Genomic DNA, 144,179 nt, shown 5'->3' with positions numbered 1-144,179 from the left:
ACAGAGGAAGTTTGGTCCCATCAGACTAACATGACAGTCACGACTCGTGCTGCTGTAAGCTTTTCTTTTTCTTTTGTTTTCACTCGCTATATTTACAGCACACATTACATATTTCATGGCACACTCGTTTTATGCGTTTCTGGCGCCACCTATTGTTGTGGGTGTATTACTGACATGTCAAAGTCTAGACCCCGAATATAAGACGACAGCGTTTTTTCAGATGTATTTCCAAGAAAAAAACATTGTCTTATATTCGGGTCAATACGGTAACTCAAAATACTTAAATACTTTTCAAATATACACTTATATATTTTTGCATTTTAATCTGGACTAAAGCTTGCCAGCCCCTATTATCATTATTAATAATAATATATTATTTTCTAGTGTAATTTTCTTAACCATTCAAAACTGTAGGTGTTTTGCTTTATTAAAGAATTGATCACAAAAGGTGATCACAAAAGAAGACTCATGGCCATCCCTGCACATATACTTACAGTGACTGCATTTATGTGGCTATACTCACCAAGGTGAACATTTTGTTATATATCTGTCACACAATGAATCGCTTATTTACATCGCGTCTATGCTTTGTTATAATAAATGTATTCGCAAACATGTAGGCTACTGGACAACAAAAATCAAAAATCAATAAAAAATAAAAATAAAAAAAACAGCCTTTTGAGCAGGTAGTGGATTCTAACTTAAACACTTCTGATCAGCCATTGCCTGTAAAACACATTGTAAACAGTGACAGCTTTTGTACCTTTTCTTCTGAGAGTGTACTGTAACAAGAATTCATTATATTTGGTTATGTGTTTCAGAAATCACAGTTCTATAGCATCAATAGAATCTATTACAGAAATCTACAAATGCACCAAATGATTTACTGATTACAGGTTTATTATTTATTCATTTACATGTTGGTGCAATTTTCACATGTTTCAAATCAGCCATGTTGCTGAATTAAAGATGTTACAGAAATTAGAAAATAGGTTTGTACTACTATCTGTCCAGTGTGTCATCATTTATAGGTGTCACAGCTGTGTATTGTAAATTCAAGAAGACACACAAGACACAGAACAAAGAATATATATGGACATTTTTACTGAAAACTGAAGAAAAGAACACAACATCCATGGCCATGGCCATGGCAGAGAAAGCGAGCGGCTCTGGGGTGGCCTCCGTGCCTAGACTATAAGCTATACTAACTATATACAATGCATATTTTTCAGCTTTTTGCTAGAATTATGTTTTTTGTACTATCATTATTCAAATGAACCAATAAATAAATTAAATGAAAATCCTTCTCTGTGCATTCCTTTCTTCTTCATCCTCAACTTTCTCCAGTGGATCTCTACACCTCTTCATTTGTCACTCTTTTTCCCTTTCCCTCCGGTCTAATTCTGCTTTAATAACCCAAGCCCTCATTTGTCATTCTATTGATGGCTCTGGCAAGCATCAGCCATTAAACAGGGACTAATGTGCATGCTCAGTGTCTCCACTTGTTGCCAGGGGGGTCACAAGGAGGTCACTTTGTCAAGACCGCCTAAAGGGTTCTTTTTATACAGCATCTGTGTAGCAGACATGATCAATACATAAAACTACAGCACTGAAGATAAATATTACTAGTGTTTGCTAAGGCAAGCATCAATGTTAGTATGTTAGTCAAGTCAAGTCAAGTCACCTTTATTTATATAGCACTTTTAACAATATAGATTCTGTCAAAGCAACTTTCCAATATCAAAATAGGAAAATAGTATGTCAGTAATGTAAAATGACAAGATTAAAGACTCATTAGAATTGAATTATTGAATTCAGTGATGTCATCGTCCAGCAGTGTTGGGCACCTTACTTTAAAAAAGTAATTAGTTATAGATACTAGTTACTTCTCACAAATAGTAACTGAGTTAGTAACTGAGTTATATCATTATAAAAGTAACTAATTACCAGGGAAAGTAACTGCGTTACATTTTAAAAAATGTTCAAATGTCAAATAACTTTGGATGCCCCCAAAATTAAATATGTTAAATTAATTAAATGAACACTAAAAATAATAAATTATTATTATAAAACATTTTACATTAATCTACACTATTTATCTACTGACACTTAGTATCAGTCAGTCAAGCATTATAATATAATATTATGATAATTTAATATTATATGATGATAGAACTTTAGTAATTAGAATAACCAAGTATGAATGCATGTATGAATATTTGTCATCAATATAAAATGCACTAAGGATTAATGAGCTGCTGGGTTCATGAATATTAATCACGTTGTCTGCGTTCGCTCGAATTGATTTGCTGAAATCAAAACAGGGACGATAATAGGTGAGTGCCAGCCAATGAGAAACCGGCAGTTCTTAAAAGCTGAAGAATTCCAAAGGAACTCCGTTATTTTGACAGGAAACTACAACAAAGAATATCGTTTACATGTAGCGCGTCAATTCTGCATGTTATGAAAGACTCTATTGCTCTGTATCTTTCTTTGCGTGCGTGTCTGTGAAAGAAAGTTGGTATGTCAAATACTGCGCATCCATTCAGATGAACTGAAAAATGAAATTCTAATAATATAATATACCGTATTAACGCCACATTTTATTTTCAGTAACGGTAACGGCGTTGTAACGGGGGAAACAGTAATTTGTTTGATTATATCGTTACTGAAAAAAATAACGCCATTAGTAACGCCGTTTATTTATAACGCCGTTATTTCCATCACTGTCGTCCAGCTCAGTTCAGTTTAAATTTAAATCTGTGTAATCAAGTCGACGATATCACTGGAAATGAAGTGTCCCCAAACTAAGCAAGCCAGAGGCGACAGCGGCAAGGAACCAAAACTCCATCGGTGACAGAACGGAGAAAAAAACCTTGGGAGAAACCAGGCTCAGTCGGGGGGCCAGTTCTCCTCTGACCAGACGAACCAGCAGTTCAAATCCAACTGCAGCAAAGTCAGATTGTGTAAAGGACTCATCTGGTTCCCGAGGTCTTGTGATGGCTGTCTAGGTGACGAGGTCCTCACTGGGGATCTGTCTCTGGGGTTCATCTAGGTGTCCTGATCTCCGCTGACGTTCAGGGCTGTAGAGGTCATCTCTAGGTGCTGATCCATCATCTGAACTGGATACGGACTGGATCAGATGGCTACGGTGATCTCGGAATAAGAAAGAAACAGACTAATATTAGCGTAGATGCCATTCTTCTTATGATGTGGAAAGTGTTCCTGGTTCTTCTGGTTGACCTAATTAATGCAGCCTAACAATCCTTTAACAGATTTGAATATTAGAAGCGTATTAGTGTGTTATGTGTAAGCCTGGTGGACTATAATGCGATAAGAGCTCGCTCAAGTACCGAGGAGCTAAACCATTCCGGGCTTTATAAGTAATTAACAAGATTTTAAAATCTACACAATGTTTAATAGGGAGCCAGTGCAGTGTTGACAGAACTGGGCTAATGTGGTCATACTTCCTGGTTCTAGTAAGGACTCTAGCTGCTGCATTTTGGACCATCTGGAGTTTGTTTTGTTAAGCATTCAGAACAACCACCCAATAAAGCATTACAATAATCTTACCTTGAGGTCATAAATGCATGAATTAACATTTCTGCATTTGACTTTGAGAGCATAGGTCTCAATTTAGATATATTTTTAAGATGAAAAAATGCAGTTTTACAAATGCTAGAAACGTGGATGTCAAAGGAAAGATTGCTATTAAATAGCATACCTAGGTTCCTAAGCCCCTTATGAAAAAGCGCAATCTTGATAACAAAATGTTGAACAACTATAGACCAATATCAAATCTTCCTTTCATAGGTAAGATTATTGAAAAGGTAGTTTTTAATCAGCTGAACAACTACTTAAACTCAAATGGATACCTGGACAATTTTCAATCTGGTTTCAGAGCACATCATAGCACAGAGACCGCGCTTATTAAGATAATAAATGATATTTGCTTCAATTCTGATTCAGGCAAAATATCAGCTCTGGTACTACTAGATCGTGGTGCTGCGTTTGACACTGTTGATCATAACATACTTCTAGAGAGACTGGAAAACTGGGTCGGGCTTTCTGGGATGGTACTCAAACGGTGCAGGTCATACTTAGAAGGGAGAGGTTATTATGTGAGTATAGGAAAGCATAAGTCTAAGTGGACATCCATGACATGCGGAGTCCCACAAGGCTCAATTCTTGCACCACTCTTGTTTAGCCTGTATATGCTCTCACTAAGTCAAATAATGAGAAAGAACCAAATTGCCTATCACAGCTATGCTGATGATACCCAGATTTACCTAGCCTTATCTCCAAATGACTACAGCCCCATTGACTCCCTCTGCCAATGCATTGATGAAATAAACTGTTGGATGTGCCAGAGCTTTCTTCAGTTAAACAAGGAGAAAACTGAAGTCATTGCATTTGGAAACAAAGATGAAGTTCTCAAGGTGAATGCATACCTTGACTCTAGGGGTCAATCAACTAAAAACCAAGTCAAAGATCTTGGGGTGTTTCTGGAGACAGACCTTAGTTTTAGTAGTCATGTCAAAGCAGTAACTAAATCAGCATACTATCATCTCAAAAACATTGCAAGAATTAGATGTTTTGTCTCCAGTCAAGACTTGGAGAAACTTGGGTGGATTATTGGGTAACACTTTACAATAACAGTACATGAATTATCATGTACTAATACCTTAATTAATAATTACTTGACTATGAACTAATGAAGAGTTAAGACATGTATTAATCAAGAACTAATGAAGAACTAACTTAACTACGACATGAGTCATATGAATTACCTCATGAATAACACCACCTTAATTACATGTTAGTTCCTGCATGTTAGTTAATGTATTAATTAACACTTTGGGATAAACTAAATCAAACATGCTCTAGAAGAAAGATTCATGAAAATGGCACACTGCAAAATTGTTTATAAATTTTCCACCTGCAGCTATGTCACAAACATCAGTGAATGAAAGTGGATTTCTTGCAATATTTATGTTTAACCAACTCATCCAACGCACAATGATGCATTCATAATTAAAAACAACTTCATCTCATCCTGTTTTGAGTGATTCCACTGCTGCCCTCCTACAATAATGTATTCATTAAGCAGATGCGATAAAAAAAATCAGTGTTAGCATAGAGATGATGGTTATGTTATGGATTGGTTTACTGTCTTTATATCATAATAATGCACTGAAATCAGACGTTTGTCTTGAGTTCTTGCTCTTCTTTTGGGCCACTATTGCTCCTTCAAAATGTTAACCTTCCTCCTACCGTTCAGTTCCTTCTCCATCCAAAAGCAGCCACATGACCTCTGCTCTTCTACTTTTGTACAAACCACCAAAAAAAAAAAACACCAAATATCTGATTTAGATGAGCTGAATATGTATAAAACATGTGTAATTGATAACTTTTTAAAGATGTGCCCTCCAAGACAAGTCATGACATGATACATTGACAACTCATGAATTCATGTTAAATTATAAGTAATTAATGATGAGTTAATAATATTGTGCCCCCCCAAGTAAAGTCATGGCATTATGATACATTAACAAGGCATGAATTAATGTTAAGTTAATGATGAGTTAGTAATATTGTTTTTATTTCATTAAGATATTCTTATCAATGCATTTTTATCATTTTATCAATAAGTGATTTAGACTTTTAGACCTCTTAACCTACCTCCAAACCTAAACATTTTATAAACATGCAAGAAAATAACCATTTTAGTAACAATATAGCATTAAAAGTTCATAAGCTCATATGTTAAACATAGTTGTTTTCTTTTGAAATACAAAACACTTCGGTTAACTCGTGAACACAAAATTAAACATGAGATACAATTTATTGCCATCACCTATACATTCGACTCAACATTTGGGTTAAACACACAGAATAAAAGAATGACACTCCACTCAAGGGCAAAAATGAGACTGAACTCAAGGTATAATAACCTCTTGAACTCACTGTGGCTAAATTAGTGTGTTATAATCAAAGAATAACAAAGTAATATCTACAGTAGTTTTTTTTTTTTTTTTTTTCCTAGCACCACAAATGTAAATCTAAATCTAAATGTATATTTAAAAAAACAAAAAACAAAAAACAAGACAACAAAACAAAACAAAAAATTACCACACATGCATGTACCTTTACATCTTAACATACAAAAGAGCTTAAAATGGCCATCAAAAGTTCTGTGTATACAAACACACACACATACAGAGATAAATAATACACATAAAAACAAATTTAAAAATAATAAATGTGTCATAAAGTACTCCATTATTGGTCATAACGTCTGTTATCTTAAACAAGTCTCTGATAATGGCAACATTAAGGTTCAAAAGCATTAATGAGTAAATTTTAAAATGCAGAGGCAGTAGCTGTCATCACCATCCTCATCATCAACTGGTAAGCAAACTTAACACCCCCAGATTATCTAGTTTGTCTCTGACTATGTTAGCCCATCCTTTATTAGCCAGTGGGTTTCTAGGGGACGGATGCATGATGCCCTCCACTCTCACAGTGATGCCTGCTTCTGCAAGAGCCCGTCGAGCGCGTTGCTCTGCTAGCTTGCCCACTCCGATCACCAGGGAGACTCCCAGTGCAGTGACTACCTGACAAAGAGCACTGTCACAGCAGGACAAAAGGGCATCACGCTCCGCGGCCGGGAGCTCAGGCGGAGTTAGGTTCTTGCCAGACTCACTCATGAAGATGAGAGGGCACAAGTTGTGCACAAAACAGTGACGGAAGAAGTTGTGAGTTTCACCGCAGAGCTCTTGGAAAAAGCCCCAGAATCGGGCTCCGCTCACTTCACTCTGAGTGCAGTCGAGGCCTGTGATCCGTCGCTTAGGATGCTCCTCTGCTGGACGGCCGACCGCTCCAGTTATCTTCAGCCAACTGCGAACTGCCTTCACCTCGCCAAACGGTACCTTGATAATGAGGAAGTAAGAGATGTAGTTGATTTTTTTGTTTCTTTTTTTTTAAATGTTCTTCTGCATTATCCATCACTATATTTGATCCGTAAGAAATTATGAAATCTCATATGAACAGTGTAAGAATCTTTAACAAGTTACAACAGTGACAACTACAGAAACTGGTCATTTTTGGTAGAACTAACATGTGGATGCTGCTAATAATAAGTGACTCTTGTGTGCTGCTTTTGCATTTACAAGTGTGCTTTTTTATAACTCACAATCAGCATGCAAGGACTTTCTTCTCAAATGTTGCTGTGGACTGCAACTTACCAAAAACACTAATCAGGAGGAGCGATTGTCTGTCTGCGACTTTAAACATTTTCAATGGGTCAAAATATGGCAGCAAAAGAGATTTGGTTTAAGATAGAAGAATCAAGCTTGAGATTCAAACCCAGATTACTTAATTAAATAATAATTTAAAAGAAATACTTGTATGCTTACATTGTGCCATTTCGCAAGATTAGATGAACAAGCTCCTCTCAAACCTTTTTAAGTGTGCCAATAATTGTGCATATACAGTGGTGGCCAAAATGATTAGAACACTAGTATTTTCATCAGCTAAAAACTGAAAAACATCTTTTGCTGTAGTGTGTCAGTAGGAAATATCAGTTTATATTTCCAAACATTCATTTTGCCATTAATTGTAATAATCCAGTGAGATTTGTGTTTGACCAAGGAGTCTGAACACAGCCAGTGCTCCACACAGAGATCTGATCTGATCATCATCAGTCTGTCTGGAATAACATGAAGAAACAGAACAAACTGAGACAGACTACATCCAGAAGAACTGTGGCAACGTCTCCAAGATGCTTCAAGAAACCTACCTGCAAAGCTCCCTGAGAAACTATATGCAAGTGCACCGAGAGCAAAAGATGCTTTAAACACAAAGGATGGTCACACCAAATGTTGATTTAATTTAGTTAATAGAAGTTAATTGATAAAGAAAATTTGTGACAGTTGTGGCAGTAAGTGCCTAAAACATTTAACAGTACTGAAGCTTTGCAGGTAGGTTTCTTGAAGCATCTTGGAAATGTTTGGAACTGTTGCCACAGTTCTTCTGGATGTAGTCGGTCTCAGTTTGTTCTGTTTCATTTTCTGTTCTCTTTTTTCTGCAAATACTTAAAAGTGATAGCTTATCTAAAATGTAAAAATGATATCATCATTTATGAAATCGTTCCAAACATTTTCTGTGGAACACAAAATAATATATTTTGAATAACACTGAGATTAAAATTACATTCAACCCCAGTGACTTTAAATGTATTGACAAAAAAAAAAAAAAAAGACAGACAGACAAGCTTGGAAAAACAAAAAAAGTGAGCAAATAATGATTTGGGGTAAATTGTACCCTTTAAGTGTATGAAACTATAAATTTGTTAATCAGAAATCATGGCATTATCATCATTTCTTTGAAGGTTTCTGCAGGTTTCATGAAGCTAAATGTACAGTAAAGAGCTTTTTAAGTATGAGAAAAGAAAAATTAAATGTCAATATGTTCTCAAAATGTAAATATCTAAGGAGCACACTATGAGTTATATTAGCAAGACTTAAACGTTTAAAAAAGCATCTTCCTACAGATTTCCATTACATACATATATATATATATATACAGTGAGGAAAATAAGTATTTGAACACCCTGCTATTTTGCAAGTTCTCCCACTTAGAAATCATGGAGGGGTCTGAAATTGTCATCGAGGTGCATGTCCACTGTGAGAGACATAATCTAAAAAAAATCCAGAAATCACAATGTATGATTTTTAACTATTTATTTGTATGATACAGCTGCAAATAAGTATTTGAACACCTGTCTATCAGCTAGAATTCTGACCCTCAAAGACCTGTTAGTCTGCCTTTAAAATGTCCACCTCCACTCCATTTATTATCCTAAATTAGATGCACCTGTTTGAGGTCGTTAGCTGCATAAAGACACCTGTCCACCCCATACAATCAGTAAGAATCCAACTACTAACATGGCCAAGACCAAAGAGCTGTCCAAAGACACTAGAGACAAAATTGTACACCTCCACAAGGCTGGAAAGGGCTACGGGAAATTGCCAAGCAGCTTGGTGAAAAAGGTCCACTGTTGGAGCAATCATTAGAAAATGGAAGAAGCTAAACATGACTGTCAATCTCCCTCGGACTGGGGCTCCATGCAAGATCTCACCTCGTGGGGTCTCAATGATCCTAAGAAAGGTGAGAAATCAGCCCAGAACTACACGGGAGGAGCTGGTCAATGACCTGAAAAGAGCTGGGACCACCGTTTCCAAGGTTACTGTTGGTAATACACTAAGACGTCATGGTTTGAAATCATGCATGGCACGGAAGTTTCCTGCTTAAACCAGCACATGTCCAGGCCCGACTTAAGTTTGCCAATGACCATTTGGATGATCCAGAGGAGTCATGGGAGAAAATCATGTGGTCAGATGAGACCAAAATAGAACTTTTTGGTAATAATTCCACTAAACGTGTTTGGAGGAAGAAGAATGATGAGTACCATCCCAAGAACACCATCCCTACTGTGAAGCATGGGGTGGTAGCATCATGCTTTGGGGTGTTTTTCTGCACATGGGACAGGGCGACTGCACTGTATTAAGGAGAGGATGACCGGGGCCATGTATTGCGAGATTTTGGGGAACAACCTCCTTCCCTCAGTTAGAGCATTGAAGATGGGTCGAGGCTGGGTCTTCCAACATGACAATGACCCGAAGCACACAGCCAGGATAACCAAGGAGTGGCTCTGTAAGAAGCATATCAAGGTTCTGGCGTGGCCTAGCCAGTCTCCAGACCTAAACCCAATAGAGAATCTTTGGAGGAGCTCAAACTCCGTGTTTCTCAGCGACAGGCCAGAAACCTGACTGATCTAGAGAAGATCTGTGTGGAGGAGTGGGCCAAAATCCCTCCTGCAGTGTGTGCAAACCTGGTGAAAAACTACAGGAAACGTTTGACCTCTGTAATTGCAAACAAAGGCTACTGTACCAAATATTAACATTGATTTTCTCAGGTGTTCAAATACTTATTTGCAGCTGTATCATACAAATAAATAGTTACAAAATCATACATTGTGATTTCTGGATTTTTTTTTTTAGATTATGTCTCTCACAGTGGACATGCACCTACGATGACAATTTCAGACCCCTCCATGATTTCTAAGTGGGAGAACTTGCAAAATAGCAGGGTGTTCAAATACTTATTTTCCTCACTGTATATATATATATATATATATATATATATATTTTTTAAATCAGTTTACAACAAAAAAAAGAATAATAAAAAAACATTGCTTAAAATACTTCTTCTCCCAAAGACTAGAATACTGAAATAACATTTACTGTAACTTCTGATCACACTGCAGTGTTTTGGTCTTGTTGTCCAGTGCAAAGGTTAAATTAAAGTACTTTTACTTGCCTTGTTTTTTGAGTAATTGAAGTGAATCTTTGATTAAAACAATAATAAATATCTGCCAATGGGCTCAGAAAATCTACTTAATTTAAAAGGAAATAAAGTTGTCATACCCCATACTTTATATCTTCATTTTGCATCTGAAGTAATTGTATCCTGATTTAAGGACGTTTAGATCATTTGTTTCGGAAAACAAGACAAAAGCACTGAGGAAGATATTATTATTATTATTATTATTATTGTGCAAGCAACATTTAATACTATGAATTTGTAAATGTAAGACATTCTGGTCTAATTCAAGACACTGTTAATGCCTTGATTTGTGGAAGGGTGAATTAAGACCCACTGAAACCCTGTTCTTCACTGAATTTATTCTCTAATAATATCATTACAACAAAAAACAATACTGTGAAAGCATAAAAAGAAAGAAAATCCTCTGACCCCTGTTTGTGCCATGCCAAAAGGCCCTGGGTTCATGCCTAGAAAGAGAACGCTCTGGCCTTCCTGACAGTATTTCTCCACATAACATCGATGTGTGTCCCAGGCATATTCCAGCGGGTTGTACGTGTATCGCACTGGTTTCCCAAAGGACAGCGTCCGTAACCGTGCATTCAGTTCCAGTTCAGCCCGCAGGAACCTCGAAGCAACTGTAGAGCCGTTAAACAGTTGGTCAGCAGCCAGGTCAAGCAGACCGGTGACATCTTTTCCCAGTAAATGGTCTCTCTGAGACACATCTCCATTTGCCAACCTACAAATGAAACAATTTTCAGAAATGACTCAACTTAAACAGATTGGTGGCATAGCTATTGAAAAACGAACTTGTTTGTTTTAATAAAATCATATCCATGTATACTTGTTACAATTACTCTTTATTAGGTGGGAAATTCTTTTAAGAAGACACATACTAAAAAAACCTTAAATACAATGTACTACAGTTATTACACTACTTCAAATATACACTACCAGTCAAAAGGTTTTGGACAGTAAGATTGTTAATGTTTTTTTTTTTTTTTCAATTCTCTTCCGCTCACCAAGCCTGCATTTATTTATCCAAAATACAGCAAAAGCAGTCATTTTGTGAAATATTTTACTATTTAAAATAACTGCTTTCTATTTGAATATATTTTAAAATGTAATTTATTCCTGTGATAAAAGCTGCATTTTCAGCATCATTACTCCAGCCTTCAGTGTCGCACGATCTTCAGAAATCATTCTAATATGCTGATTTGCTCCTCAAGAAATATTTCTGATTATTGTTTTCATCAATATTTAAAACAGTTAAGCACATGCTTTTTCAGGATTCTTTGATGAATAGAAAGATTCAAAGATCAGCATTTATCTGAAATAGAAAGCTTTTGTAACATTATACACTATACCATACAAATTATAGAAATTAATACTTGTACTTGTATCAAAAGTGATTATAAAGATTTATAATGTTGGAAAAGACTTCTATTTCAGATGAATGCTATTCTTCTGAACTTTCTATTCCTCAAAGAAACCCGGAAAAAAAAATCTGCTCAGCTGTTTTCAACATAATAATAATAATAATAATACTAACAATAATAATAATGAAAATAATAAATGTTTTTTGAGCAGTAAATCATAATATTAGAATGATTTCTGAAGGATCATGTGACTGGAGTAACAATGCTAAAAAAGCTTTAAAATCACAGAAATAAATTACATTTTAAAACATATTCAAACAGAAAACAGTTATTTTGAATAGTAAAAATATAAAATAGTAATATATATATACTGTTTTTGCTGTACTTTGGATCAAATAAATGCAGGCTTGGTGAAGAGACTTTCTTTTTATTTTAACACTTTTGACTGATAATGTATGTCAACTGCTGTAGACAAAAGACATTTGAAGCGCAGGATTCACTGCGTAAGCTGCCTCACGCGTTGCAGTATTACTGCTGTTTTACTCAAGGGTTTACTGTGCTATGAAAAACATCAAGGAATTTACTCTAAAAACGTCTTTCCACGTTTTAACACCTTCCCAATGACTCTTAGCGATACATGACTGACTACAGTGAGAGACGATCCAACATCGTAAAGCCATTTTATTACCTGCGTTCGTAAGATTTTATTTTATCACGTATTTGTGGTTTACCTCTCAACATCGGGCTGTGATTGCATTGTCCCAGACGCGTTTCCGGCAACAAAAGAGCGACCGGACCGCGGTGCATACTGGGAGCTGCTTCTTCTTCTTCTTCTGAGGTTTGATTATGGGTAGGCAAACCAGCTTCATGGTGCATTACCGCCGAATGAAGTGTGGAGCACCAACGCGAAAAATAAAATAATAAAATAAAATAACACTGTAGATATGTAATTATATTTGCTATTGATTATTTTGCTTCCACACACGTGACATTAAGGAATGCTCTAATGAGTAACCTCTTGTTTTTAGCCAGCAGATTTTTTTGTAGATACTTTTAGCCTACATTATAGTAGCTATTTATTTTAGTTTTTCTTTGCTTTTAATTCGACTGTAATATTTGTGTTTCGGTGTTATATTCTGTGCAGTCCAATAACTATAATCCAGGATGCTCTATTAGTTGACATAAATTTGCATTCACCTTATTCTGTGTAATCTTGTGATTGTTCACATTTCCCTGCATCTTATATAAATGCCTCCACTTTCTTCCCCCATTTAATAATTGCAGATTTATTAATACGCTCCTTGGCTTCGGAGGTCAATAAATCAATGTTAAAAGCCAAAACAATTCTCAACAGCAGCCACAAATCACTGCAAGCAGATTGAGAGGACGGTTACTCACTCACTCAGCTGCTGTAAGAAGCAAAACAGAGAGACAGACAGAGAGAGCTACAGCCCTCCAGTCTCCAACGCAACATGCAAATCTCCAAGAATAAGACAGGATCACATGCCAAACAGATCAGGCCTATTGTTAGAAAGAAGGAAAACAAAGCAAAACGTAAAAGTAAATATTCCAGATGTGAAGCAACACACATGGGAAGTGATGTAATCAATGCTATTTTTAACATCTTGCACCATGAGCTATTTTGAAAAGGGAAAAAAAAAAAAACATGGCTGTTTCATTTCATAATTAGCACTGTATTGCTTGAGAAAATGTCACAATAACACAATTAAGATTATATAAAATTGTATTACACAAATTAATATTATTGCCTAGCCTGTAATTCACTGGACTTTCATTTTTTGTACAAAGACATTTTATCAAATTATATTCTGTTGTGTTTCACAGAAGGAATGTCATACACGTTTGGTATGGTATACAAGAATGAGTAAATGACACTAATTTTTGGGTAAACTATCTCTTTCTTTATGACTTAAATTACAACATGCAGACTTCAGTTTTATGTGTGTGCTCTTCATGGCTAATGTATCTTTACGTTTACACTTTTAATAACACTGTAATATCTTTAATAACATTAACAAACATTATATAATGTTGACAGAATATTAATTAAAATACATTCAATATTTTCTGTCATGAATATTTATTACAAATTCATATCTTCATATTCCATTGTTCATAAAATACTGATCTTCTGAATTTAGTGTTTTTTGTTAATTACTAATAGTTTATAGTTATTGTAAGTTATGTATATGATATGAATGAATGATATGATTAGGCTGCCTGCCAGGCTTAACTGAAGATATCTTGAGAATATCTTGATGATATATTAACAACAAATTTCCCTATTTTTATTTCAGAAATCTCGTCACCTTATTGTTTGAAAGAGGAGAAAGATTGAGAGTAGGTACAGTTTTGACACTGTTATTCTCTTTCTTATTATCAACGTAAACTTTCCTCATGAAAATGATTTAAAGAATTTGTCGTTAAGTTATCAGTGATCGCTAATGTGTGTTTTTAATTTCCCTGGCTGTCTGAGTAATAGAGGAAGACAATGGGAGAGGAAAAGGGAGCGGTGAAGAGCAAAACTGAATGACTTTAACTTCCCGATCTCCGTTTTGACTGCCTCTGTTGCCATGGCAGCACCAGCCGAGGGAGAGAACACACACACACACACACACAACTGCTCACTGTTAGCTCAGGGCACACTTCTCTGTGCCTGACCTCCATCTGAACCTGCCTGAGGTCGGAGGGCGACAGCTTTGAGCACTCTCTTAAGTAATAAGAGATGAGAGAAAAAGAGAAAGAACAGGAGAGAAAGTGGGATGGGTGAAATGTGAATTAGCATGCAGATGGGGCAGAAGAATAACAGATGTGGAGGGGTGGGGCTCAACATGAAATTACCTGTAATTTAGGAGGATAAAATATACAAAATGGGGATCACTCCCTGTTATTCTGAGTGTTGCGTTTCTGTCTGCTTTTATCTGTCTCTACAATTATTTTTCCCTTTTTGCATTTCAGTCTTCAGATTGTGTCAAAGCAGCTTTACAGTATTTGTTAATTATTTGAGAAACTGTGTACAAGTCTCTGCACATTTGGTGATGTTATGTATCATTAATACATAGGTATTTGTGACTTGTGCATTTCGCTTTGGTCCAATGCAATTAAGTGAGCCTAAAAATGTTAAAAACACCTGGAGTAGACTACCTTATTTTGCAACGTGGAAGTAAGCTATTTTCAGTGAATGTGCAAGACTTCTGATTCATAGCTATGAGAAAAACAAGGTGCATTAAACGGTCAAACTATTTGCTTTACAAGACAGTGTGTTTATTATTAGGACAATGAATTAGAATAATATTATGCCAAATACCAGTTTGCAATATCAAGCAGCATAAAGGACTGCTTTTGTAAAGTTAAAATAACTGGAAGCGTAATGAGATCGTAAGTAAATGGGTGTGCCCTGTCCTGTTAAAAACAAGGCCCAGAAGGTCACACTAATGATGTTATGACTGTTTTTGTTTGCCATAATGACTCATTTTCAAGATTTTTTTTGTTTTTTGTTTTGCACATGTATTTCAAATATCTAAAAGTCTGTCAGCATTCATAAATGTAATGAATCTTTTAAAATGTTCATATAAACTGAGTCTCAGTGTATTAATATTGAAAATGCATCGTTGTAAACATGAATATTGTACTTAAGCTTTAGGCTCAGGTATTGCTTAAACCATATGCAGCAAAAACTGATTGCAACGGCCAATAGACACATTGTGAAATTAAACAGATAACATGCCTGCAATAGGCTTTTATGGTTTTCATAAAAGCCCTGCCAATAATAGCCAGGAACTATTTTGTAAACTTTCAAACGGGGTCATTTTTATAAATTCAACTATTATTTTCTCTTGTGGACTATATGTAAACATCTTTTATGTGAAATATCTTATTTAGGTCAGTACTAAATAAACAATAACATGCATTTTGTATGATCCTTCTTATTTTGCTAAAATAATTAACATTTTGCAGATTCTGCAAGGTGTATGTAAACTTTTGACTTCAACTGTATATCTATTTATAAGTGTATTTTTGTTTTAATAATTATATATGCCTTTTGGCTGTATTTTGTGAAGTATAAAGCTATTGCTGCATGTATGCAGTGCAGCCAAATGTAAAAGAGCGGCTTTATAAAAAAATTACAAAAAAAAACTCAAGTAGCAAACAGTGCTTTTGGCTGATCGATGCTATAATTATTCATCTTTGGCCCTATTAAGAAATAAACCGGTCTATCAATGCAGGGGTAATGATTTCAGCATAGGGGGTTAAATGAAAACACGGTGTTGATGACACTGTACAGTATGATACTTTTACAGCACTGTGCCTGAAGTTCCTGAACATTAGTCCAATGGCCTGCACCTCAACATTATGTGCACAAAATAAATCACCCACAAGTCTAGCTGCATACAAACCACAACAGGACATGCATGAGCATGCTATACATTGGATGCTATACATTTTTCTTTTTCATCATAGATTATTCATTCAGTGGCCTGTTCCTATATAATTGTTCTCTATATAACCTTTTAAAATGCACTGAATGGGGAAAATAAAAACAAACTATTAAATTTGTTGCATTACACACAGTTAAATCTTTCAAATAAAGTGCTTTTAATTAAATTGCTCATAAATCAAACACATGGAACCCCAAAAAGCTCCCTTTCTTTGTATTACAGATGCAGCAGATGTCTAGTATCTCAGGTGTGGTTCCAGTAGTGTCTGGTGCAACGCTGAGAGACAGGTCAGAAAACTCCCCCTAGAGCTGTTTAAATGCTGTTAGCTTGTCAATCCAACCAGTCTCTCATATCCTCCACCCCATTCCTCTTCTTCCTCCCTCTCTGATGAATAGCCTTCCCCTATGTGAACTTTGTTGATAATACATGGCTTGCAGTAAGAGCTCATTCATCAGACCAAGCTGCAAGCCACCACAGTCTGACATCCCTGCAAGCTTACTTTACGTGGTGTATGCGTTTGCGTATGAATGTACAGTTGATTCGTTTGCATACCCATTTTGGCTCATAAGTTTATAAACACCTTGCATTATTAACACATTTTTTTTTTTTTTTTTGGATGCGATTATCACGATTAATCATTTGACAGCACTAATATACATATACTGTATGTGTGTATATATATATATATATAGAGAGAGAGAGATAGATATAGATATACAGTGGGTACAGAAAGTATTCAGACCCCCTTAAATTTTTCACTCTTTGTTATATTGCAGCCATTTGCTAAAATCAAATGATTTTATTCCTCATTAATGTACACACAGCACCCCATATTGACAGAAAAACACAGAATTGTTGACATTTTTGTATTCAGACCCTTTGCTGTGACACTCATATATTTAACTCAGGTGCTGTCCATTTCTTCTGATCATCCTTGAGATGATTCTACACCTTCATTTGAGTCCAGCTGTGTTTGATTATACTGATTGGACTTGATTAGGAAAGCCACACACCTGTCTATATAAGACCTTACAGCTCACAGTGCATGTCAGAGCAAACGAGAATCATGAGGTCAAAGGAACTGCCTGAAGAGCTCAGAGACAGAATTGTGGCAAGGCACAGATCTGGCCGAGGTTACAAAAAAACTTCTGCTGCACTTAAGGTTCCTAAGAGCACAGTGGCCTCCATAATCCTTAAATGGAAGACGTTTGGGACGACCAGAACCCTTCCTAGAGCTGGCCGTCCGGCCAAACTGAGCTATCGGGGGAGAAGAGCCTTGGTGAGAGAGGTAAAGAAGAACCCAAAGATCACTGTGGCTGAGCTCCAGAGATGCAGTCGGGAGATGGGAGAAAGTTGTAGAAAGTCAACCATCACTGCAGCCCTCCACCAGTCGGGGCTTTATGGCAGAGTGGCCCGACGGAAGCCTCTCCTCAGTGCAAGACACATGAAAGCCCGCATGGGTTTGCTAAAAACACCTGAATAAGATTCTCTGGTCTGATGAGACCAAGATAGAACTTTGGCCTTAATTCTAAGCGGTATGTGTGGAGAAAACCAGGCACTGCTCATCACCTGTCCAATACAGTCCCAACAGTGAAGCATGGTGGTGGCAGCATCATGCTGTGGGGTGTTTTCAGCTGCAGGGACAGGACGACTGGTTGCAATCGAGGGAAAGATGAATGCGGCCAAGTACAGGGATATCCTGGACGAAAACCTTCTCCAGAGTGCTCAGGACCTCAGACTGGGCCGAAGGTTTACCTTCCAACAAGACAATGACCCTAAGCACACAGCTAAAATAACTAAGGAGTGGCTTCACAACAACTCCGTGACTGTTCTTGAATGGCCCAGCCAGAGCCCTGACTTAAACCCAATTGAGCATCTCTGGAGAGACCTAAAAGTGGCTGTCCACCAAGGTTTACCATCCAACCTGACAGAACTGGAGAGGATCTGCAAGGAGGAATGGCAGAGGATCCTCAAATCCAGGTGTGAAAAACTTGTGGCTGTATTAGATCAAAAGGGTGCTTCTACTAAATACTGAGCAAAGGGTCTGAATACTTAGGACCATGTGATATTTCAGTTTTTCTTTTTTAATAAATCTGCAAAAATGTCAACAATTCTGTGTTTTTCTGTCAATATGGGGTGCTGTGTGTACATTAATGAGGAAAAAAAATGAACTGAATGAAAATTAATTTTAGCAAATGGCTGCAATATAACAAAGAGTGAAAAATTTAAGGGGGTCTGAATACTTTCCGTACCCACTGTATATATGTATACACACACACAAATTTACAACCCTTTGGTTCAATGTGTGTGTGGGCGTTTTTGTGACAAATGATGACATAAATTTGTATAGGGTATGACAAGTATTACAAGGAGAAGGTGACTTTTCAGGACATTACTCCATGTCCCCACTTTTCAAAACGCTTATAAATCACACGGAATGGAGTGTATTGAAAATCTGAAATAGCAGAAAGTTTCCTGTAAGGGGTAGGTTTAGGTGTAGGGTTGTGTGTGTGTGTGTGTGTGTGTGTGTCTGTAAGGGGTAGGTTTAGGTGTAGGGTTGGTGTAGGGCAATAGCACATACAGTTTGTACAGTATAAATACCATTACGCCTATGGGATGTCCTCACTTTTCACAAAAACAAACATGTATATGTGTATATGTGTGTGTGTGTGTGTGTGTGTGTGTGCGTGCGTGCGTGTGTGTGTGTGTGTGTGTGTGTGTGTGTGTACAGGGGCCTGTACCATGATGGTGGCTGAACAAACTCAGTGTTACAGGATTAGTTTTGACAAAACCAAACCAGTCCAATCCAGCTTTGTTGGTGCCATGAAGCTGATCATCAGCTTCTGTCAGCTCAGGCTTGATTCTGAGTTAATGGAGCGCGTGCACATGAAAGTGTGACATCAGTAACGAGCAGCCAATCACATGCCTTAAAGCTATGATTCACTTCTTGTGAGAGTCAGTGCGAAGATTAAAAGATTGAACAATATGAAGAATTTAAACACATTTACACAGCACGATCATGAAACGATCTATTAGAAAGAGGAAAACTTAAAGAAAACATCTTACCATATAAGTGCAAGTAAAAGTTGTAAAGTTAGTTTATAAAGTTGATAATATTTATAGGTATAAAAACACTTAAAAATCTAAGCTCACATGTAGTCATGTTTAAAGCTATTGATTCTAAAACTTATTTATATTGCATATTATCTATATGTTTACACTGATTTTAAATAAAAGCGTAAGAATTACTATTAAACTAAGCTGGCTTGTGTAATGGATTAAGGGTATAGTAATTATATAAATGATATAAAATAATTATACAAAATAAGCATCTCTAAAAATCAGATGATTTTATTTTTAAATATGTTTTACTATGTCTACATATGTAGAAATACTATGTATTTCGGTTTGAGATCTCTAAACCAGAGCATAACCTGCCCAGGAGCAGGTTAGCTGTGGAGCGTAAGTTGCTATGGCGATGAACGCTGCTAAAAGCCAAAACAGTTTCATGGTACCTAAAACCCAGAGTTGGCGTAAACTAAACTGAAACTTACCTGGCTAGCCAGCTAAACCGGCTTCATGGTACAGGCCCCAGGATTATATATCCTGGTTGGGACTTATACCTGCAAACACACAGACTCATGGGGACTAAATTGAAGTCCCCCTCGGTACAAAAGCTTATAAACCATACAGAATGAGTTTTTTAACAATGGAAGCATTTAATCTTAGTGAATGTTAATGTCAACATTTAGTAATATATTATTAAAATCAAAGGTTGTATCTGTTAATAGTATTTAATGGCCCTGAGCTAACAATGAGCAGTTGTAACTAACGTTAAGATTAATAAATACTGTAAAAAATTAATTTTTCATGGTTTTTTAATGTTACTTAATGCATTAACTAATGTTAACTAATGGGACCTTATTGTATAGTGTTACTGGAGTTTTATATGAGTGTTCATGAAGACATTTGTGCAGTCAGTTTCAGCTAAGGATCAGCTAAGATATGAAATAATGACAGTTTAGTGATTATAAAACAAAATGATAATGTAATTCATGCTTACCCGATCATCTTTGTGTGTAATGTTTTGCTGTTGGAAGACAGACATTACATGCAGTACGCAGAAGATGCACAAGACGCTTGCTAGAGCGTCAGGACTGAAACCCACTGTGTAACAGAATAGTTTAATGTGTTTAGAGGATATAAATTCTTATTAGCGCTTAAGTTTACAATACATGTTTCCAGCATCTGTCATGTGCTCCTCTAAAATCAATGTGACACTCTAAAGTCCCATGATGCCACTTCATAACGTCCGTTACTGAGTTGAATTGCCTCTCAATCTGATTTGGCAAACAAATAAACTTGCCTAATTATTTTAAATGTCACATTTTCAATGTAAATGAGCACACACAAATTCTGATTATTATGCCGTGTTAGAAGAGAAGCAAGTGAATTGTCACGGATCAATAGTCTGTTGCCTAATCTGCCTAATCTAGATCCACTCTAGTTTACGATGGGGACGTCAAGGCACAAGGATTCACACTTCGGTGTTCTGTAAAAGATTTTTATTTTATTTCTTTATTTTCAGTTTTATATTGTTTCGCCATTGTCATGACTAAATTTGCATTTAAATATGGCAAAACACAAGTAATCAAGCCCTTAATGGAATTTGCAGCCGCCACTAAATGATTCACACATGCCTATAAATCTGTCCAAAAATAGTTTAAAAGAGACAGCAGCTGCAATCAGTGTGTCAGCGTGAGGAATAGACTAAATGTTCAAATGTGAGGAATAATCTAATGATCAGCCGTGATTTCTTTGTGCAACAGTGCAAGACATTACTCATGGCTACTGTTGTTATTTTTACATAATAAACATGTTAAGACTTCATGTACTTGTTTTATTTTTAATTATATGTATTTTACAGAATTATTTAATATCCTTTAAAAATAGAAATGATATAATATTCTCCAAAATCCCTGCTTTATTTGGGTAATTTTGACTTTAATTAAAAGCAGTGTTCAAAGATCTTTCTTTCTTTTTTTATGAAAATAAAATGCTCATGGATTTTTAATGGGATGATCTATTGTCAAATAATATCAGTAATTGTGAGATTATACATAATTTCTGTTTGTGGTAAGAGGTGGGGATCCTCTTTCAAACTTTTAAGACAGAAAAGGAGAATTCAAAAGGAAAGTTTAAAATCCATCAAGACTATTTGAATCTAATAAAGTTGTTTGTCCTGATGCTGAAAGGTTGAATAACAGACATCAATCTGTTACTGTTTTGTTTTTGGTCTTTATATTCTTTTCTTCAAAAGGAGGGTTGTATGCAGATAAGAGAGATGCATTAGCCAGTAATTTAATTTTAATATGAAAGCTAAGCTAAGGTAAAAAAAAAAAAAAAAAACTACAGGTGCAACATGAACTTTATGAACAGAAATGATGATAGAATAACAACAACATGAGGTATATAGAGTGAGTAGAAGAACAAGTAGCTCAATAGCGTCACCTTATGGTTGATAGTAAACCTTTTTTTTTTTTTTTTTTTAATTATTAGGTTAAACGTGAAGCCAAACTGACTTCACTCATTAAGAACAGAGACAAAAACAAGAAGAGTCATCTCATTTATAATAACTAATTCAGTTGCATTACACTGACATAAGGCCAATGGATATGAATAATTATAATGCAATTAATATTAAATTAGAAATATATAATGATGATGCATTACATTTACAACAAGATTTACATTGGTATTTAAAAAAAAAAAACATTTAATAATATTAAAAAAGTAATCACACACACAGTGGATTACAGTAACTTCAAACAATTAGGATAAATTAGAAACCCAACAAAAGTCAGTTATTCCTGTTGTACACAGCATAATCAAATATTGTACAACACACGTGCAGCAGTAGATATGGAAGTTTGTATATCTCTTTTTATGGCATACTGTAACGCTGGAAAATAATCTTCACATGTTGAATGTAGGTTTACCTGCATTTCTGGCTGCGGCTGGGGATAAGTATAACATATGAATTCATAGATACAATGGGGTAGTTCTGTTTTACCTACTGGCACTTTTGTTACATTTTAGTTTTCTGGTTGATATTGAGGATTTCAGGATAGATACTGTTACCAGAGGTGGTTACAGAGAATAATTTAAACAGATTCCTTTATACTGAATAATTTGATGTAAAGCATGCCATCAGTTTAATGCCTCCTCTTTCTCTTTGTTTAGACTTCTTCCATGACAAAAGTACCAGTATGTACCAGTTGAGCAAATTGGGCGTTTCATGAACTACTCACTCACTGACAAACAGATGTCAAATGGGCAGTTGTGGCCTAGCCATATGTGTTACCAAATATACTGATTATTTTAGTAATTCTTTTGTTTTCGCTCATTCATTTTCAGTATTACAAATCTCACATATGAGAGTGTTTATTCATTGTCATCTAGTTTGGTAAATTTCCTTCTAATGTAAATATACCATTACAACACATGGATTCAAAAAGGATGAATGTAGCTACAAAAAGAGTGCAGTATATCAGAACATTTACATGAATATAAATGAAAACATATAAATGCAAGCAACTACTGTATCTATGGTGTCACAGAAGGGAGTGTGCTGCCATAAATCTGTCACAGAATATTCAAATCTCTTGTGTTTATACATACAGTTTACAGTACAAAGAAAATGGACCACTGCAAACAATGGCTAATACATTTGATTTCTGCCTAAAACAATACAACGGGTGAAAAAAATTATCAGATGCTATTATACAGCATATATAAGCAACCAAATAGTAATGGCTTGTAATAAACACCTTACCATATGCACAGACGTTCTTAAGAAAATGTAAAAATCTACATTTATATTAATTTATTTTTCAAACTATTGATCCGAATTTCCAGATCAATTGCAATTTCACAATTGTCATGCAGAACAATGAAGGAATTGAAAGCTAAAAAGAAAATAAATAAATAGTATAGTAGAAGTATATTTTTTAACTCTTTGATTGTTACTATTTATTTATTTATTTTTAGACCAAATCTCACTGTTCACATTTTAAACTACATTTGAGATTCTGCTGCGGTGACATTGTAAATGAGCCCTGTAGCAATCTTTTGCAACAACCTCAGTCAACAAACTTAATCAGAGAACAGATGTTGGCTCAGGTAACAGATGTTACTGTATCGCTCGTATGAGGTACAACAGTGGCCGCCACCTGTAATTTCTGATTTATTTCTGAGTGTACATGGCTCGTGATGATGGGCCTTTTGAAGAGCTGTGTTAAATGACAAACGTCACAGATGTGTGATTACATACGACTTCAATTCTGTCAGCCTCAGGCTGTGGATGCTAATACTACCACAGGTACGTACACACACACACACGACGTCTTCGGAAATAGTTTTCTGTCTGACAAGCTTCTGCTCTTGACATTTGTATGTTACAAGCTAATGAGAATATTTACAAGATCATAATCTGCTGTAGGTAGCCAGCTGGCCTTTTGGAAATGTCATTGTGTGTTGTGTAGTTCAGGGTTTCTGACCAGAACTTGATGTCAAACCGGCTCTTTCATGACTTCAGTCCTACAACAAAACTTTAGGCTACATGAAATAGGTTACTACATAAATACCAATACAGGTCTAGGCCTACTCTGTCATAGCCTACCAAATAATTCTGTGGAAATTAAAAAAAAGTTTATATATATATAGTGGCTTGGAAAAGATTAAAGGACATCAGTAAAATCTCTCTTCACCACCACAAGTCACTAATCTCAAATCTATAAAGTTTTGCTGTGTGCTTTGGTCCCCAGAAACACCTTGCCACTAAATTGTGTCTAAAAGTATACAGGTGCATCTCAATAAATTAGAATGTCGTGGAAAAGTTCATTCATTTCAGTAATTCAACTTGTGTATTAAATCAATTCAATGCACACAGACTGAAGTAGTTTAAGTCTTTGGTTCTTTTAATTGTGATGATTTTGGTTCACATTTAACAAAAACCCACCAATTCATCTCAACAAATTAGAATACTTCATAAGACCAATAAAAAAAAACATGTTTAGTGAATCGTTGGCCTTCTGGAAAGTATGTTAATTTACTGTATATGAACTCAATACTTGGTAGGGGCTCCTTTTGCTTTAATTACTGCCTCAATGCGGCGTGGCATGGAGGTGATCAGTTTGTGGCACTGCTGAGGTGGTATGGAAGCCCAGGTTTCTTTGACAGTGGCCTTCAGCTCATCTGCATTTTTGGTCTCTCGTTTCTCATTTTCCTCTTGACAATATCCCATAGATTCTCTATGGGGTTCAGGTCTGGTGAGTTTGCTGGCCAGTCAAGCACACCAACACCATGGTCATTTAACCAACTTTTGGTGCTTTTGGCAGTGTGGGCAGGTGCCAAATCCTGCTGGAAAATTAAATCAGCATCTTTAAAAAGCTGGTCAGCAGAAGGAAGCATGAAGTGCTCCAAAATTTCTTGGTAAACGGGTGCAGTGACTTTGGTTTTCAAAAAACACAATGGACCAACACCAGCAGAGGACATTGCTCCCCAAATCATCACAGACTGTGGAAACTTAACACTGGACTTCAAGCAACTTGGGCTACGAGCTTCTCCACCCTTCCTCCAGACTCTAGGACCTTGGTTTCCAAATGAAATACAAAACTTGTTCTCATCTGAAAAGAGGACTTTGGACCACTGGGCAACAGTCCCGTTCTTCTTCTCCTTAGCCCAGGTAAGATGCCTCTGACGTTGTCTGTGGTCCTGGAGTGGCTTAACAAGAGCAATACGACAACTGTAGCCAAATTCCTGGACACGTCTGTGTGTGGTGGCTCTTGATGCCTTGACCCCAGCCTCAGTCCATTCCTTGTGAAGTTCACCCAAATTCTTGAATCGATTTTGCTTGACAATCCTCATAAGGCTGCGGTTCTCTCGGTTGGTTGTGCATCTTTTTCTTCCACACTTTTTCCTTCCACTCAACTTTCTGTTAACATGCTTGGATACAGCACTCTGTGAACAGCCAGCTTCTTTGGCAATGAATGTTTGTGGCTTACCCTCCTTGTGAAGGGTGTCAATGATTGCCTTCTGGACAACTGTCAGATCAGCAGTCTTCCCCATGATTGTGTAGCCTAGTGAACCAAACTGAGAGACCATTTTTAAACCTTTGCAGGTGTTTTGAGTTGATTAGCTGATTGGCATGTCACCATATTCTAATTTGTTGAGAGTGAATTGGTGGGTTTTTGTTAAATGTGAGCCAAGATCATCACAATGAAAAGAACCAAAGACTTAAACTACTTTAGTCTGTGTGCATTAAATTTATTTAGTACACGGGTTTCACAATTTGAGTTGAATTACTGAAATAAATGTGAAATAAAAACTTTTCCATGACATTCTAATTTATTGAGTACCTGTAATACAATTAATATTATTATAAACATTCAGTCGATTTGTGTCCATCACAACATAACCCATGTAACAAATCATATGCCCACATTAACAATAATGCATCATATCTCTGTCTGACCATGTTCTTTTATTTTTCTGAAGTCAGATATAAATCTGTCTTTTACCTTCTTGGTCCTTTACCCAGTTCTTTCAGCTTTTTCTCGTTGTCCTGGGCACATCCCCACACACAATATTGTCACTCTTTCCTTTTGTCTTTATATGGTCGCACCCCTGCCTGTGGTGATGGGGTCTGTTCCCGTCTCTCACAGTGTCCTGCTGATTCTGTCCACTTCAAACAGAAAACAGACGTACCGGCTGTTTGGGGCAAGCGCTGCTTTCCCATCACTATCCGCTGTACATTTCCTCATGCAAAAATTAATTTCCCTCATTAAGCTGGACACAACACATTCATTCTCTTGGCATCCTGCTGAAAATGTGCTTGTCCTGGCAGCTGTTTGCCTCATCTAGATTTTGCCTAATTTCTCACCCAATAGGGACAAGGAATAGAAATGGCTTCAGCAAAAGTTTAAGATTCTCATCAGAGCACCAAATTTGAATCCTTGGTTTAAAGAGAAGTGTAATAAATGAGACTCTTATTCTCTACTTCCTTTCACACACACTCCTCCTCCTGGTATAGATAAAATCATATCACATTTAGTTTAACTTACATCAATACCCTAGATAGATTATGGAGATATATCACATAATACACCAATATACGTATTGAATCTACATGTAAATGTCTAGGAAGCACAGCATGAGCTGTATTAGATATACTTTTTATATTAGATGTAGTTTTACTCCATCACTGCATTTACTTGACAAGCAAATTACATAAGTTAATAAGTCTTGTTTTTGGTAAATTTATCACGAAGTGAAATCATGATTAAATACATGATCAAGAACAGAAATCTGCCAATGGGAGAGGGAAAACAATTTGGTTTAACAGAACATAGATATTTGTAATGGAAAACAAATATACTAATATATTCATTTTTTTTGCAACTCATGCAACATTTAATGCCACCACTTTCTGCTCTGATTTAAGGCCTTTTTTGTGGAAGGGTGAATTAAGACTTTTAAAGACCTTTTTAACACCCGCAGAAACCTTTTAAGTTCACGTATAAACAAACATGACAATTTTGATAAAAACATAAAAATGCATTGTCTTTTTTCAAGGCTTTTACCACACTGTTATCATCATGATCAGCCTTTAATAAAAGAATGCCAATCCATAATTTTAATATTTCAGGAAGTCACTCCGCAAAAACAAGCGTTTGATCTCTTTATACTTAAGAGAGAGTAAAACCTGTCACCTGTTTAATCTAGAACACTGCATGCGTGTATGCAGCTCATACACCACTATATCTACAATTGATAAATGTGTTGCACTTTATTTTAGAGTCCATGCACTTACACAGCACTTACCAAGCAAAGTAATGAGTAATATAAGGTAACTACATGGGCTAAAGTTAGGTTGAGGGGCAAGTTCGGGTTTTGTAACTAGTTATTACCCAGTTATGAACAGGACTGTAAAATAGTGCTACTGATACAGGTTTATTTATTTGCACCATGGCAAGTAAAATTAATTACTTAATATTCAGGTCTATGTATACAACTAAAACATGAGAAAAACCTTGCCGATTGTAGCTGTCAAATGCTTCAGAGTAAGTCATGCCAGTGACTTAACTAGTGATATTGAGCTTTGCATCCAAAAGTTCATGTAACCATAAATCAAAATATATTTTATTGCTCACATTTCTCAGACAACTCAACTGATCCGTTGACATTGTGCCCCAGACCCTTTATCACTTGATCGGATGAACCCCTCAATTCATTTTTCTATGGCCTGTTATATATGCTTTTAATCCCAGCTGATAGAAGAAACCATGAAATATAAATAGGTGTAAAATCACTGCTTTGGTAAATAAAGCATTTGATCCCATACTTAAATGTTTAAAAATTTTATTAAAACACTGTAAAAAGTTTTTTTTTTTTAAAGAAAGTTTCTAATGCTGTCCAGCAGCTATTTGGTTTTTGACTCGGCGCTGTGTAACAATCTGTGGTGGAAACAAAGAGAACATTTTGTGCAAAAGGTTTTAACAAGGTTAACAATACAAAATTGTATGACCATACAGATCAAAGACAAACAGCTTACCAATTCAAATATTCTGACCATCTGCCAACGTAGACAAAACAGCAAAAGAACGCAATGTTAAAATGTTTGTGCAGTTGCCGTTTTGGGGTAGGCGTCAGTCTTTAGCTACCCTAGAAGTAAAGAAAATAATAATTGGGGAACCAACTTGAAAAAGGATACAGTATATAAAGAAATCTAGCATGCACTCACCTTCGAGATCACCAGCCATTTGAACTGGCAGTAACAGTGTCGCAGGTATAAAATCCACCAGTTTATATTCCTGGAAAAAGAATGAATTGACTTAAAACCAAAATAAGGAGAGAAACAAAATGACATGTAGCCAAGCACAGAAAGTGTATAGTCATAAGTGTCTCATGCACCACTGACACAAAAGACTACTTTTACAACATAAAATTAGATACCGAACCTTACTTAAAACACAGTTGAAAACTTGCTCACTGTGATAGTTCGGCACTCATGTTTTCACCACAACCACGAAAACAACCAAGCAACAAAATCTTTACACTATTACCTAATTTTGATGAGCACAAATAATTCACATGAAAAAAAAAAAAAAACTAAAATTCTCCTCTTACCTACCAGTCTGGTATGTTAAATACCTTACTTTGGTAGCTGTTTCTCGCTAGTCTTACAACAGCAATCATCTGTTCTCAATAAGACTGCTGGCGATTCCAATAAGCTAGCCTCTCAGCTGGCTCATCCCAATGGCTAGCCTCTCTTCGATGGACCGCTTCTGAAAAGTCTCTTCTCTTTGGCTAGCCTTTAAGCTGGCTCCTCCCGATGGCTAGAATCTTTGCTGGCACTTCATCAGATAGTCTGACCGCTTACGTGCAAGATTGCCTTCAGGCGGCAATTCAGAGTTGCTAAAAATCCTCTTATGGATTTCATTCCCCAGCGGAACTCAAACAAAGAAACATCGTTTGTCCAAAACATGAACCTGGACGTGTGCTAGGCCCAATTATAAATATAAATGAACAAGCTAATTAAAGTTTTGCTGAAGTTTACCTTTACAGGTGTTTCACATGAAAGTTGAAACAAACCAGCGTTACATTAATTATCCAGTAACCCAGGCTTATGAATGCTTTAACCAAGGGTCAAAGCGACTTTAGGGTAAAGCTTTAAAGCTACGTCGACAAAAGACAAATACCCAAAAGCATCATAACATGCTGCGGGTCTGTTGCGTAAAACACAATCACTCATTCATGCATCTGGGCGATTATTCACAATTTACCAAATCAAAACACTGACGAATGCAATTAAATAAAAAAACTGGAGCGGTTTATTTAATCTTGATTGGTGACTGTTCACATAAAAAAAAAAAGGGCAAGAAAAAAAAAAAAAAAAAAAGTAAAAGAAAAAAGACAGACACCCTACTGGTTCAAGAGAAAAGCCAACACAACAATTAAACCCTGCATAAAATCTCATTGGAATGCTTTGCACTTCACAGACAAAAAAGGGAAAACTACAAACTAGTAAATGTCTTCCAGGACAAGAGTACTTTTGAAACGTTCCTTTTTTTCTTTCTTCTTTTTTAACACCTTCAAATCCCCCATCCCCATTCCCACATGATTTTCCTCCCCTATTGAACACGTTCTCTTCGTATGGCAGACGTTAATATCGCCACCACACTGCTTGGCTGGGCAGATCTAGGTGTAAACCTGCTTGCTTCTCTCCTTTCCCTGTCATCTCTCTCTGGCTCTCCTCTAAGTACTGTGGCCTGTTGGACAATACGGAACATAAATTCAGTTACACTTTGCAACCTTGCTTTGTCTTTATCAAGAGCTGAACTGGAGGGGAATGAGTAGTAGTAGCACAGAAGCAAACCTTCAGGTCAGCTAAGACTGCATGGTTAGGACAATGGGGATGAGTTTGCATGTGCTGCAGCCAGAAGGTTTGGAGAGCAACTCAAAATCAACATTCGTCATGTGATACTGGATCTTAGCTTTATTAGATTTGAAGGTTTGCTGCTGGATCCCCTGCACTGAAAACTCAATAGTTTTACTCATTTACCGACCAATTGAAGAGTGATTACGGGCTAACATTTGCATAGGTTACGCATCTTATGAGATGTTTGGACATGGATGAGCTAAAAACAAACTAATGGCTAACTTCAGAGGCCTCTTCCATACGTGGGGCAATTCTTACCCTGGAATCTAAAACCTCCGCCCACCAGAGCCTCCTCCATAACCACCACCAGAGCCTCCTCCATAACCACCTATAAAAGAACCTTGATTGAGACATCTGACATCTCAAAATATTTCAGCGTGGAATGGAAATGGTTTGAATTCAAATGTACTTATTCGATAACACTGCAATGTTCACTCACCGCCATATGGGCCACCACCGCTCCTTCCACCACCTCCGTAGTTTCCTCCCTTCATTGGGCCGTAGTTAGAGGAAGATTGATTGTTGTAGCTGCCAAAGTCGTTGTAGCCTCCGCCACCTCCAAAGTTGCCTGCAAAAAATACAGCGATTCTTTAAAATCTTATTTGCCACAAAGGCAGCACGCCTTTTGCCCGGTGTATGACTAACTTTTCTTTCTTTCTTTTCTTTTTTTTTTTGGATTAGATAATTATCAAGTGTTAAAAAATAGAAGCAAATAAAGTGTGTGAGTACACATACAATATCCATATGTATGTAATTTTAATGCTATGGACTTAGATATTTAAAAATGGCCATCTTTAAGCATGACTGTTGAAATTAAATGGTAACACTTAACAATAAGAGTACATTTGTAGCATTCACTATTAGCTACTAATAGGCTATATTTTTAAATTTTAAAGTTTCTTCTTTTAACATTAGCAAATTATGAAATAACTTTAATGATCAATATAGTAAATAATATTAATATTTTTATTCATTAACAAAGTATGGTTCAGTACTTTTCCTGCTTTTTATTTTTATTTTTTAATAGTAAAGCACTAGCTCTCTTTCAGTATCCATTTTGAAAACTATCGGTTGATTAATCGGTATCGGCCAGTGTGGTCCAACCTAGCTATCGGTCGACCTCTACTTAATACAGGGCTCGCAAAATCGCTAGCCCGACGTCCCGGGGCTATTGTGTTTTCCAGTCGGGCTACCAAAATGTATCACTGCCTGCCCGACGGGCTCCTTAAATACAGATCTCCAGCGGGTCCTTAAAAACTCTGAAAGTGAGTTGTATCAAAATTAAGGCCATAAAAAGTTTTAAATACGTTAAATGGTGTAAGAAATGTCCTAATTATAATTTCAAGAGGTCTTACAGTTGGGGACGGAAAGACATGAGTCGCGATACTGCAGGATTAAACTTCAAAAGGCAATGATGTCATTGAATAAATATGAGCGCTGCACGTTTCAAGTCAAAACGCGGCGCGGATGTCTTTATGTGAATGTATCTGAAGGGAACCGACTGTCCTCAGAAACGTGTCATTGGCATTTTAATTTCATTTTACCTATAATTCCTGATAAAGCAGCGTTTATGAGCGCGGAGCTGCTTTGTGTACAGCGTTTCCGGGGAAACTGCAATATTTCAGCTCTCCTAAAGCGCCACTTCGTGGCAGAGAATGAATTTGCATTTCCAATAAGCCTTTTTTGCTGTTTATGGTCAGATCAATGCAAATATCAACTCATGTTTTTACGCAGCAAACACAGAGTTGTAAATGAGAAAGAAGTTGATGTGCCTTCTAAAAATCTAAACAATTAAGACAATAATATTTATACGTTTTAAATTAACAATTTATATGCTTGATTGATCCCTTTTCATAAAAACGGTCTATAGCCTGAAGCACTGTTGTATAAGATTTTTGTTTTTGTGAAAACCTGTATCTGAACTGTAAATCATGTAATTTTATGGCTCAAAACTGTATGTTACCATAGACATTGTCCAACCCGCTCATTCTGTGTTCATTTTACTTGTGCAGCTCTTAAAATGGGTCATAAATTGCCTTAAATATATTTTTAAAAATTCTGCAGATACCCTGTAAATAGTGAAATAAAATTCCTGCCTTCATATTTGTTGATATTTGTGTATTGAAAATATTTTTGATTGACATTTAAACTCCTATCTGATTTTCTATATTTAAAAAAAATAAAAAATAAAATAAAATAGTAATTTTTTAATTCGGGCTAGTTAAATTAATTTCCGGGCTACCAAAATCTGAAGAGTACCTGCCCGAAGGGCTACCAGGGATTTTGAAATTTTGCGAGCCCTGTAATAGTATCAAATTGGAGGACAGAGTGTCAGTAATGTATAATGATAAGATTAAACACTCAATTTTCAGTTAAAGGCATTTCATTATTGAATTCAGAGATGTCATTGTCTAGCTCAGTTTAGTTTAAATAGTATCTGTGCAATCAAATCGGCGATAATCGCTAGAAATTAAGTGTCCCCAACTGAGCAAGCCAGAGGCGACAGCACATCCTAGGAGAACAAAAATAAGAACATGACAAAATGGTTCACAAGGTAACTGACCTCCTCCAAAGTTGCCTCCACCACCATTGTTGTAGTTATCATAGCCGCCACCACCGCCGCCGCCACCGTAGCCTCCACCCTGGTTTCCGTATCCGCCACCACCTCCGCCGCTTCCTCCATAACCACGGTTGCCACTGTAATTAGGTCCGCCTCCACCATAGCCACCTGATAAAGAGATGGGAGATAAACACCATCATGGAAACACTGTTGAATGGTCAAGTGTAATGTGAATCACATTCTTAAAATCTTTATATATACCATTCCCTCCGTAGCCATTATATCCATCGCCTCCACCGTAACCACCTCTTCCTCCTCCATATCCACCTACAACAGGAGAAACATTTCAGAATGAATAACTCTTAAGGAACACTGTGGACCAGTAGTTCTCAAAAAGGTGGGTCAGTCAGTGTGTTACTGAATTTTCCCTTACAACCTAAATAATAATTTCCAATTATTCCATGATGAAATATGCATAGTTCAAAGTGAAATGAAGGAGGAATAATCTAACCACTTAGGGTTTGATACAATTATGCACATTTGAGGATGTCTGCATAATCTTTCAATTTTATGTTTAGTAAGGTACGGACTCTGAGAATCTCTGCGATAGACCACTACAAAACAGAAATGAGAACATAATATGCAAAATTGTACCTCCATATCCTCCACCTCTGCCAAAGTTTCCACCACCACCACCACCTCCCCCACCGCCTCCTCCTCCTCCTCCTCCTCCTCCTCTCCGCCTATAAGATGAGTTTTATGAAAAGGTTATTTTAGTTCAGGCCTTTCGTACAAAACATCAAACAGCTATGCAACAAATCAAGACAGCTAAAATAAAAATAATGCTGTGGCACATTTTATTTTCCCTGAGGTCTGTGCTCTGTGTGTAATTCTTACCTCGTTGATTCATTGACACCCTGTTCATTTCCTCTCTGGAGAGAGCTTTCCTGACTTCACAGTTGTGTCCATTCACTGTGTGGTATTTCTGTACTGTGGGTTAAATGAAAAAAACAAACAAATGAAGACCGTGTTAAAAGAGATATACACACACACACACACACACACACACACACACACATATATATTAGGGATGTGCATCTCCATAACTGAGGCCGATGCGACACACATCTCGATACATAGCCAATAATACGATACATTAAAGATACATATGAAGCAGCTATGTGATGCGATTCACCCCATTACGATCCGATTCGATACAACACAATGCAATATGATGCAATGGGGGGAAAAAAATAAATAATATATATATATAAGGGATGTGCATCAGTGATCGAGTAGGCCGTAACAGCAATGATCGATCATGGAAGCAATGAGCGTGGGAAAAAAAAAATTCTGATTGGTTATAGCAGCACTTTGAGCGGCACCCTGAGCTCTGATTGTTTAGCTTGCAACAACTTGGGGTTCAAAGTATAGACGTGAGAAGAGAAAGAAGCTTGGCTTTGAAGTCACACAGTGATGTCTGGGTTAGCTACATACACATCTGATTAATCTAATAGGATTGCGTTGGGATGTTAACGTGCATTTACATGCAGCTGAATGCGCTGCATATTACCAGTATTTAGTTTCATGCTCAAATGCAACGCCCGATATTGACTGAGTTATTTGAGATGGTCATATTTCTTTTAGATGTTTCTTTAAAAAAAAAAAAAAAACGATCCTATAATAATGCAACAGAGATGTTTTTACTTCGTATGGCTTCGAAAACATGCAGGCAATTTTAGGAATCACTTGATAATGTAGATGAAAATATAACACAAATCTGCCATAAACATTAATGACATAAGTATTATAATGAGAACTTTATAGAATGTGAAATCTTTAGTAAATCCTGTCCTTGACTGTTTCAGCGCACATCACGGCTGGATCACTCTCTCTCGCTATAGCGTGTAACTTAAAGTTCACTGCATCCTTTTGTGTAGATACAAGATGTAATGTTATGTGTCTAAGTTATCTGATTAATATCATAGGAAGCGTCATAGAACGGGTTTCAGTTTATTGGCATAAAGTCAGCTTCACCTCAGGCAGCTATTATTTTTTAATAACATTGCTGCATCATAATCGTAATCTAATCATGTGTTCATGTCATTTTTATTTTTAACATTCATTTTCATAACAGCCTTCAGATATTTTCATTATCTCCATTACGGCCATGCCCCGCCCCCCGCACACGCCCCTGATTATGTGATTAATCGTTTTTTAAACCTATCGATGATTGAAATAAGAAATTGCCCATCCCTAATATATATATACATACCCTGGACCACAAAACCAGTCTTAAGTGTCAATTTTTCGAAGTTGTGATTTATACATCATCTGAAAGCTGAATAAATAAGCTTTCCACTGATGTATGGTTTGTTAGGACAACATTTGGCCGAGATACAAGTATTTGAAAATCTGGAACCTGAGGGTGCAAAAAAAAATAAAAAATAAAAATATATTGAGAAAATCACCTTTAAAGTTGTCCAAATGAAGTCCTTAGCAATGCATATTACTAATCAAAACTTTTATTTCTTTGGTTCAGACAGACAGAAAATCATAAATTAAGTGCCTTCTGACTTCTAACGCCTCGGTCTCCATAGTGTTGTGACACGTCATATTCAAGTTGCAGCGATGATGAGAGAACGCGCTTAAGAAACAGCTTGGAGAGGAGAAATCAATCTACATATAAAATATTGGTCACAAATTATTGGTCAGTTTCTAAATAACAAGTATATCACATGTACTAATAATTAAATATAAATAAATATTTTTTTACCGATGCAAATATGTTAGAAACGATGCATCGCAATACAAACGCCAACTTGTAACTGGGGTCTAAAACTGCTAAAGATAGTGGACACATGAGTGGCAGTCACTTACTGACAATCCTGTCAACAGCGTCATGGTCATCAAATGTTATGAAGGCGAAGCCCCTCCTCTTATCACTGTTCTTCTCAGTCATGATGTTCACCTCGTCAATTTTACCAAACTGGCCGAAATACTCGCGCAGATGTTCCTCATCCGTGTCTTCTTTGATCCCGCCCACAAACATTTTTTTAACAGTGGAGTGAGCGCCTGGTTTGCAAGAGTCCTGAAATCAGCGTATAAGCAATTATTGCAATATACAAAAAAATATTCATTCACAAGGATCACTAGATAAAAAGATAATACACAACAAAAATTGTTATTTGATTTGATTAAAAACGGGAACGCTGATTGTAAGGTTTCTCAGAATGAACACTTACTTCTCTAGACACTGCTCTCTTGGGTTCAACAGCTCTTCCGTCCACTTTGTGCGGACGAGCATCCATCGCCGCATCCACCTCATTCACCGAACTATAGGTCACAAACCCAAAACCCCTCGACCTCTTTGTGTTGGGGTCCCTCATCACCTGTGAGCAGACAGGGGTAAAGAAAAGACGTAAGCAGCTGGTTTCAGAGCCTGCTCTCCTTCATTAGCATGTGAATGCACGCAGATGTACTCACCACACAGTCTGTAAGAGTTCCCCATTGCTCGAAGTGGGCCCTTAGACTCTCATCTGTTGTCTCAAAACTGAGGCCCCCGATAAAGAGCTTTCGGAGCTGCTCAGGCTCACGGGGGGTCTGTTGCTGTGAGAAATAAAACCATTAAAACAAATACATTAAATGACAACGTTACACAAACAGCTCTAAATGTATCTGCCCATTCAAACAGAAACAGCATTTTTAAAATGAGCTATCTCGGCGTTCTCCCTGCACCCGTACAGCAAAAACACAAACCAAAGAACTGAAAAACAAGTTTCTTTAAAGCAAAGGATGCAACTGAACTACCTTGTTAATTTATCAATATCAAGCACTTCCCATATTGTGTCGATAAAATCGATCTGTGATGCAGGAGCGCATCTGCAAACGTGCGGCCTACAGCGCCACCGCGAATAAAGTGCATATTTTTAGAAGCCGATGGAAAAATACATTTACGCAAAGAAACGCTGATCTTAGGAAAGCACGGGTGAAAGCAAAATGAAGGGCTGAAACACATTCAGAACAAAAGAATTGCGTTTTAGCTCACGAGCCTCGGCAGCGAACAAAGAAATGAGACGAAGCCGCGAGGAAATTTGCGCTTTTACCAAAAATTCATTTCTGTAATTAAACTATTTCATTCTTTTACATTTGACTCCATGACAATTACAAAATACTTAGCAGTTATAATGCAATCTATGTGCTACAATTATGCTATTTTTGAGAGTTTTTACCTCTTTGGACATGGCGGTCTCCCAGTGACTGACAGCAGACCTCGACTGTGTGCGCAACCGCTGCAGCGCGACGCGTTCTTCTTCGGTTTTCATCGCGGGCTAAAGATCAGCGTTCAAGGGGCATACCGCCACCTATTGTGTTGGAGCGTGTTAAATTCTACTGATAAGGCCAGTATAATGCAAAAAAATAAAAATGTATTAATTAATTGACGCCCTAACAACTTCCAACTGATTATTTAATAGCCAATTTCCTTACTGTTTTGGTAATATATGCTTGAAGTTATTCCTTCCCTAAATTCCCTACAGTTTATTAGTAGGCTACATGCTCAGCTCTTCATTTCCTTTGCATGCATCACATTTATCTGCATTAACCTATTCATTAGAAATGTGTTGTGTTATTGTGTCTTGTGCACCCTAACCATAACCTTGTAGAAATGATTTCTTCTCTTCCATTTCTACTTCTAAATACTTTAGCCTTAATTGATTTTGTCAGTGAATATTCTAATATCCTCTGCCTTTAATATATGCATGCCAATTTTTTTTTTTTTTTGCCAATATTTATTAATTAAATTAAATTAAATTAATTATTATCTTATTATGGTTTCACTTTAGTTTGATGGTCCCCTTAACACATTCTATTGACTATAAGTAATGTTGCACCTACATTTCTACTAACTCTCGTTAGAGTGTTAGTAGTGTATTAGTTGACTGGTAGGGTTAGGGTTAGATTAAGTTGACATGTTCTTGCAAAGTTACTTATAGACAGTAGAATATCTGTTGGGAGACCAACACAATAAGGAGTTAGTAGATATGAAGCAGACAGTCTACTAATACTCTTATGAGAGTTTATTGACATGTAGTTGCAACATTACTTAGTGTCAACAGAATGTTCAAAAGGGACCATCAAAATAAAGTGTTACCCTTATTATTTTTTCCCCAAGGGGAATCTTTAGTTTGTCATTATGATTAAATACTGGGTTTCACTTTATTTTGATAGTCCACTTTAGACATTCTACTAACCAGGGGCGGTTTCTCCATTAGGGCGATCGGGCGACGCACCACCAAAGCGAGAAAGGGAGGGATTTTTTTCCTTTCACATTCAATCACAGTGTTATGCTAGCTTTCACTCTTCTCAGAGCCATAGAGAAATGTTTTCATTTTTCTTGAAAAAAGCTCGCAGAAAATATAGTTTTGTGAGAATCAGCCTCAATCTTAAATTTGGTAAAACAATTTTCTTTATTTAAAATGTTTCATGTCTTAATCCTTTTCTTTCTGTTATACTGGGATAAATCATATCGGGATGTATGCTAAAATTTTTGGATGTGGCACCCCACCTAGAAAATTTGCCACCAGCCGCCACTGCTACTAACTATAAGTAACTTTGTAACTACATGTCAACTACATGTCAACTAATTCTCATTAATTACTAACTCTCAGAGTAGACTGTTAGGGTAGGTTTAGGGTTAGTAGAATAAGTTGACATATACTTGCAAAGTTTCTCACAGTCAGTATGTTGTATGTTGTGGACTCATCAAAATAAAGTGTTAGAAGTTATTAAGCAGACAGTCTTCTAGTACTCTAATGACTGCTAGTTGACATGTAGTTGCAAAGTTACTTACTGTTAGTGGAATGTCTAAAGTGGACTATCGAAATAAAGTATTACCAAATACTGTTTTTGCTCATTTGTCAGCTATTAATATACTACTGTGCAAAAGTCTTGAGCCCTGGTTTTAAGCCAGCTATTTCTATCGTTTGCTGTAGTATGTCAGTAGGAAATATCAGTTTACATTTCCAAATATTCATTTTGCCATTAACTGTAATAATCCTGTGAGATTGTTGTTTGCACAAGGAGTCTGATAACAGCCAGTGCTCCACACAGATCTGATCTCACCTTCGTCCATCTGGGATGACATGAAGATGTAGATCAGATGCAACCCCCTTAACATTTTCATAAGTAACTGTAATTTAATTACACATTTTTTTCTCAGTAACTGTAACTGATTACAATTACTTTTATTTTATAATTAAATTACGTAATTCCATTGCATGTAACTAGTTACTCTCCAACACTGATGATGCTGTAGGTCACATGACAATCCCTCATTTTATTCTGATGTATGTTCCAGTGATTCTTGCTATGCCTTTGATGTTTTTTCTTTCTTTTCTTTTTTTACTTAGTTTTACAAATATAGCTTGCACAAAAAATATTGGCATCATTATCAGATTTTAGTTAATCTGTAAATGCAAAAAATTAAAACATTTGTACCTAATGAAAGCAGACAATTTTAAGTGGTTCTTTGAAAATAATTCTTAAAAAGGTTCTTGAAAAGATGCTGGAAACTGCATTTGTACCGATTTTCTTCTTCTTCCCTAAAAGTGTATGGATATTATAGACTGCAAATCAAAGAGACCCCAAACTTGTCAGGGTGGTCCCAAATGTACCCAGACACACATCTGTTCAACACTAGGTGGTGCTATAATAAGGCAATTTGTGTTTTGGTTCTCTGGAACTAGTGAAACTAACATCCTCGGTTACCGATCACTGCCTGTCACTGTCTATGATCTCGATCTGCCCAGGTGAACAGCTGCTCGCTTGGTCCTGACCTTCATGTTATTTCACCTCTTCTCTCTGCTCTCCTCTTTGGATTTGGATGCTGCACAAACTAATTACCTGGTATTGACCTTTGCCTGTCTGTTTAAGGGGAGAAATATTTCTGTACCAAATAAAAACTTCACCTCCTCTGTGGCATGTACATGCGGTGTGCCGCAGGGTTACATCTTAGGCCTTGTTTTGTTTTCCCTCTATCTCCTTCCATTAGCCAATTTATTATTATTATTATTTTTTTATTGTTATGCAGATGACATATAGCTTTATATTCCGGTAAAACCAGATGATAATATATCTATTAGTATAATTTTTTTCAGTGAAGAATGAAGGGTTAATTTTTTGGTTCTCCTGAATATGCCAACATCCTCTCTAAAACCTTTGGTCCTGTAACTAACACTGTAAGCACTCATGCCAGACATTTAGGGTCATTTTTGACCTGGCACTCAAATTTGATAAACAAATAAACTCAGTTGTTACATCACACCTCTCTTCATCAGCTTGCACTGGCTGCCAATAGCCGCTCGCATCAAATTCAAGGTACTGATGTTTGCAGACAACCTCTGGCGCTGCACCAATATACCTAAACTCGCTAGTTCAGACTTACATGCCCTCCAGAAGCTTGCATTCCGCAAGTGAATGACGCCTCATGGTGCCATCCCAAAGAGGCACAAAATCACTCTCATGCAAGGGCGTAAATTTTAATTAACAGTAGGGGGGACAATAAACAAAATTCCTCTAGAGCAATTTTTGAAGGGGACACAAATAACAGCCAAAATTGTACTTGTAAGGATAGATATGTGTACACAGCATAGAGACCATGTTTAAATATGAGTTTGGTTCATAGGTTCACCACGCGGTCATATAATAATTATTAAATTATTTTGCATCCTCCACATAGTATTTTAGGTTTATTCTATTCTATTCTATTCTATTCTATTCTATTCTATTCTATTCTATTCTATTCTATTCTATTCTATTCTATTCTATTCATTTTGGTCTAATTTATTAAACAAACAAAACACCTTGCTATGTGTACTGTGCTAGACTAACAGAATTGTCACAGCACTTGTATACTGTTGGTCTCTCGTTGGTCTCATTGCTTCTATTGTTCTCCTCATTTGTTAGTCACTTTGGATAAAATCATCTGCTAAATGATTCAATGTCAATGTAAATGTAACATCAGCATTTTTTCACCTTAAGATGATTACAAAAGTTACTTTCCTTCCATATAGGGACTTGCATTTATTCATGCGTTATACAGTATATGTGTTATTCATGCATTTTTTAAAATCAAACTAGACTACTGCATCTCATTGTATTTAGGGGTCACTTAATCTTGTTTATCTTGCCTCCAGATGCCACTGTAGGGGAATTAAGTCTCAAACTAACAGAATACAGAATCACTACTTATAGTCTTACAGATCATTTGATGTAATTTTTACAGGTTCTAATAAGTTAACAGAACAGATAATTCTAGCAACATCCAAAAATTATGTTTTTTATTTTTATTATTATTATTTACACAAATGTGGTTATTTAAGACAATATCTTTGAGTTATAAGTTCTATTCATAAGCAACTATCGTAAGGGTCATAAGTGGTCATAAATCTTGTGAGGGCACTTCTCATCTGGACAACTGTTGATTCTCCTAGAGACTGTTCCTTGGACATAGTCACATGCCTATCATATTCCTAAACAACACTTGGCAAATACATAGGCAATAGGTTGCCCTTCAAGGTTGAGCTGTAGCACATCACTGCAACAGAATAAAACATTCACATAGAGCATTTATACAAACTTCTACACATGATTCACTGTTTAACATATAGCAACTAATGGTGCTGTAAACCCTAAAAATAATCATAAATATTAAGCACACATAAGAGTTAGTGGATATACAGTGGTGTGAAAAAGTTTCTGCCCCCTTCCTGTTTTTTTTTTTTTTTCTTTTTCCTTTTTTTGCATATTTGTCACACTTGAATGATTCAGATCATCAAACAAATTACACAAAGATAACCCGAGTAAATACAAAATGCAGTTTTGAAATAATGATTTCATTTATTAAGGGAAAAAGCTGTCCAAACCTGCCTGACACTATGTGAAAAAGTAATTGCCTCTTAAATACAAACCCGATTCCAAAAAAGTTGGGACACTGTACAAATCGTGAATAAAAAAGGAATGCAATAATTTACAAATCTAATAAACTTATATTTTATTCACAATAGAATATAGATAACATATCAAATGTTGAAAGTGAGACATTTTGAAATGTCATGCCAAATATTGGCTCATTTTGGATTTCATGAGAGCTACACATTCCAAAAAAGTTGGGACAGGTAGCAATAAGAGGCCGGAAAAGTTAAATGTACATATAAGGAACAGCTGGAGGACCAATTTGCAACTTATTAGGTCAATTGGCAACATGGTTGGGTATAAAAAGAGCCTCTCAGAGTGGCAGTGTCTCTCAGAAGTCAAGATGGGAAGAGGATAACCAATTCCCCCAATGCTGCGGCGAAAAATAGTGGAGCAATATCAGAAAGGAGTTTCTCAGATAAAAATTGCAAAGAGTTTGAAGTTATCATCATCTACAGTGCATTGTATACAGTGTGTGTAAGGGACAAGGCCTAAGACCTTTGTTGAATGCCTGTGGTCTTCGGGCCCGAAGACGACACTGCTCAATCACTCATCGGCATGATTCTGTCATTGACATTACTAAATGGGCCCAGGAATACTTCCAGAAACCACTGTCGGTAAACACAATCCGCCATGCCATCTGCAGATGCCAATTAAAGCTCTATCATGCAAAAAGGAAGCCATATGTGAACATGGTCCAGAAGCGCTGTCGTGTCCTGTAGGCCAAGGCTCATTTAAAATGGACTGTTTCAAAGTGGAAAAGTGTTCTATGGTCAGACGAATCAAAATTTGAAGTTCTTTTTGGAAAACTGGGACGCCATGTCATCCGGACTAAAGAGGACAAGGACAACCCAAGTTGTTATCAGTGCTCAGATCAGAAGCCTGCATCTCTGATGGTATGGGGTTGCATGAGTGCGTGTGGCATGGGCAGCTTACACATCTGGAAAGGCACCATCAATGTTGAAAGGTATATCCAAGTTCTAGAACAACATATGCTCCCATCCAGACGTCGTCTCTTTCAGGGAAGACCTTGCATTTTCCAACATGACAATGCCAGACCACATACTGCATCAATTACAACATCATGGCTGCGTAGAAGAAGGATCCGGGTACTGAAATGGCCAGCCTGCAGTCCAGATCTTTCACCCATAGAAAACATTTGGCGCATCATAAAGAGGAAGATGCTACAAAGAAGACCTAAGACCGTTGAGCAACTAGAAGCCTGTATTAGACAAGAATGGGACAACATTCCTATTCCTAAACTTGAGCAACTTGTCTCCTCAGTCCCCAGATGTTTGCAGACTGTTATAAAAAGAAGAGGGGATGCCACACAGTGGTAAACATGGCCTTGCCCCAACTTTTTTGAGATGTGTGATGCCATGAAATTTAAAATCAACTTATTTTTCCCTTAAAATTATACATTTTATACATTATTCACTTCCACATCATTGCATTCTGTTTTTATTCACAATTTGTCCCAACTTTTTTGGAATCGGGTTTGTATAATAACTGGTTGTTCCACCCTTTGCAGCAACAACTGCAGTCAAGCGTTTGCGATAACTGGCAATGAGTCGTTCGCATCGCTGTGGAGGAATTTTGGCCAACTCTTCTTTGCAGAATTGTTTTTTTTTTTATCAACAAAACAACATCCACACAAACAAACAACAGGGAGGGGGGACCAACAGACACACCATAACAATTTCAACTTCAATTTGCAGCAAAAAGGACAAAACAGAATCCACACAAAGTCCACAGACCGACCACAATTGAACATTCCCAAAACATGTGTAGAAAATTACCTGCTGATACAGTGGTACAGATATGACAGTTATAGGTCGATTGCAGTTTCATTTTAAACCTCTTGTAAGGAGTTATGTATGCTCAATGGATGACTTTGAAATGGATAAGACGATGAGCCAAGTTTTTAGAAGTTAAGATTAAATTAGACCACACCCTCTCCCAGTCGACCGATAAATCAAAATCTGTTAATTCACGATTCCAGATAGATTTAATAGAAAGAAACTTTGCAGTGTGATCATTAAGTTCACTATGTATTAAAGAAACAGATGGCCGACCAGAGGGTGGTGTGATCCAATCCCACATAGGATGAGAGGAAATAGGGGATGCCCAGGGAACTCCATGGGCCTTGAGAGCAGAACGTAACTGAAAAAAGACAAAATATGATGATGCTGGTAAACACAACTTAGTGACCAGAGTCTCTGGTTATCATATAAGTCACCGCATGCGTTTCTGCCCAATGTAGACCAAGAGGGCTGGACAAATGGCCAATTTCAACATAAAAAATTAAAGTTGTGCCATAAGGGTGTGTTGTTACAAAATTTGAAAGGTCCTCCCATCAGACGTTCCATCCTTTTTAGAAAGAAAAAAAATAAGTCCTTAAATGTAGTATTCTGGATTCTCCAAAGATCGATTACATTAAGTTCAGTGATACATTTATTCAATAACTTAGAGGATGGGTTAGCGGTAGTGTCAGGGTAAGATTTATCCAGTGCAGGATTTAAAACAGCATTAAAATCACCACCCATCACTAAAGGACAATCCATCTGCTCAAGTAATACACTGGAAATATTTGTGAAAAATGCACTGTCTGCCTCATTCGGGCAGTAAATGGAGACCAATGCTAACCTGTCATTATGTATTTTACAGCGTATAAAAACAAATCTACCTTCATCATCATTCCCGGTATGTTCAATAGTTAAATGTAACTTCCTATCAACTAAGATAAGCAACCCCTTAGTTTTATTACGAGCACAAGAGAAGGCTACCAGTTTGTAATACTTGTTTTGAAAACGTGCCACATCGCATTGTTTTAAATGAGACTCTTGTATCAGGGCACAGGAAATCGATTTACGGTGCAAATATTCTAATATCCGGGTACGCTTAATAGGAGAATTTAGGCCATTCACATTCAGTGATAAGATATTCAGAACATGCATTGTGTGCTAAAATGAATAAGAACAAAGTTTGATCTACAACTCTCTTTCTATGAAATATAACATTTGATTATATAATGATTCAGATGAATTATATCCAGCATATTCTCTGGAAGCCGGGCTAAATAAGTAACCACTGTTACTGCACTCCATAGTCAGACCCTCTCTCACCTCTCAGATATCAAATACAGACATTGCTTTTAACGTACATACCAGAATTGATACACTAGTTTCAAGAAAACTAATATTACTTATTCATTATATACTAGAAGAGGAGGGGACTGGAAATCAACCCCTTCACCTCGGCCAGACTTTTGACAGGAACTAGAAAGAGGCAAATTATCACTCCTGTTCTGGATAGTTTGCATTGAGTTCTATACTACCCAGTTTAAGTTATTACTGTTTGTTTAAAAAGTGTCTTGATGGTTTAGCTCCACACTACTTATCTGATTTTCTTTCTTACCATCAGACTAATAGGCCTTTAAGGTTATCAAATACCCTGTTGCTGTCGGTACCTAAGATATGCTTAAAACTAAAGGAGGATTGTGCATTTTTGGTGGCAGAACCCCAGTTGTGCAATAACTTGCCTTTGTACTTAAGATCTGCCATTTCGGTTTTAAATCTTTGCTTGATCTTTCTTTGTTTTGTTTTGTGTGAATTTATTGTTGCGTAATAGTGCATATTGTTTTGTTATTTGTTTCATTGCTAGTCTTTTAATTTAATCTGCCTGTGGAGCACTTTGATTGGCTCTGGCGTTATTGAATGTGCTACATAAATAAACGAAACTAAACTAAACTCACCACCAGTTTTTGAGCTTGACTTAATATAAAGCATATATTTTGCGTTCGAGTCCTTCCTTCCAGAAAACTTGACATCACACACTAGCCAGCTATGGACTCGGCACAGGGATCCCTGTTTCACGTTGCTGTTGAGCTTCAGGGAGCTATGCTATGTCTTCATGAGGAGAAACTCTCTAATGCCTGTCTCACTGGATGATCTAGTTGCGTGGGTCACACACCTCTTGGGTCAATTGAGTCAGTTTGACTTAACCGACCAGGATGCCATTCTGCCAGTGCCCGGACTACTAGGCATCTGCCAGATAGTCTCGAGCCATGCATCAATAATCTGCCTGTATATGCTGGTGAACCTAATAATTGTCGCTCCTTCATTATTCAGTATGAGGTGGTGTTCTCACCCGCACAACCGGTCAAGAGTGGCTTACGTTATCTCACTCCGAGCCGGGCGAGCTCGTGACTGGGGTGCTGCTGTGTGGGATTCATAGGTGCCGTGCTGTGAGGATTTACATGAGCACAAGCCCAAGATGATCAATGTCTTTGGCTAGTCAGTCTTCGGTAAGGAGACTTCTTGACAACTGGCAGCGCTTCATCAAAGCAGAAGGTTGGGGGCGGATTATGCCATTGGTTGCAGATGACGGGTGAATGGAATCCAGCGGTATTGGCAGCTTGGCTCATTGAGGTCACAGATGAGATCTATGCCCCCAACCCCCTGGACATCATCGAGCTTGCTATTCATACCCTTCACCTGTCGCTTCCCACGTGCCTGATCCACCTGATGAGCCAGAACCCATGCAGGTGGGGAGGATGCACTTCTCAGGTGAAGAAAATCAACGTTGAGTAACAAAGGGTCTCTTTCTTTACAGCAGTAGTCAAAGTAGTCAAGGTCACATCACTTATGTATGCTCAGTCAAAGCCACCTCCTGTCAGTAATGTGGGGGATGCTGTTGGGAAGCATCTCTATCTCCCCCTCGGTGGGTTCTTGCACCCTCTTTCCTGTTTCAGTCCTGATCAGTGGATCTTCTGTGAAATGTTCTGCTCGTTGCCTCAGGGGTGGAGGGGAATTTCATAATGCTAACTGGGCTTGTCACAGGTTTCTAACCCATTCAAGATCTTTATCCTTCCCTCACAGCTCATTCCCTCAATGATCACCAGTTAGAGTGAGAGTTTCACAAATCGCCTGCCAAACGAGTCTGGTCACTTCAGGGAATCACAGTAAAGACCTAAACTTCTATTTATTTAACTCCCTCTGTATCCCTATTGTTTTGGGTCACCCCTGACTTTCCTCACATAACCCTCACAGTCACTGGACAAATGACACTATCCTGTATTGGAGACTTTCTTGTCATGTTACTTGTCTTGCATCTCCAGTCCCTCATCTCAAATTTTGTTGTTTACCACAATACTATTTTGATTAGGCCAACGGTTTGATTTTGATCCTAAATGACAGTTTGTGGCAGAGGTGGACACATCAGGAATGGGTGTCAGAGTGGTTCTTTCCTGAGAATACCCTTATAAGTTACATCAGTAGCTTTTGGAGAGTGATGTCCGACCACAGAAATCAGAAATACATTCAGTCTACCAAATGGCTGAATTCCAGGTAGGCTCGTTGGGCTTTGTTCTTTTAGGTGTTCCTCCAGATACCATTTTGGGTGCCTAAGGGCATGTGATCGGGGCTGTCACCTGACATTAGCCAGGTGCCAGGGGAATTCCTGGCGGCTCTGCTATTCATGCCTGCTGTAGTCCACACTGCCATTCTTTAGTGGGGTCATGCCTCCAAGCTAATGCATTGTCCTGGGATAAGGAGGTTGCTGGCTTGTGGTGCTTTTGGTGGCAGGCCATGGCATCTGTTAGTTTGTTGGGGTGTGCAATGTGTGCACTCAAAACAAGTCCTCTAATCCAGAGGTCCCCAACCACCGGGTCGCGACCCACTACCGGGCCGTGGAAGAATTCCTACCGGGTCGCGAGAAAGTTCTGGGGAAAATGTGTATAGATATGACGCTCTGTTATTTATTGTGTGTAAATGATTTTTCTAATCACTCTTTATTTTCGTTGTATGCGATTGATATCGAGTAGCAATTTGACGATGGTTAAATTAGTAAATAAAAGATTGCTCTGATCTGTCATAGGGCTTAAACAGATCGCAGTTGATCCGTGATATACGGACCAGGTCCAGACCCCACCGTTCGGCATGTGATTCGCAGATTAATTTGCCAATTTACACGTTCAATCTAGTTAAAACCACAAGAAGAAACTTGCGCGCTGTACGCACACACCCGAAGCGCGCACAAGCATAGAGACGTGTTTCAGACAGTGCGGCATACCGAATTGATTCCTCTTTCATGTATTCATGTAGTTTTAAACCATGAAGGCGAGCCAATGGATATCACACAAGCAACGTGCAAACTTTGCGCAATATTTATGCCAGTGAACGTCTTAACTTCAGTCATACAGAAAGTGAAAGTAAAAAAAACTGACAGAGTTTTCTAACGCTGCATTAACAGCGCATATTATCTCAGAGACAAGAGACGAATCTACTTCAACATGTGCTGATAACAGTATAAATGAATAGAGTTGTTTATAGACCCTATCCACAACAACAACGGAGATGTGTAGGGAGATGGCCCAGGTGGTCAATGACCATGTCTTCCAGATTCACGGTCTTCCGGAGGATGTGGTCTCTGACAGATGCCCCAGTTTGTTACCCACTTTTGAAGGGAATTCTCCAGTCTATCTGCCAGAATTCCATCCACAGATGAACTGTCAGACCATATGTGCCAAACAGGTTCTTGAGTGGATGCTCTGATGTTTGGTCTCCCACAATCCTTCCTCCTAGAAGCAGCTTACTTGGGTGGGATATGCTCAAACAACTCCTTACTGGTGTTTTTTATCCAAGCTGTCCCCACTCATGTGTTGTAAATTATATCAATCCCCATTGTTCCTATCCAAGGGTGCTTAAACTGTTGCCCCCTCAGTCCAGGCGTTTATCCAGTGCTGCCATCGTACATGGAGGAGGACCAGGAAGGTCCAGTCTGAGAGATGCACCAAAAGAGCTGCTGACTGTGGCACCCAGGTACATCTTTGGTCAAAGGGTGCAGCTCTCCATCAAGGACCTGCACAAATGTTTCGGAAGTATGTGAATCTGGAGCCGACTGTAATCAATGGATTCCTTACTTCTTATTTGCCTATAGGGAGGTCCCTCAGTCTTCTACCTGTTTTTCACCTTTTGAATTGTTATATGCCATCAGGTACGAGTTCCATTGTCCCTATTAAAGGAGAGCTGGATGGGAGGTCAGGAGGACTCAGTAACTCAACACATTCTTTTATATGTTCTCCAGATGAGGGAGAAGCTGAAGAGCATGACTCAGCTAGCCCAGACAAGTATTTTGAGCACTGTTGAGAGGATTCTTAAACACCTCTGATTGACCATTGCATTCACATGCTCAACAGACATGTTTGTGGCTACAATGATCATTAGATTTCATACTCTTCACCGAGTGCTTACACAGATACATACAGGAGCGTTTGAAAGCTGCGTCTATCAGTGGATCTGTCAGCGGATCCCTAATATATTTGCTCATAGACATCTGCTGATAAACATGGCTTTCAAACACTCCTGTGTGTATCTGTGTAAACGCCTGGTGAAGAACATGAGGGCATCCCGAGTTCGAGTCCCAGCTTGCGGACCTTTCCCGATCCTGTTCCCCTCTCTCTTTCCCACTTCGCTTCCTGTCTAAACACTGTCCTATCAAAATAAAAAGGCAAAAACTCAAAAAAGAAATCTTAAAAAAAAGAAACAGATCATCGGCTGTTGCAATGAACGGAGCATATGAAGGACTCTAATGCACAAATTACTTGAGGGTACTTATCTATGCAACCTTATTGGTTTAGTATCCAATATGTACCAAGTAAGAGTAATGCCACTGCAGACTTTCTGCAGAGGTGGGGAGGAGTGCGACCCGCAAATTTAACTTGGACTTGAGTTTTTAAGAATACACTCACACACATAAACACTGTTTTACTGACAAGATTTTGAGGTTGTAATTTGTTTATGATGATTTGTAAGTTGTACAGCAAAATTAATTAAATACCTTTGGTCCTTGAGCAGTGTTGTCTGTTCCTTAGCCTATAAATCCAGATGGGGAAATAGTAGTGAAAATTCTTTGTTCTGCTAAGTTTGGGAATGTACCAATAGTTAATATAGAATGGTTGTTTCAGGGACAATGTGGCCAAGTTGCTCCTGTTATATTTTCTGGTTCAATATACTGTAAATTATTTATTTTATTGCAAAAGATAGTAGTTCGTTTATTTTGAATGTTAGGATCAAATGTTTCCCTTAGATCTTATGTTTGTGGGAAAATGTTAAATGTTGTGAATTTGTCCCTCCCCTAAGGGTAATGGTGCTGGCCACCAGCATAAATGTGCTTTACTTGTACTTGTCTTTGTTTAATGGAGTCAGTCTGTGTTTTGTTACTGCAGTGAGGTGTGTGGCCTGAGGGCTGTCATTTGAAATTGACCTATGGCATCCTAACATGCAGTTCATGTAAATGTATTTTTTTTAAATGTTTGTTTCAGTCTAACAGTAAGTGGGAGTGATTCCATTTGGAAGTCAGTTGCCCCTTTTGATATGAGTACCTTGTTGGAAAAAACACATTATATTTGAAAAGATACACTTCAGTTGAATCACGTGATCATCCACTTAAGCCATTGGTGCTTGGAACCCAATAATTGTCAATTATTTATTTATTATTATTTGTAATGCACAAATATTGTGAAAAATTTTGTAATACCTAAAATATTTAAAGTATCCCTTAATCTTGATGTTTCCCAGTTAAAAATAAACTAGGAAAAAGTGTACAATATTTCATTTTTGAGAAAAATACTTTTCAGATTTTAATTTAATTCTAGCACTATTTCTGCAAAAATAATCCTGAATTAAAATTGAATACTCATGTGAAAACCACACATTTTATTTAGTATTTTATTTATGCATAAAGTAAGCAACTCTCTGTCTCCTCACAAAAACAATTAAATGTTACTGAAGTGTCTGAAAACTTAACAAAACGTGTTTCTTTTGCTATCAGAAGTTTTTTTGGAAAACACCCTCAGCTGAAGATAAGGAATTCAGTGAAGTCATTAAATCAGTATCTGCAATATCATGCAGGAAGAAGAAGAAAAAAAAAACGTGATGCTTTAACAACTACTGATGATCTCTTTCTCTGTCCAAGTAAATGCCTAAAATAATTTACAGGTATGACTTCTATTGCTTCTTTCTTTTTAATTCGGATATCCGAGTATACAAATTGCAATATTGTTCCCAACACTTTGGAGAGATGCTTTGATAAGTAACTACAGACTAATTATGTGTGTGTGTATATGCAATATCCAACTGTATATGTATATAGATGATCATTTCACACGTTTCTCTCCAGTGTTTTAAAATTATATTAGCATAAAAAGATCCTTAAAATACACAAAGTTTGTTACTATAGAACTAAAAGTTTTAACCAATTCAGTTACAGTATATAAACATGTAACATTACAAAGAAAAATATTCAGTCATTACATAGAAATGCAGCAATCTTTTGTCAATAAACAGCAGACATCCCTCTAAAGATATACTCTCTTTGTAGTTGCCAGATATTCTCACCAGAAAGCATTCTGATGCAAGGAAATGCCCAATTCGATCCCTAGTTGTCCATCAGCTCTTACAAAAAAACAGACGAGACTCTCGTCAAACAGTAGATATCATGTTAACAATAGAATGAGAAGTTAATAAACTGACAGGTACAATATCATTTGGCGCAACAATAACATCAGCTCTCTGCCCTTGTCATCTGGCCCACGTGTACTGAAGGCATTGCATATGCAGATTCACATTAGAGTAAACCTATGCATAAGACAACACTGCTATATCACACTGGAAACCTCGACTTTAAAACTTCCATCTCAGATATTACAACGGAGTCTTACAACAAAACAACAAATCTATATCAATAGAAATTTCAACACAGCTGTGCTTGAACACAAGGCAATATAATGTTAAAATGACTTTGGAAAGAAAACAACAGGCAGACTATCTGTCCTCATGTCAATATTTCAGTAAAATAATAATGTATATAATTATTGTGTAAAAAAAAAAAAAAAAAAGTACAAAACAAAATACACATGAACACATCCTAAGGCCACAAGATCTTATTATATGTTGCACATATAAATCTGTACATGAAATTGTGGGACTTTTGGATGTTTTCATTGCGTCATTTACCATGTAGATGCATTAACAGTGTAGTCAATACTCCATAATGAATCTCACAAAAACATATCTCAGCCATATATCACTCCAAAATCAGGAAGGGGGAACAAAATACCTTTAGCATACAGAAAATGAAGCCTATTTTTAGGCACTGATAATCTGTCAGATTTTACTCCTCTTCAATTCTCATTACGTAATGCAACCAAACATCTTACTTTTGAGTTGTTTTGTAATTCTCAATAATGGCTGTTATTGATGGCTCCTATTGCCCAAATAAAGCCACTAGGACAAAATTAAATATATCGTGTTAATGTATATTCAAAAACACTATTTTTCATCATGGTAATAAGAATATCAGTGAAATATTCATAAAAAATACTGTATCGATGAAAAAATTAAAACAGACCTCATTTTCTTGAAGCAAAATTTATGATTGCGAGGACCAATGATCCACAAAACATGGCCTTGACAGGTCTTGCCAGTCATTAAGTGAGCAGAACTCAACTGGTGGTGTCATTTCCACCAGCTCATGGCAATAACAGAACAAACCAGCTGTTACACATAGTAATATACACATCTTTCAAAGTCATACATAGTTACAATATCAGATCAAACATGTATCATTGAGAAAAAGCCTGTGAATGCTTAATGTATTAATACATGGAAGCGCACTGTGCATTTCCATATGGTTACACATGGGTACAGTGTTGCAAACAGATCTCGCGATGGTAGTAGGACATTACCTGAGTCCTCAGGACAGTAGGGTACTAACCCTTAGCACTTTACAGCAGGCCTATACATCACACATGATGCTGATTTTAATCACACAATGCTGTTACATCTTACATGAAGTGTGTATCAATAGGTGTCAGTCGATAGATGATGGGTTGTACCTTTTGTTTTTTTGGTTAGTAACATGAAATTCCCATGTTAGGTGTTTTTTGTTCTTCACCTCTTAAAAGTACCATAAAACCCCTTCTAGCCCTATAATATATTACCAAAAAGTATAAAACAACCCTCAATGATCAAAAGAGAACCTTATTTGTTTCTGAATAAAGAAACAAAAGAGGAGAATTTCCCCTCATCCTGTCTGTAGCGCATCTCTCTGTCAGCAGGTGGAGCCACAGTGCCAGTGGCTCGGAGAGAGGTCTGGGTGTGCTGTCGTCTCAGGGCTTGACTAAAGAGTACGGTGTCAGACAGCGAGTCGGCCCGGGGCGGGATGTAGAGGACTCCACGTGGACGGAGGGGCTGCGGGAGGCTCCTGGGTGAAAGAACAAGGCTGGGCCTCGACTTTTGCCACGCCGCGACCCTGACACAATCGCCGGTGTCTCAACAGTCTGTCTGTCCGTGAGAAGTTCTTGAGGTGAAAAACGGAGAAGTTAGTGGAAGTGTTCAACTGGTGCATTTACACACTTTTGATTTCACCTCAATGATTATTCTTCTGAGTTCATTTAATGAAAAACCTAAATGACAAACTGGAAATTAATTTCATTTCCAAGTGTATTCCATTTGCAGTTGGCTACAGTGGCTGCTGGGTTGAAATGATGCTTCTAATTTAGAAAACCCACAGGGGAGGGTCAGAAAGCTCTCACATTTCATCAAAAATATCTTAATGTGTGTTCCGAAGATGAACGAAGGCCTTATGGGTTTGGAACGACTTGAGGGTGAGTAATGACAGAATTTTCATTTTTGGGTGAACTATCACTTTAACTCAAAAATTATTTAGTCATCATTTACTCACCCTCATGTTGTTTGTTTATTTATGTTTTAACACCATATCAGCAACAATGGCTATATTCATGGCAATATTAACAATATCATAATTTGATCAATGCTAAAAATTCTTCAGGGAAAGACCTTTTCAAAAATGTCTTTAAAATTGGACATTGTATTAAAATATATTTTACACTAAAAATTAAAAATATTAAAAAATATTAAAAATATTTTAAATTTCATTCCATTTCCCTCATGTCGTTTTAAGTTTTGGTTACTTGGACTTTAAATGGAGGAACGGAAACCACTCAGGTTTAAATAAAAATCATCATTTTAGTTTCGAAGATTGGGTTTTGGAACAACACGTGGGTGAGTAAATATTACATGTTGTTAACATCAAATCAGTTTTCTTTCCACTAAATTTACATTCTAGAGGGACAATTGTATGCCAGCTGAACCGATGTAGCAAAAGTGGCTCTGTGGCTTGAATATGTCTGCTTCTAGCGGTACATTAGACATGAGATGACTCCTTTTTAGATTATAAAATAGAAGACAAAACTCTCAAGCCAATTTTTTTTTCCCCTGACGAACACCTGGCAATATCTTTGCAGTGACTTGATTTAATATAAAAACTTATAACAACTACATACTCCGTCATTCTCCATCTTTCCAACATTTCACTACAGCATGTGACGGGACAAAGATCACGTGTGCTCTGCTGACTTCAATGCATAATTATATTAAGTTGAATATCGTTCAACTTTTTCAAATGGACACAGTCACATAGCGACAGTTTCGGTCGCTGGAAATCGGCAGCTCTTGGAAATGAATGCCTCTTTGTTGCTTCAAGTGTATTGCGGTGTGAACAGGGCTAATGAATGATCATGGGTGTTGTCTTATATCTTAAAACCCCTGTGTTATAAAGCGTGTTCTTACCTGCTGGCAGCGCTCACACTGGTAAGGCTTTTCACCACTGTGAACACGCTTGTGTCTCTCCAGATGGTACCTCTGAATGAACCTCATGTCACACATGTCACAAGCAAACGGCTTCTCTCCTAACAGAGATAAAGAGTCTTTATTGAAGCACCCCACATCTTCATTCTCACAGCATGCCACAACACAAAACATCGACAAAGATTCTGAAACACTGATTCTGACATGAAAGGATCGAGACTGATAGTCATATGGGTTCCCACGTCAAATCTTAAATAGAGAGTATATTCATGCTTAGAAATAAAGTATATGACTCCATACAAACTCGAGTTTGTAGAGTTTAATCCGGAATAAAAAACTACTTGATTGTAAAGTGGCACACTGGGGTTTTGGTTTTAAAAATCAGAAACCTACCGTATTGACCCGAATATAAGACGATGTTTTTTTTTCTTGGAAATACATCTGAAAAAACGCCGTCGTCTTATATTCGGGGTCTAGACTTTGACATGTCAATAATACACCCACAACAACAGGTGGTGCCAAAAACGCATAAAACGAGTGAGCCATGAAATATGTAATGTAATGTGTGCTGTAAAGATCGAGAGTGAAAACAAAAGAAAAAGAAACGCTTACAGCGGCACCAGTCGTGACTGTCATGTTAGCCTGATGAGACCAAACTTCCTCTGTAAGTGATTTTAAAACATAAGACAGTACCCAGATTTGAAGACTACAATAAGATTCCACTTCTACTGTTAATACAATTTTGGTAGGCTACTATGAGATGGGTAGCCTAAATGTTATAGGCCTATGATTCAGGTGGGCTACCTGTTATTTTTATGGTATATCAAAAAGTGTATATTTTTCAATGTCATTGTTGGTACATTTTTCCAGTATTTACCATACTTTCAAAACAAAAATTAAAATAGGAAAAATATGCAATATGAAAATAATTTAAGAAAAAATGTGTTTTACAGAGAGAAAAAAACAAAACAAGATTTGGTTTTCAAAAAGCCTTTTGGGGGGTCGTCTTCTATTCGGATCAATACGGTAGTTTGAGACTTGAGGTTATGTTCTACCTACTTGGAGAATAAATACGACTGATCATTGAAACTGGTAAAAAGAAACTACTACAGTTTTTTTTTTTTATCGATTATGTTTAACACTTAAATGAATGTAAATAAACTTAAACACAAAAGCGCATCCACAGAAACATAAGGCAGGAACACCTACACAGATATTGTGAAACCTGATACTACACACAAGCGTGAAGTGAGTCTTGCAAAACTCGCACCCAAGAGCAGTAAATTAAACGGGTGAACATTTTTTAATTTGATTTTGATGCAAATATTATATGATGCAGGATATGGCTAATAAATATTTCAAAAGTAACAGATCCTATTCAAAAAATGCATTATACATTTTGGCCATTAATTTGAATAAGTCAATTATCTCATAGTTTTTCTTTCTTCCCCTAAACACCTCAAGCACAAAATATATACAAACTTTAGTTCCAATTAAGGGATACTGGGTATAAATCAGGGGTACAGTGAGCGGACACATACCAGTATGAGTCAGGCTGTGTCTTTCCAAGTGGTAACGTTGGAAAAACCGCATGTCGCACATCGAGCAAGCATACGGCTTCACCCCTAAATGCAGAGTCAATTTTAGTGAGTGAATGTCTTTATACAACATTCAAAGCAAAAAAAAAAAAAATTTTAATGCCGTTTAAAAAAAATGTAGAGCATTTTTTTTTTTTTTTCTGCATGCTGACATTAAATTTTACATTTATTACACCACTTGCAATATTATAAGACCAAAAATTGCTTGGTCAAAAAAACACAAATGCTCACGATAGACCTGCATAATGAACCCTGTCCATTCCTTTAAACTATGTGGCAGAACGCAATGTCAGAAATGAGGCACTTAATGTAAATTCATGTTAATCTAGTCTCCTAATGAATTTATTTGAACAGTACCTAAGGAGTGGGTTAGAGAAAGATTCACTTAAAAGTGGAAATATCTATAAATTATCAGCAATTCAATAATAATAATAATAATTAATAAGCAGTTTCTGGGAATGGTGAATATGGAGCAACATGACAGGCTGCTATTAGTGAATCAGTGACATGATGCCTTTGATGACAAATATACTGCGTATTTATCAGGTACAAAGTAAGACCTTCATGAAGCACTATCATTAAATTAATAAATGTTGACGACTCTGAATTTAAACTGTGAAATAGAGAAATATAATAATGTCCGTTTTATGCTTTCAAGTGTCAAGGAAGCATAAAATGGTTGTTGCTTAAAATTGAATTAAAAGTCATTTAGCATGCAGAAAACTAACATTAACTACAAAAAGGCAGGGGTTTGAGATGACACATACCCGTATGAGTGAGGCTGTGTCTCTGGAGGTGGTAACGCTGAAAAAACCTCATGTCACACATCGAGCAAGCATACGGCTTCACCCCTGAATGCACAGAGCACCAACAGTTCATGTATGCGTTTCTATTAATATAGCATTTTTGGGGAAAAAATTAAATAAATCCTGCTCAAACCAAGTGCATCCGCAGTAACCAAAAAAACAACAACAACAACTTATAAATACATGTGGACTACATTACAAAGCATCGAGAAATTAGATGATGTATTATGTGTGCATTATAATCATTTTATATTTAACATGAAATTTTGTGTGTGCCACAAAGATTAAGTTGTCAAACATGCCTGTTCATTGAATTCAATTCAAAACAAATAATCCTGCTTTGGAAAAAAGGAGGTGGCATTATCGTCAGCATGTGTTTTAGGAAAAATACAAACTCGAGTTTGTTGTAGTTTAAACAGATTGAGTCTCTCTCCATAACATACTGAGAGCTTTCGCAGGGCTCGCAAAATGTCAAACTCCCCGGTAGCCCTTCGGTCAGGCATTCTTCAGATTTTGGTAGCCCAAAATGAATTTAACTAGCTTGAATAAAAAAATTAATTAAAAAAAACTTTACTGCAGAAAATCAGCATGATTAAAAACTTCCATGATTGTAATTTCTTTCATATAAGTATGGGTGCAAAGGATCCCAAAACTCACGGTTCGGATCATTTTAAAAGTTCGAAATTTTAAGTCATAGATTGAATCAATTTGAGAGAAAAAAAAAAAAGGTTCTTTATAATTCAAACAATACTTATTTAAAAGAACACTTTACTTCTTTGATAACAATAGAACTAGTAGCATAACTAAAAAATAATTTTTAAAAGACAAGTGAACGTCAATGATAAAATAAGAAAAAAATTATAAATTACAAGCGTAGACAAATAAAAAAAGTTATAAATAAAATAATGTGTAACAGTTTTCAGGTACAGAAATGTAATTAAGTGTAAACTAACACTGCATAGTGTTCACTGTATAAATTAAATATAGCTCAATATTTGATAAAGTTGTGTTTTGTTGTTTGATTAACATTAATGACAGACAGCAGCAGGTATTTACAGCCTTTTTTCTCCACTGTTTACGTTCACTTAAGACAAAACTGTGTTTACAAGAATATTTTAGATAGGTATTTTGAGATAATTTTGTGTTTGTGCTTCCATTCAAGCTCAAGGATACGTGAAAGAGGAATCAATTCTGTGTTTGCACGCTGTCTGAAACACCACTCTCGGTGCGTGCTTTGAGTGTGTGTGCAAATAAACAAGCACGCCAAACAGTACCGAACTCTCTTTCGCTTCTTCATGCACTTGAATAGTTTAAAACGCTTGAATGTTTAAATTAGCAACGCATGCAAATGACCAACTAAGATCCGTTTCACCATTACAAGCAAGTGAACAATGTGAATCACTAATATACTCAACATAGCCCGTCAGCCAGGGCGGTGACACATTTTAGCCCGATTGGAAGCCACAATAACTCTGGGACACCGGGCTAGCGATTTTGCGAGCCCTGCTTTGAGAGGCAATTCATAGTAATATATACACAGAGATTCCACCTACCCGTATGGGTGAGGCTGTGTCTCTGTAGATGGTAACGTTGGAAAAAACGCATGTCGCACATGGTGCAAGCATAAGGCTTCACCCCTAAATGCACAAAGTTGCAGTGTATTAGCCTTACTGCCACCTGTCAACTTAAACCAAGCACTCATGGGAACTGCTCAACTCACAGAACAACATACAGTCTACAGTCTCATTAGCCAAGTAGGGTGAGTTATGCATAGAATGGTAAGAGCAGTTCACAAACTGAGCATCTACTAGACATGAAGTACACTGCAGTGCTGCCACCTTAGAAATATGGAAATAGTTTTGCTCAGCTTCTGGAATTAAGCTAAAAAAAATTGGGTTAAAGTGTAACTATGAGCTTATAGTTTTAGCCATTTTAACTTTTGGGAAGTGCTTTTTCTTTTTTTCCTTTATACTTAATGCACTAATACTATAGAACTACAGAATAATAATTATTTTGGTTACACTTTATTTCGATAGTCCACTTTAGACATTCTACTAACTATAAGTAACTTTGTAACTACATGTCAACTACATGTCAACTAATTCTCATTAATTTGCAACTACATGTCTACTAACTCTCAGAGTAGACTGTTAGGGTAGGTTTAGGGTTAGTAGAATAAGTTGACATATACTTGCAAAGTTTCTCACAGTCAGTATGTTGTATGCTGTGGACCCATCAAAACAGTTAGATGATGTTAGAAGATATTAAGCAGACAGTCTACTAATACTCTAATGACTGCTAGTTGACATGAAGAATATCAAGCTTATTTTTGGTCTGATTTTATGCATCGACTGTAAAAGTGTATGAACGTGGACAGAATTGTCATTTTGGATGAACTAACATGTTAGCGTATAATACATCAATAAATAATCATTTACTTATAAAAAATAATATGGAAATGTATACATCTGTAATGTCAAGGATAGCTGACAGTATGTACTTTAACCCAAGAGCACATTCATTTAATTAAAAAAAAAAAGGTGGACACCATTTCTTCTGTCTGAAAGTAAAATATTAAACTAACTAATATTAAAATAGCATACTTCCAACTTCCTGTTAGACAATGGCAGCAGAGCTCAGATATGATCTAAGGGGGGTAAGACAGAAAGACACATACCAGTATGAGTGAGGCTGTGTCTCTGCAGATGGTAACGGTGGAAAAAACGCATGTCACACATGGAACAAGCATACGGCTTCACCCCTAAATGACCAGAGCAAAATATTAACCATACGCATCATCTCAATAATACAACCTAACAAATTCCAATTGAGAATCAAAAATAGTAGCCTAGTTTTACATTCTGACCCAGTTGTCATGTTAGTACGACTACATCGTGGTTTAATTCTCCAACAAAGTGTTGATGTTTGAAATGCATATTTTCATAATTATTGCCCAATACAGAAATCTCCACCATCATTAACTGACTGTAGTTGTACTTGACAGTGCAGAAGACTCTTCAATCTCTGAATTAACTGAAAATGTTCTTTCAAAACATTGCAGCAATAAAAAACGATTAAATTGCCTATGATAAACCTTTTTAATCTCCCACAAAGTACAAGTACATAAATACATGTGCATTTATACCCATCACTAGATTAGTGTCTTCCAAATAACAAGTATTTAAAAAACAAAAAGCAAACAGACAAACAAAAAAATTATATATATCCCGCTCATGAAACAATGAACCAACTACTATGAGTCCAACATGAAGCACTGCACAAAGTTTTGTAATTTAGTGAAACTGAAATTTGTTATTCTTTCTTTAGGTGAATAACCATGACTGACACTCTATGGGTGTACTTAAGGGAAACTTCACTGCTCCTTCCCGAAAACCTTTTTAATAAATCAGTTAAAGATAAAACAGTTAATGGTAAAAGTTTATATAATTTTGAACATTATTATATGTTCATTTATTTTACATGCTGAAGAAAACCAGCAGTGTGAGAGGGGTACAAAGAGACGACACATACCCGTATGGGTGATGGTGTGTCTTTGGAGATGGTAGCGTTGGAAAAACCTCATGTCACACATTGTGCAAGCAAATGGCTTCACCCCTAAATGCAGAGTACTAGTATTAGAATGGACTTTCGGATATCAGCTTCAACGTAGCAACTTCATGATCAAAGATAACAGAACATTCACAATGGAAACAGTCACAAAAAATAAAATAAAATAAATATATAAATGTATATATATTCAATATTATATATATATATATATATATATATATATATATATATATATATATATTATATATACACACATATATTTCAAATTTTTAGATGGATAATCCTCTACTAAAAAAAAAAATTAATAAAAAAAAAACAAAAAACTAAACAACTAAAGCCTCCATGCATATGGAGCCTGGAGGGGGGAAATTATTATATATAAAAAAATTATAATAATAAAAAGTTCACAGTAGGCTCATTCTCAGGAAATGGTGCCATTTGTGCCCCATAAATGAAATACAAAAACTGTTGGAAAAACACAGATATTGTAAAAACTAATATATAATGGTCTAACAGATTACCCTTTTATTTAATTTATTTTATTCTAATGGTTCAGATGTGTTTTGTTGTCTGTGCTGACTTGCACATATGATCTGCTTTGTGCTATCTTGTCTCTGGAGTGGTGGTTTGTGTGACACTGACACAAAATCACAGATTTCATCCTCCCCAATGGAAATCATACTGCCTGAACTGTTCGCTATCCTCTATGTGCCATTTCTTTTACAGAGAATAGTAAATGTAAAGACAAGGGACTGATTTCTGCTGCCGCTTTAAGGCCCAAGTACTATTTCTTTTTCTGCATTACGCACCATCTCGCGCACAGCTGTGTCCGTGCAGCTTTCAAAGTACACTCAACCACAGATGAGCATGGATGGATGACATCAACACGTGCAATAGCAGCTAGTGGACTCTTTCTGTCTCAACATTCACCTCGTGCCTGCGCTGTGGCAAACGCACCATCTGCATGGACCAAAAACAAAACTGGCCTGCAATTTGTTTTGGAGGACAGTATAGATAACCCTAAAGGCCCCGATATACTTCAAGTGAAACCGAAGACAAACTGGTGTGATGTCAGTCTGTCAAGATCAGACGCGAGTAAAATATTAATACACTGGAGAGCTGCTGCATAGCAGAAATTGAAGTTATAATTCTTTTTTTTTTTCCTTTACAGGAGTCTATTGAATAAAGTATTACACAAACATGTGATTTAACTGGAGTGCTGAACTGGGTTGGCTGACAGTGGGTGGAGTCCACACATTTGTGGATCGTTAGCGTCTTGAAGTTAGAAATGTTTCAAAATCCACAAATGTGCGCAGCGATCCACAAATGCACAGAAAGCCATTCACAAATGTACAAGGAGCGATCCACAAATGCATGTAGTGATCTACAAGTGATCTGCATGCACATGACACGATTCACAAATGAATGCCAGGCAAAGCTGTGTTTGTGACATAAGATATTTGTGAATGTTCTTTTTTTTTTTTGGCAAATCTCATTTTATTCATTTGTGAATTTAATTCATATTTGGGAAACCAAGATTTATTTGTGGATCTCATACTATTTATTTGTCAATGTTTACTTTTTAATTTATTTGGAATTATGCAACAATTCTATCTCCTTAAGCGTGAATTATACTTTCGCCCTGGCTCCGCATTGTGAGCCTCCACTGACTGAGTGCACACCTTCCCAAATGGCCGAGGCTTTTATACTTCTTGTGTTCGCCGTTGTACTATTCTTTGAAACGACAGGGGCCGACGAGGAGTAATTGTCCTCTAAAACCATCGGGAATCAGCGGTGAGAAGTCATCATTTGCCGGTACAAAACTTCTCAAGTGATGAATGAGTTGAATTAAAAATTTCTTTATGAACTGATTAAAATAATCTTAAGCTTTTGGGTTTATTTCGCATCAAACACAAGACAACTTTAAGAAAATAGTGTATAAATAGTGTCTACATTAATTCTAATTCTATTTTTATACAATAAAAATAAAACGTACTTGAATTAAAAAACCTTGGACAAACTATGCAAAAAAAAAACAAAAAAAAAACTAAGCATTGTTTTCCCTCAAAGCGTCAAAAAGCACCTGATGGAGTTTGAACTTCACATTAAACTGCTTCTGTTTCACACAAATGCTGGCACAGACTAGCACGTTCGGCTAGAATCGCAGAACTCGTGCATCTTCGGAAGCGGAGCAGCGCCGAAAGTTACAAAAAAATGCCGTGCACACCGCCATGCGAAAAGATGTCGCGCGCACTCAAAGTGAACTTCCGCCAGCACCGCGATGACGTCATATTTGGCGCGCGCACACAAGCGAACTTGCGGACGCGTCGAGTATAAATTAGCCTTTAGTTTTCCACTGTGAAACAAGGCACATTAACTAATTCTGTGTGCTGAAATGGTATTATTTACTAGTTAAGGCCAATTTGAGCCAACAGGTTTACAATAAATGTAGTGCTTCAGGGTTAGTAACAATACATAATTACTAGAACCTTGCAAAGCACACACTGATCAGCATCTACATTAAAATGACAAGAATAACATTGTTTTAATATGCTGTTTCAATGGTACTTGTCAAGGGGTGGGATATATTAGAAAGCAAATGAGCAGTCAATTCTTGAATTTCATGTGTTGCAAGCAGGAAAAAGGGCAAGCGAAAAGATCTGAGTGACTGACCAGGCCAAATGGTGACGGCTAGACGATTGACTTAGAGCATCTCCAAAACACCAAGTCATGTGGGGTATTCCCAATTTGCAGTGGTTTAGGACCTACCAAAAATGATGCAAAGAGGGACAACCAATGAACCAGAGCACTCAAGGCTCACTAATGAATGTGGAAAGTGAAGGCTAGCCTGTCTGGTCTGATCACACAGAGCTACTGTGGTTCAAATCAACCGCTGAAAGCATCTAAAACGACACAAGCAACAGAACTGGATTCATGGACAAGTTTGCCTGGTCTGATGAATCACACTGTCTTTTAGTTGTTTACCTGCAGAAGAGATGGCAGCAGGGGTAGAAGCACTATGGGAAGAAGCGTTTATCTCTGGGCAATGTTCTGTTGGAAACCTTGGGTCCTGGCATTCATGTGGATGTTACTTTGATACAAACCAGTGAAACCACCTACCTAAAGGTTACTGCAGACACCCCTTTATGGCTGTGCTGTTTGCTGATGGCAGTGCCCTCTTGCAGCAGAATAATCCACCCTGCCACACTGCAAAAATTGTTCAGGAATGATTTGAGGAACATGATAAATAGTTCAAGGTGTCGCCTTGGCCTCCCAATTTCCCAGATCTCAATCCAATTGCGATGGATGAAAAATCTGATTAATGGAGGACTTGCAGAATCCACCCAATCTAATCCATCCTTGCAACTTGCAGGATTTAAAGGATCTGCTGCTAATGTCTTGGTGCCAGAGACCACAGGACACATTCAGAGGTCTTATGAAGTCCATGTCTTGACGTGCCAGAGGTGTTTTGGCAGGATAAGGGGGACTTACACATCATTAGGCAGGTGGTTTTAATGTTGTTGCTGATCAGTGTTTTTTAGTATTGGGGTTGTGGTTACAGTTTAAGAATTAGCCACTGGAAAAAAAAAAAAAAAAAAAAAGGTCCAACTTTATATTAGGTGTCTTTAACTATTATGTACTTACACTGCTGACCAGTGGTTGCATTAGATTTTCTCATTGTCTGTCATTTTGACGGACAGGGTTGTAAAAATTTTATTATAATCTATTATTACCCCTCATTTTGATTTTCATATTTTATTGAAAATAACTATAATGCATTTTGTGGTGTTCTCATTTTCATTTTTAATCATGAATTTACTATTATGCATTTATTTATTTATAAAGAGAAAAAATGCACATTTGCTAGACACTGTGACTGCAGACTGTGCATCATTTTTTATGTTCAACATCACATAAAGCAGATGAATTTTTAATTGTTTGTTTGTTTTTCACTGCCACTAAAACACAATGTTTGTGTCTGAAATATAGGTGCGGGCAAGTTTTAATTTTATTCTGAAGGCTCACCCCCCTGCGCTCTGCTGCGGTCTCTGCTGGAGACTGCAATTACCTGCACCACTTCAGCCAAAATTCCAGGGAAGTAGTTTGCAGGACTCTCTGAATGTGGGATTTCCCAATCCTGCAAGCATTGCTTCACCGGGAGGAAATCCCACAGAATGTGCTACACAGATCAAAGACGAGACAATAATATATAACAGCTAATTAATATGCACACTCACCACCAACTAGACAGGGGTGGAAATTACAGTTACAAGTTGCAATAGATTTCTCCTTCACCGCTAAAAAAACAAAAAACAAAAAGTCAGTCAATGATGAAAAATATTTGATTAATGCAACCACTGCTGCTGACAATACCCATACCCCTTTACCCACACTTAAAAGTGCAGTAAGTTATTTCTGAAAATTAAAACAGTCAAACAAACAAATTTGGGAATATTTTCTAGCTGACTTTACTGTATGTGTTCAAACTATGTTTGTTTGTGTAGCATAGAATGTTCATGAATTTGGGGGCAAAGCAATGAAGGGAGGGATGCGTTTCTTTTTGTTAGCGGTAGGTTTGTTTGGGTGTTGACTTTAAATATCAACAATGTTTCTCAGAAATCACTTGCTGCACCTATAAACCTAACCATATTACCTTAACGTAAGCACATAGTAGTTAACAAATAATATAAAGTGTACTCAGAAAAATAAAATTAAATAAATAAATACATTACACACACACACACACATGTATGTGTATATATATATATATACACAGTGAGGAAAATAAGTATTTGAACACCCTGCTATTTTGCAAGTTCTCCCACTTAGAAATCATGGAGGGTCTGAAATTGTCATCGTGGGTGCATGTCCACTGTGAGAGACATAATCTAAAAAAAAATCCAGAAATCACAATGTATGATTTTTAACTATTTATTTGTATGATACAGCTGCAAATAAGTATTTGAACACCTGTCTATCAGCTAGAATTCTGACCCTCAAAGACCTGTTAGTCTGCCTTTAAAATGTCCACCTCCACTCCATTTATTATCCTAAATTAGATGCACCTGTTTGAGGTCGTTAGCTGCATAAAGACACCTGTCCACCCCATACAATCAGTAAGAATCCAACTACTAACATGGCCAAGACCAAAGAGCTGTCCAAAGACACTAGAGACAAAATTGTACACCTCCACAAGGCTGGAAAGGTTCGGGGAAATTGCCAAGCAGCTTGGTGAAAAAGGTCCACTGTTGGAGCAATCATTAGAAAATGGAAGAAGCTAAACATGACTGTCAATCTCCCTCGGACTGGGGCTCCATGCAAGATCTCACCTCGTGGGGTCTCAATGATCCTAAGAAAGGTGAGAAATCAGCCCAGAACTACACGTGAGAAGCTGGTCAATGACCTGAAAAGAGCTGGGACCACCGTTTCCAAGGTTACTGTTGGTAATACACTAAGGCGTCATGGTTTGAAATCATGCATGGCACGGAAGGTTCCCCTGCTTAAACCAGCACATGTCCAGGCCCGACTTAAGTTTGCCAATGACCATTTGGATGATCTAGAGGAGTCATGGGAGAAAGTCATGTGGTCAGATGAGACCAAAATAGAACTTTTTGGTCATAATTCCACTAAACGTGTTTGGAGGAAGAAGAATGATGAGTACCATCCCAAGAACACCATCCCTACTGTGAAGCATGGGGTGGTAGCATCATCTTTGGGGTGTTTTTCTGCACATGGGACAGGCGACTGCACTGTATTAAGGAGAGGATGACCGGGGCCATGTATTGCGAGATTTTGAGGAACAACCTCCTTCCCTCAGTTAGAGCATTGAAGATGGGTCGAGGCTGGGTCTTCCAACATGACAATGACCCGAAGCACACAGCCAGGATAACCAAGGAGTGGCTCTGTAAGAAGCATATCAAGGTTCTGGCGTGGCCTAGCCAGTCTCCAGACCTAAACCCATCTTTGGAGGGAGCTCAAACTCCGTGTTTCTCTGCGACAGGCCAGAAACCTGACTGATCTAGAGAAGATCTGTGTGGAGGAGTGGGCCAAAATCCCTCCTGCAGTGTGTGCAAACCTGGTGAAAAACTACAGGAAACGTTTGACCTCTGTAATTGCAAACAAAGGCTACTGTACCAAATATTAACATTGATTTTCTCAGGTGTTCAAATACTTATTTGCATCTGTATGATACAAATAAATAGTTAAAAAATCATACATTGTGATTTCTGGATTTTTTTTTTAGATTATGTCTCTCACAGTGGACATGCACCTACGATGACAATGTCAGACCCCTCCATGATTTCTAAGTGGGAGAACTTGCAAAATAGCAGGGTGTTCAAATACTTGTTTTCCTCACTGTATATATATATGTGTATGTATGTATGTGTGTATATATATATATAGGTTGAGTAGTAAACTGAATATTGTGGGGGGCCGTGCCCCTCAAGGTGTCCCACAATGTCTATGAGTGTTATGGCCCTGCACGTTTGGGTTAAGGTCTTCGAACAAACAACCAACCAAAAGAGAATTTCTGTGCCGGGATATGGCACAGTTCCCTGAGAATGGGCCAGCCATGACACACACCCCCGTGGCTGAGACTGTCCACTGGAGATGACAACGTTGACAAAATTAAATAAATAAAATAGGTGCAATTCAGAGGACACAAAAAAAAATTGAATAAAAAAATTGTTTACCCCTTTGGTCACAAAAAAAAAAAAGAAAGAAGCCAAAATGCATATTGAGAACCATGGAAAGTGTGATTGCCATGTGGTAAAGGCTGCAAACTAAAGTGTTTTATATGCTTAAATGTGCATTGCCCCCTTGGACTCATACCCGTATGGGTTAGGCTGTGTCTCTGCAGGTGGTAACGCTGAAAAAACCTCATGTCACACATGGAACAAGCATACGGCTTCACTCCTAAACACAGAGTACCGGAATGTGTTAAGTTTTGATGAATAAAAACTTTCAGTATGTCCAACACCCCATTGCATTGTCTGTAACTATGCCCAAACTCGAGTTTGTTGCAGTCAAACCTATGTTTGCAAACTGTTTTGCTTACATGTTTTGTCATGAACTATAAAAAGCAATGTGTACAAGATATTAAAGCATTGCTGCCAACTGTTTAATAATACTGAGCCAGAAACCTTTGAATAAATATTTGGAGGTTTCCCCATGTTCGCAATCAGTTCCCTGTTTATAATCTTGTTAGCGTAGAAACCAAGTTTTAAACAGGTTTTAAAAAATTTCTTCATTGCCAAGGCAACAGTCCCAAAAAAAAAAAAAAAAAAAAAAGCAACAAAAAACAAAACAAATATAGTGACAAACACTGACAAGTTGGCAACAGTGCTAAGCTGTGCATTGGTGTAGTCAAGTCAAGAACAATGCAAAGGGTAAAGAGAGACGGCTCATACCCGTATGAGTGAGGCTGTGTCTCTGGAGGTGGTAACGTTGGAAAAAACGCCTGTCACACATGGAGCAAGCATACGGCTTCACCCCTAGATGACCAGAGCAAATTATGCATAAGATTTAAACCATGTATATACAACACGTTTATGTCAATATAGGAGCTGATTGTTGACAGATATTGCTGAAATCGCATGCTTCACAAGAACAGAGTGCAAGAGATGTTTGCAAGCACATAAAAAGCAAGTGAAATATGGTTGCACAGCTTAATAGGGCACTGACTCGCAACAAGTGCTAATAATGGCTATCAGCTACTAACACTCATTTTGAAGGTTAGCATGAAAATGTCTCAAGCCATTTTACTTCCATAATCTGACATATTTTCAAAGGAAATAGAATATTCAAGTAAAAAGTTATTTTATATATTGTAAACAATGTCTAATATAATAAATCGGGGATAAGGATGACAGTCAGTGCTTTAAAGCAATAATTTAGCACAAACTACTCCTTTAAATTCTCCTCTCGTTTTTTAGTTATACTTGTCAAGATGGCCATTTTGACAATTTTGTGTGAATTTGACCTAAGCCATGAGAGACGACTTTGTGCATGCTTTGTCATACATTTTATGCAGTCCTGCATTGTACAGATATACAGTTGTGCTCAAAATTATTCATACCCTTGGTAAATATGATCAAAGGAGGATGTGAAAATAAACTGTATCATTAATCCTTTTGATCTTTTATTTTAGAAATTTACAAAAATCCAACCGTGCATTGGAGAATAAGAACTTAAAATGGGAGGGAAATCTCATAATGAGATGTTTTTCTCTAATACACATTGGCCACTATTAATCATACCCTTTTATTCAATACTTTTTACAACCTCCTTTTGCAAAGATAACAGCTCTGAGGCTTCACCTATAATGTTTGATAAGTTTAGAGAACATCTGACAAGAGATCATTCCTTCATCCAGAATCACTCCAGACCCTCCATATTTCCAGCTCCATGTTGGTGCTTCTTCTCTTTAGTTCACCCTATTTATTTTCTATAGGGTTCACATCAGGGAACTGGGTTGTTGGTCTTGTTCTCAGTGACCCATTTTTGTTTTGATTTTGATGTTCGTTTGTGGATCATTTTCCTGTTAGAAGTTCCAACCACTGCCCATTAAAAGAGTTCTAGCATGGACAGTCAGGTTTTAATTTTTTATTTTTTTTAATCTGTTGGTATTTGCTAGAATCCATGATGCCATCTATATGAACAAGATATCCAGGATCTCTGGCCCACAACATTAAAGATACTGCAGTATATTTCATTGCACACAAGGTACTTTTTATCCCTGTGTGTACCAAACCCATCTTGAGTGTTTGCTGTTAATTAAAAAGCTTTTTTTTTTTGTTTGTTTCATCTGACCATAGAAGCCAGTGCCATTTGAAGCTCCAGTAGTGTCTAGCAAATTAATATACCAGAGTTTGTTTCTTGATGAGAGTTTTCTTTTGTAGATTTTTCTTCAAACCCTCCCAAACATGTGGTGATGTAGGTGATGTTTGATCATTTGTTTAGGCTTTCTGACCCCAGGACTCAACTATTTTCAGCAGTTCTCCAGCTGTGATCCTTGGAGAGTCTTCGGCCACTCAAACTCTCCTTCTCACCTTGCTTTAAGACAAAATAGACCCACATCCTCTTCCAGGTAGATTTGTAACATTTTCTGTCGAATGGAAATTCTTAATTATTGCCCTGATGTTGGAAATGGGAATTTTTAATGCTTTAGCTCTTTTCTAACAGCCACTTTCTAATTTGTGAAGTTCAACAATCTTTTGCATCAGAAATATTTGATTTGATTTTACTCATTGTGATCAACGATTTAAGAGAATTTGGCCTTTGCGTTCCTTCATATATATTGAATATACTCATTCCTTATATTCCTGTGAAAAAGGAGGCCAAGGCTGGATAATTTCTTAGTCACCCTGGTGTGATAAATGCAAATATGAATGGGAATATACTTCAGAGATATTTTAATCATAATAATTTCTAGGAGTACCAATAATTTTGGCCATTGTTTGAGTACTAAAGACAAATATTTATTTCATAATATGATTTTCCGCCACTTTTTTACTTCAATTAAAGGTTAGATTTTTATTATTATTTTTTTTTTCAATGAAAGATCAAATGGATAAACAATGTAAACTTATTTTCACTGCCTTCTTTGATCATATACACCAGGCGTATGAATAATTTTGAGCACAACTGTATTTACCCATCGCAATATAAACAATATAGCAAAATCTCTATTGACTGACACTTCTCATCACAGCGCTCAGCCTTAGTCCTCCTGATCTGTGTTCATCCTTCTCCATGTTTCTGTGTCTCTCATGCAGGACTGCTGTACATAAAACTGAGTTAACCATGTCAAATATTTGAAGATCATGGTATACACTAGAGCTGCACGATTCTGGATAAACTGAGGAACAGGCTTTTTATTTTTTTATTTTTTTCATTCAAATAGAGATCGCAATTCTCCCATAATTCTAAACTAAACAAGATCATGTTAATTTTACTAGTGGCTGTGACAAAAAATTAACTCCTGTAGTCTATTTAAAAATGCTTAATCTGAATGATTTTTTTTTTTTTTTTGTATTGTTTGAATGAATGATTCAATGATTCATTACTCATAAATTACTCACTTGAATTACGCTCATAATTACATCACTTGTGTCATTACTGGATGAATCAGCAGTTTTGAAGGAATCTCTTGAATTAATGATTCATTGACAAATAAATTTAACGGTCACTTGTTGTCACCTAGTGGCACACCAATTTAATCGACACAAACGTTATTTGAAGGGCCAATTACTTTCAAAAGGTGATTTGCTCTATTTTGATAGGTATACCATAGACACCAGTATTTTTTTCCCTAACTATATACTTTTATCCCATTACTTCAGTGATAATATGAATGACTGACTGAAATTAAACTGTGTGGTTAAAAAAAAGACTGTTCCATACCTAAACATGATAACTGCTCTCTCTGTCAGTGGCAGATTTGAATGTTGTGGCTGGTTGCAGAAAAGGTTTAGTCTAGTCTTACAAGTTATTTTATTTTATTTTTTCTTTAAGACTGGTCTTTTTTTTTTTTTATTCAGTTACATAAAAGCATAGATTAGTCTAAGTTGAATCCAAAAATAAGACTAATTACCCTTTGGATAACTGCTAGTTGATGAAACTTAAGACCCTGTCTTAACATAGAGGCTAAGTTTATGCAACTAGCCCCACTGATATGACTTTGTCAAAGGTGAATTTTAGAAACAGGAGAGTCGTTGTCATTTGGAAATAAGATTGTGTGGGTGTTTGAATTGAGATCACGATCTTGTAACGATTAATTGTACAGCTCTAGTATACACACAAAAAATAAAAATCTGTTGCAATCGACATTTTATATTGGTGCAATGATACATATTTTGCCATATCGCCCAGCCCTAATTTGGCAAATCAATAAAGTGGGGTCCAGAAAATATTACTTAATACTGACAACTGGTAGATAAACTGTTAGCACCATTTCAAACCTAAAACTATGAAATCTGTAAACAAGCTTATGAAATATCCGCATGAACTATGATTGCCAGGTTGGACACTGAGATTTTGAATGCATGGTTAAAAAAAAAAGGCACAAACATCTCAAAATCAATTAAATTTTGGAAGGAAAACTAAGGAAGTTGTCATTCTTCAATAATAAGTTGAAGAGTGCCATACTTTGCGTGCACCTTCAGATCTTCTGCAGTACTGCACAAAAGCCAACCACAATGACATACATTTGTTCATGGAAATTTGCTGTTAGAACAAAGATCAGCAGGGCTCCTTTCAAAGATAGAGGTGAAAGAGAAAAGCAATTTTTGTGAAGATTAAATATGAAGCTTCAACAGGGACTTGTGATTGCCTCACAGACAAAGCAAACGTCATGCAGACGATATCTAGCATGCTAAAAAGGCAACAGAGGCAACAAGGGTCATGTGCATGAAAATGTGCAGGAATGCTCAGCAAAGCAGAAAGGAACTGCAGAGTGAGCGTAACACGGCATGGTTCGAATGTGTCAGTCAAATGAACAAAAGCAATGCAGAAAGTTGCAGCAGCGCACTGGGTAAGAGATAATTTGTACCCGTATGAATGAGGCTGTGTCGCTGAAGGTGGTATCTTTGGAAAAATCTCATGTCACACATGGTGCAAGCATATGGTTTGACTCCTAAACGCAGAACAAAATATGAATAAACTGTCTTCAAATTGTAGTTCTGCACAACATCACAAAATTACAGCAATTCTGCTAACTAGTACTGCTAACAGAAGCCTGTTTAAATGGATTTACATTTATAAATATCTGACAAGTTATTCTGACATTTTCAAATAAGTCTAAAAGCCTAGTACTGTACCCTTAGCATCATTTCAAATTAACTTTTTTTTTTTTTTGGGAGCCTGGGTCAACTTTCTAATTGCTCAAATGCTTAAACAGAGAGAGAGAGAGAAAGAGAGATTTAAAACATGGTGTGAATAGCTTTGGTGCAAAAAATATTTGCAAGTATTTTAGACTTGTGTCATTCTACTTGGTGTAAAGAGACCTTAAAAAAATAAAAATAAAGGTTTTTGTTCTGTGTAGACGTACTATGATCTGTAACTCTGTTTATAAGTATCCATTTTTGGGTTTATATAATTAAAAAGACTAATGAGAGCACCTTACAGCATTTTTTTTTTTTTTTTACCATAAATCAAAAACAGCATCTAAAAAACAATAATGAAAAAAAAAAAAATAAATCCAAAATGGAACAATTGTGACTTTGATATTATAGTTAATGTAAATAAAGATGATGCTTGTCATAGAATTTTGCCATTGCATTTTTAAACAGTGTAAAAAGGAAAAATTGAAGAATTGTTTTAGAAATAATGTCCAATGTAACGACACATACCAGTATGAGTGAGGCTGTGCCTCTCCAAGTGGTAACGTTGGAAAAACCGCATGTCACACATGGAACAAGCATACGGCTTCACCCCTAAATGCACAGAGTGGCAAATTCAATGATCGTCTACACAGAATCTAAACCTTGCTCAAATGTCCTCACAACAAATACAAAGCTTTATACACCCACAAGGGTTTAACTGATTCAAGATACAGTACATGATTTTTGATTTAGTGCCTACTTCAGATTAACATGCAAGCAATTAGTTTGGATTCATGCAGTGTTCATGAAACTTTGTTTGATCACCACTGGGAAACAAGTCTGACAGCATTAAATAGACATTTAACTAAGGTGCAAACTAGGGATGCTCATTTTAACCGGTTAACCATTAACCGGCTGTTAGAATTTTGACCGATTACTACAATGAATTTTATTTTTTTATAGGCCTAATTTATCTAAATATTTTAAAAGGGTTGCTGCATGGTTAAAATATGCTACGCGTATAAAAAAAAATTGTGTTTTTCAGAGAAAAAAATACATAAGTCGCCTTTTATTATTTAATTCAGAAATAGGCCTAATGCCGACGTGAAATGTTTACAAACATTATAATAAACTCTGTAAACATAGCTAGGCTATTTTAGTTCCCCTCACTCGACTAAAAAATCCTTTAAATTTAACAGTATTAGAAAAGAACAAGAATTAAAAATATAAGAAGCTATAGCTATATAAACGACAAGCCAAAATGTATTCATTTAGGCTAACACGAAACTGAAACCAATGTTGGGTCTCTCATTTGACAAAATCAAATGGTTCCATATTCGCGATGTATTTGAATGCCATTTTATTTATTATGTAGCCTACTTCACTGGTGTTCCAATATCCATGTAAAACAAAAGGTTTTGCATAACATCACGGCGGTACGGTGATAACGCTTAACGGCACAGATTTTACTACATATTTAAACTGAGCAGTGTGTTTTTTTTGCATATGTTTGACTGACAATGATAATGAACAGGCTTCAATTATTGTCAAGGTAGCAAAGCTTAACAGTGTGCGCGCATGCGGCGCCGACGCAATCATTTGAATTTTTTCCTTCTAACAGTGGAAGCAACTACTCCTTTTAGTCATAAAGATAATCGAAATTGTAAAAGGTTTGCTTTTATTTGTGTACATTCACAACACAAACAAATCTTTGTGCTTTTGTAAAATAGGCCTAAAGAAAAATAGGATGTTGCTTTCTGCCGTTTCCTTTTGCTCAGCACAAAAAGGAACCAAAACTCTGCATAGTAGGCTACTTGTCGCAGTTTTTTCTTTTGTTTTCTTAATTCATTAAAGTAAAAATATATTTCTCGTATAGGCCTATTTATTCGTTATATATATATATATATATATATATATATATATATATATATATATCTCTCCACTCGCAGAAGCGCTGAAGGTGCATGATGTGATATAACGACCATGTGAATCCTCATGTTCTGTTGTTTGCTGCTTTTTGCGCATGTAAAATTAATCTAATTTAATTTAACGGGTCACAGACACTTATCTTTTCTAATTAAATTAAATTCTAATTTAACAATCTTGTCGGTTAACGAGCGCCGGCTGTCGGTTAGGAGAAATAACCGAAATGAACATCCCTAGTGCAAACATTAAATGTACAGGACTTGACATAAAAACTGCACTACAGAACTTAGGTCTCTCTATTACCATCTGTGGCTACAACATAAAATTACACGTCACTTGTGGAGCAGGTATTGTCTCTTATGATCATCATATCAGATCAGCTATAAAGCTTCACCTGACTCGACAGCTCAGTTTGAATATATATTAAATGCTTATTGGAGTGAATCAGGGTAAGGCAAGAACATGAATTTCAAAACTTAAAAAAAAAAAAAAAGTTACATATTTGCTAAATATTGGAATTTAGTTCATTTTTAGCAAAAGCAAACAAACAAATGAATTTAATAAAATAAGTCTTCTATAGTGCAGCTTTAAGAAAATGTTTGTTCTGTTCTGGTATTTGGACATTTGGATTTTAAATCATACAAGCCCAATAATTCATCACTCACTCAAATAAATTATCTTACCCCTAAAACACATTATTTACATTTATCAGATGAAAAATGTGAAGGTAACAGTTGCTATTTAAAATAAAAATGCACAAGAACAAGTCGTACCAGTGTGAGTGAGGCTGTGTCGCTCCAAGTGGTAGCGCTGAATAAATCTCATGTCACACACGGCACAAGCAAACGGCTTTTCTCCTGTGATAAAGGATTTGACATTTGAGTGAAAAACACTAACATGTCACCACAATCTAACATCATAAATATATGTGTGAATAAAAAGTGAATAATTATTGTACCTAATGTATAGTATTTTAACACATATATTAATGTGATGTATAGTATATAAGTATATTAATAGCATATACTGTATGTACACCTCTTTACAAGTCAATACAACTGTAATATTCATACCAGTATGAATGAGAATGTGTCTCTTCAGGTGGTATCCACTCCTGAAGGCCCCGTAACAGTGATCACAGATAAAGTTCTTCTGGACTTTTGAAAGTGGACAATTTCCATTTTCATCCACAACCGCCTACCAGGAAAATGAATGGAAGACATTTTAAAATCGCACCTTTCAATGGAATTTGCAATGTTCAAAAAGAGAAACAGAAGAACCACAGAATGATCTAAAAAAATGATCCATACACTTTATTCCAGATCTTCTGAAGCTACACAGCAGCTTTGTGTGAGGAACAGGCTGAAATGTACTCATTCACAATCTTAAATAGTTTATTAAACGTCTTGTTTATTTTTCAGTTTTAAATACATCATTTCACACTAAAATGCATGAAACACTGACGAGGCACGAATCACAAAACCATGTATTCCAGTTAGAAGATTAAAAATCAGTTGACAGTCACCCACAAGGGAAATCAAGTCACAGAGCAGTGGCAAATATCACTGCATGACAATTAGGCCTATGTAAAATTGCTTTTTGAATGTCTTTTTTTGCGTACTATTCAATGCTGAGTAATGCAGTATTGCATAGCTCATGCCAAAATGAAATTTCTGTCATTATTTACACATGGCCACGTCATTCTAATGCTGTATAATTTCCTTTATTGAGCAGACACAGAAAAACACATTTTATGAAAGCCAAAGGGGTCCAAAATAAAACTGGACCACATTAACTTTTATTAGATAAGAAACACACACTCTTAAGGCCTGTTCACACCAAGGACGATAACTATAAAGATACCGATAAAGATATAGTTCTAAAAGTCATTCTCAATATTAAAGAATAGCAGAGTCCACACCACAGCTATAACGATAAAGGCACAGAGAAACGATATCGTTGGAATCACTTTCAAAACTAATTTTTCCAACTGATGAGCGATACAAACATTGACACCCAATCAGAATCCATCCTACTATAACAAGCTGGAGAACTTAAAGCGGCAGACGAGCATGAGCTTAGAATAAAGTTAAACAGACGATATCACCCACTGGTGTGGATAATATATTTATCTTTAGTTATCGTTCTTGGTGTGAACTGGGCTTTAAAATAGTATGTTCTTTCGTGTTTCACAAAATAAAGAAATGCATACAGATTTTGAATAACATGAAAGTGACACAATTTCCAATTCTGGGTGAACTATTATGTTAAATGCACATAGTATAAAAAGACATGCATACACATGACTCACAACAGAAAAACCTAACAATAAATGTCACATAAAAGAACCAAAACTTAAACTAACTAGCCAAGTACCAATCTTCACAAAGGCAGATCTGCTTCATTCCCAAAAATCAAAGCCCTTTAAATCACAGTAGATACTGGTGCTGTGAAAACACAATAACAGTTATTGTGCTACAGCGTTCCCCTCCCTTTACAGACCGCCCCCCCCCCGACCAAAACCAGCCATCTCCTCCCCCACAACAATACAAACACACCATTACCATACAGGAACAGCCCGTTTAAATGCTTGCAATGTCACATCGGGAGAAATATTTTTTTTTTTAAAAACTCTCAGTAACCCTCTCATACGACCAAATAACACTGAAAATCTTAAATGTCTCACAGAAAGCAGTGTATTCAAGCAAACTTTGCGTGATAAGTGGCCGACTGGCAATCCATTCACAGGACTGTGACACACTACACTACACCCCCACACACTGACCTTCCCTGCTTGCCCATCCTGCTCTCTCACTTTGGAGGGTGTTCCCGACTTCCTGTTCTTTTTCTTCAGCTGCATGTCTTCATTGGGTCTCATTTCCTTCTCATCCAGCAGTCGGGGAGCTGTAAAATCACCCTCCTTCCGCAGAAGCTACAGACACACAAACACATAAATCACAAATGCTTGTAAACCTACAACGCCACCTCTGTGTTTTAATACACCACTATACAATAAACAGATTTCTGAAACAATCTTTTACATTTTACCAACAAAGTGAATGAATGCATCTACGTTTTTATTTTATGCCAATAGTTACAGGATTATATGTAGAGGTCAAGGTTTTTTTTTGTTTGTTTTTTCAATAACAGAAGGTAATACCAATAACTGGGTAGTTGACACAAAATTTTAGGTTTAGAACCTATATTGGTATCTTTGAACCTATCTGGGTGCTATAATTTACCAGCATTTCTAACCTGATTTTTGCCTTTACCAGTTTATTTTAAATGGCCCTTCTGTGCAAGAAGAGTAAAAAGGTACAATATTAAATGTAGTTTTTTAAACAATATGGGATTATTAAAGACCCATGTGTAATTATTAACAAAATATGTCCAATATTACTGAATTTAAATGTATACTTATTTTACACACTTTTTAATCAAAATCACTATGTTTAAAAACAGAAGATCATGCATTATACACTGCCAAATCAGAATCACTACACAACATTCACATTTAATCATTTAGCAGACGCTTTCATCCAAAGCAACCTACAAATGAGGACGATAAAAGGACAAGAGCAGTTTTGTGATATTTAAAGATGTCTTTGGCGTTTTTTTGAAAATGAGTTATGAGTTTTTTTCAGATGGCACAAAATAACCAATTTAACCAAAAATGACTAATTTGCAACTAAATCACAAATCTATTAGAGATGCACCGATTGCAATTTTCTTTGCTGATTCCAATTTCAGATGTTTTTTGTAAGTGTGACCTGCCAATACCAATTTTCTTTCTAAGAACTACAACTGACAGCACATACAAACAAAAATCTATACTTTTTTTTCCAATGAAAAAAAATATTTACATAATAAAAGAAATGATTTCAATGAAACATTACATCCCCCAGTCAAAAGTTACAAACGTTCTCTCATTAAAACAACTCTAAAAATAAAGTGCTCTGTGACGAGAAAGAGGTAGAAATAACAATTAACTGAAAATGAGCTGCTGTATATAACAAAACAGATGTCATTTCCCACTGTTTATAAATGTTTTTTCCCCTAACTTGATTAAATGTGTCATCTTTCACTTCAAATTCGTACATTGTTTCAAATCATTCAGTTCAGCATTTGAAGAAGCATTAGATGTATTTACACAGACTGTTTGATGAAGCTGAGGTGCCATAAAAGCATTTAAACCGCAAAATTTCAAATGCATAAATAATTTTATAAGATAAATGTTTTAAAATTAATGTTTTTTGAACATACAAATAAGAAATGTTGCGAAAAATGCTATGATGCTTTTAAATATGACACCAAACCACCAGTAGGTAGAGAGTGAGTCATTTAGTCATTCATTCAACCGATTCGTTCAAAAGGCAGATTCATTCAGAAATGAGGAGAGTGACTGGCTGTTTCTCAATTCCAAGAACGCAGAGAATGGACTCGTGTTCTTGTGGAGACCAGTCTTGCAAGGCTTCCTTGGAAGAACGAACTCGGAAGGACGCGAGAACACAGAACGCATCCTTGTGAGAATTGAGATGTACTGTGTTCTTGCTTAACTGACCGTTTAGTCTCAGCATAAGCAGTGGCCAATGAACAATAAATATAACATAACATTACAAACAAATGTCATAACTTATTAAAATATTTAGATATTATTTTCATATAATTGTATATCGTTTTATTTTACAGCGTTATATGTTTAACTATGACTATGTTAAGATTCATTTTAATATCCCAAAAAATACTGCAGTCTTACCACTTTATTAAAATTAAGCAAAAAAAAAAAACGATAAATGTTTACTTTACACCGCTGCGTTGCTCTGAGACACAACAGGTCTGATGTGGCTTTGATTGGAACTATTTTCGTCAGTGAAATTGAGCAAAAACAGTCAATATTAAGTCTAAAATGTAAGTCACTTAATTTGAACTTCTTGTTTATTGAACTACTACTGTATAAAATCAGAGTTGCAATCGCATTAATATTCAGGGAAATATCTTGGCTGTGTAATGTTGCTTATCTATATCATATATTATAAGTAGCTTTTTTTTTGTTTTTTTTACTTGAGTATGCATCTATAACTTTCTGTGTGTGCTGTTGCTCTCATTTGTAATGATTTCTGCACGAGTCTCTCTCATGTCTCACATCAGACACATCATGCTGTGCAAGCCTCATCTGGCAGGACATCAATACATTATCAGTCCTCGTTTACACTGAATGCAATAAATTCAGAATCACTGTTGCGAGAAAATTTTTGGTGGCCAAGTTTCAGTGCTTCCCTGCTTATTTTATTATTTTTTTAACTGACATTTTAATCAGGCTTCTGTCAGGTCAGGCAAGGAAAATTCTCTCTCACTTGCCCCTATAAAAAAATCTACTTGTACCAGACGAGCGTTAATCGAGCCTTGTGGTTACCTCATGGTTTACTGTGGCCCTATAGGTATTATAAATTGCAAACTTTGTGTCTCCTCTTTATTCACAATGAAGAACTTCCACACCAACGACACGTTTACATACGGATGTGAGCATAAGTATAACGTCAAAACAGACCGGCTCGGAATTGGCGGACTGACCGACCGATCATGCGGAAAAACGGCTAATTCTGGTCCCCGGTCAATCGGTGCATCTCTAAAATCTATAGCCTGAAGGTGTCTTCTAACCAGTGGAGGGCAGGTCATGCTCGTTGGTAAGACCATATGTCCTTGCGTCCCACGATCCTGCACATCCCTCTGGGCTGAACCGTGGCCTAAAGCCGGACCCAGTGGGGACATCATTTTCTTAGGAGCAGCGATGGAACTGGCCTGCATCAGAGCCATGCTGGACAGCACCGCTTCACATCCCAACAGCCCTGCCTTAAAAAACAACATCAAGACAACCAATGAGCTGTTGCTGCTGGAAGTGTAAACTTTGTGTGGTAATCAGTTAGCACTAATGGATTTGGGACTAGAATTAAAACGAAAATCTAAAATCTAATAACCCAATAGAGGAAAATAACATACATGCCCTGAAGTGTGAAACATGTAGAGAACTAACCCATTTCATGTGGTCCCGGACCGAGCTGCCGGGTATGTGTGACATGATGGTGGACAGCAGTTGAGGGACAGGCAAGATGTGTAGATGAGACGTCAATTTGGACCAAGTGTCACGTAAGTCTCACCGACCTCTACCATGGGCAGCAATGTCTTTTCTTTGCAGTGACAAATATGAATTAGAGTAGAAACATGAGACATTCACAAAGCATATACAGCAAGTGTTGTAAGACTGATCAGGTCGGGTAACACAACAATTAAGGGCTTTCATCGGCTGAAGGCAGCACTTAAACCCATAAATCGCTTTGAATACAAAGAATTTGCTAGACCTAAAACTCAAACTGTGTGTGATGTAAATTTAAGATGACGTTGATTACATAAATATGTCAATTTGTGTTCAATGTGTCTCACTGTTTACATTCATCCTAATTTGATAACAGCTCTGGCTCCTGAACATAGTGAAAATGAGACTTTATCCCAGAGATCTTGAGCCTGATCATCAAAAGTGTGGGAGTTCTTTAAACAGAGATGTAATAAAATGGTGCTCTGCATGCTTGGTAAAAGTGAAATGGCCTACCGCGGCAAAACTGCTAACACAGAGGCATCTCAAAAGAAAACATCCTTGGGCTCCGACTTCAAAATTACAAAACAGACTTTTATTTGGACTGTTTGGTCAGACTTTTGGTTGGTAGCCAGTGCCTGGGATTCTTCATTGCCTCCTTATCTGTCATGTTTCACACAAAGACTCAACCAAGACTCCCCAGAGCAGATGCTAATGGCTAGTATGGCAATGCCGTTTTCCTGCTATTTGCAATTTGAAACCTATTTATATGCAGATAGACCTATGAAACTAAACAATGTAGAATTATACTAACCTTATGCTCAAAGTCGATGTTGGCAAAATTTAGCCAATAAATAATACAAGTGCATTTCCAATTACAGTCAACACTAGACATTGTAGTAAATCATACTTAACAAGGTTCACAGTAACAAATGGCTGAATATACAAGCACTGGAATACGGTCGTCTGTGCTTAATACAGTGGTGTTCATACAGAATTGTTTTCTCTTTATTTTTTTCCTATAACCAAAATGAAACTTTGGGAAACCTGAGCTGTCTGAAGAGTTGCGGTAATTATTCATTGGTAAGTTTATCAAAAGATTAATTGACTAAAATAATCACTAGATTTTTCAGCAAAAAAAAAAAAAAGATTGTAAGATTAACCAACTTGTCAGAAAAAATAGATTAATCGATTAACCACAGGCCACTGTTTCGGTCGCAGATGAGACTGAACAGTGACAACATCATTACTGAATAGCAACCATAGATGTTCACGTTTTTGTGTGTTTGTTTAAAGAAGTTAAAAGATCTAAACAAAACTCTAATGCACAACAGAAAGAAGCGCAGACACTGGACAAAGACAACACTTTTCTAGTTTGTGCGCATCGACTATATGATTTTGACCAAATGGACTACTTTGAAAGGCTATGCATCTGCCCGTACACATACGCTAAATATTTTGATCAATACCAATGTATACTTTGGCTTAAATTAATAATACCAAATGGATATTTTTTTTGACTCTAAATTTTAATTGGATGAAGCATTTTTGAAGCTCCTGCAAAATGCCAATGAACACACACCCGGACTGCAAATTCAATTTATGCACAAAACTGCTATGTATCTGTAACTAACTAGCGGTAGAATAACTCAGCAATTTGTATAATTAATAAAAAATCACTATTTATTGATAAACAGTCTCTTATATTGTTGTCACCATTTTATAAAAGCAACAATCCATACAGTGATTTCCCCAAATTCATGCTCAGTGCTGTCCTGGATCATTGCTTTAGCTTCAGGCTTCTAAAATGTTAAATATCTGTTTCTAGCAGTATACGAAGTTAAGTCCCATACAAATTTATTAAATTAATTCTAAACAAATTAAAGACATCTTTGTAGGATTTTAAGTCAATTTGACTAGTACATCAATCAACTAAAAATCCTTGTGGGCGCACAAATCATGATCCACAGTGTCTTCAAACAGGAAAGCATATGAGGTTTTAGATCTATTTCTCTCAACCTTGCTCATTTATCTGACATATCCAAATAATGGCATGAAGTATGGAGTTGACTGAGGTGTGTTAGCTAATGGGAGACATCCACAAAGTGTGGTCCTGTTGGACTCCAGGCTGAAAAGCGAGTACTGCCAGAGGCAGATGACTTAAATTATGCGTTTAACAGCAAACACCGAATGCATTCATGCATGCATGTTGTAATAAATGTAGAAATGCAGGGCATGTATGAAAGGTAACTCATACACACATCACGCATGAGAAAAGCATCCCAGCGCGCTGCTCTTCGCACTAACTCCCTCGCGAGACAACAATCCTCAGCAAACACACCTAATCCTTTCATCCAGCCGCGCTTCATTTATTTAAAAACCTCTAAACATGTCTCCGCATGTCTCGCATCAGTCAGGAATGATTTGATCTGAGCTGGAGTTTATTTTAAACGCGATCATGTGTGTTTCGTGCACATATAGCTTTCGATAATCAAATCTCTATCTCTCGAGGCCTCTAAAAGCGCAAAAGACCACATCATTCCGAAAGATAAAAGAGCAGTAATAATCATTTCTATTGAAGCTCTGCGTGTAGTGCTCATAAATCTTACCTTAGTACTGCTCAATTTCGCTCTTTTATTCCAGCTCAGGTCAGTTTACAAACACAGGAAACGCCACCGGAAAAGCTCCACGAGAACGCGCACACTGGCTGCAACGTCACGAAGTGTTCATGAGCTGTATCAACACAACAGCAAAAATAGTCTGAAAGTAATGCTGTATTTCAGCAAGCAATACATAAAACAGTAGCTTCTGACATGAAAATTTACATTAATGTATATAAAATGTTGTAAACAAAATAAGGAGATTAAGTAAGTACAATTTGTTTTTGTGTAAATGCACTTTTTTTTTAATTAACAAAACCAAACAAAACATATTCCCAAAGTAAATCAAATTCTTTATCAATATTCTCAATAATAAATAAGGAAAGGTTTTTCCACCACAATTTAAGGTAATGGCAGTGCCAAAATAAATGCACCATAGTCTCTGGGTGCTGTTTGCATAAAGAACCGTTTTTATCAATATATTTTTTTATGTTTCTTTTAAAAAAGTATTAACAGGATATATACAATGTATAATTCGAAAGGAAACTTCTTTTATCTTATTAGTAATTAAGTATCTATTTGGAATCAACCAAACTTTCCTCCAGGAAATATCAGAGACAAAAGTATTCCAATAAACCGTAATATTTGGAATTGAAACAGAATCATTAAGAAATAACAAACAATAAGGTGGCTTTAAAATCTGTTGAAATTTGTGAGGTGTTTAATCTATTCCTTTGAATGCAATGTGTTTTGTTTAATTTTATACCCCTGACTAGAAATTGATTTGTTTTGTTATAATAATTTTTTATTTAATTTTCTTTTTATTGTTATTATTTTGTATTTTTATATTTTAACTGCTTTTTATTGATTGATATAATATTCATAATAATATTTTTTAAAAACAGCAGCAAAAAAAATAAAATAAAATAAATAAATAAATAAATAAGACAGGAGCAAAATTATTGTAGAAAAACTGGGAATATGGAACAAAACTCTAAAGGAGTTACTCTCCATGTCTTCCCGCTAGAATATGAATATATGTTATAAATATAAATAAGTAACTGGTAGATATAACTGGTATTAATCTATAAGGTTTGTTAAATGGTTTGACAGGCCTTCTCAGGTAAATTGAAAACCTACTTAATGAGGTTGTTCCACATTATAAAGCAAGTGGTACAGTGTTATCTTTCTGGAGGAGAAAAGCATGAAATTGTGCAACGTCTTGCGAAAGGCATGAAAACAATTGATATTTCGCTGACTAGTGATCAAAATAATGTGAATAAATCAGAGCACAGAAGGCGGCTTATTGAGGAATTTTCTGTTAGACAAAATAATAGTATTAAAAGGGCAGCTATATTTAAAAAAAAAAAAGTTATTGTTGAGGAGTAAACAGTTATTTGGCTGTGCTGGGGTCTTTTTGATAATATAAAAGAAGAGTCAAGAAGATTTAATGATTTTATGCAGAACAATGCACCCTGCATGCTGCAAAGGACACTATTGACCCTTGGTTGCTATGGACATAAAAGTAGAAAGAATCAGGGTGTGGCCACCATCATCCCCTGACCTCAAACCCATTGAGAACCTGTGAAGCATCTTTTAAAAGGAAGATCTATGTAGATGGACAACAGTATAAAACAGCAGGTCTGGGAGGCAATACTGACATTCTCAAATTAAATACAGACAGAAACTACACATGAACTTGCAGGTAAAATTTATAATGGCATTGTTAACAATCAATAGCTTTTCTGTTTTGAATTGTTTATGAAAAAATAAAATAAAATAAATAAATAAATAAATAAGACAGGAGCAAAATTATTGTAGAAAAACTGGGAATATGGAACAAAACTCTAAAGGAGTTACTCTCCATGTCTTCCGCTAGAATATGAATATATGTTATAAATATAAATAAGTAACTGGTAGATATAACTGGTATTAATCTATAAGGTTTGTTAAATGGTTTGACAGGCCTTCTCAGGTAAATTGAAAACCTACTTAATGAGGTTGTTCCACATTATAAAGCAAGTGGTACAGTGTTATCTTTCTGGAGGAGAAAAGCATGAAATTGTGCAACGTCTTGCGAAAGGCATGAAAACAATTGATATTTCGCTGACTAGTGATCAAAATAATGTGAATAAATCAGAGCACAGAAGGCGGCTTATTGAGGAATTTTCTGTTAGACAAAATAATAGTATTAAAAGGGCAGCTATATTTAAAAAAAAAAAAAAAAGTTATTGTTGAGGAGTAAACAGTTATTTGGCTGTGCTGGGGTCTTTTTGATAATATAAAAGAAGAGTCAAGAAGATTTAATGATTTTTATGCAGAACAATGCACCCTGCATGCTGCAAAGGACACTATTGACCCTTGGTTGCTATGGACATAAAAGTAGAAAGAATCAGGGTGTGGCCACCATCATCCCCTGACCTCAAACCCATTGAGAACCTGTGAAGCATCTTTTAAAAGGAAGATCTATGTAGATGGACAACAGTATAAAACAGCAGGTCTGGGAGGCAATACTGACATTCTCAAATTAAATACAGACAGAAACTACACATGAACTTGCAGGTAAAATTTATAATGGCATTGTTAACAATCAATAGCTTTTCTGTTTTGAATTGTTTATGAAAAAATAAAATAAATAAATAAATAAATAAATAAGACAGGAGCAAAATTATTGTAGAAAAACTGGGAATATGGAACAAAACTCTAAAGGAGTTACTCTCCATGTCTTCCGCTAGAATATGAATATATGTTATAAATATAAATAAGTAACTGGTAGATATAACTGGTATTAATCTATAAGGTTTGTTAAATGGTTTGACAGGCCTTCTCAGGTAAATTGAAAACCTACTTAATGAGGTTGTTCCACATTATAAAGCAAGTGGTACAGTGTTATCTTTCTGGAGGAGAAAAGCATGAAATTGTGCAACGTCTTGCGAAAGGCATGAAAACAATTGATATTTCGCTGACTAGTGATCAAAATAATGTGAATAAATCAGAGCACAGAAGGCGGCTTATTGAGGAATTTTCTGTTAGACAAAATAATAGTATTAAAAGGGCAGCTATATTTAAAAAAAAAAAAAAAAGTTATTGTTGAGGAGTAAACAGTTATTTGGCTGTGCTGGGGTCTTTTTGATAATATAAAAGAAGAGTCAAGAAGATTTAATGATTTTTATGCAGAACAATGCACCCTGCATGCTGCAAAGGACACTATTGACCCTTGGTTGCTATGGACATAAAAGTAGAAAGAATCAGGGTGTGGCCACCATCATCCCCTGACCTCAAACCCATTGAGAACCTGTGAAGCATCTTTTAAAAGGAAGATCTATGTAGATGGACAACAGTATAAAACAGCAGGTCTGGGAGGCAATACTGACATTCTCAAATTAAATACAGACAGAAACTACACATGAACTTGCAGGTAAAATTTATAATGGCATTGTTAACAATCAATAGCTTTTCTGTTTTGAATTGTTTATGAAAAAATAAAATAAAAAATAAAAAATCCAAATCAATTGACCCTAACTGGTTTAAAAACAAACAGTGAATACACTTCATACAGAAATTACTTTTTTTTTTTTTTTCAAATGTTATTTTATGTTTGTGCTTTTGGAAATGGACCTTCATCATTCCTGATAATGCTTATATTTTTGCATTTTAGGCTCATTTTGAGAAAGTATGTGCTCTCTTCTAGTGTAATTGTTGAACTCGTAATAGGTGTTATTATGTACAACGAACTTTCATATTCTTTAAAACAGGTTGTGTCACTTCTGGTTCAGGTCTTTTGTATGTCCTTTGTTAAATATGGAGCTGTTAGGTTGCCTTCAGAGCAGATACCAAATATGAGTGTAACCGGTCCCTTGCTGAACTCTGCTACTATCAACAGTGTTGGACGTTCAATATTCGCATATTTAGGGACCATTTCTAAAGTTACATGTGATATTGGTATACATTTTTCTAACTTCAATAGCATATGAGCAGAATGACTTACAGTCATAACACAAACTGTAAACTGTTCATCTAGATGTCAACCATAATGCACTCCTTTTACATCTTTGATAATTATTAAAATAAACTGTAAATCATATGTAGATTTGAATAAATATCAAAAATGTAAAAGGTGTGCATTATAGTTGACACCTAGATGAACAGTTTACAGTTTGTGTTATGACCCAGATCTCTTTTTCAAATGATTTCCTACACCTTGGTGTTATGGGTTGTGGTTGTGGATAAAAAGGGCTTGACGAAGGAGTCATGAAACAGAAATTTTTTAATAATCTTCAACACACGTATTCCATTTAACAACATTAAGCTGAGACAATGACAAAAAGAAAACCGAGGACTTATAAAGGACAAGGAACAAAGGAGCAAACAAGATAATAAATACAAATCAGGTGGGGATAATAAACGATGATGAACTAATGACGAAGACCGGAACAAAACCAAATAAGGGCAAACAGGAAACTAGAAGGGACAAACACGTAACACTTGGAGGCTAAAGGGTTTCTGAACAATTGACTCAATTAATCTGTTCACTTTCTTAACAACTCTGCCTGCCCTTGCCCTAACACCCTGAACATCAGGAACTGGAACTTGGGTGTCAGTGTCAGTTTGAATGTCAGTCTGAACTTTTGTATGTGTATCGGTGTCACAGTCAGGGTTTACGTCAAGACAGGGGCGGACTTAGCGATTTGGGGGCCCTAAGCAAATTCCAGGTATGGGGCCCCCACACAATAACTATGTGTCCTTTTATGCTTAACCCCTATTTTGCTCGCTCACTGTAGTTTTTAGTTTATTAGTTAATTAGTCAACCTGCTGCTGTTCTAAAGCCAAATTAGGCTACCTTATTTTTTTTTCGGATCTCAAAAGGAAGACATTATCAAAAAATAAATAAATAAAAGAAAAAAAGAAAAGAAATACCAATAGAGTTTAGAATGTCTATAAATGCTGATCCCAACGAATCTCTTTCATTATCAACATGGATATTAAAATCACCAACGATTAGGACTTTATCTGCAGTCAGCACTAACTCCGATAGAAGATCAGAAAATTCTTTAATAAAGTCTGTATGGTGCCCTGGTGGCCTGTATACAGTAGCCAGTACAAACATCACAGGGGATTTATCATTAACACTTGTTTCTTTGGATAACGTTATATGAAGCACCATTACTTCGAACAAATTATACTTGAAACCCAACCTCTGAGAGATACTGAAAATATTTCTATAAATTGTAGCAACACCTCCCCCTTTACCTTTTGGATGCGGTTCATGTTTGTAACAGGAATCTTGGGGTGTAGACTCGTTTAAAGTAATGTAATCATCTTGTTTTAGCCAGGTTTCTGTCAGACAAAGCACATCTAGTTTATGGTCAGTGAACATATCATTTACAAAAAGTGCTTTTGAAGAAAGGGATCTATTATTCAATAAGCCAAGCTTTATCATGTGTTTATCTGTATTATATCTGTTTTTTATTTGTTGAACATCAATTAAATTGTTACTATTACTTTGGTTTGGATGTTTTCTGTATTTTCTAGTATGGGGAACAGACACAGTCTCTATAGAGTGATATCTAGGTGAAAAAGTTTCTATGTGCTGAGAGTTAACTGACTTCTGTGACGTGAGGTGGCTAGCAGACGATCGGTTTAGCCAGTCTGTCTGCTTCCTGAGCTGGGCTCCAGTTAGTCAAGTACAAACTCTAAGACTATGTGCCATATTTCTGGAGAGAAGAGCGGCACCACCCCAGGAGGGATGAACACCATCTCTTTTCAACAGGTCAGGTCTGACCCAAAAATTCTTCCAATTGTCTATAAAGCCTATGTTATTCTGCGGGCACCACTTAGACATCCAGCCATTAAGTGACGACAGTCTGCTATGAATCTCATCACCACGGTAAGCAGGGAGCGGACCAGAGCATATTACAGTGTCTGACATCGTACTTGCAAGTTCACACACCTCTTTAACATTATTTTTGGTGATCTCCGACTGGCGAAGTCGAACATCATTAGCGCCGACGTGGATAACAATCTTACTGAATTTATGTATAGCATTAGTCAGCACTTTTAAATTTGCCAAGATGTCAGGCGCTCTGGCTCCGGGTAAACAATGGACTATGGTGGCTGGTGTCTCTATTTTCACGTTCCGTACAATAGAATCGCCAATAACTTGAGCACTTTCATCAGGTTTCTCAGTGGGTGCGTCACCGAGTGGGGAGAACCTGTTTGATGTTCTGATCGGAACGGAAGAGTGGTGTTTTGACCCGCGACTATGCCACCTCACTGTCACCCATTTGCCCTGCTGCACGGGCTCAACCGAAACCGAACAATGTACAGGACTCCCTGAGCTAGTCGCATCCAAAGCAGTATCTACAGCCCTCACATTCTTACTATCCTCAATTAAAGTTTGGATGCGTGTCTCTAGTTCTAAAACCTTCTCTGTCAGCCTAACTATTTCCCTGCATTTATCACATGTGAATCCCTTGCTGCTGACAGAGACAGATAAACTATACATGTGGCAAACAGTGCAAACAACAATAGCAGGAGAAGAAGCCATTACTCACCGTGATTGATGAATGATACCAACTTAACTTACCACTTACCACTGTTGTTTGATGAGCTCGTGAAAAACGGAGCGAGGAAAAAAATAAAATAAAATAATAATAATAGGTGGGAATAGAAATGCAAATGGAACCGCGAGTGACAAGCTAACGGGCTTGGTGATGAGAAGTACGGATGGCCTATGTGTGAAATGCTTGTCTTTTCTTGATGGTAAAGACAGTTTAAAACCTTAAAATCCTTCAGTGATACACTTTTCCATTTTTTCTGTAAAAAATCTACTCTGCATCAGATTTATGAACATAATTTATTATGAACCAAAATGCAACAACAACTTCAAATAAACTGAACAATGGTGCAAGAGTTGAGGATGGATGGAGAACTAAACAATTAAATTAACTATTTAGTGTGTATGTGTGCACGTGTGTGTGTGTGTGTGTGTGTGTGTGTTCAGTCTTTCCAGCAGGACTTGCGGCATATCACTTGGTGCTCTTTGCAAGTGTGTCCACCACAACAGATGCAAGTGCTGACTGAAGAAAGGGAGTTGTCTCCACGTTGGTGGAAAACCACACTTCGCCGTTTCTCCCAATCCACCCAGATCCAGAACCCTCTGAATCCTCCTCACCTTCAGTGGAAGCTGGAGAGAATGATGAGGGTGCCACAACAAAATCAGGATCTGACTCTCCTGAGTCTGTGGTGTCAGAGGGAGAAGACAATACATCCTGCAGCTCGGCTGCATAATCATAAGCAGGCTGCGTAATCATTTCTAAAACTTTGGTACAAGTCAAGCCCTTTCTCATGTTGCTTGCTGCTCTTCTCAAAATCAAATGACCAAACGGATGGCATTTTGTTTAGTCTGTACTTCTCACCATCAAAAGGCAGCAGGTGCATAAATACACTTACTTTGTTTTTGTTTACTCCATGTAGTTCTGAGAGCTGAGAGCTGAGGTGCATATTTTCATTTTCTCAGATACATCAAGGTAAGTGCGCAAAGGTCTCTCTCACACTCTCTCTCTCACACACACACACACACACACACACACTATAATATGCTGTTATACTCCATATAACTCCATATACAAGCCAGAAACTAAGCTCTTTTTTTTTTTCACAGGCCTTTCTAAAGGGTTAATGGTGCTACCTGGTGATCAACAGTAAAAATTACTAATTTTACCTCTTCCCAACAGGGAAAACCACCAACAATCAAGAATGCATGATTATATGGTGTCATGGCTTTGCAATCAAAAAATGTCGTTGTAATGGAAGTTAATGGGGCAAAAACAGCCATGAACAATAAATGAGGGAGAAAAAATTAAAATCTGATGCTGGACAAAAACTAACAATGCATCAAAGCCAATGTTGTTACTAATCTTTGACATGCCCAAGACTGTGATAAAAGGTTAAAAAGAATCTAGTCCACAATCACTTTTTATATTGAAAATAAGTCATTCTGTGTGTGTTTTCCCCAAATCAGTGACATCATTTATGAACTTGGCAATTAAAGAGTAAAAATCCTGGATTTTTTAAAAACATTTAGTAGTTTTGATCAGGACTGAGGTTGATTAATAGATTTATGCAAAAAAAAAAAAAAAAAAAGAAAAAAGAAAGAAATATATATATACAGTATACAGGTGCTGGTCATATAATTAGAATATCATCAAAAAGTTGATTTATTTCACTAATTCCATTCAAAAAGTGAAACTTGTATATTATATTCATTCATTACACACAGACTGATATATTTCAAATGTTTATTTCTTTTAATTTTGATGATTAGAGCTTACAGTTCATGAAAGTCAAAATTCAGTATCTCAAAATATTAGAATATTTACATTTGAGTTTGAATAAATGACCATCCCTACAGTATAAATTCCGGGTATCTTTTGTTCTTTGAAACCACAATAATGTGGAAGACTGCTGACTTGGCAATGATCCAGAAGACGAACATTGACACCCTCCACAAAGAGGGTAAGTCACAGAAGGTCATTACTGAAAGGTGTGGCTGTTTACAGAGTGCTGTATCAAAGCATATTAAATGCAAAGTTGACTGGAAGGAAGAATTTGGGTAGGAAAAGGTGCACAAGCAACAGGGATGACCGCAAGCTTGAGAATACAGTCAAACAAAGCCGATTCAAACACTTGTGAGAGCTTCACAAGGAGAGAACTGAAGCTGGAGTCAGTGCATCAAGAGTCACCACGCTCAGACATCTTTAGGAAAAGGGCTACCAAGCCACTTCTGAACCAGAGACAACGTCAGAAACATCTTACCTGGGCTGTGGAGAAAAAGAACTGGACTGTTGCTCAGTGGTCCAAAGTCCTCTTTTCAGATAAAAGTAAATTTTACATTTAATTTGGAAATTAAGGTCCCAGAGTCTGAAGGAAGAGTGGAGAGGCACAGAATCCATGTTGCTTGAAGTCCAGTGTGAAGTTTCCACAGTCAGTGATGATTTGGGCTGCCATGTCATCTGCTGCTGTTGGTCCACTGTGTTTTCTGATGTCCACAGTCAACGCAGCCATCTACCAGGAAATTTTAGAGCACTTCATGCTTCCTTCTGTTGACAAGTTTTATGGAGATGCTGATTTCATTTTCCAGCAGGACTTGGCACCTGCCCACAGTGCTAAAGGTACCAAAAGCTGGTTCAATGACCATAGTGTTACTGTGCTTGATTGGCCAGCAAACTCGCCTGACCTGAACCCCATAGAGAATCTATGGGGTATTGTCAAGAGGAAGATGAGAGACACCAGACCCAACAATGCAGATGAGCTGAAGGCCACTATCAGAGCAACCTGGGCTCTCATAACACCTGAACAGTGCCACAGACTGATCGACTCCATGCCACGCCGCATTGCTGCAGTAATTCAGGCAAAAGGAGCCCCAACTAAGTATTGAGTGCTGTACATGCTCATACTTTTCATTTTCATACTTTTCAGCTGGCCAAGATTTCTAAAAATCCTTTCTTTGTATTGGTCTTAAGTAATATTCTAATATTTTGAGATACTGATTTTTGACTTTCATGAGCTGTAAGCTCTAATCATCAAAATTAAAAGAAATAAACATTTGAAATATATCAGTCTGTGTGTAATGAATGAATATAATATACAAGTTTCACCTTTTGAATGGAATTAGTGAAATAAATCAACTTTTTGATGATATTCTAATTATATGACCAGCACCTGTATATATATTTATCTGATACATTTTTACAGCAGTTTAATTTAGTGGATGTTTTCATCCCGAACATAATGAAAGGGTAGTGAATTTGCCCACAGTGTATGGTTGAGTTTTTGAAAATTTTCAAAGCATTTTCCCAAAATATGTGTAAAAATAAGATTTTTCACAAAAAATCCAAAAATTCCATTTGCTGAAACACAGAGAAAGTTGTGGCCAAATTAACACTCAACAGCACCCCATAGTGGACGAAAACGTCCCCAACAGTACATAAGGGTTAAAACTAGAAGATGGAAAACGTCCCAGGTTACCTATGTAACCATGGTTCCCCGAGGGAATGAGACGCTGCGTCGAAAACGCTAGGGGGAACGCCTTTCAGCGATATCAAGCTCTGAATCATATGTGTAATCAGTCCAATTGATGGCGAGACGTCAGGTGTGGGTGATGTCATGACCAGGAAGCTTAAAAGCATGTGAGGTGCAGCCGGCTTCAGCTTCTAGGAATGAAGCATAGCTCTAGTAGGGATGCCGGAGGTATGGCCCTGCGACGCAGCATCTCGTTCCCTCGGGGAACCATGGTTACATACGTAACCTGGACGTTCCCCTTCAGGAACTCGAGCTGCGTTGAAAACGCTAGGGGAACGATATGTCCACACCGCCAGACTTGCAAATCCCTGCCTAGTGTGGAAGAGCACAGCTATGGCAAGAGAACAGAGGAGCCTGGAGTGGCTCGCAAATCTAGGTCATAGAACCTGACGAAGGTGAGGGGTGTAGACCATCCCGCAGCGTTGCAGATATCCTGCATAGGCACAGCTGCCAGAAAGGCCTTAGAGGCCGCCACACTTCTCATTGAGTGAGCCTTGACCTGCTCGCACTGGACACATACAGTTAAGCCTCTGCTGGTCAGGCTCCCTGAAGGGAGGAGGACAAAAAGCTTGAAGTACGACAGGCCGTGGTGTAGAAGAGGGGACCTTAAGGACATACCCTGCATGAGGGTACAGAAAAACTTTGGCCAGACCGGGCGCAAAGTCGAGATAGGAAGGGGCCACAGAAAGGGCATCTAGATACAGAGAGCATCTAGCACCACAGCGAGGTCCCAGGGAGGGACACAAGATCGTACCTGAGGCCTCAGCCTCATCACACCTCGGAGGAAACGTGTAACCAGGGGGTCCTTGCCCACTGACTGCTCACCAAGAGGGGCGTGGTAGGCCGCTATAGCCACCACGTAAACCTTCAGGGTGGAGTGGGTTAACCCGGCGGAGAAACGAGCCTGCAAGAACTCCAGCACTGTACCAATCGGGCAGTTAACTGGGTCAAGCTGGTGGTCTCCGCACCATGAAGTGAAGAGTCTCCACTTCAGGGCATACAGTTTCCTCGTTGAGGGAGCTCTCTCTCGACCTCCCGGGAGCAGAGGGATTGGGGGAAAAGCGTACAGACGAAGCCTTGGCCAAGTCTGTACCATAGCATCCAACCCCAGTGGAGCTGGATGAGTCAGAGAGAACCAGAGGGGACAGTGCGATGTCTGACGAGTCGCAAACAAATCCACCTGAGCCTGGCCAAAAACTCTCCATATCTGCTTCACCACCTCGGGGTGAAGCATCCATTCCCCCGGGCCTCGGCCCCTGCCTCGACCGGCGAGGGACGCGTCTGTCGCTAGCGTTACGCAGCGATAAGGGGCTCCCAGCACCGGGCCCTGAGACAAGAACCAAGAACCAAGAATTCTCCGGAGTCGCAGAGGAGCCAGAGCAGCATCCTCAACTTCATGAAAGTATGGGGTGAGAATGCTAGGCTGAAGGGAAGAACCCGAAATTGGTAAGCTTTGCCCCTGAAAGCAAACCTCAGGAACTTCCTGTGACTGGGAAGGATGGAGATATGAAAGTATGCGTCTTTTAGATCTATCATGACAAACCAGTCCTCGGACCTGATCTGAGACATGACCTGTTTGACAGTGAGCATTTTTAACTTCAGACGCATGACTGAGCGGTTCAATAGCCGCAGATCTAAAATCGGACGCAACCCCCCATCCTTCTTTGGAACAATGAAGTACTGGCTGTAGAACCCGGACTCCCTGTCGAGAGGAGGGACCACCTCGAAAACCCCTTTGAAAGGCTGGCACAGGCGGTCTCCTTGGTGGCGCGGAGGGCTAAATCAGCGGTTCTCCTCAATTCTACAATATCCTCAGATTTTATTTGCTTGCCTTTGTCTAGCTCTTTTAGCAAGTCGGCTTGATATGCCTGCAACACTGACATAGTGTGCAGACACACGCCAGCCTGACCCGCTGCTGTGTACCCCTTGCCCACCAGCGTTGATGTTGTACGCAGTGGCTTGGAGGGCCTTCAGAGACGATGCCGCGCCGGGAGACAGATAGCTCGCGAGCGTCTGCTCAACCCGGGGCATCGCTCTGTAACCGCAATCACCCAGCCCCGCCACATTACCATAATAATCAGAGGCGGGGACGAATAAGCGGGCCGAGAATGGTTTCTTCCACGATCTCGACACCTCGGTTATAAAAGGCAGGCTCCGGCGCGGAGGTAGCAGCTTAGTACGCAGAAAGCGTTCATCTAGTTTACTTTTCTGCGGTTCAGCCTGTTTCTCGGCGGGCCAATTGATGTTCAACTTGGCAACCGCGCGAGTAGCTATCTCCACTAGCTCTTCATACTGTGGGGATTGAGGGGGCGAATACTCAACGCTCTCAACATCAACCTCCTCGGAGGAAGATAGGAGAAGTGCCGAGCCCGCTCCCTGGGGGGAAGAAACCGCAGAACGGGCTTCCGATCCCAGAGAGCGGGCGGTGGATCTGGCAGGTGAGGAAGACGATAGGGACTCGCCCGTCTCCATTCCCTCCACCAGATCCCGCTGCGAACCCCACGAGTGCAGCCGCCGTTCCGCCTCGGCGGAAGCGGGGCCAGCACCGTGAGGAACACTGGTGAAGGCTCCCTCCTCAAAGAGAGCCTTCCGGGAAAGCCGACTCTGCGTGCCTCACTCCCAAGCAGACCACGCACAGACTGTGTATTTCCCAGTCTATAACGCGATCCGCTTTTGCCCTTATTCTTTGCTTTTGACATACTGGAGTTCTGATGCTTGTGTACTGACAGACAACAATAAATAGGACTCACAGAACATAGATCGTGCCTGACACACACAGAGAGCTTTGCTGAATGACAAAAAGCTGAAGTCGGCTGCACCTCACGTGCTTTTAAGCTTCCTTGTCATGACGTCACCCGCACTTGACGTCTCGCCATCAATTGGACTGATTACACATATGATTCAGAGCTTGATATCGCTGAAAGGCGTTTCCCCCTAGCGTATTCGACGCAGCTCGAGTTCCTGAAGGGGAACAGACATTTTCTCATGCTGAGAGATAAGCAGATGTATGTATATTGTGACGGGAGGAGCAGGTTCGGCGGCTCACGTCTCCGGTGGTCCCTCTACGCTCCCTTCCTGGACCCACGAGGACACCAGCGTGCGTGCACGGGGGAAGAGACCGGTCTCTCGAGGAGAGGCGCATTTGGCATTTAAACAGCGGCGGTGATGAGGCTTCATTCAGTTCAGCTGTGCCTCATCACACGCTGCCAGCCCTCGCTGTTTCCACGCCCCTCCTCTCTCACACACCCACTCCCGTCAGGAGCCTAGTGAAGGGCAGCGAATAAGGGATGGGGTGGTGATGACAATAAGGGGGAGGGCAACCGACTCGTCACAATATGTAGATGCGCCTATTCTCTGATTTTATTTAAGCTCCATTAGATGATGAGGCATGTTTGGAACATTCTCTTGCCGTTTACTGTTGCTGTCAGGAACTATTTTTTTTTTTTAGCGGAAGGACAACATTTAACAAACTTGCTTCAAAAAAGTAATATTTCAATACATACATTTTGGGTTTTAATATTTTTTACTGTGTGGTAACCATTTTATAAAAGCAATAAGGTACTTGAGGCCTTGCTGTATCGTGAATAAATCATGGCTGAAGGGGTTGCAGGCACTCCGCTTCGCTTCGCATCGTGCCTAGCAACGCCCTTCAGCTGTGATTTATTAACGATACAGCAAGGCCTTGAGTACCTTATTGCTTATGTATATATATATATTAGTGCTGTCAATCGATTAAAAACTTTAATCGTGTTAATCACAGTCATGGACTGTGATTAATCATGATTAATCACAAATTTAAAATACTAGGATTTACCTGTAAATGTGTTGAAATAAAGAAATGCATGACAAACTAGTTTAAGGAAACAGAACCTTTCACACTTCCGCCAGGTTTGAGACATAATCCTTATTATTCTTTTATCATTATTCTTTTGTTTTTATTCAGCCATTATCAGCTTTTATACTGACAATAAAACATTTACCAAGCCACATCGCTTCAATCCCAGTATACATTTACCCAACTATTATCAAAAGTATTTCTAAATAAATACAACAAAACATTTCTTGCGACCTTACATGAAGTATTATGACAAAATGCATTATGAAGAAGAATTGGACCTGTTCTGCAGGTGCATTAGAGCTAATATTAGCATCATGCCACATAAGACAATTTATGAGATTAATAGTACACTTTTACTCAGAACTCACTTCAAACCACCATCGAGTGGTTGTAATAACTTCCTTTTGCGATCACATGTGTAATTTGGTCGTTTACTGTTGTTAAAATCTGCTATTTATAGCCTTTTATATCACTGCAAAAATTAGCAGATGTACACATTAACTCAAGAAAATCCCATACAAATATCCTGGACCCTGTATCAAGCATTCCTTTCATAGAAAACACATTATTTACACTGACTGGCGCATAGAACAATTCATCAAATGCCTCAACTGCCTGGACATTTTGTGCTATCACTTTGGTTCCAGTGGGAGCCTGTGCACATGCATTTTCATAAAACTGATGAAGATCAACACTCTCTAGAGGTTCTTCACTCGTGCCCACACATCCCCCTTCCAAACGTGAGCCATCTAGTTTAAACCTGAAGAGCCCCTGAATGGTTCCGGACCAGGTCTCAACCTGTCACTTGTACAGTCTCTCTTACTATGCCCAGGCTGAAAGCATGCAAAGCACAGATGTTCTCGCTGACAGTGTGTTAAAGTGGAGTGCTCTGGAGATCTGCATACTCTACAGAGCTTGCCTTGGGGCTGGTGAGATGGCATTTGGACATTTTGAGACAGCGCACGATCAAGAAGATTAATCAGAGTTCTCATACAATTGTCATCACTCTCTATAGTGTGTACAGTGCTGATTCGACTACACTCCACTTCATCAACCTTGTGGGATGTCTGAACATGAGCAGTGACGTGTCTTGAAGTAGTATGCCGCTTCGACTTCGTTGACATCTGCTCTTTCAACTCTGTTTGGTACCTGCCAAGCTGTTCTTGTATCTCTTGTGCAGTCCATTTTTCTGGAGCTTTGAAACGGAACACTGAAGCATGAATGGAGTCAGGGCAGTACTTCACGAACATCATGGCCGCTTCTTGACACAGATCCTCCATTCGTCTTCCAAGTCTCTTTAATGCTTCCTCCGCAAGATCCACTGCTTTATTCAGCTGCACCCAGTACTCATTAGGACCTTCTCCTGTTAATGGAACAGTGCCATAGAAGTCAGCCAAGGGCATACATGAATAATTGACATCACTAAAATGTTGTTTCAGAATGTCCATGATAACCTTTGGGTTCTCAACTGGGTTTAAAGCTGAATTACAGCGAAGAGTAACTCTGACAACATCTTTAGCTTTACCCATCAATCTGCTTAAAATCTCTTGCTGTTGCATGACCAACCTCACTCTAGTCAAGTTAAGTGAAGGTATGTCTGAAAATGTCTTATGGTATCTAACCCATGTGTTTGTGCACCTCTATTCTCTCCTTCCCCATAACCAGCTTCCCTTTGAGATGCTAACATTGTCTGACCAACTTGTTGAGCGAGATGTGCTATCAACCCTTGCCAGTTTGGATCATTTATGTCTGGAACAGCTAAGGGCAAAGTGTCAGCTGCTGGATTGGATACAACACATGAGGCATTCCGTTTACTCTACTTTCTCTTTCAATTGGAGCGACTGGAGTTTCACCAAAAATTTTCCCCCTACCAATACCCAACCCAGTCATTGTTTCATCAAATTCATCTCCGTTTAAACTAAATGCTATGTTCAGTTTCATACACAAAATAAATCCAACAGAAGATAAATGTCCAAATAGAATAAACGCTATCAGAAAGTATCAATCCGAGAATAATAATCACTTAAAGAGGAAATGCACCAGTCATTATGAAAAATCCCAAATGTTTTTTTGTACTCTCACAGTTCTTCACTCACAAAACCGTGAACCTCAAAGCAGTGTCCCTCGGTGACCCAACTGACGTAGATCATGAAGCAAATCTTCATCCGGGTCACGGCACCAATGTAACTGGTCCCTTGCTGACCGCTGCTACCATCATGTGTTGTGTGTAAGAAGGCCCAGGACACTTTCACTTCTGTTCACCAAAAAGAGTTTTATTGACAGCCACGCCCAGCATTAACTTCACTCCGTCTGTTGATTAACATTAATAAAGTTCATACCTCTCTCTCATGGGCATTCCATAAAGACATCCCTCTTAACAGTATCAAATTGGAGGATAGAGTGTTAGTAATGTATAATGATAAGATTAAACACTCAATTTTCTAAATTTTCAGTTAAAGGCATTTCATTATTGAATTCAGAAATGTAATTGTCTAGCTCAGTTTAGTTTAAATAGAATTTGTGCAACCAAATTGACGATAATCGCTAGAAATTAAGTGTCCCCAACTGAGCAAGCCAGAGGCGACAGCGGCAAGGAACCAAAACTCCCTTTGTGACAGAATGGAGAAAAAAACCTTGTGTAGCAGAGTGAGGTATAGCCCCGGTATGATTGGCTGGTGTCATCCAACCAGGTGAACCAATCAGTGTTCGTACTTCACTATGAGTAACATTTTCTGTTCAATGACAGGCAGGTTGATTGCACGTCCAGGGGTTTCCAGTGATCTTAATTGAAGCCTAACGACCTTCGAGTAACTGACTGCACTGCTGCTCTGTTTTGTCTTTGTGGTGTTATAGTTTAAACCGTTTTGTCTGGAACTCACCTGGGTCCATTTTGTTTTATTTCTGTTTGAAGCACTGGCACTGGATTGCGCTGGTCTGCATGTGAGTTAGCTGGCAGGCTAAGTTTCTGTAATCTGGCTTCTCTTTGCAATTGTATTCCCCTCCTCCGTGCCAGTGGCTGTGTTTGTTTGTGCTTTGGTGTTTGTGTAAACTGTTATTGAATTTGACTTGATTTGTGTGCGTCTTTTTGTATTGTTTTGTGTGTGGATTTAGGTCTTCAAAGTGGGAGGGGTTTGCCATGGTACCCTGTAATGGTGTGTCCACATGGAGTGTTGTGCTTAACATTTTGCCTTTTTCACAAGAGTGTGTGTCATGGGTATTGAGTGTGGGGTAGAAATTTGAGGGTCTCTGTTGGCCACCTCTGTCTTTACTAGATTATCTCCACTTAATCATTTTGTATGTTACTGGTATTGTGACGTGATTTGAGACCTTGTGTATTGTATTGTATTGACTGACTGTTTCTATTAATTGTTTGAATAAACTGATTCTTGTTTATATTCTTATGCTCACCCTGTTTTTGGCAACGAACCTGTATGCCCTTATATGGGGCTGTTCCAGGTGGCGTAGTCGATTATAGGATTCTTCTTCTTATTATTATTATTGGTAACTTCCCCTACCTGACCACTTATTGCCACACTTGGGAGAAACCAGGCTCAGTCGGGGGGCCAGTTCTCCTCTGGCCAGACGAAGCCCGCAGTTCAATTCCAACCCCAGCCATGTCAGATTGTGTAAAGGGCTTACCTGATTCCTGTGGTCTTGTCCCGATGGAGCATTTTAATTTATATTTTAATGTATTTGTTATATTTGTGTTTTATTCATTATTTGAAGTTTTTCATTTATATGATTTATTCATTTGCTATAATTGTAATGCATAGTTTAATGCATTTATTGTTTCTCTGTGTATTTTTATAATATATATTTGTTTATTATAATTAAAATTTATGTCTCAGGGGCTCTCCGCTGACGATCAGTGCCACATACATCATCTCTTGGTGCTGATCCACCATCTGATCGGATACGGACTGAGAAACAGAGTAAGAAAGAAAGACAAATATTAGCGTAGATGCCATTCTTTTTACGATGTAAACGAGTACATTGTGTGTTATGGGGAATGTTCCAGGTTCCAGTTGATCTAATTAATGCAGCCTAACAATCCTTTAGCGGATTTGAATAATAGAAGCGTATTAGTGTGTTATGTGTAAGCCAGGTTAAAGAGATGTGTCTTTAATCTAGATTTAAACTGACAGAGTGTGTCTGCCTCCCGAACAGTGTTAGGTAGATTGTTCCAGAGTTTGGGTGCTAAATAGGAATAGGATCTGCCGCCCGCAGTTGATTTTGATATTCTAGGTATTATCAAACGGCCAGAGTTTTGAGTACGCATTGGACGTGGAGGACTATAATGTGATAAGAGCTCGCTCAAGTACTGAGGAGCTAAGCCATTCAGGGCTTTATAAGTAATTAACAAGATTTTAAAATCTATCCAATGTTTGATAGGGAGCCAGTGCAGTGTTGACAGAACCGGGCTAATATGGTCATACTTCCTGGTTCTAGTAAGGACTCTAGCTGCTGCATTTTGGACCAACTGTAGTTTGTTGATCAAGTGTCCAGAACAACCACCCAATAAAGCATTACAATGGTCTAACCTTGAGGTCATAAACGCATGAATTAGTATTTCTGCATTTGACGTTGAGAGCATAGGTCGCAATTTAGATATGTTTTTGAGATGGAAAAACGCAGTTTTACAGATTCTAGAAACATGACTTTCAAATTAAAGATTGCTATCAAACAGCACACCTAGGTTCCTAACTGATGAAAAAGAATTGACAGAGCAGCCGTCAAGTGTTAGATAGTGTTCTAGGTTATTACATGTGGGGTTTTTAGGTCCCACATGTAAATGTTTTAAATTTTTCAGAATTTAGTAGTAAGAAATTACTCGTAATCCAGTTTTTTTATATTGACTATGCATTCTGTTAGTTTCTCAATTTGGTGTGTTTCACCGGGCCACGAAGAAATATAGAGCTGAGTATCATCAGCATAACAGTGAAAGCTAACACCATGTCTCCTGATAATATCTCACCACGAACACCTGGATCCTGCTGCAGTATGAATAGTGTTTCCAAAGGTGGGCCATAGGCATGGCAAATCCTTGATATTGCTTTTGTCCTCACACACCACCGTGTTGGACACAGCCCAAGAACATTGCACACAACATCTTCATCACCAAAAAAAGACTGGTACAGGTTTTGGCGTTTGGCTGACTCTCTGATGAGTGTATCGATGCTCTGCACAAAGTTGAGTGCATCTGCTACAAGACGCACATCACGTGCTACCTCTTGCAGCGCCAGGTCAAGAGCATGGTTGCAGCAGTGTACATATAATGAACCAGGGCAAACCTCCTTAAGTCGTACTTGAACTCCAGAGAATCGACCAGACATATTACTGGCCCCATCAAAACAGTAGCCTTGGAGTTTTTCTAAAGGAAGGTTCAGTCGACAGAAGATCCTTAATGCAAAGAAAGAGAGTTTCAGATGTTGTGTCAGGTGGATTATAAAATTCCAAAAATACACTCTGCTGGGAAAGGTTTGGATCCATATAGTACAAATGACAAGAGAACTGTTCAGATGACGTAGTGTCCATTGTTCCGTCAGCAGTCAGCCCGTAGTATAATGAGAGTCAGATGCCCCAGCTACTATCTTGCGCTGAACAGCGTGTGCAAAGCGTTCAAGTATTTCATTTTGCACCGTATCTGACATCCAATTGTCCTTTCTGAGCAGCCACTCGCGGGCTTCGGCAAGTGAATATGTGCGTTCCAGCATAAGTTGCCATAACACTCCGTCACGATGGGAATGGTCTCTCAGAGGTAGCCCTTCGCGGGCTAAAAATTTGATTGACCTGAAAGCCAGCTCCAGAACCATCCGAGCAGTTTTTTGTTCTTTTGCCACAATATCAGACATCAGAGCATTAATTGGTGTGCTGCTTAACGCTGCAATCTTGTTCATAGATTTTGATCTTTCATGCTCTCTAAATTTTTCCACAGCCTTTCGCCAATTTCTAAAACCTCCTTTCACAAATGTGATGTCAGCTTTTGTACGGTCCTCAATAATTAGCTTCTTTGCAACAGCAGAGCAACATGTAAAGCACAATGCTTTATCCGTTTCTTTTACATAATGAAGCCATTTCCACCGTTGAAACCAACCGGAGTTGAATGATCTTGCGAAGCTTTCAGTCCCAAAACGTCTGGATGGAAAGTTAAAATCATTTGGCTGAAAAGGGTCCACAAGTAGGCCTACATTGACAGCGGTGTTAGCAGCTCCATCTTCTGCTGACGCTGTAAATTCTCTTTTGCGACATGCTCAAATTCACATTGCGCTTCGTGTGTCTAACTGAAATTATGTCCTTCAAGGTAACCTTAGTTCCGGGTTGTAATCGCAACAACAAATCTGATTGGTTAATAATACACATCTTGATTTGATTTGAATTATTGAATAACTCAAAACTCAAATATAATCAAATCTCTTTTCATATAAATATCCCAAATATTCCAGTATAAATATACAGTATTTAATAATATACATACATTTATTTATTTATTCCCAACAGTTAAACAATTGCCCACAGAAAAAAAACAGGGGGTGCTGCAGCACCCTCAGCACCCCCTGTTCCCACGCTCCTGCTCTTCATTCACTGCTACGAACTGACGGCGGTCAGATAAGTATGATTTGAACCATGCTAATGCAATTCCACTAATGCCAACAAAGTTTTGTAGTCTATTCAAAAGAATGTTGTGGTCGATAGTGTCGAACGCAGCGCTAAGATCCAGTAGAACTAATAAAGAGATACAACCACGATCAGATGATAGAAGCAGGTCATTTGTAACTCTAATGAGAGCAGTCTCAGTGCTATGAAACGGTCTAAATCCTGACTGGAATTCCTCACAGATACTATTTTTCTCTAAGAAGGAATATAATTGTGAGGATATTACCTTTTCTAGTATCTTTGACAAAAAAGGGAGATTCGAGATCGGTCTGTAATTAACTAGATCTTTGGGGTCAAGTTGTGTTTTTTTAATGAGAGGCTTAATAACAGCCAATTTGAAGGTTTTGGGAACATATCCTAATGACAATGATGAATTAATAATAGCCAAAAGAGGATCTATGACTTCTGGAAGCAGCTCTTTTAGTAGTTTAGATGGAAAAGGTTCTAACATACATGTTATTGGTTTAGATGATTTAACAAGTTTATACAATTCTTCCTCTCCTACAGTAGAGAATGAGTGGAATTGTTCCTCAGGGGATCTATAGTGCACTATCTGATGCAATACTGTAGCTGACCGCTGCATGGTTACAATTTTATCTCTGATAGTATCGATCTTGGAAGTAAAGTAATTCATAAAGTCATTACTGCTGTGCTGTTGGGAAATGCCAACACCAGTTGATGCTTTATTTTTCATTAATTTAGTCACTGTATTGAATAAATACCGGGGGTTATGTTTGTTTTCTAGAAGAGACGAAAAGTAATCAGATCTAGCAGTTTTTAATGCTTTTCTGTAGGATAGGGTACTTTCCCGCCAAGCTATACGAAATACCTCTAGTTTTGTTTTCCTCCAGCTGCGCTCCATTTTCCGGGCTGCTCTCTTTAGGGCGCGAGTGTGCTCATTGTACCACAGTGTTGGACTCTTATCCTTAATCTTCCTTAAGCGTAAAGGAGCAACCGTATCTAAAGCGCTAGAGAAGAGAGAGTCCACAGTTTCTGTTACATCATCAAGTTGTTCTGAGCTATTGGATATGCTGAGGAACTGAGATAAGTCAGGAAGATTATTTATAAAGCAGTCTTTTGTGGTAGAAGTGATGGTTATACCATATTTGTAACAAGGAGTTGGCTTTACAGCTTTAGCTATATGGAATATACAGGAGATTAGATAATGATCTGAGATATCATCGCTCTGCTGCAAAATTTCAAGAATATAGCGGAAAATAAACAATAAGAGTGAAATACCTGTTGATTAACATGAATAAAGTCTCTCTTTCATGGGCATTCCATAAAGACATCCCTGTATGATATAATATTTGTTAGCCAATTACTGACTCAAAACCATGCCAATAGCATATCATACGGCCCACACGATATAACTTCACATTCTTAAACCACTCGTGCATAAAACTTATAACAGAACACTGCATATAGTCTCTGTACCATTTACAATAGAATATTTAGTCGATTTATACACTTTGCAAACTTAATTCACTCATAAAATGAAGAGCTCTGACAAACGCTTACCTCTCCCCAGCATATACAATGCGAGCACTCACTTGAAAATCACGTTAGTAGAGCGCCAGGAGAAATTTTCTAAATAAAAGTCTCTAAACAGTGAACAGCAGAATCAACAAATATTGCTCAAAGAAAAACAGAAATAAATCAATAATACAAAACAAATAAACCCATAATACAATATTTTAGTGAAAAAGCAATGTGTTACATTCAAACTGTATTCACTATTCATTATAACTCGTTACATGAGCATAACCGATGTGCATCACATATGCAGCTTTGTATTTTATATATAATATATATAGCCAAAATAGCCCCCTATACCCTTAAATAGGGCACTATTTGAGGGGACAGCCATTTGTAGTTGACTGAAACCATAGTGGATGTTCTCGAGTGCACTCATTCAATCCCACAATGCAAAACAAGTGTACAACTGGTGCACGCTCAACAGCTAGAGAATACCCATAATGCACTGTGAGAGTCACGCACCAAATGAATTCACGTGTCTTGCCAGAAGATGGCGCCAGCACCTGAATCATCCATCCATTCATTTTACAAAACGCTCATCCACGGCGTACAGCATAATAGCACAGGTACAAATTCATTGTAAATTGATTATTAAATTATTTAACCAGGGTTTATACACAATTTCCATGACACAGTTCAAGATAAATCCTTTAATCTTACTACTGGAGCTGAGTTTCAAATGAGTATTAAACAGCAAGCACAAACTATGCAAAAGTGGCAGGCCTTCCGGTGCACTCACTCACTCGTTTTCATTCATTCCTTCAAGTGAACTGAAATAGTGATCTAATGTAGGGGATAGTGAATGAGGGTATAGGGGCGATTTCGGATACACCCATGATCAATACCAGACAACTATAGAGTGAACAGACAGCAACTTAAGTACAAATCAAATGAATAAAATAATGAATAATACCTGTGCTATTTAAATAAATTTGTACATCGACTGTAGTTCCACTGAGGCCATTGGCGTGGTGTCTTGGATAGTGCTTGGATAGCGCTCCCCAGTCCATCCCACTGGGTGCTCAGAACCATTCAACTCAGCTACGCATTTCAGTTTACCAGGCACCTGCCAAATTTCATTGGCATTCTGTTTACCTCTGTAAAAGGAGAGAATGCTGTGGTCCTTTGAGCAGAGATTGCTCTTTTTCTGGCAAAGGAAGCAATAGAGCCTGTCCCCCCAGCCGAGATGAAGAAAGGGTTTTACAGCCCTTACCGATATTGGATTTAAGAGTACTGGACCAGGCCCTTCACAGGCTCCTGTTCAAGATGCTGACCTTGAAACACATGCTAACATGCGTGAGGGGCCAGGATTGGTTTGCAGCTATAGACCTGAAGGATGCGTACTTTCATGTCTTGATCCTTCCAAGGCACAGGCCATTTCCTCTGTTTGCCTTCAGAGGACAGGCTTATCAGTACAAGGTTCTCCCCTTCGGACTGTCCCTGTCTCCTTGTGTTTTTACCAAAGTTGCAGAGGCTGCCCTTGCATCCACATTCACAACAACCTCAATGATTGGCTAAATCTGGCTCACTCTCGAGAGTTTGTTTGCACACACAGGCACCTGGTGCTTGAGCACTTATCCTGCCCGAGACTTCGGGTCAACTAGGAAAATAGTAAACTCTCCCTTTAGCAGAGCACCTCTTTTCATGGTGTAGAACTGGACTCGGTTACCATGACAGCATGTTTCTCAGAGAATCATGCTCATTCAGTGAGGAATTGATTGAAGATGTCAAGTACAAAATAGCGGTCCCTCTCAAACTTTCAGAGGCTTCTGGGGCATATGGCATCCTCAGCCGCAGTCACAACACTGGGGTTGATGCATATGAGACTACTTCATTACTGGCTTCATGCATAAGTCCCGAAATGGACACGGCACTGTGGCACGCACCATAAGGTCATCTTATTGGAGTGTTGCCATGCATTCAGCCCTTGGAAGGATCTTGCGTTTCTACAGACCTTAAAACAAGTGCCCGCACACATCGTTGTGTCAATGGATGCTTTTCAGGCTGAGGTGCTGTGTGCACCTGGACAGGTCCTTGTCTGCACTGGCATTTAATTTCCCTGGAGTTGTTGACTGTGCTTCTGGCCTTGAGGAGGTTTCAATTGTTGATTCAATGCAAGCATGTGTTAGTCCAGATGGACAACACAGCGATGGTAGCTTATGTTAACCACCAGGGTGGTGTTTGCTCCCGTAACATCTTTACTCAAGTTTCTCAACTCAGGTCTCTGCAGGCACTCACATTCTGGGTGACCTCAATTGCACAGCGGAGTCACTCTCATGACAGGTTATGTTCTGGGTCGAGCGGAGACTCCATCCCCAGATACTTCAGCTGATTTGGAGTCAATTCAGCCAGGCATAGATAGATCTGTTTGCCTCGTGAGAATCCTCCCATTGCCCACTGTTGTATTCCCTGAACGATGCTCCCCTCGGCATGGGCACACTGGCACACAGCTGCCCAGGGATCTACACAAGTATATGTTTCTCTCAGTAAGCCTCTTTGTGCAGACATCTCACATTGTCCTGACATCCCGACATGGATATGTGCCTGAAGATAACACTACTTCCTTTAGAGGCCAAGTGTTTACCCTTCAAGCTGTCCCTTCTGACAAGAGAGACCCAGACCTGTCTCTGTTGTGCCCGTGTGTGCCCTGTGCATCTATTTGGAGTGCACACAGAGTTTCAGATGGTCTGAACAGCTCTTTTCTGCTTTGGAGGACAGCAGAAGGGGAAGGCTTTCTCCAAACAGAGAATCTCCGACTGGATTGTAGATGCGATTCTCATGGCCTACCCTGGACTCTGACCCTTGCTTCTGTGACTATTCTTATAAAAAAATAAAAAGGGTGCACTTTTAGCCGTCTTGGTTTCTGAGAATATCTGTTTGAAACACATCACAAAAAAGAACCAAAACTCAGCAAATACTTGACACACAGACATGAGAAATATATCTATAGAAAGCTTGAAGTGGCTACTTTTAAATGCAGTAAGCAAATATTCTATCGAAAGCAAATATTCTCTGATGAAGTAATCAGTATGAAACCAACATGATGTCCAGTCTTTCCCATCTGACCTCATTATCTCTAATGTGATCACGAGCCGAGCGCGGCTCTTTATATAATAATTAGCCATGTGAGATGCACAAACATGTAAACGCCCACATCACCTCCGTACACAAAACCACTTAATCTCAGCTACTTTTCATTTCTGGAAAAGGACGTGCTGAGAGGATTAACCCAAAACTTTAGAAGAAGATGCACTGAGAGGAATAAGCTTTGTATTTACCTCAGAAGAAGATGCGCTGAGATGCATAAATCAGAATTTACCTCAGAAGAAGAATGTGATGTGATGCGTGGCTTTATCCAGTGTAGAAGATTATTCTGATGCCTGCAAAATTTCAATGCCACTGACATCAATTCCATGTGACAGTATTAAATCTAGAGTATGATTTCGACAATGAGTAGGTCCTGACACATGTTGTTTAACACCAATAGAGTTTAGAATGTTTATAGGTAGGGAGGCAGAGTCTTTTACTCTTCTCTAGTCAACTGTGGGGAGAGATGTTTGTCTCCAACCTCCTCCAGAGTGCGGCATCATGAAGAAGCCATTTGTTAAGAGGTACTGGGGCACCATTATTGGTTCATAGATGGATGGAAGGTAGAGGTTTACTCATGGTGTTGCACTCTGGGTAAAGGGTTTAGAGGTGAGACTTGGTAAAGTGTGTGATATTTTATTCAAAAATATGAGGTATGGCTATAACCATAATCAATACACTAATCAATATGGTGATTGTTTCAATGATTGCTTCAATACCAACTCTAGTTGCTGCAAAGACATTGGTTAATAAAATGGGATTAAATACATAAATGATATTTGTCTTATTTAACATATTTAATTATTGCAGGTTTGTATAATATTCTGAGTTTGTATTTGACTTTTTTTATTCATTTTGAGGAATACTGAATCTGTTTTTGTGCAGGTGAGATGAGTAAATGCATGTTGACATTTAGTCTAGAACTACAGTAAGCTCCATGTTCACACAACGCACAGAACACCTCTGCACTTACTCTCGATTTCTCTCAACATGGCAACACGAGAGCTGTTAGTTAAGACACTGGAAACAAAGTAACTGGAGTTACTTATTTGAAAAAGTAACTCAGATATTTCCTTCTAAATTAAAAAGTATTGCATTACTTTAATAGTTACTCAAAATAAAGTAATCTGATTACCAATCTGACCCCCAACACTGGACTTGAACTACTGAAGGGCCACCCCTTGAACTCCAACATGGTGTTCCAGATGAGAAACCAGGATGTTGTGATCTATGCAGTATCAAACACCACACTAAGATCGAATAAAACTAAGATTGCAGAAGCCCTAGAATCAACGATTATTGTGATTATTATAATTATTATAATTATTATTATTTTTTTATTAAGACGTTTATAATTGAATAAAAACTACCTTCTCTACAACTTTAGAGAGTAAAGGCATTTTTGAAATCGGTCAAAATTTCTAAATCTGTATGATCCAAATTACATCACTTAATCAGAGACTGCACTAGAGCATGTTTAAAATAGGCTGGCACAGAGCCTGAAACCAAGCAGCAATTTATTAAAATCAAGAAACTAAATTTAAAAATACGAGTTGGAATAATGTTGTGGCGACTAGTAGAAGGCTTCAGGTGTTCAACAACCTTTGCCAGGATGGTAATAGAAACAGATACCTATCACTCAAACAGATGAAAGACAGCAAAGAATGTCGTTGGATTATGACCAAGTAACTGAATAGAAGATCTGGTAGCAGCGATCTTGTCAATAAAATGTTTAAGAAAAAGTTTGCACAGAAACATTAATACAGTTAAAGACAGGATGATTAATAGCAGCATTCAATGTGCTAAATGAAACTCTGGGATTACAGCATTTAAAAAAAAAAAAAAAAAAGAATTAGATTTATTTTTCTTAAGAGTTTATTTACCGTATTGACCAGAATATAAGACGATGTTTTTTTCTTGGAAATACATCTGAAAAAACGCGGTCGTCTTATATTCAGGGTCTAGACTTTAAACATGTCAATAATACACCCACAACAATCGGTGGCGCCAAAAACGAAATATGTAATGTCGTGACTGTCATGTTAGTCTGATGGGAACAAACTTCCAACATAAGACAGTACCCAGATTTGAAGACTACAATAAGATTTCACTTCTAATGTTAATACAATTTTGGTAGGCTACTATGAGATGGATATTATATAATTCAGATGGGCTACCTGTCGTCACGAATCTTGTCCATGCACTTCCGTTCACTCACCACCAGAGGTCACCCGCTGATCACATGGACTCTTGCACTGCACGGCACTACTGTTGCATTTCATCGGACTACAATTCCCATCATCCATTGTACTGATCACAGCTGTCACCAATCACTCATTGCACTGATTACACAGCTGATCCCATCAGACACGCTTCATAAGCCTTGGACTTCCTCTCTGTCATGGCCGAGTATTGTATGCATTTATCACTGTTCTAGTTGTTAGCTACTCTACAGAGCCCTGTTAGTTTTCCTAGTCTTGCCTTGTCTTGCCTGTTTCGGATTGTGTTTTCCCCTGCCTGGACTATTGCTTACGTTTTGGATTACCTCTCTTGTCTAGCCCCTTTGGATACTGTTCGCTGTCGTCTGACCCACGCCCGTTTTAGATGACTCTTTGCATTGCCTATGATATACCTGTCTGCCATTGTTCGACCCTGCCTGTTATGACCACGTCTCTTATCAATAAAAGCTTGCATATGGATCCGCACGTCTCACGTCTCGTCAGCCCCGTAACACCTGTTATTTTTATGGTATATCAAAAAGTGTATATTTTTCAGTGCCATTGTTGGTACATTTTACCAATATTGACCATTCTTTCAAAACAAAAATTAAAATAGGAAAAATATGCAATATGAAAATAATTTAAGAAAAAATGTGTTTTACAGAGGGGGGGAAAAACAAGATTTGGTTTTCAAAAAGCCTTTTTCCAAAAGGTACATCTGGAAAAAGGGGTGTCTTCTTATAATCAGGGTCATCTTATATTCGGGTCAATACGGTAATAAAAATGTTTTCAGTGGCTACCCAGGTAAGTACAAGTTTGAGCAGACACTGGTTTTTCAGGTTTAAGAAGATGGCTGTTTTTTTAAGCTTTAAGAGTTCATTGCCATGGTAACTTGCACTACATGGATAGGGTTAAGAGTTTCTACGTAAGAGATTACAAACCAAAAGCGGGCCGATTAGGGCAAAGTACATGTCATTCCCCCATATATTTTGCTCAATATCAAAGCAGCTCACAGCCAAAGCATTTTAGAGACAAAATCACATTAAAACATTTCACATCAAGGTGAATTCATGTAAATTGGGACAGTTCTTTTTAATCCTATATAAATGACTTAGATTTAAGCTTATGTGATAAGATGCAGATGTTACACTTTCAGGTGCACTTTCATAAACTTTTGAACGTGCTGCTAAATGACTAAATGTAAATGTAATCTTTGATAAAAGTACAATAGTTTATAAACTTTGGTGGGGGCATTCATATGCTGTAGGCAACAGCAGAAAGTCGTAACTTCAGTTTATATTGTAAATTCACACTTCTTACATTTTAAACACAAGCTTTAAACACTCTGATAATATATAACTTCAAATGGTGATAGTAACATTTAAACCAGTATTAGTGTTGCTATGCATCTGTCAACAAAAACAAATCTTGTCTAACAGGAATTATGTTGAGAGGCAATTGACCCTTCGCAAAAGTCCACCTTCCTTAGATACTGTTGCTATGTCCAAAAAGCCATGCCGCTCTCACACTACACTGCGGAGCAAAGAGGAAACTGACAACACACCGACAGACAAGACAGATTAGGTTACATCTGGTATGAAACAAGGTCTCAACTTTAAAATTGCTGTTTTATATATATACAGTGTATATATAGATCATAAACAAGACCTAGCTACCTTTTAGTTAAACACGGTCGATCTCTGACCACCTGAAGTTATGAGAGAAAATATTAATGTTTTACAGAATCTCCTGGAGGCCACTCCTTAAACACGTCAGTGCTCCGTTTTAAAGCGGAGAGTCGAGGATCAAGGACTGTCAGAAAACAGAATGAAACCTACAATGAACCAGCCAGAAACCAAACGTGTCTTGGTAAGTGTTACTTTTTTTAAGTTTCTTACCTTTTTCTTTCTCATTTTTTAAAAATGTAATTGTCAACTATTTTGCCAATTTACAACTACTAAATTGTAAATTTAGTATAAATATATTTCGGAAGAAAGTATAAAATATGAACTTTCAGACAATCTTTAGTTGTTGGATTTAAAGAAAAATTATTGAAACGATATATGATACAACTATTAACCGGTAACAAGCATGTAAATACAATCTTTTCACACTGAAATGATTGAAAGGGATTTTTGTTCCTGTTTTTGGTTTCCAAGATGTTTTTATTTTTTTTCAATCCCTGATTTAGACATATGTAATTTGAGACTTACACTGAAAAAAAAAGTATTCTCATTAAATCTCCAGGCAATATTTGTGGCTGCCTTCAGTATTCTATGTGTAGCAACATGCCCAGAGAACCATTTCCAAGTTCATGAAACGCTGTGCTGCCTTAACTGCCAAGAAGGTGAGTTCCACAGAGATAATCTGAAAATTAAGGATACCACTGTGAATCAATAAATAATCATACAATTCAAATCTACAGGTGATTATGTTGCCCGCAACTGCTCTGAAGCACACGGACTCCACACTGGTGTGCTGTGTAATCCATGCCGCAGATGTGAAAGTATGCAACAATTAATTTCATGAATGTTTAAACAAATATAATTGAAATAGGCTATATTGCTCTAACAACAATAAAACTATTTTCCCCCCAAACTATAGAAAATGGAGAGATAACTGTTTCCAATTGCACGCAGTTCTCAGACACACAGTGTTCCAGTCGTATACACAGTAAGTCTTACACTTTCCTTGCAATTATGTCAGTTTTTCAAACATTATGACGTATGCCTTCTCTTGAAATGTTTCATTAGTACAAACTGTTATGTTATTGCGTCCGCTCACACAACATTTGCTTTTATTCTAAAAACATTTGTCACTATTCTGTTCCCCCAAGAAAGTTTGAAATATATTTTTTCAGATAATAAGGTTTGCCCACTGTAGGCAATAAAGTGAAAATTATTATTGCATGACTTTCAATCAGCTTCTTTATTAAACTGCTTAGGGGTGGGCTCATGCAATCATAAACCCTAATACACATCATTTTTATCATGGAAGTGATACACATCACCTAATAGTAATTCTGGCTGAAATATGTTTGTCACTAAACCAAATCTTTAGGAACTGAATTTCATATTCCTTAACCACACTGTAGATGAAGTGACTTGACTATTTGTCAAATTGCATGTATTCGTGTACTATGCATACATTCTTGCTAATCACAACCCCCTTCCCCCTTAGGAAAAGTGCAACAGATAACCTTGTAAGTTTATCTTTTTCATTATCCTCTTTGCTTTGCAAAAACTAAATCCATGGCAAGTTTAATTTCTAATAAAATATTAAACAAATCCTCAGGTATGGTTGCTCGTCTGTGATAGCTGCTGTTGTCATGCTGGCTGTGATCGTGGCAGCCTGCTACTTTTGCAGAATCAGTAAATCTGCTGAATCTGATGGAAGCTCTGCAGGTAAACAAATATTTTTCTCTTCATGCTGTACTTATGCTTTTGTAACATTAAAATAAACACTCTTTAAACATTAATGAAATGTTGATTGAATGTGTGTCGATTGTCTTTTTTTTTTTTTTTTTTTTAAGGAGAACCATTCCATATTTCCATATAAAAGATGCAGAGAGTCTGAAGAAAATCTTAACTCAGGAAAAAGGCCAGCATCAAATACTGTATATTATCATTCAAAGGTTAATTAAAACAGCAAGAAATACTGCAGTATTCAGAATAAACAATATTTGTAATATTTTAAAATATTTAAAATATGTTTTTATTTTATTTTATTTTGTGTGTGTGTGGGGGGGGGGGGGGTACACTATTTTAAGGACCAATTCTAACTAACTATTCAAGTCAAATCACCTTTATTTATATAGTGCTTTATACAATGCAGATTGTGTCAAAGTAGCTTTACAGTTAAACAGGAAAATAGTGTAATGCAAACAAGATTCAATACTGCTATAAAGCAGCTCTAAAAAGAGTAGTAAACTAGTAACTAATGTTTTGTTTTGTTTTTTTTTTGCCTCAATGTACTCCTAATTTGCTGCTAGTTAGTAAGGTAGTTGTTAAGTTTTTGTATAGGGTCGAATTAAGGGATCTAAAATATGGACATGCAGAATAATACGTTAATATGTGCTTTAAGTAGTAATAAATATTTGATATGCATGCTAATAAACAACTAGTTAATAGTGAGAATTGGTCCTTAAAAAAAAAAAAATAAATAAATATATATATATATATAGGTGTGTGAACATCTGTTTATATTGATGTCATATTTAGAAATGTATCTATATTCAAACATACCTGCTTCTGCTGCATGATGTTGGTTATTTTTATTTGATATTATTTTTTAAGAAGAAAAGAAAAAAATTGGAATGTATCTATAGTATCTATAGTATTTTTGTATCAGATATTTGTACTTTAACAAACTTATATTATTTTCTGCAAGCAGAAAAACAAACACAGACCTATCACTCTAAATGTAAATATTATTTGCACCAATTGGATGTTAGGAATTGCACCTTGTATTAATTATGTTGTCACGAAATTGCTAAATGTTTTACCAAACTGTCTTATGTTTGATTTGAACTTTAAATACAAGTGACTGTGAATCTATAATGATTTAGCCCAATACCTTATGAACAAAATTTGTTCTGATGCAGTGTCATGTTTGTGACTAGAATACCTTATTTAAATTGCCTTTTAAATGTTGATGACTGAATTTGATGACTGCCAAGACAAACATAAAGTTTTCTATTTTAAGTCAGTCCTTGTGTGTTCATGTGTCTCTATTTGTGTGTCGTGGAGTATACTGTAGATAGCAGTGCAATAGGGGTCCTAAAATGCACAAATGATGGCTGTATAGAAAGCATATATACACACATAGGCAGGAAATACAGGAGATACAGTTGTTTTCATTCCTGGTCTTGGTGCCACAGCAATGCACATTTTGTATGTCTCTCTCTGACACACTTAGTTAAGTTCATGGACTGCTGTGCTAATGTTAAACAAGTGTTAAATATGGATGACATTCAAAATGTTCAGTGCTATGTGGGCCCCATGACAATAATTGAAAAGCACTGGTTTATTGTAGAGTTGACAGTTGACAAAAACAACAAGCAATGGCAATCACAATTTAATCAAAGATGATGATGAAGAATTGAGTATTCAACAGCCAATTGAGGTAGGAATTTTGCAGCAAATCAAGGTATTGAAGGATTAATTAATTGTTTACAGCCTTGAATGCATTAATGCACTGCAAATTGCTTTGAATAAAAGTGTCTGCTAAAAGCACAAGCATAAATTCTCAAAGAAGGTTAGAAATAAATGAAACTTTATATAACTTAATCGATTTATTTATTTATTTTTTAACCCTGCACAAGTAAATTACATGTACATTTTTTTTTTTTACATTTTATAATAAAATTAGAACGATCAACCATTTAATTTCAGCACTTCATGAACCGACAACTAAATAGCACGCAGGCCATCATGTAGAGCATGTACATACATGTTGAGAGTATTCAAGGAATGAATGTTGGTATACTTTGCAGAGATCACTCTTAGTTGAATAGAATGTGTTATTTTTTTAGACATATTTTTATATAAAAAAAAAGAAAAAAAAAAAAAACCTTGGAAGATAACATGAAAATAAACTGAGAAAATACTTTGTATATATTTTAACTCCCCCCCCCCCCCCCCAAAAGCACCCAAAAATTCAATTACACAGGTAAAGAAGTTATTATACAAGATTATTATTATACAAGGCTAAGAAAGCCATACACACATATTTTCAAATACAAAAGTGCAACATATATATCAGTTAGCAGAGTGAGAGGTATTTAACATTGCCTGTGCCAATATTTAGTTATTTTCCAGAAACTGTAAAAACAGATACTAAATTTTATGGTAGTCCTTTAGTATACCCTTTATACTCCAGGCTATTTTATTTTTTTCCCAATTAAATATAATGTGCCAGATCTTTCAACCAATGATCAATGGATTAAGAAAAGAATGTGTTCTACTATAAGTACTAATAAACAGCCAATATACTTATAATATGCATGCACATCGTAAAAAATTTCTCATTCTTTTGAACAAGTTGCGATTGCTTTGATACATTCATGCAATTGATTATGTACATTTGTCTGCGGTTTCCTACATTATCAGTTGCTATTGTTATGTTGCTCAAAATGTATTATATAGTTATCTGTGCTACAGACTTACCCCTCAAAACATCTAGTCATTAGTTCATCGTATAAATCTTTACGGTAAATGCAAAATCTAGTTTAGATCTAGTCATAAATTGTCAAGCATATTTTCTACACATTTCTATTAGACTTTTTAAAAATTTGCCATGAATTGTGGAGGTGAATCTTGACTTTCACTAATGAAGAGAATATAGATCAACCAATGAAAAAACAGTTCTCTGAAATAGCTCAAAGTACATCTCATGAACCTTCAATTGGAAAGCATATATAGACAGAGGACAACACAAGAGTTACAAATTCTGACAGTGAACTTTCTCATTTTTATTTCCGCCTTTGTGCCTATATTTTTTTTTCTTTTCTATTTCACAATGACGTTGTAATGTGTTTTCTTTTTTTTTTGGGTCAGACCACTACTAAAAGTGTAACTGTGAATCCTATCCAGTCTTTTTCAATCAATATCCCACATACAGTAATTTGTAAATTTGCACTTTTTAAATGGATATATGGCATACATAAGAAGTGCAGCCTTCTGCATTTCAGTACAGTAACTGTCATACAAACTGGTGCCATAGTTTACATCAGGTAATACTAACAGATTACACTGTTATATTGACAATTTATGATTAAGTATTTTGACTATCTTGTTTGTGAACAATGACACAAGGACTTTTCATTCTGATGGCACTGATATGTTCATTGACAAATACTTACTTTCGAGAGATGAGCTAAAGATTTTTAGTACGTTACAGGCTTTTGCGGGAAATCCATTGTGTGGTACTGTTTGTACAAATTGTTTTGAAAAATGCACATACAGTGGTGTGAAAAAGTGTTGGCCCCCTTCCTGATTTTTAAATTTTTTGCATATTTGTCACACTTAAAATATTCAGATCATCAAACAAATTTTAATATTACACAGTTTTTAAATGATGATTTAATTTAAGGGAAAAAAGCTGTCCAAACCTACCTGGCCCTACATGAAAAATTAATTGCCCCCTCCTATTACAGTTTTTCTCGATTGCTAACACACTATAACTGATTCATTTGGCCCAATTTTCCAAACCATTCATACAGTTCTCGAAACAAAGACACGTTTCTCACATTCCACCTGCTTTCACACACGCTCCAATTTGCTCAGTGTTTTATGCAAAACTCTACACAATAACAGCATCATTTTGCAAAGGTTTAACCATGTTATCATTTAGAAAACACAAATACACAATATAACTACCTCAAGAATCACAAAATGAACACAAACAGCACACATTTATTCGTGTTTGAACAGTACAACAGTAGCAAAACTGATGACACAGCAGTCAGAATCTCAGGATGATATGAACAAGAGCACAAGTGATTATGTGTTTTGGAAAATGAATCCTGGTAGTGGGAGACAAAGAGGAATAGGAGGAGAAAAGAAACATTAAGGACATGAGGTCAAAGGTCATTTGTTCCTGATGAAATATAAAGCACTATAGTTGAGCATGTTCTTCTGCATGGATTGATCATAAGGAATGCTGCCTGCGGACTCATCAACTTACACATTACAATTACAGTACATAGCAGCAGTATTTCAGATGAGAGAACTTTCACTGTTCTTTGTACTGTAAATACAGTAGCACACTCCCTCAAACTCGTAACTGTTGAATTGATTTGAAGCCAAGTACTTTTTACATGTATTTGTGCAGAACTGAGAGTCGACTGGCAGAGAAAGTATTTTCTCAGAAGGCTAAGAAACTGTTATAGCATAACAAATAAGGATATTACCAATACTGTAATGCAACTTGGCAGAGGATGCTGAATTTATTTATTTATGTACAGTAACTGACAGGATATTCCAATGTGTGTTTACTGTATATTCAGTTGTTTGGTTTTTGTACTTTTCTCTTCTAGTGCTTTTCATCTACTGTACGATCACTTTACAGTAGTGTAATGAAAGTAAACTTTTCTTAAAGTTTATTGGTGAATTTTACTGTATCTTCACAACTCTATTTATGCTGCATACTGTAACAGACATTGACTTGCAAGATGTTTCCAGTTTCCCAAAAGGAGGTTTTTGTAACAGTGTTTTGAATTGATCTCACTAGTGTTCTCTAGTCAGGAAAATAGTCGGTTACACTTTATTTCGATAGTCCATTTTAGACATTCTACTAACTATAAGTAACTTTGTAACTACGTGTCAACTACATGTCAACTAATTATCATTAATTTGTAACTACATGTCTACTAACTCTCAGTAGGGTAGGTTTAGGGTTAGTAGAATAAGTTGACATATACTTGCAAAGTTTCTGATAGTAAGTATGTTGTATGTTGTGGACCCATCAAAATAAAATGTTAGAAGATATTAAACAGACAGTCTACTAATACTCTAATGACTGCTAGTTGACATGTAGTTGCAAAGTTACTTATTGTTAGTAGAATGTCTAAAGTGGACTATCGAAATAAAGTGTTACCAAATAGTCTGTGTATTTGACAGCTTTGTGTGTCATCTGAGGCCAAAGATTAGATTCTTACAAAAGAGAAGTATGAAGTAAAAGAGAGAGTATGTTTTTGACTAAAATGTTTGACTTTGACCTGGAAGTTTGAAGTTTGTACAGGTTGGTGTGTAGTTTTGAGATTGTGTTTATAGTTGTGAGAAAATGGTGAATTGTTTCATGAATTGTGTGTTAGCAATCGAGAAAAACTATAAATCATGAAAAAACTGTGATTAACCACATTATTTTAGAAAGCTGAATTAAACTTCACTAGCCAAACATAGGCCTGATTACTGCCAGACCTGTTGAATCAAGAAATCACTTAAAAAGAACCTGTCTGACAAAGTGAAGCATGTTTAAAGAGCAACACATCATTCCGCGATCTTAAGAAATTCATAAACAGATGAGAAACAAAATAGTTTACATGTATCAGTCTGGAAAGGGTTATAAAGCCTTTTTCCTTTTTCCTTCCTCACTCTGCTCTCCTATCCTCTTTCCTTCTACCTCTATCATGTGTCTCCAAAACATTCCGGTTCTCTCTCAGCCACGCTCTAACATCACTCGCAGACGGCAACGTAATACTGCTAACCTACGCCCTATCTCTACATCTTCCACTACACCTCTGGCTTTCTCTGTGGGTCTCTGGAATTGTCAGTCAGCCGTCAACAAAGCTGACTTCATTTCTGCCTTTTCTTTAAAATCCACTCTCAGCATCTTGGGCTTGACTGAGACCTGGATTCGTCCAGAAGACTCAGCAACCCCAGCTGCTCTCTACTAATTTCTCTTTCTCTCATACTTGGCGTCAAGTTGGTCGGGTGGGGGTACTGGCCTGCTCGTTTCACACAATTGGAAATACTCAACCCGCTCTACCCTTTGCAATTACAACTCATTTGAATGTCATGCCATTACTGTATCAGCTCCGATAAAACTCCAGATTGTGGTAATCTACCGTCCCCTGGACAAATTCTAGCCACCTTCCTAGAGGAGCTGGACGGGTTGTTGTCCTCTTTGTGGAGGATGGCATTCCACTCTTAGTCTTTGGTGATTTCAACATTCACCTAGACAAGCCTTATGCTACAGACTTCCACTCGCTACTAGCTTCATTTGATCTCAATTGCCTTACCACTACTAGCACGCACAAATCAGGCAACCAACTTGATTTAATTTACACACGCAATTGTACTGCAGATAACATTCTGGTACAACCGCTACATATCTCGGACCATTTCTTCATTACATTTACACTACATTTTGCTACCGTGTGCCACCAACCCCTACCGGTTACTTTTAGACGAAACCTGCGCTCCCTTTCTCCTTCCCATCTTTCCTCTGTGGTATCCTCCTCTCTTCCCTCACCTACCCATTTCTCATCTCTGGATGTAAACGCAGCTACTGAAACTTTATGCTCTACCTTAACTTCTTGTCTAGACGACATTTGTCCTCTCTCCTCTAGGTCAGCACGGACTGCCCCTTCTAACCCCTGGTTATCTGATGTTCTTCGTGAACATCGGACTAAACTCAGAGCGGCAGAGAAAATGGCACAAATCAAACAACCCGTCGGACCTGAGTAGGTATCAGTCTCTGCTCTCATCTTTCTCTGCTGATGTCCACACTGCCAAATCCTCACATTTCCACAACAAGATCAACAGCGCTCCAGACATGCGTAATCTCTTCAGAACATTTAATTCTCTCCTCTGTCCCCTCCACCACCTCCCACCACTTCTATTACAGCTGATGACTTTGCTACTTTTTTTACAGACAAAACTAGATCGATCAGTGATCAGTTCTCACCTCCACGCACACAGGACCCAACCACCACTTCCACTGCTAAACCTCCCATTTTCTCCTTCTGTCCCCTGACGGAGGCTGAAGTATCCAAACTTCTCCTCTCCAACCATCCTACAACATGTCCTCTTGACCCAATCCTCGCACCTTCTGCAAGCAATCTCTCCCACGCTCTTACCGACACTCACACACATCATCAACACATCCCTCCTCACAGGCATCTTCCCCACTGCGTTCAAGCAGGCTCGGTAACCCCACTGCTCAAAAAACCTACATTAAACACTTCTCTTATAGAAAACTATAGACCTGTCTCTCTCCTTCCATTCATAGCGAAAACACTTGAACGTGTTGTCTTCAACCAGGTCTCATTGTTTCTTTCACAGAACAACAAACTGGACGCTAAACAGTCAGGTTTCAGGAGTGGCCATTCAACTGAGACTGCACTTCTCTCGGTCACTGAAGCCCTGCGAATTGCAAAAGCCCATTCCAAATCATCAGTCCTCATTCTGCTGGATCTATCTGCCGCGTTTGACACTGTCAATCATCAGATACTCCTCTCCACTCTCTCATCACTGGGCATCGCTGGAATTCCACTTCGCTGGTTTGAATCCTATCTCACTGGTAGGTCTTTCAGGGTGGCCTGGGGAAGGGAGGTATCCAAAGCACATACACTGGTCACTGGGGTTCCTCAGGGATCGGTTCTTGGACCCTCCTCTTCTCCACATACACTACATCACTGGGTCCCATCATACAGGCACATGGATTCTCCTACCACTGCTATGCTGATGACACACAGCTCTATCTCTCTTTTCAACCAGATGATCCAACGGTAGCTGCAAGGATCTCAGGTTGCCTGGCAGACATCTCGGCATGGATGAAAGAACATCACCTCCAGCTCAACCTGGCAAAGACTGAGCTTCTTGTCTTTCCTGCCGCTCCAACTCTACAGCATGACATCACGATCCAGTTAGGTTCATCAACAATTACCCCATCAACTTCGGTCAGAAATCTTGGTGTAATCTTTGATGACCAGCTGACCTTCAAAGACCACATTGCAAAGACTGCTCGATCTTGCAGGTTTGCACTACAACATCAGAAAGATCAGGCCCTTTCTGACAGAGCATGCTGCACAACTTCTTGTCCAGGCCCTTGTCATTTCTAGGCTGGACTACTGCAATGCTCTTCTGGCTGGACTTCCATCAAACACAGTCAAACCTCTACAAATGATTCAGAATGCGGCGGCACGACTGGTCTTCAAGGAACCCAAAAGAGCCCATGTTACACCTCTCTTTATCTCATTGCATTGGCTACCAATCGCAGCTCGCATCAAGTTCAAGACACTGATGCTTGCTCATAGAACAACCACAGGCTCAGCACCCGCCTACATGCACTCACTATTAAGAATCTACATCCCCTCCAGAAATCTGAGATCTGCTAGTGAGCGACGCCTCGTGGTACCATCACAAAGAGGCTCAAAATCACTCTCCAGAACATTCTCGTTCACCATTCCTGGCTGGTGGAATGATCTTCCTACCATATTCGGAGTACTGGATCCCTGTCAATCTTCAAGCAACAGCTGAAAACTCATCTCTTTCGACACTACTTGACTTCAACCTACACATAAAAAAAAAAAAAAAAAAAATCTTTCTCCTTACTTATTCCTTCCCTTGCTAGCTTGTACTTATTTAAACAATGCCTGAGACTTGGTGTTACAAGCACTTCCTTTGTCGAATTGCCTCTTCAAGATGAATCGCTTCATGTGTTCCCCAAATTGTAAGTCGCTTTGGATAAAAGCGTCTGCAAAATGACTAAATGTAAATGTAAATAAAGCCATTTCTAAGGCTTTGGGACTCCAGCAAACCACGGTCAGAGCCATTATCCACAAATGGAGAAAACTTGGAGCAGTGGTGAACCTTCCCAGGAGTGGCCGGCCTACCAAAATTACTCCAAGAGCACAAAGACGACTCATCCAGGAGGTCATAAAAGAACCCAGGACAACATCTAAAGAACTGCAGGCCTCACTTGCCTCAATTAAGGTCAGTGTTCATGATTCAACAATAAGAAAGAGATTGGGCAAAAACAGTATCCATGGGAGAGTTCCAAGGCAAAAGCCATTGCTGACCAAAAAGAACACAAAGGCTCGTCTCACATTTGCCAAAAAATATCTTGATTATCCCCAAGACTTTTGGGCAAATATTCTGTGGATTGATGCAACAAAAGTTTAACTTTTTGGAAGGTGTGTGTCCCGCTACATCTGGTGTAAAACCAACACAGCATTTCATAAAAAGAACATCATTCCAACAGTCAAACATCATGGTGGTAGTGTGATGGTCTGGGGCTGCATTGCAGCTTCAGAACCTGGATGACTTGCCATAATTGATGGAACCATGAATTCTGCACTCTATCAGAAAATCCTGAAGGAGAGTGTCCGGCCATCAGTTTGTGACCCCAAGCTCAAGCGCACTTGGGTTCTGCAGCAGGACAATGATCCAAAACACACCAGCAAGTCCACCTCTGAATGTCTCAAGAAAAACTAAATTAAGGTTTTGGAGTGGCCAAATCAAAGTCTGGACTTAAATCCAATTGAAATGCTGTGGCATGACCTTAAACAGTCCATTCATGCTCGAAAACCCTCCAATGTGGCTGAATTAAAACAATTCTGCAAAAAAGAGTGGGCCAAAATTCCTCCACAGCGATGTGAAAGACTCATTGCCAGCAAACGCTTGATTGCAGTTGTTGCTGCAAAGGGTGGCACAACCAGTTATTAGGTTTAGGGGGCAAGCACTTTTTCACACAGGGCCATGTGGGTTTGGATTTTGTTTTCCCTTCATAATAAAAAACTGCATTTAAAAACTGCATGTTGTGTTTACTTGTGTTATCTTTGATTAATATAAACATTTGTTTGATGATCTGAATCTTTTAAGTGTGACAAACATGCAAAAAAAAAAAAAATCAGGAAGGGGGCCAACATTTTTTCACACCACTTTGCAAATCTTTGCAAATATTACAGTAAAGATGATTCGAGAATGCACCAAAGAGACTGAGAAAAACTGTATTCAGTTTTGAAACAATGCATCCAGAGAGATGTGAAAGAAGAGGTCAAGGACACCACAGAGGAGGAGGAGAAGAGTAGAGAAAGAAATGAAGGAAGAGGAAGAGTAGGAGGTGGAGAGGGAGTACAGAGAGGAAGATGAGAAGGAGAAAGAGGAAGAGGAGGACGACAACATGGAAGAGAAAGAGGAACACCTTGATGCATGCCAGGATTGGATCAGGCATGCAAGAGGATTTTACCCCCGCTGCCTGACTAGGGCTAATATAGCCTGTGATGTTGAAGAGGTTCTTTGGCCTGTCCCAGACCAAAGACAGGATACTGGGGCAGAATATTTTGTTGTTGTTGTTGTTTGCTGTATTGTACTGTACTCTAAATAAAACACTTGGGTAGTACCACAAGCAACACTTATTACCGTTTTTTGTGGTATTGTTTTGAATTTATCTAATCAGTGTGTAAACTGTGTTGTAGTGTGTGTGTTTTTTAGGGTTTGTGTGTTTTTTTTTTTTGAGGCAGGGTTGCCAATTCTTACATGTTAGGGACTGAAGAGGAAATTTGATTCAGATGTGACTGAAACTGGTGACGTCAGAGTGGGTACATTCTGTACCTATTATTTACACCAGATTCATCCATTCTGGCCAATATGTCATAGTGACAAATAAAACATGGCGTGGGAATTTTTGCCTTGATAATGTGTGAATCATAGCACAGTGGGGGCAATGCCTCCTTAATGTGACTTTTAACACGTACAGTATCTTGCAGAATCTCTCCCCATATTCATGCCAAGCTTCTTTTTTTTCCCTCTCTGGGAATGAGCTCCCGGCAAAAGAGATGCTGCCTTCCTCTGAATTTTTATTCACTGGTTTCACTGTTAAGACATGACATTTCTCTGTCCAGTTCCTGGCATGTCTTTTTTGAGCAAGGGGGACCTGTGATGACAGACTTATGGTATAAGAATATCCTGTAACCTGAACAGCCTCCTGTGAGACTGTAGAGGCGTCATCTGAAGCCACCCTGAAGCCCACAAACACACATTTCTCAGGATTCACAATTTTGAAGGCTGTGAATACCTTTTTCAGGTTCTTTTAAAACATGCACCATGGATCCCATAGAACAAGTTCCTGAACTGTTCCCCACAGAACAGAAACAGATCAGGATGGACGGTCAGAGAGCTCTCAGAAGGGCTTTTCACACTTGAAATTATTAACCCTGGGTCATCCTAAACCCCGGATAAGCGGAATCCTGGGTTATCTGTAATCACGTTTCACACTGCTCATACTATGCCTGGGGTTAACTGTTAACCCTGGGTATTCATTAACAGACGTTTCACACGGTACATTCCAAAACCCCGGTTAAAGTTCTTATTTGCATATTTGCGGTGTCACTGTCTCTGATTGGACGAACAGCACAGCAGGCAACCTGTTTACATGGCTTTTCCCGCGTCTTGCCAGTTAAAAACGTCGCCGCTTATGTCTTTAGATCAGCGAAGATTGAGGAACAGCTGATCAGCTGTACAGGCAGGGATAGTCATTTTTAAATAAATTAATGGGAGCGCAAGCTACAGCGCTTTGGAAAGAAGGAGAAAGTGACGCGCTTAGCATTTTAAACCATAGAAATGTTTTAAACCCGTTTTTAGGTGCGACATGTGAACGGCCTCATGACGCACAAAGGCGAGAAAACAAAGACAAAAGTACAAAAGAAAGAAAACAAGGAGCAAAGTATGTGAACATTTCAAGTGTGGAGAGACTAATGTTATTGTTTACTTGTACAGTAAGAATAATACCATCTCCTATTCACTCCAGTTCACAAGCTTTCCGTCTTTTGATATTATCTTCTCACCGGCTGCAGTTTACATGACGCGTGTTTCCTGTTACTGACGTGACATGAGCCTCGCTGCTCAATTTCTGATCGGCTGTCTGTTGCCAAGTGTCCAGCAGCAACAAGCAAACACCGCTTCATTTCACACTGAACCCCGGGTAAAATGCAGTGCTAACACCGCTTTCAAATTACAGGTGTGAAACGTGTCTTTACCCGGGGTTAAAAGCGGTGTTTAGAACGATGATAACCCGGGGTTAAACGCAGTGTGAAAAGCCCTAGAATGCATTAAAAATATCTTACAGTTTTTCTCAGTTGCTTTGTTGTATTTCTCGAATCGTCCTTAATATCTGCAAAGAAGTATGTGCATTTCTCAAAACAATTCATACAAACAGTACCACACAATGGATTTCCTGCAAAAGCCTGTAACTCAAAATCTTTAGTTCATCTCTCAAAAGTAAATATTTATGTCAATGAACATATCAGTGCCATCAGAATGAAAAGTCCTTGTGTCGTTGTTCACAAGCAAGATAGTCAAAATGCTTAGTCATGATGTCAGTATAACAGTGCACTCTCTCAGTATTACCTGATGTAAACTATAGAAACAGTTTGGATGACAGTAAGTGTATTGAAATGCAGAAGGCTGCACTTCTTATGTATGCCATATATCCAATAGTCTTTCCCCTCAAAACATCTAGTCATTAGTTCATCATATAAATCATTAGATGCAAAATCTAGTTGTCATAAACTGTCAAGCATATTTTTTTACGCATTTCTATTAGACTTTTTGTAAATTTACCATGAATTGTGGAGGTGAATCTTGACTTTCACTAATGAAGAGAATATAGATCAACCAATTATATACCAGTTCTCTGAAATAGCTCATGGTGCATCTCATGAACCTTTAATTGGAAAGCATATATAGACAGAGGACAACACGAGTTACAAATTCTGACAATGGATGAACATCCAAAAAACGATCAGGGTCAACAGCCGAGAGGAAGAAGAGGAGTAAGGATGCATGGTGGAAGGGTACAGAGGCAAAACAGAGGAAGAAGCAGAAGAGGCCAAGGACAGAGGTGCATATCAAATGAAATAAGGGCCACTATTGTGGAACATGTTGTCAATTATGGCCTTACAATGGCTGACGCGTGCAGCTAAATATTGGGAGATCGACCATATCCTCAATAATTTAAACATTTCAAAAAAGTCTCTTTCAATCAATATCCCACATACAGTAATGTGTAAATTTGTACTTTTGAAAGGATATATGGCACACATAAGAACCACAGCCTTCTGCATTTCAGTACAGTAACTGTCATCCAAACTGTTGCCATAGTTTACATCAGGTAATACTGAGAGAGTGCACTGTTATATAGACAACATGACTAAGCATTTTGACTATCTTGTTTGTGAAAAATGACACAAGGACTTTTCATTCTGATGGCACTGATATATCCATTGACATAAATACTTACTTTTGAGAGATGAACTAAAGATTTTGAGTAAGTTACAGGCTTTTGCAGGAAATCCATTGTGTGGTGCTGTTTGTACAAATTGTTTTGGGAAATGCACATACATCTTTGCAAATATTACAGTAAAGATGATTCGAGAAATGCACCAAAGCCACTGAGAAAAACTGTATTCAGTTTTGAAACAATGGATCCAGAGAAACGTGAAGGAAGAGGTCAAGGACACCACAGAGGAGGAGGAGGAGAAGAGTAGGGAGTAGAGAAAGAAATGAAGGAAGAGGAAGAGTAGGAGGTGGAGAGGGAGTACAGAGAGGAAGATGAGAAGGAGAAAGAGGAATATGAAGAGAAGAAGGAGGAGGAGGACGACAACATGGAAGAGAAAGAGGAAGGGCAAGGGCAAGAAGACAAGCAGTATCAGATATTTTAGCTGATGCATGCCAGGATTGGATCAGGCATGCAAGAGGATTTTACCCCCGCTGCCTGACTAGGGCTAATATAGCCTGTGATGTTGAAGAGGTTCTTTGGCCTGTCCCAGACCAAAGACAGGATACTGGGGCAGAATATTTTGTTGTTGTTGTTGTTTGCTGTATTGTACTGTACTCTAAATAAAACACTTGGGAAGTACCACAAGCAACACTTATTACCGTTTTTTGTGGTATTGTTTTGAATTTATCTCATCAGTGTGTAAACTGTGTTGTAGTGTGTGTGTTTTTGAGGGTTTGTGTGTCATGTCTGAGAGCAAAGTTTGGTTTTTCAGCAAGATTGAGTTGTTTTGAGTGGAGAGCTTAATTTTGACCTGAATATAGTAAGTTTGGGGAATTGAGTTAAAAGTTATGGATCGCAAAAAAGAGGCATAATTTCAAGAAATGTGTTCAAGCAATCGAGAAAAACTGTAAATGAAATAAATTAATTAATGAATAAATAAATAAATACTACTACTACTAATAATAATAATAATAATAACAATCAGACTTAATGAATTACTGATTTAATAGCGAACATCCCCAGCCATCAATTTGCCAATTCTTACATGTTAGTTAGGGACTGAAGAGAAAATTTGATTCAGATGTGACTGAAAATGGTGACGTCAGAGTGGGTACATTCTGTACCTATTATTTCCACCATATTCACCCATTCTAGCCAATATGTCATAGTGACAAAGAAAACATAGCGTGGGAATTTTTGCCCTGATAATGTGTGAATCATAGCACAGTGGAGGCAACTCTCTGGGAATGAGCTCCAGGCAAAAGAGGTGCAGCCTTCTTCAGAATCTTTGTTCACTGCTGTCACTGTTAAAACGTGACATTTCTCTGTCCAGTTCCTGGCATGTCTTTTTTGAGCAAGGGGGACCTGTGATGACAGACTTATGGTCTAAGAATATCCTGTAACATGAACAGCCTCCTGTCAGACTGTAAAGGCGTCACCTGAAATCACCCTGAAGCCCACAAACACACATTTCTCAGGATTTACAGTTGTGAAGACTGTGAATACCTTTTTCAGGTTCTTTTAAAACATGCACCATGGATCCCATAGAACAAGTTCCTGAACTGTTCCCCACAGAACAGAAACAGATCAGGAGGAGGTAAGAATCTTCACTCACAAAATGAAACAGATGAGCACAATGATGGAACAACACTTGCTTTACCAAAGTGAACTGAACTGCTGTCACACATAGCTATAGTAACAAATTAACTGCATAGCCAGAAGTAGGTTTTTTCTATTTTTTTAAGGCTGATGCAGAGGAGAAGAATTGTTGAATAAAGTTTATTTTTGTTTTCTTTGCACACAAAAAGTATTCTCGTAACTTCGTAAAATTACGGTTGAACCACTGACGTCACATGGATTATTTTACCGATGTCCTTGCTACGTTTCTGGACCTTGATCTTGTTAGGACCCTTGCTGTCTACGGAGGGTCAGAGAGCTCTTGGAATGCATCAAAAATATCTTACAGTTTTTCTCAAATCATCCTTAATATTTGCAAAGAAGTATGTGCATTTCTCAAAACAATTTGTACAAACAGCACCACACAATGTACTTCTTGAAAAAGCCTGTTACTTAGGGCCTCTTGAGATCAGGGGAGTGAGGTTTTACCTGCACAGCACTTACCCGCTGGCCTCTGCTACATCAGTATTACCTGATGTAAACTATGGAAACAGTTTGGATGACAGTAAGTGTATTGAAATGCAGAAGGCTGCACTTCTTATGTATGCCATATATCCAATTCAAAAGTACAAATTTACACACTACTGTATGTGGGGTATTGATTGAAAGAGACTGGGTAGGATTGACAGTACAACGTCATTGTGATATAGAAAAGAAAAAGAAATATGGGCACAAAGGTGAAAATACAAAACTAGAAAGGCAAACACAGGAAACCCACCTCAGCCATTGTAAGCCATGATTGACAACGTGGTCCACAATAGTGGCCCTTATATCATCTGAGATGTGCCTATGTCCTTGGCCTCTTATGCCTTTTCCTCTGTACCCTTCCACCATGCATCCTTACTCTTCTTGTTCCTCTCTGTTGACCCTGATCGTTTCCTGGATGTTACAGTTTTTCTCAGTCGCTTTGGTACATTTCTCGAATCATCCTTAATATTTGCAAAGAAGTATGTGCATTTCTCAAAACAATTTGTACAAACAGCACCACAAAATGGATTTGCTGCAAAAGCCTGTAACTTACTCAAAATCGTTAGTTCATCTCTCAAAAGTAAGTAGGCCTATGTCAATGGCTACCTGATCAGTGCCATCAGAATGAAAAGGCCTTGTGTCATTGTTCACAAACAAGATAGTCAAAATACCAGAGGTGGGTAGTAACGAGTTACATTTACTTCGTTACATTTACTTGAGTAAAATACTTTTAGAGTATATTTAAAAATGGGTACTTTTACTCTTACTCAAGTACATTTTTAGTGAAAAAAACTGTACTTTTACTTCGTTACTGTGGGCGACGCTTCTCTCGTTACTTTATCTTAATGCAATAGAAGTTAAAAATCCTTCAATTTATTCCAAACGCGCCATCGAATTTTTTTTCTGAGCAATGAGCGATGCCCGTTCGCGAATGATTCGTTCTTTTGAGTCAATTCTGTTCAAAGGCTTGATCAAACCAGTTGGCAAACCAGTTTGAATGATTCGTTCAGTTCCCTGCCGCACGCGTTGAGTCGTCTGAAGCGGTTGTAACATCAAGAGCCTTGAAGACGTGGCTTTGGATCAACAGTCAGTTGAAAGCAAATCTGCAAAGGCTATGGTTTGCTAGCTATGAAGATCTTTATTAGACGAACACCGCGTTTGCTGTCGGTTCCACAGGTATAGATACGATTATAGTACACGATACCACTATGACATTACCAGTTTGTTGTACATGTACCTTACACATTAAATACAACGTATAATTTATTCATTAAATAAGCTGTACAGAGTATGAAATGAACACCAGCCAAACCCGCGTTAGTTCCAGGAGGAATGCCTAGACACAATTAATATTGATATTTTCACAATATTTACGGAATATTTGCAGAAATAAAGGCTACATTTGTTTACATTTTGCAGAACAGACGGAAGAAGATCCTTCAATGTGCATTTGTTTCGTTATGTTCAGATGTTCTGTAGCGGTCATGTGAGGAGTTTTCAATCTTCTCCGTGTCCGAGGTTATATACATACATTTATTATACATAATTAATATACTTTAAAATTATTTAATTTAATTCAGTGATGCAAATCAGAATTTTTATCAGCTGTTACTCCAGTTTTCAGAGCCATATGATCCTTCAGAAATTATTCAAATATATTGATTTATTACCTGTGTTGTTGAAAAAAACAGCATATGCTGGTTAGGTATGTTTTGAAGCTGGGATGCTGGTTTATGCTGGTCCTTTGCTGGTTTAAGATGGTCCTTAGCTGGTCATGTGCTGGTCTTAAAATGGTCGGACCAGCTTAGGACCAGCACATGACCATCTTAAACCAGCAAAGGACCAGCTTAAATCAGCCCAAACCAGCATCCCATGCTTCAAAACATACCTCACCAGCATATGCTGTTTTTTTCAACAGAGAACAGTTTTGCTGCTTAATATTTTTTGGAACCTGTGACATTTTGTTCAGGATTCTTTTATGAATAGAAAGCTAAAAAAGAAAAGCATTGATAATAAATCAGGCTGATAAAAATTCTGATTTGCATCACTGAAATAAATTACATTAAAAAAAAAATACATTAAAAGTATTTTGAACAGCAGTGTGTGTGTGTGTGTGTATGTATGTGTGTGTGTGTGTATGTATGTATATATAAATTTTATCTAAATATCTATATATCTAAATAAAATTATTTCATTTGATATGCGCCTCTGTCCTTGGCCTCTTCTGCCTCTTCATCTGTTTTGCCTCTGTACCCTTCCACCATGCATCCTTACTCTTCTTCTTCCTCTCGGCTGTTGACCCTGATCATTTTCTGGATGAATATGCTTTCCAATTGAAGGTTCATGAGATGCACCTTTGAGCTATTTTAGAGAACTGGTTTATCATTGATCTGCATTCTCTTCATTAGTGAAAGTCAAGATTCACTTGCACAATTCATGGCAAATTTACAAAAAATCTAATAAAAATGTGTAGAACAAGGTAGTTTCTCAGATGATCTTCCTACATGGCTTGTGATTGAACGGGGTTCTTCAAATTCGTCTCTTTCCTCGTTGCTATTTGCAGCCCCAGAGACATCTAAAGCTGCAGTAGGATCCCATTTTATGATTAATAATTCTCTCAGGATATGGCGTCAGATCAGCAAGACATTTAAACTGCCAAATACCTCTTTGTTTGATCCAATCAGTTGTAATCATGCCTTTAAACTTTCACTCTTAGATCCAGTGTTCACAGGTTGGGCTAGAAAAGGATTTCTTACCTTGCGAGATTTATATATTGACAAAAGTTTTGCTTCATTTTCTCAGCTAAAAGAGAAGTATGACCTTCCTCCTTCACACTTTTTCAGATGCCTACAAATTAGAAATTATATTCGTTCCACTATGCCAAACTTGGAAACGTTATCAGCTGATAATGAATTACACAAATTGCTTACTTGCACCCCCAATACCCCAAAGTTAATCACAAAATTTGTAGATTTCTTTACAAGTCAGTTAGATATCTCTACTAATCATCTGAAAAACGATTGGGAAAATGAATTGGATATTCAGGTTTCTGAGGAGGACTGGGCAAAATGTCTTAACAATATATACACCTGCTCTATTAATGCCAGACACCAGCTTATTCAGTACAAGGTGCTACATAGATTACATTACTCAAGGGTCAAACTGAACACTTTTTATTCTACTATTTCCCCTCTCTGCAATAAAGGCGAATTTGCGGAGGGCTCTCTTGGTCATCTTTTTTGGGCATGCCCAAAACTCTGTGAATTCTGGTTAGAAGTCTTTAAATTTCTCTCTGATGCCTTGCAGGTGAGCTTCCTTTAGACCCTGCGACTGCTGTTCTTGGCTGGTCAGCTTCCTCAGACTGCCTATACAGTATGGTATGATGATTGCAAAAAAAATGTATTCTTTGCGTGTGGAAGAAAAAGTCGAAGCCACTATTCAGAATTTGGTTGTCAGAACTCTCCTCCACCCTGCATGTGGAAAGACTTAGATATGGTATTTCTGGAAATATAGATCAGTTTGATGCCTCTTTTCAATCACCTGTTAAAAACTTCTAATAATGTTGATACTATTTGAAATTTAATTTTCTATTGTAATTGCTATCTTCTTTAACTTCCATGTCAATCTTAATATGCTCAGGTTTTTTCTTTCTAAAATTCATTTTAATATTTGACTTTTTCTTTTCCTCAATTATTTGTCAAAACTAGTGACAATGCTGACACTGTTGCAAATCTGTTCGCTCTCTGTTACTATGGTCATTTTTCTTAAGTAACGTCATTTTGAGGTAAAAAGGCCTAGGTTGTTACCTATTATTATTATTTTATAATTGTTATTATTACAATATTATTTCGCCTCGTCTATGATGTGATATTGTGCAAAAAGTGGCTTTGACCCCCTTACTTGGTGATGTGGTTATCTGCGAAATTGAATCTGATTGAAGAGGTGTTTTTTTTTTTTTTTTTCTTATTGTTTATGTAGTTGTGTTTTGTCCTGTCTTGTGATTGTACTGTTAATGTGTCTGAAAATTCAAAAATACCATAATAAATATAATATACAAAAAAAAAAAGAAAAAGAAAATGTGTAGAAACTTGACAGTTTATGACAACTAGATCAACCATTTTGCATTTGATGACCTATATGATGAACTAATGACTAGATGTTTTGAGGGGTAAGATAATTGCACAGAGAACTATGCATTTTTAGCAACAGGACATTACCAACTGATAATGTAGGAAACCACAGACAAATGTACACAACTAGTTGCATGAATGTACCATAGCAATCGCAACTTGTTCAAAAAAAAAATTAGAAGCTGCTTTTATGATGTGCACCAGTGACTAGATGATGTGGATGTTGAACAAGTAGTTTTGAGAATTTAATTTCTGATTCGAGAAATGCACCAAAGCAACTGAGAAAAACTGTAATCCACTGTCAGAATTTGTAACTTTTGTGTTGTCCTCTGTCTATATGCTTTCCAATTGAAGGTTCATGAAATGTACATTTGAGCTATTTCAGAGAACTGGTTTATAATTGGTTGATCTACATTCGCTTCATTAGTGAAAGACAAGATTCACCTCCACAATTCAAGGCAAATTTACAAAAAGTCTAATAGAAATGTGTTGAAAATATGCTTGACAGTTTATGACAACTAGATCAACTATTTTGCATTTAATGACTTATACGATGGACTAATGACTTGATGTTTTGAGGGGTAAGCAACTGATAATGTAGGAAAGCGCAGACAAATGTACATAATCAGTTGCATGAATGTACCAAAGCAATCACAACTTGTTCAAAAGAATGAGAAACCTCTCTTACCACAAAACCACCATTGTGCACAAGTGACTAGATGATGTGGAGGTTGAACAAGTAGTTGTGAAAATTTAATTTCTGATCTGAAAAATGCACCAAAGCGACTGAGAAAAACTGTAATTTGTGTTCCGAAGATGAACGGAGGTCCTACAGGTTTGGAACGACATGAAGGTGAGCAATTAGTGACATAATTTTCATTTTTGGGTGAACTATCCCTTTAAGTTATAGTAAAAATAGTTTATATTGACATTACTTTTAATAAGCTTCTTGGTGAAACTTTTTAGGGGTGGGTGAGAGGACTAAACTTATAAAACTAAAACCAAAACCATATAGATTTCATCTTTATTATCATCACAACAACAAACAAATAATTAATTTTATTTGACAACTATTAGAAGTATCCTATTATATGTATGTGACTTTTACTCACTTATATATGCACACATAAAGCTTACATATACACATGATAAAAAACTAAGTAGCAAATCTAAACTTACAGTTTATATTGTAGTCAAATGCAGACTATCCTATTTCCCATTTGTACTTACTGTAACTACTAATATTAATCAATATGGATTATTCAAAATGAAAGACTGCATGTCCAAACTTCGTAATTTGCATAAAACACATCTCTAGAAAACGGACTTCCATATATTCCTTTACAGCCTTTCATCACTCTCAGCAAAAATTACATTCTCTAAAGACAGCAGTGCTAAATGTGCCATCCTCTGCTGATGAAATAAGAAATATACAATGTTAAGATCTCAACACATTTATAAGAACACCCTTGTTTTAGTTGTTCCCGTTCGAGGTGGAGAACGCATTTGGTGTGACAGTGTCTGAAGCACATGTGAAACTAGTGTAATCTCAGTTGGTGTTGTGTCATGACATTGCATGCCTAAGATATATTATGGGCAAAGTCATGCACGATTTGTGCTTGGGAGTGGAGCATGCATTCTGCCGCTCCCGCTGGGCATACAGAGCTCTGCAACTTCTTCCATCCCAAGCGAGAGGCTGATGCTGGGACTATTCAGCTCTGAGGAGGTGGATGTCATAAGCATTAAGATGGGGATACTGAGCACTCACCACCTCTATGCCTCACGTATGAGGAGCTTTTGGAGGTAGTGGCTCATGCGGTGAAAATAATTAAATATCAGTTGGCCATCTGAGAAGCAGCAAGCACAGAGAAAGAGTAAACTAGATGAGCATTTCTTGCAAAAACTTGGAAGTTTCTACCCAATCATAGATCTTTGGCTGATCCTTAGGAGAAACCAAGCTCAGTTGGGGAGCTAGGTCTCCTCTGGCCAGATGAAACCAACATGTGGTTTTATTCCAGGCTGCAACACAAACCAGATTGAGGACTGGCATCACTCAGACCATCCATCCAGTTCCTTCCACTTGATGATTGACTACATCATATGGTGAAGGAGTCAAATCTGGCCACAGGGTCTGTGCAGAGGACTCATCTGGTTCTCGTGGTCTTGTCCTGATGGCAGTCTAGTTGAGGAGGTTTTCGCAGGGGATCTGTGTCTTGCGCTCATCTAGTTGACATGGTCTCCGCTGACATTCAGGGCTATAGACCCTGCTGAAAAATCCATCATTGCTAGTCACCAGCATAAGGTACGTTTTACATGCTGGGATCAGCATGGGTAGCTGGTTTGGTGGTCCCCAGCATGGGATGCTAGTTGCTGGTTTGCTGGTGGACCAGCATTTGTTGTCTTTTGGGTGCTGGGATGATCCCAGCTAGACCACAACAAAACTTGTATAAGTGTTACATATCATGTTTCTTAGTATGCTTTTTGTAGTTTGTAGACCAAGACAATTTTCCAAATTAATTTTAATAAGTTATTTAATAAACAAGAACACATGTTGCTGGTTACATGTATACGCCGTAAAAACAGCAAATTTCAGTTTTTAACTTTCATTATTAAGTTGTTATTTACTGTCCCATTAAAAGAGCTCTTCTCATGACCCCTCTTATTGAACAAACTGCTTATGATTAAGCTTCTATTAGGCATTTTTTGGTTTTCATATCTCTAAATGTTTGTTTCGCAATGTACACAAGCTCTTTTTTTTTTTAAAGTGATTTTAACTGATTTGTGTACAGATCTTATGAAACAGGAGACAATTCCTTTGGTGCTTTGAAACATTTTACCACTTTACCAGTGGCATTGATTAATAATGTAATCATAACTAAAGCGATTGAAATTTTCAGTTCTACTTTCAGCAGAGGGATATATATATATATATAATTTAATAAATCATATGTTTTAAACTTTTTTAAACTTTTAAACCGTTTTTCCTTTGCATCATTAATGGGTTAAATGGAGAAAAATGCAAGCAAAAAATATGTTTGTTCCCAAAACACTGCTTGCACACAGCAGGCCTACTGATACTAAACCCTGCTAGACCATGCTGGTAAACCAGCATCACCAGCTCCATTTTGCTTGAGAACAGCATGAATATGCTGGTCCACCAGCTAGACCAGCACTATACTAGCATAAACCAGATGTCAGACTGTGTTGTGTTTTCTGTCCATGTGTTCCAACCCAGCAAGGGCCTCTAGACCCGAGATTCTCCCCAAGTTATTTTTTTGGGGGTGCTAATAGATCTCCGGCCGTAGGGGCCGGGCCGTTGGCCTCCTGAGCTCCCTGCTCCGCCATTGCTCCCCAGACTATTCATCCGCCATGGCGTCTTGAACTCCCTGATCTGCCATGGCCTCCCGAGCTTCCTGTTCTGCCAGGGTCTCCCGGATCGGGACCTGCTCTGGAGCCTGGCCATCACTGTCTGTGTGTGTAACCTATCCTGAGGGGCCTTCAGAGCACCCTTCCGGGAGGGGGAGGTAATGTCAGGATGTGTTGTGTTTTCTGTCCATGTGTTCCATGTTTTAGCTTTTTCCCGTCGTTGGAGCCATGCTTACTATCTTATTTAATTTTTCTATATGTTCATTTAAATGTTTGTTGCAATACTTAAAATGTGTTGTTTAATATGTTGTTCAGTTTTACTTAAAATGTTATACTTTGGTTGATTAGGCTGTTGTCCATTACATGATACATTACATGAATCATGTAATTACATAAGATGTAATAAGCTACTGAAATTCCCACAAGGATTTCAACATATATGAAATGCTTTAAAAAAAATCTTGCATTTACTTGTGTTTCAATTCAAACAACACACTGACTGAACCTGATTGATTCCAGAGCCATAACAGCTCTGATTGGTTCGTCTGATAATGAGCTCGCACCAGCGACCTTTAAATACTACAGTGTCTGAATTGCAAGCCCTTAGTTGCAGAAAATGCCAGTCGTACTCAAAGAAGTGACCTTGTCTCACTGGCTCCCTCTTGGTCAGTTGTCACTCTACTCCTGCCACAGACTTGCAAGCCGTCTGCTGTGCTGCAACCCTCCACCTCTTTGGCTGTAGTGGGTTTTTCCCATCGGGTACACCATGGGCCTCGGTCACACCGGCATCACTTCAGTCCTGGGATACTCTGGCTCCACCAACGATGCTCGTCACTGTGGCTGTGCACAAGTCTCCGGAACCTGCGACGACGCTCAGCTCCATCGGCCCTCTGTCTGCGCCTTCGGGTCCACCAACTCTGTCTCCATCGGTCGGCAGCCACACCATCTACATCCTCGCTCTTTTGCCTCTCACCATCCCTACGCCATCTCCTCGTCCACCTCCAAAACCCCCTCCATCCCTCCCTATTTTGTTGCTTGAATATTATCATCTTCAGTCTTTTCACACACACAGCTATTCACTTCTGCACTTTGTTTTTCAGTAAATGTTTTTTTTCTTCAGAAAATTGCATTGTAATTTTTATTTATTCATTGACGTAACATTCTGTACTTTTCAGTAATACAGGTATAACTGAAATGTTCTACAAGTTGATAAGATAGCTCTGCCATAGCATTTGTCTTTTTTCATTTATTATAATGTTTTTTTGTATAATGTAACAAAATGTACTTGAGTATGTTTGTAGTAATACAATAAACATACTTGTATTCCAAGTGCATTTTTAATACATTTAATAGTATGTTTATATGCTGCTGTACTTTTTAAATGTACTTTATGAATATTTGTAATGTACACAACAATATATAATACATTAAAGTTTTCTAGATATCAAAGTGTGTAGGTGTGTATATACTGAAAAAAGCAGCTTTATAATATACTAGTAATGCTAATGCATTTCTAATGAGCTGAAATACAATTGAAATGCACTTGAAATACATGATGCTTCAAATATACTCTAACTTTAGTTCATGAAGTATTAAAAGTACAATTTAAATGTATTTTAATAAATACACTTAAATTGCACTAAAATATACTTAAAGTGGTTCCATTTGAACACAATTTCAATATATTAAATATATTGCAAATAGATTAAAATCGAATTTAAACATATCTTATACACTTAATATAGTTAAAGTTGTTTCAAAATAATACATTTAATATGCACTTAGTATAGTATAGTTTAAATATATTAAGTGTGTCTGAAAAAACACAATTTAAATATATTTATTTTTCACCTGGGGAAGCTGGATCATGAATGATTCGCACAAACATAGACGCATTTAGGCAGATCAGGGATCGGCACATTCCCTTCAAAACGAAAGTAACAATAATCTTCTGCGTCTTCAGCGGCTCATATGTTGGGAGTAAATGACAACTGCTATATTTATTACTACATCCAACAACCAAACACCTCAATCGCTTAATCGGAGACATTCTCCCTGCACAGGAGTCAACACAATGGCGGACAGCTCTCAGCTCTCTCAGGGCGGGTCTTAGGTAGGGGTGGGCGGATCGATCTTAATCGGTCTTTGTCAGGTGACGTCACACTCGTGGAACACGAAGTGCATTATGGGCGCAGCCGCCATTTGTAAGGTATCATTGCTGGTGTGTTCTGTTGGGAGAATTGTGTTGTTCATTTAAAAATAATTCTGTGATAAAATGGTACGTTCTTGTTGTGTGATAGGCTGCAATAGTAAGTCTCACGACAGAAAAGGTCACAAACTAAGTAACGGGGAAAGGTTTTTTAGTTTTCCCACTTTGAAGAAAGGACATGGACAGCATGTAGCGGACGTAACAAAGAGGCGTCGGATGACCTGGGTTGGAGCTGTGCGACGCAAAAACATCACCTTTGCAAACATATCTCCGTTTATGTATGTTTGCTCTCGACATTTTCATAAAGGTAAGACATTTAAGTGACATTTAAGTGATGTTGACAAATTTGAAGTATCTAATGTTAACATTTTATCCACAAGTTGTTTTGGATTAACAGTAACGTTACTCTTTTTATGTTTATACTGTAAATGTAATTCAACCGTCTTATACAGGGCTATAAAATAATTATTTAACTTCACTACAGAACGTTATTATTTTGGTGGTTTGTACCTTACTTGGTACACACAGGATGTCTGACAGTTTTTTTGGAGACAATGATGATAAAGTAAAGTACTACACGGGGCTGCCAAACCTGGGAACCTTTATGGCCTTACTAAATTTATTGGTGCCTCTCATGTTAGACCAAAAGAAGAAAGTTCTTAGTCCATTTCAAATGCTTCTCTTAACCTTTATGCGCCTTAGACTGGATCTGCCTGCACAACATCTAGCCCATCTCTTTTGTGTTTCACCAAAGACAGTATACAGAACATTTCATGAAATTGTGTCATTTTTGTATGCAAACCTGAGCCGTTCCATCATATGGCCAGAGAGAGACACTTTGCAAAAAATTATGCCTCACCAATTTGTGGAGTCCTTTGGACGCAGAGCAGCAGTGATCATTGACTGTTTTGAAATTTTCACAGAGAAACCATCGAATCTGAAAGCGTGTGCTCAAATGTTTTCCAGCTACAAGCACAATCACACTATGAAGGATCTATTTGTTTCATATCAAAAGGGTGGGGTGGCCGTACAAGTGATAAACACGTTACAGAAAACAGTGGTTTTCTTGAAAAATTGTTGCCAGGGGACATTGTATTGGCTGATAGAGATTTCGATATAAAGGAAAGAGTTGGCATGTTGTGTGCAGAGGTTAAACTCCCAGCCTTTACAAAGGGTTACTGTCAGCTAGCGGCAAGAGATGTGGAGGAGACACGAAAAATAGCTCACCTAAGAATCCACATGGAAAGATTGATTGGAAATGTTTATCAAAAATATACAATTTTAACAGGAACCATACCCATCAACATGATCCTCCCATGTGAAGGTGAAGATATCACATTTTTAGACAAGATTGTCACTGTCTGTTGTGCGCTGACAAACCAATGTCCAACTGTAGTGTAGTAACTGGGTTTCAACGTGTTCCGTTATGATGTGTCTGATGTCCAAGTTAAACTCAATTTCAATGTATGCAACTTTGTTTGTACTCCTTCCACTGTGTCCACCTAATGTGATGTGCAGATGCTTTATCCTGCTTGACCAGCCTTGCATTAACAATAAAGCATGTATGACAACATTTTTCATAAATGTATTGTTTTTTTGTTATTCACTTTGACAGTATGAAAACAAACACATTGGTAAGGCTTAAAGGATTAGTTCACCCCAAAATAAAAATTTCCTGATAATTTACTCCTCATTGCCATCCGATATGTTCATGTCTTTCTTCAGTGGAAAAGAAATTCAGTTTTTTTGAGGAAAACATTTTCAAAAATCCTCTTTTTCTCTAAATAACGGTCCCTGGCATCTTTATCGAGTTTATCTCGGTACGGCCTTTTCTCAATTTTCTTTTGCTTCTCCATGTTTGTGAGTTATATTTACGTCGTATCTAAATATTTATCTTATTAGTTATCTTACAGTTATCTCATTTACTTTTACTCCTGTAATCTCTTTAATTCTCAGTCAGTAGAGCGATACCTCAAAAATGGTGCCGCGGTGACGTCACACACAACAAAACCACGTGTCTGACAAAGACCGATATCGTATCGATACCAACGTTGGTATTGGTATCGGATCGATACTAGCCTGATAAGATCGATACCTTAGGTTAAGTTTCTCTCCTCATTTAACAAAGTGTAGACATGTCTGTGGGTGTGTATGCCGCTCTTTCAACATCTCGTATGCAAACTGCTCCTCCGCTGCTATGCTGTGTTTTGTTGTCATGCTATCACGTGACTCAGCGGCTCCAAGCGCAAGCGGCAAGCGGATATCAGTGTCTTCATTCAATAAGCCACTTACATTAATGTTTTCACATTATGCATTTTCCTCCCATAGAAAACCATTATAAAGAAAATTTGAGCGTTGCTTTCATATACTGGGCACATCTGCTTGCAACAAAGGTGTATAATGAGTTTTGTCTTTTAATACGTTCTTAATTTTTTAAGCCACGTAAAAATTTTTCTTTATAGCTCTTTTCTATGGGAGGAAAATAACATGAAACTGTGCATTGCTTTCATGTTCTGGGCTCCTCTGCCTGCAAAGTCCTTTTAGAAAGACAAAGAATATACATGTAGCTTTAAGGTGAATGTAATATTAGTCATATCAAGATTAGTTATTGTTAATTTTTTAAAGTGTAGGCCTAGTTGTTTTTTTTTTTTGTTTTTTTTAATGACAGGTATGGTTATCAGTATCAGTATCGGCGATACTGACCCTGTATTTACTCGGTATCGGATCGATACCAAAATTTGCAGTATCGCACACCCCTAGTCTTAGGTAAGACGGTGTTGTCAATCAACTATCGTGGGTGGGGCCTGTACAGAACTATGTCATTCTGACAGGAATCTCAGAACAGCCTGATTTGAGAAAGGAGATTTCAAAATAGGGATTTAAAAAAAAAACACTGGGTGGATTTTTATCATTATAGGATGGATGTGTACACACACTTCCAACACACATTTATGTTCAAACAACTTGTAAAGTGAATTTTGAGCCCTTTAATAACAAATAATTTTGACACTTTACAATAAGGTTTGATTAGTTAATGTTAGATAATGTATTAAAGTGTATTAACGTGTTAGTTAATTATTGTAAAGTGTTACCCAAATAATGTATTTTGAGCGTTCACTTGAAAACAATACCCCCCCCCCCCACACACACACACACACACACACACACCTCCGATTCAGCCTCCCTAAGAAATATAAAAGTCCCCCCAAGTCGTGTGTCCTGGTGCCAGGTCTGTTTCACCCAAAAAAAATTAATTCTGTCATAATTTACTCTCATGTCATTTCAAACCTTTCTTTTATGGAACATAAAAGAAGGTATTTTGAAGACTGTAACAAAGCTGTTTTGGTTACCAATGACTTTCACTGTATGGACAAACAATACTGAGATGTTTCTCAAATTATCTTCTTTTATGTTCCATAGTTTATGTTAGGCCATTGTAGCCTAAATGTTTATGTGTAATACATTTTTTTGTTGTTGTTGAATCAAATAAAATATTTCTAAAGCTATGATTTGTAATGTCTACTTGATACTTTCTCATTTAACACAAAAATATCTTTAAATAATCTTGTGTGGGTATTTTCACAGTCAAATTTTAGTTTAATTGTGATTAATCGAAACATCATGTAATTAATTAGATTAAAACTTTTAATCGACTGACAGCCCTTATATATATATATATATATATATATATATATATATATATATATATATATATATATATATATATATATATATATTATACATTATATGTATATATTATTCTATGGTTAAAAAGTAATTATCTTTAATCATGTCTGTATCACCCTTGAACTCTGGTACAATTCCACTTATTCCTGTCTCGCCTATGATCGCACCCACTCTCACATCACAGTTATATAAATCTGAAATCTTCTGTGCAAATGCAAAATCCAGCTTTTGTGCATACGTACACTCTTAGGATGAAATCTATTGAATGTTTTATACATGAGGTATCTGGTATTTTTATGATCGAACAGCTATCCGATCAGAGAGAACACAGAAAGTGACCAGGTGTAAAGAGCCCCTAAGATAACAAACTATGGAAAATAGGTACACAGGAGGTCAAACAAGGAGAACTAGAACACAACCCAAACCAGAAGAGAATATACATTTGACACATTAACTTATAAATGTATCTGTATCTATATAAATGTATCTATTCAACATAAATTTAGTTACTTATTGTATTTATTCACATTTTTAAGTCATCATTTACTCACTCTCATGTTATTCCTGTCACAATCACCAGCTGGAGTGGCCTTGATAACCACCAGAGGGCACTCCATCCCACACCTTTGTCACTCAGTCTTGGACTTCATTTCCTATTATCCTCTGCCTGGTTTCATTGTCACTGATTGTCCACAGCTGTTTCTCATTAGTTCATTAGCTCTAAAAGCCTGGTTTATTCACTCACTCTTTGTGATGTCTTGTATGTCTGTTAAACTGCATATCTAAACCTTTGTATCCTGTTTCTCCCGTGTCTTGGTTTTTGGATTGTTTGCATGTCCCCTGGATTTCTCTGTTTTCGCTTGTGTCCTGGATTTAATCTTTGTTTGGACTGTTTGCCTGTGTTTGGACCTTTTCCTGATATTTTTGGTTTACGTTGTTGGATTACCCCTCAATAAATATGCGTTTGGATCCTCGCCCTTCGAATCACAAACAATAGAAATTGGCATTAGAGGGAACTGCCAATACTGATAACCCACCTCCAGAGGGTAGACTTGAGCTGCTACCTCACAAAATAACCTCCCTTAACAGTAAACACTAAAGCCCACAGATTCGTTCACAGTTGGGTCAGATATGAGAAAGAAATGGAGTACAAATATAAACATACCTTTATTAAAGACAGTAAATAAACCACTGTAATGTCTTCTGTGTTTGCTTTTGTTGGATTTTGAGTTAGTTTTCACTGTTTCTAGAACAGATTTGGTTTTTGTTTAGTTTTTTTTCAGGTGAAAATGAAATGGCCTATTCTTAAATGTATTAAAAATGTACTTGAAATTCATATATTTATAGTACAATTGTACTCCTGACATGCATGTGTTAAGTGAATTAAAGATGTATTGAATTGCATTTTAGTATATTTTTTAAAAGAATGCTAGAAGTACTTTGGTAATAAATATTACATTTACATTTACATTTAGTCATTTAGCAGACACTTTTATCCAAAGTGACTTACAAATGAGGACAATGGAAGAGCAATGATATGCAAGTGTTATAACAAGTCTCAGTTAGCCTAATGCAATACACGTAGCAAGTTTGTTTATTGTTTTTCAATTATATAATAAATAAAAAGAAATAAAAAACATAGAATAGAAAAATAATAGAGCAAGCTAGTGTTAAAGGCCTTTTTTTGCCTTTTGTTAATTGTATAATACATAAAAAGAAAACAAAAATATAGAATACAAAAAGATTAGAGAAGCTACTGTTATTTTTATTTATTTATTTATTTAAAAAAAACAAGCAGTTGTTGTTCAGTTTTTTCTTGCTAGTACTTAATGCTAGAAAATAATACTAGGCTGTTTTGTTATACAATTCAAATACATTTTAATTTCACTTCTAAATACATACCATGATTCATTACTTGTTATATTTAACTGTACTTTACACATTTGAAGGGCATCATAAATAATTTTCCAAAAGATATGCTTAAAATCCCTAATTATTTTCCTGTTTATGTACCTAAATTCAAGCAAGCTCATGCAATATGCATGACAAAATCTGATTGGTTCTCATGCACATCAAGCAAGCAAGTCTAAATTAAGTCATATAGAGCAATCTTTTCTCCTCAGAAGATTTGGAGGAAACCACTCAATTGATATG

General features: G+C 37.6%; 5 protein-coding genes across 27 annotated transcripts; 1 reads left to right on the top strand and 4 right to left on the bottom strand.

Moving 5' to 3' along the window:
• Window positions 1–5,575: 5,575 nt before the first annotated feature.
• On the bottom strand, window positions 5,576–13,328 carry smug1 (single-strand-selective monofunctional uracil-DNA glycosylase 1). Its single transcript, XM_058791519.1, has 4 exons — window positions 13,164–13,328; window positions 12,497–12,628; window positions 10,819–11,125; window positions 5,576–6,932 (listed from the first exon to the last, which is right to left on the bottom strand). Exons 2-4 carry the CDS (start codon window positions 12,520–12,522, stop codon window positions 6,405–6,407), a joined length of 861 nt encoding a protein of 286 aa, XP_058647502.1. The 5' UTR covers window positions 12,523–12,628; window positions 13,164–13,328; the 3' UTR covers window positions 5,576–6,404.
• Window positions 13,329–29,095: 15,767 nt separating this feature from the next.
• On the bottom strand, window positions 29,096–36,676 carry hnrnpa1a (heterogeneous nuclear ribonucleoprotein A1a). Its single transcript, XM_058792004.1, has 11 exons — window positions 36,519–36,676; window positions 35,773–35,895; window positions 35,532–35,678; window positions 35,167–35,377; window positions 33,184–33,276; window positions 32,941–33,021; window positions 32,548–32,613; window positions 32,290–32,454; window positions 30,166–30,294; window positions 29,985–30,054; window positions 29,096–29,556 (listed from the first exon to the last, which is right to left on the bottom strand). Exons 1-10 carry the CDS (start codon window positions 36,609–36,611, stop codon window positions 29,993–29,995), a joined length of 1,170 nt encoding a protein of 389 aa, XP_058647987.1. The 5' UTR covers window positions 36,612–36,676; the 3' UTR covers window positions 29,096–29,556; window positions 29,985–29,992.
• A 13,285-nt stretch (window positions 36,677–49,961) lies between these two features.
• Window positions 49,962–82,502, bottom strand: znf740a (zinc finger protein 740a). Of its 23 annotated transcripts, none has more exons than XM_058791032.1 (17): window positions 82,353–82,502; window positions 79,687–79,840; window positions 79,314–79,505; window positions 76,441–76,587; window positions 74,729–74,852; window positions 74,429–74,512; window positions 72,258–72,341; window positions 71,459–71,542; window positions 67,317–67,400; window positions 66,739–66,822; window positions 59,866–59,949; window positions 59,012–59,095; window positions 57,888–57,971; window positions 56,296–56,379; window positions 55,472–55,555; window positions 53,913–54,031; window positions 49,962–52,620 (listed from the first exon to the last, which is right to left on the bottom strand). In XM_058791032.1, exons 2-17 carry the CDS (start codon window positions 79,729–79,731, stop codon window positions 52,456–52,458), a joined length of 1,632 nt encoding a protein of 543 aa, XP_058647015.1. In that variant the 5' UTR covers window positions 79,732–79,840; window positions 82,353–82,502; the 3' UTR covers window positions 49,962–52,455. The 23 variants fall into 23 exon arrangements, with proteins under 23 accessions (XP_058647015.1, XP_058647017.1, XP_058647016.1 ...); XM_058791034.1 differs by having other exon boundaries at window positions 76,471–76,587; XM_058791033.1 differs by having other exon boundaries at window positions 79,687–79,835; window positions 82,353–82,452.
• A 13,939-nt stretch (window positions 82,503–96,441) lies between these two features.
• LOC131549653 (uncharacterized) lies at window positions 96,442–105,486 on the bottom strand. The gene is made up of 2 exons (XM_058792014.1): window positions 105,371–105,486; window positions 96,442–97,627 (listed from the first exon to the last, which is right to left on the bottom strand). The coding sequence occupies exons 1-2, from the start codon at window positions 105,465–105,467 to the stop codon at window positions 97,014–97,016; spliced, it is 711 nt and encodes a 236-aa protein (XP_058647997.1). The 5' UTR covers window positions 105,468–105,486; the 3' UTR covers window positions 96,442–97,013.
• A 5,853-nt stretch (window positions 105,487–111,339) lies between these two features.
• On the top strand, window positions 111,340–114,471 carry LOC131549628 (CD27 antigen-like). The gene is made up of 8 exons (XM_058791967.1): window positions 111,340–111,357; window positions 111,507–111,632; window positions 112,011–112,110; window positions 112,189–112,269; window positions 112,368–112,436; window positions 112,944–112,965; window positions 113,058–113,167; window positions 113,296–114,471. The coding sequence occupies exons 2-8, from the start codon at window positions 111,591–111,593 to the stop codon at window positions 113,319–113,321; spliced, it is 450 nt and encodes a 149-aa protein (XP_058647950.1). The 5' UTR covers window positions 111,340–111,357; window positions 111,507–111,590; the 3' UTR covers window positions 113,322–114,471.
• Window positions 114,472–144,179: the final 29,708 nt, after the last annotated feature.

Source organism: Onychostoma macrolepis, chromosome 11, assembly GCF_012432095.1.
Source record: "Onychostoma macrolepis isolate SWU-2019 chromosome 11, ASM1243209v1, whole genome shotgun sequence".
Taxonomy (NCBI): domain Eukaryota; kingdom Metazoa; phylum Chordata; class Actinopteri; order Cypriniformes; family Cyprinidae; genus Onychostoma; species Onychostoma macrolepis.
Note: the sequence above shows the minus strand (reverse complement) of the source record. Positions and strands in the feature narration are given on the sequence as shown.

Coding starts and splice junctions, on each gene's coding strand:
- smug1 (XM_058791519.1), bottom strand. CDS start 12,522: ATGCAATCACAGCCCGATGTTGAGAG. Junction 11,126..12,496: donor TCACAGCCCGATGTTGAGAG/GTAAACCACAAA, acceptor TTTCATTTGTAG/GTTGGCAAATGGAGATGTGT. Junction 6,933..10,818: donor TTGGCATGGCACAAACAGGG/GTCAGAGGATTT, acceptor CTCATTATCAAG/GTACCGTTTGGCGAGGTGAA.
- hnrnpa1a (XM_058792004.1), bottom strand. CDS start 36,611: ATGAAAACCGAAGAAGAACGCGTCGCGCTGCAGCGGTTGCGCACACAG. Junction 35,378..35,531: donor AGAGAGCAGTGTCTAGAGAA/GTAAGTGTTCAT, acceptor CGCTGATTTCAG/GACTCTTGCAAACCAGGCGC. Junction 32,614..32,940: donor CAGAGGTGGAGGATATGGAG/GTACAATTTTGC, acceptor CTCCTGTTGTAG/GTGGATATGGAGGAGGAAGA.
- znf740a (XM_058791032.1), bottom strand. CDS start 79,731: ATGTCACACATACCCGGCAGCTCGGTCCGGGACCACATGAAATGG. Junction 74,853..76,440: donor AGGATGGGCAAGCAGGGAAG/GTCAGTGTGTGG, acceptor TTTTCCTGGTAG/GCGGTTGTGGATGAAAATGG. Junction 59,950..66,738: donor ACACAGCCTAACCCATACGG/GTATGAGTCCAA, acceptor CTCTGCATTTAG/GGGTGAAGCCATTTGCTTGC.
- LOC131549653 (XM_058792014.1), bottom strand. CDS start 105,467: ATGGACTGGGGAGCGCTATCCAAGCACTATCCAAGACACCACGCCAAT. Junction 97,628..105,370: donor AATTTATTTAAATAGCACAG/GTATTATTCATT, acceptor TTCCATTAACAG/GAGAAGGTCCTAATGAGTAC.
- LOC131549628 (XM_058791967.1), top strand. CDS start 111,591: ATGAAACCTACAATGAACCAGCCAGAAACCAAACGTGTCTTG. Junction 112,270..112,367: donor TCCATGCCGCAGATGTGAAA/GTATGCAACAAT, acceptor CCCAAACTATAG/AAAATGGAGAGATAACTGTT. Junction 112,966..113,057: donor AAAGTGCAACAGATAACCTT/GTAAGTTTATCT, acceptor ACAAATCCTCAG/GTATGGTTGCTCGTCTGTGA.